The sequence below is a fragment of the Scyliorhinus torazame genome, chromosome 2 (assembly GCF_047496885.1).
Source record: "Scyliorhinus torazame isolate Kashiwa2021f chromosome 2, sScyTor2.1, whole genome shotgun sequence".
Taxonomy (NCBI): Eukaryota; Metazoa; Chordata; class Chondrichthyes; order Carcharhiniformes; family Scyliorhinidae; genus Scyliorhinus; species Scyliorhinus torazame.
Genome location: NC_092708.1, coordinates 237,841,157 through 237,985,335, shown reverse-complemented (window position 1 = coordinate 237,985,335; position 144,179 = coordinate 237,841,157). Strand labels below are relative to the sequence as shown.

General features: G+C 49.5%; 1 long non-coding RNA gene across 1 annotated transcript; it reads right to left on the bottom strand.

The window, feature by feature from the left end:
• Positions 1–46,509: 46,509 nt before the first annotated feature.
• LOC140407858 (uncharacterized) lies at positions 46,510–107,550 on the bottom strand. Its single transcript, XR_011939845.1, has 3 exons — positions 107,463–107,550; positions 94,503–94,597; positions 46,510–46,592 (listed from the first exon to the last, which is right to left on the bottom strand). It is a non-coding gene; the product is annotated as an uncharacterized lncRNA (long non-coding RNA).
• Between the last annotated feature and the right edge of the window lie 36,629 nt (positions 107,551–144,179).

Genomic DNA, 144,179 nt, shown 5'->3' with positions numbered 1-144,179 from the left:
CACAAAACTATATCTTCACATCACCTGACACAAAGGCCACCTGAAGCCTCTTTACATATCAGTGTCAATTACTGGATACTTAACATAAATAAGACAACTAATTGGAATGTCTCTTTACCCATTACTTAACATGGTTAGCCGGTCAGATTGTGTCCCAATTTGGACCTGTGTCGTATGTGGTCAATGTCAATGGCAAGACGGTGTGGGAGTATGTCAACCATGTGAGGAGCTGGAGGACGGTAACCCCCATTCCAGATCCGATGGGTCCAACTAGTGCCACTGGCAGTCCTGTGGCTGTTCCAGAGCAGAGGAAGCCGGGAATTTTAGAGTCAGCCCCTTGGTAGTCCAAATAGGAGTTGGCGAGGTGGGCAGTCCGACAGAAAAGGTGGAGCCTCCTGAACCATTGTCTTCTGCAGACAACAAGACTACCTCAGGGAAGGTGGAACCGGCCGGGTGAAATAAGGAGGCCCGCGAGGACTCGAAGGTCCTTGGACAGACTGACTCTTTGATGAATTACTTTCCCTTCTGTCTCTTGACCTCGTATATAATACTTGTACATGGCCTACTTGTAAAATGTAATGAGGGACTTAAGGGGAGAGGAATGTGTTGGCGTGTCCCCTTTAAGGTGGATGGGCTTTGCGGTCCACATAACCTCTTGGGACAAATTGCATGGGAAGGCACAAACCCCAACCAATAGAGAAATTAGATGTCGAGCAAAGTGGGGGCAAGGGGTAAGGAGCTCAAAGAAATGCTGCAAATTGCGTCTACACTGTAAATTCAAGCACCTGACAGCAGACCTCAGAGGACCTCAGCCTTCAAACATCTTTTACTTTTACATCGTCCCGGTATCCCACCCTGGATTGTGTTTGCTGCGAAAACGTGAAGGCCGCCTGACTGACTGGCCTGTCTGACACCCATCAAAGTGGATGGGCCACGCAAAATCAGGACCAATTGCCTCCTTAATGCTCGTAATTGCCGGTGGGCAGATTTTAGACTGCCCTGCGCGCCCACCAACTATAATGTTGCGCATGAACACAATGATGTCGGAGCATGTGTCTGACATCTTCTCACATGAATTCATATGCTCTTGGGTCGGAGGGTGCGCCCACTCGAGCAATATGAAATTCTGGCTGCGGTCTACCCATGTAGTGCTCTCCAGGGTTATATGATTTTTAAAAATATTTTTATTCAAGGCTTTTCAACAAAATATAAATATACAAAAAATCAAAAGGACAATCAAAGATCAACAAAAGACCATCACAACAACCCACCGAACAACCCCAACCCTCCAGCCCCTCTGACACTGACACCTACCACATCCCGCCTTCCCCCTTTAGAACACCCCACCAAACACCCCGCCCAAACCTCCGGACTCGGAGACACCCTCACCCCCAGAACCTCGGACATCATGTCCGAGAACCCCTGCAAGAACCCCCTCAATCTTGGGACAGGCCCAGAACATGTGGACGTGATTCGTGGGCCACCCCCGTGCACCGCCCACACCTATCTTTCACCCCCTCATCCTCGCCACCATCATGTGGGCCCTATGCATCGTTCTAAACTGGATGAGGCTTAACCTCGCAATGAGGATGCAAACAGCCTCCGCAAAGCCTCGCCCATGTCCAGCCCCCACCTCCCCTCCCAACTCCTCCTTCCACTCGCACTTAACATCCTCCACCCAGGTGCCCTCCCTCTCCATCAGCTCCTTGTAAATATCCAAAACCTTCCCCTCCCTTATTTCATCCTCTGACAGAAGCTTATTCTGCAGCACCGGAGGCAGCAGCCCTGGGAAAGACGGCAGCTCTCTCCTCACAAAATCCCAAACCTGCAGATACCTAAACCCATTCCCCTGAGGCAACTCTGACAATTCCTCCAACTTCTCCAGCCCCACAAATTTATACCCTGTAAGTAGGTCCCTGAAGTACTCAATCCCCGCCTGCCACCAACCCCCGGAACCTCGCATCCAGTCTCGCTGGCACAAATCTATGGTAATCACAAATAGGCCCCACAAGGACAGACCCTCCAAACCCAACTGCTGCCTACACTGCCCCACAGCCTTAAAACTGACACCACCACTGGACTACTGAATACCTGACCGGCGAGAACGGCAGAGGCGCCAACAACAAAATGCTCAAGCACGCCCCCATACGTGATGCCGCCTTATCCCCTCCCCAAACCGACCTCTCCCCTATGGGCCATTTCCTCACCATTGCAATGTTTGCAGCCCAATAGTAATTAATCATATTTAGCTCCCCTCCCCCGCTCCACGAAAGTCTATCGCACATCAGGGTTTTCCCCGCCCACACAAATCCCGAGATCAACCCTTTCTGGAAAACGACTTAGGGACAAAGATTGGGTGGTTCTGGCAGTACCTAGGCAGTACCGTCATTTTAACTGTCTGCACCTGCCCTACCAACAACAACGGCTAAACATCCCACCTCCTAAAGTCCACCTTCAACCCTTCCATCAATCGCCATGATCAACCTGTGCAGCGAGGCCAGGCTCCACGCCACCCGCACAATCCCCTCCTATCCCTCACTGTCCTCAGCGCCATTGTTAGTGACTATCGCCAAGGCGAAGAGCAGTGGGGGAGTGGACACTGCTGTCTCATCCCACGGGTGGAACGCTAATACCCTGAACTCACTCGGTTTATCCATACACTCGCCACCGGTGCCTTATACAGCAACTGGACCCAATCCACAAACCTCTGCCGAACCCAAACCTCCCGAACATCTCAAACAAATACACCCACTCCACTCGAGCAAACGCCTTCTCCGCGTCCAGCGCCACTGTTACGTACTTGTGCTTGGTTAGTAAGAATCATGCACTGGAGAACGTCTAGTTCTTGACTAGTTAAATGTTTATTGATAAATAATTACTTGGGTTAGATAAACATGAGGAAATTATCAAAAAATTACTAACCATAGTCAAATATAACTATCGACTACGATGAGCATCTCCAGACTCCCCGAGGTAACAGAGTCACGTGGTTATTCTCTACTGCCACCTGCTGGTTGGGGGTCATATGCATTACTATTTACATGATTGCTTGTGCATATCACAGTCACAGCTACTTCTACACCCCCCCCCCCCCCCAGGGCATCATAATCACGTTCAATAACCTCCGGATATTTGCCGACAACTGCCTTCCCTCCAAAAACCCCGTCTGATCCTCTCCAATCTACCCCGGCACACAGTCCTCAATCCGCGATGCAAGGACCTTCAACAATAACTTGGTATCAACATTCAATAACGATATCAGGCGGTATGACTCACACTGCTCCGGGTCTTTATCCTTTTTAAGAATCAGGGAGATAGAAGCCACGACAAAATAGAGGGGAGTTCCCCCCTCTCCCTCGCCTCATTATACACCCTCACCAGCAGTGGCACCAGCTCTGCGCCAAACTTCTTATAAAACTTCACTGGGAACGCACCCGGATCCGGGGCCTTTACTGTCTGCATTGCCCCCATGCCATCCATCACTTCCTGCAGCCTAATCGGAGCCTCCAGGCCCCGCACCTGCACCTCTTCTACTCTGGAAAACTCCAATCCATCCAGGACCCGCTTCATCCCCTCTCCCTTCTCATAAAGGCTCTGACTCATAAAGCCTCCAATAAAAGGCCTCAAATACCCCATTCACACGCTCCGAATCCATCCCCACCTTACCCCTCCACTCGTCCCACCCTCAGCCAATCTCCCTAGTCACCGCCTTCTTCCTCAACTGATGGGCCAGCATCCTACTAGCCTTCTCCCCATATTTATGCACTGCCCCTCTGGCCCTCCTTACCTGCCCCACTGCCTTCCCCGTTGTCACTAATCTGACCTCGCTGGAGCATCTGCCTCTCCTTCAACAAACCCTCCTCCGATGCCACCGAGTACTTCCTATTCACCCTCAAGATCTCCTCAACCAGCCTTGCCCTCATTTCCCGCTCCACTCTCTCCCTGTGCGCCCTAATCAAGATATATATTGCCCCCCTAACCACAGCCTTGAGTGCCTCCCACAACGTGGCGGTTGTGACCTCCCCTGTGTCGTTCAACTCCACACAGCCCGAATGGCAGCCCTCACCCACTCATACCCCCCCTCATCCACCAACAGCCCCATATCCAATCACCACTATGGCCGTAGGCCTCCCCCCCGACCCACCCACAAATCCACCCAGTACAGCACATGGTCAGAGACCATGGTTGCCGAATACCCCGAGTTGGCCACCCTCGCCACCTTATCCATGATGAAAAAAAATCGATCTGCCAATACGCCCGGTACACCAGGGAGAAAACCACTTCGCTGTCGGCCTCACAAATCTCCCCACCTCGACCACCAGCCTCTTGTTGACCAACACCGCCACTCCCCTCTTCTTCATCTCCAGCCCCGGGTGAAACAGCTCCCCACCCAACCCTTCCTCAGTCTCATCTGAACCCCAACTTCAAGTGCATCTTCTGCAAAAACACCACGTCCTCCTTCAGACAACTCAGCTGCGTTAACACACGCGAGCGTTTAACTGACCCACCCTGCCGATCAGTCATAGCCCTTCCTGGGCCAGCCCCCGGCCCATACCACACGCACCTCCAGGCCCGCCCTCAGATATCCACCGCCATCTCTCCCTTCCCAACTGCACCACACTAGCCACACACGTGTCAGCAACCCACCCATCCCCCCTCAAACAAAGAACCAACCCCCCACTCCCCCCCACGCCTTCCGCCTGGCAATTCCCCACTTCACTTCACAGCCACCAACAAACAAAGAACAAAGAAAACACACTTAACATCACCGCTCACCCATCAAAACCACCCAAACTACCCATCACAAACCCAAAGCTCCTCTCGAAAGATCTGTGTCCCAGTCCATGGTTTCTCATAAATTCCATCACCCACTCCCTCTTTCTTCTGATTCGTCACCCACAAGTGGGCCGGGTACAAAACCCCATACTTCACTCCCTTGTTGAAGAGGTCAGCCTTTACCTGGTTGAACCTGGCGCTCCTCTTCACCAGCTCCACACCCAGGTCCTGATAAATGCGCAGCTCACTCTCTTCCCAGGTACACCTCCTGGTCTGCCTTGGCCACCGGAAAATCTTCTTGACCAAGAAACGGTGCAACCGCACTACCATCGCTCTCGGCGGCTCCCCTACCTGCGGCCTCCTTCTCTTCTCAGCGCCCTATGCGCCCGATCCACCTGAATGGGCTGATCAAAGGCCCCCTCCCCATCAACTGCTCCAACATTCCTGCCACATAGTTAGCGGCGTCTGCTCCCTCGATACCCTGGGGCACCCCAACGATCCTTAAATTCTGTCGTCTGGAGCGATTCTCCAGGTCCTCCAATTTCTCGCTCAGTCTCTTCCAGTTGCCCACCATCATCCCCAACTCTGCTGTTAATGAGTCCATGTGCTCCTCATGTTCCCCCACTGCCTCCTCCAGCCTCTGCCCCACTTTCTCAATCACCGCCCTGAGCAGCTCCACCACATTAGCCAGGTCCTCCAAGGCCTCCTTCCTCTGCTGCTGGAACTTATTATTTGAAAACTCCACCAGCTATTCCGTCGGCCACTGGGCGGGCAGCACTGTCCACATCCCATCCGCCATTTTGATCTGTGGCGCACTACAAAAATTGTCCTGCTCCAACTGCTCTCTCTTTCTTATAATACTTCTCGTCCTCTGATCCATGCATCAAACTCAGCAGAGGAGTATTAGCTTCCCTGGGCACTCCCACACCTTTCACCCTCAAAAAGACCCCATACAGGTGGGGAAGGACCAACAAAATCCACCTTGAGCGGGACCCACCAAATGTGTGCCCTCTCCCTCCATGGTCGCCACTGGAAGTCCAGGTTATAATATTATGGGCCAGGGTTTAGAGAACACCAAAGTATATCATGGAGTTCACCTGACCCACAACTTCTAATAGATTTTGGTTAATGGGAGCGCAAGGCCCACTTAACAGGTGTGATGAAACAGAGATCTAAAGTATTTTTAAACAAAAACAATGTTTATTCTATGAATCCAGTTAACATTTTATAAACATACAGTAAATATCTTATCAACTACCAACACTAATACACCCCCCCAAAGATACAGTACTCTATAGGCAACTCTTAGTAACTTTCCAAACAACATCCATAAGTTAAAGATCATTTTTAACAAAGACAGTAGGTTTGCATTCCTTACAGAAACAGGTATTACTTTGAAATCATCAAGTGATCTGGAAACATTCTTTAACAGGAAGAGAGAAACCAAAATACACCTCCTTGATTTGAATGCAGCTCTCCAACTGAAAACAAAAACAAAAACTCAGCTCAGAACGAAAGTGAAAAGCAGAGCCCCAGCCCAGCTTCACCCACACACTGACATCACTGCAGCCACTTGAGAAGACAAACATTTCTTAAAGTGACATTCCCCTGACACCTCAGATGAAGAAAAAAAAATAAACCACCAAATTTAAGATGGTTTCATTTTTCACATTTTCACTTTCTTTTAAGCAAAATTGACAATAAATATAAATTTTTGTAAACAAAACAAAACATGCAAACATTTATAATAACATAGTCCATTTTAGTTCTTCTTCCTCCAACTGGAATCCTTGTTGATTGACAGTCGCTTTGGACAAGAAGGTCTCTGCATGATCCATCCATTTCTCTACGCCTCGGCATTTCTCTTTAAGGTCAGATACTTTAGTTCAATCCGATCACAGAACGCCTTGTAATTCTCCAACCCAGGAGCATGGGTTAACACAGCCTTCAGGCAGTCAAATGCCTGTTGACACTCCGCTGTCCACTGGAATTTGCTAAGCTTCTTTAGTAAGTCCGTCAGTGGAGCGACCACACTGCTAAAATTCGGCACAAATTTCCGGTAAAATCCACTCATGCCAAGAAATCGCATTATTTCCCTTCCTGTCAAGGGTATTGGAAACCCCCAATAACTTTTGTTTTCACATCCCATGGGACCATTCAACCTTGTCCAATTCTATGGTGAAGTAAAGTGACTTGGGCTTTTCCAAATTCACTTTTGGCTAGGTTTACCACCGAACCCGCCTCCTGAAGACGATCGAATAATTCCATCAGATGTTTCAAATGTTCTTTCTATGTCTGACTAAAAATTACCAGATCATCGATGTATACCACACAATTGGGTAATCCTGAAACGACTTTGTTAATTAACCATTGAATTGTGGCTGGGGCGTTTTTCATGCCGAATGGCATAACTTTGAATTGGTATATACCATCTGGAGTCACGAAGGGTGAAATCTCCTTCGCCCTTTTGGATAAACTTTAAGTAAATCCAGTTTGGAAATAAAAGCTGATTGTCCCACCTTCTCAATGCAATCCTCCAAACATGGGCTAGGCTAAGAGTCCATTATTGTAACTGCATTAACCTTTCTATAGTCCACACGCAACGGTTGGGTACCATCAGGTTTCGGTACCATCATTATGGGTGAGTTCCATTGGCTGCAACCCACTTCAATTATGCCATTTTTAAAAATAAATTTTGTGTACCCAATTAATTGTTTCGAATTAAGGGGCAATTTAGCGTGGCCAATGCACCTGGCCTGCACATCTTTGGATTGTGGGGGCGAAACCCACGCAAACACGGGGAGAATGAGCAAACTCCACATGGACAGTGACCCAGAGCCGGGATTGAACCTGGGACCTCGGCGCCATGAGGCTGCAGGGCTAACCCATTGTGCCACCGCGCTGCCTAATTATGCCATTTTTAACCATACTCTCAATTTCTTTGTTAACCTGTGCCAATTTTAAAGGGTTAAGTCTATATGGATGTTGCTTAATTGGAACAGCATTTCCCACATCTACATCATGTATAGCCATTTTAGTACTTCCCAACTTATCTCCAGAAACTTGCCCCTGTTATATCAATAACTCTTTCAGGTCAGTTCGTTTTCCACTGGAAGGTAATTCAACAATTTATCCCAATTTTTAAGAACATCCTCATTTTCCAATTTAATTTGAGGGATGTTCAATTCAAAGTCATCTGGATTTGGTTCTTCACTTTGAGTTAGAATCATTAAAACCTCCTCCTTTTGCTCTCCTTCCCTTTCAAAGTACCTTTTAAGTACCTTTCACATGACACACTCGGTGAGTTTTCCTTCTATCTGGCGTTCTTACCACATAATTCACCTCATTTAATTTCCTTTCAATCTGATAAGGTCCACCAAACCCTGCTTTTAAAGGTTCACCTACCATTGGTAATAATACTAAAACTTTATCTCAACTGGAAAAACTACAAACCTTCGCTTTCTTATCCGCTACCCGTTTCATCACATGTTGTGCAATCTTTAAATGTTGTCTCGCCAATTCCCCTGCTCTAAATCGTTCCCTAAAATTTGACACGTAGTCCAATAATGTAAGTTCCGACTGCTCACTCACCAATCATTTTAAGTGGTCCTCTTACCTCATGACCAAAGATTAGTTCAAAAGCACTGAATTTGGTTGACTCATTAGATGCATACCTAATTGCAAACAATACAAATGGAATTCCTTTATCCCAGTCCTCTGGATAATCTTGACAATAAGCGCTCAACATTGTCTTTAATGTCTGATGCCACCTTTCTAACGCTCCCTGCGATTCTGGATGGTATGCAGTTGATTTAAATTGTTTTATTCCTAAACTATCCATAACTTCTTTGAATAACGTGAGGTAAAATTTGATCCTTGATCCAATTGTATTTCTGTGGATAGTCCATATCTAGTAAAGAATTTAAATAACACCTCCATAATCTTTCGAGCTATAATATTGCGTACTGGAATGGCCTCTGGAAACCTAGTAGACACATCCATTATTGTCCAAAGATATTGATTCCCACATTTTGTTTTAGGAAGCGGTCCTACCCAATCAATTAAGACCCTTGTAAAAGGTTGCTCAAATGCTGGAATGGGTATTAAGGGCGCTGGTTTTATAACTGCTTGAGGTTTTCCTATCACTTGACATGTGTGACATGATCGACAAAATTGAATTACATCTTTATGTAGTCCAGGCCAATAAAAATGTTTTTGGATTTTAGCTTGAGTTTTCCTTACTCCCAAATGACCTCCCACTGGTACCTCATGTGCTACTCGTAACACCTCCTTTCTATACCCTATGGCAATACCACTTGATGAACTTCTGCCCCCTTTTCATCCGCCTCCATATGTAAAGTTCTCTATTTTCTCATCAAGACATTATTTTTACGGTAATAACATTCTGGTATACACTCAGATTCCTCTTCCGTGTATGCTTTCTGATACATCCGTTTCATTTCTATATCTTCCTGTTGTAACTCCGCCAATTTTCCTGAATTAAAAATATCCGCCTCATCCTCCACCTGTTCTTGTTCTTTTCCAACGATCTGATCAAAAATCGTTTCTGATAATTGAACTTCAACTTCATCTTCACTCTTTGATTTTTCCTCTTGTCTTAACCTGTGACTTTGTGACCTTGTTACTATACAATCTGGAAAAATCCCACGACATTCGTCCTTCAACACTTCAGTTGTCTGATTTTCCACTGGCTTATCAACCACAGTAGGCATCACTCCCATCTGCGATCCAGCTAGATCATTACCCAAGATAAACTGTATTCTGGACAAGATAGTTTCACTATTACTCCTACTACCACTTCACCACTCTTCATTGGACTTTCCAACCTTACCTTATATAATGGAACACTACTCTTCTCATCCTGAATCCCACATATTACCGCCTTTTCTGGCAATATTCCTCTCAAACTACATAACTCCTCATCTCTTACCATCAAAGATTGACTAGCTCCCGTGTCTCTTAAAGAGATTTGGCATCTTCTTATCAATCACCTCTTGATCAGGCTGTACAATCTTTTGCATGTCCTTCGCTTCACTTGGGCTTTCCTTTACCACTTTAATAAACCCCACTGACTTGTCCTGTTTTATCACATCAGCCTTTCCAGTGCTTTTCTTCAACCACCAACACTGTGATTTTACATGGCCTAGTTTATTACAGTGAAAACATTTGAAACTTTTCACTTCTCTTCTACCCTCCTGGATTTCTTTTTTAATCTGAGGTAAACCCTCCTTATTATCTCCCATCAGATTTTCTTTACCTTTACCACTTGAGTATTTCTCTTTTCCCCAGTTTCTATCCCTCACAAACCGAATCGGATGCCATTTCTGCTACTAAACTCGCAGTTTTAACCCTCTGCTCTTCCACATGAGTTCTCACTACATCAGGAATTGAATTTTTAAACTCCTCCAAAAGTATAATTTCTCTGAGAGCTTCATATGTTTGGTCTATTTTCAAAGCCCTTATCCACCGATCAAAATTACTCTGTTTGAGCCTTTCAAACTCCATGTATGTTTGACCAGGTTCTTTCCTTATATTTCCAAACCTTTGTCTGTCGGCTTCGGGCACTAGTTCATATGCAATGTTTCACCTCCTCATACATCCCAGATACCTCCTCTGATAGTGACGCAAACACTTCACTAGCCCTACCTACCAGCTTTGTTTGAATCAGTAATACCCACATGTCCTGTGACCATTTCATTTGTTTAGCTACCTTCTCAAATGAAATGAAAAAGGCTTCTACCTCCTTCTCATCAAACCTTGGCAATGCTTGGACATATTTAAATGGATCCCCACCAAGCCTTCGACTATGGCAGCATGGTAGCATTGTGGATAGCTCAATTGCTTCACAGCTCCAGCGTCCCAGGTTCGATTCCAGCTTGGGTCACTGTCTGTGCGGAGTCTGCACATCCTCCTCGTGTGTGCGTGGGTTCCTCCAGGTGCTCCGGTTTCCTCCCACAGTCCAAAGATGTGCAGGTTAGGTGGATTGGCCATGATAAATTGCCCTTAGTGTCCAAAATTGCCCTTAGTGTTGGGTGGGGTTACTGGGTTATGGGGATAGGGTGGAGGTGTTGTCCTTGGGTAGGGTGCTCTTTCCAAGAGCCGGTGCAGACTCGACGGGCCGAATGGCCTCCTTCTGCACTGTAAATTCGATGATAATCTATGTTGCTCTTTCTCTTTATCCTCATTACTATCCTCAAACTGTTCGTTTCCCTTTACATCCGCCAATTTTAACCGACTCTCATGTTTCATGGCCATTTCCTGAAGTTCAAACTCTTTCTCTTTTTCCCTTTCCGCTCTATCGCTTTCTCTCTCTTTTTCTTTTTCCCTGATCTGTACCTCCCTTTCTCTTTCTTGTTGTTCTGCCAAAGCTATTCTTTCTTTTTCTCTCATTTTGTATTCAAGCTGCTTTAATTATTTTTCATGTTCAAGTTGTTTAGTCTGTAACTGAATTTTTGCCATTTCTAATGAGTCAGACTGTATCTTAGGCAATATTAAATGCTCGGCTACCGCCGTAAGTACCTCTTCTTTTCGTATGCTGTCAGGTAACATTAACTGCAATGCCAAATCTAAAAGCCTTTTTTTAGTCTCTGTTTGTAATGTACTGCGTGTGACCTTCTCCACCCCCAAAACTTCCGGGCCTCTGAAAGAGCCATTGTCCATAACACACTCCCTACTTAAACTGGAATACCACACCTGAAAAGCAAACACAAATATCCTCACCCCTCACTGTCTTTATGTTCACTAAGCCAACCCAATCAGGAAAGATAGACTTTTATCCCATGAGCCCCCAATAAATTATGGGCCAGGGTTTAGAGAACATCAATGTATATCATGGAGTTCACCTGACCCACAACTTTTAATAGATTTTAGTTATGGGGAGCACAAGGGTCCACTTTACAGGTGTGATGCAACAGAGATCTAAAGTATTTTTAAACAAAACAATGTTTATTCTATGAATCCAGTTAACATTTTATAAACATACAGTAAACATCTTATCAACTACCAAGACTGATATCCCCCCCCCACCCCCACCAAAGATACAGTACTCTATAGGTAACTTTTAGTAACTTTCCAAACAACATCCATAAGTCAAAAACCCTTTTTAACAAAGACAGTAGGTTTGCATTCCTTACAGAAACAGGTATTACTTTGAAATCATCAAGTGATCTGGAAACACTCTTTAGCAGGCAGAGAGAAACCAAACTGCATCTCCTTGATTTGAATGCAGCTCTCCAACTGAAAATGAAACCAAAGACTCAGCTACAAAATAGTTTCCAGCTCAGAACGAAAGTAAAAAGCAGAGCCAAAACCCAGCTCCACCCACACACTGATGTCACTGCAGCCATTTGAGAAGACAAACATTTCTTAGAGTGACATTCCCATGACAATAACATGATGCAAAACTCTTGTTGCAGAAGTCTCAATAAAAAGTGAGCCACCTTTGAGTGATGACGTGGAGGTGCCGGCGTTGGACTGGGGTGAGCACAGTAAGAAGTCTTACTACACCAGGTTAAAGTTCAACAGGTTTGTTTGGAATTGCTAGCGGTCGGAGCTAGCGTTCCGCTCTGAAAGCTAGTGATTCCAAACAAATCTGTTGGACTTTAACCTGGTGTTGTAAGACTTCTTACCTTTGCGTGAACCATAGTTATTAGAATATTTACAGGAACTATTTCATGTGCCAGTAACTTATCCGAGTTCTCCAATTATCAAAGTCACAATCAAGCCAGCTGGCTCCACACGTCTCCATTTCTACCATGTTATGCTACTTATTGCACAAATTACCAGCATGCAGCCCAATAAATGAAGTAAGAAATTGTCCACAGCCTTAACATTGTTAAAGGAGGACTGAGCATTTAGGAGGTTGAAGTAGACAGAGGTATGTGTAGCCAAAGATTGCAGTGTTAGATAAACATCACTGAAAGACTTTATTGCCCTTGTCAAAGTTCTGTCTTCACGACGAACACCTAGTTCAGGCCATTACCTTGGAATCATTCAATATTCACACTGTAATATTCACACTGTTGATAAAGTTAATTCCTTGAAATTCAGGTCCTGCAGCTTTGCGCTTGCCCACAACACCTGGAGTGTGCAAATGTGGTATTTTCAGAATTTTATGGCAAATGAAAATTAAAATGAATCAGCTGTGATTAATGCTGTACAAAGGATGCAATCATGGAAAACTAATTCAGTGCAAGAAGTTACATGATTATGTCAGGGAAGGTCAATGGAAATATGCCAACAGCTGGGGCAGTCAGTTGAAATGAAGGAGAGGGCTTTAATGAAATGACGGCAGTTATGATTTGATCATTTATTAAAACCTGCCATGTAGCATAAGAACTGGTTTATTACCAGTTGGCACAAAGAGCCAACTTTTTCACTCCATCATTACTGAGGTAATAAATTATGCGTTAGAGGTGCATGTCTGACACCAAGTTGCACATCCGCAAATTGTCAGTTATTGATGACACCATTATATCTGTCCATTATCTGAACTGTTCAAAGGATTTGCAGTGTATCACCAGTGGCAGATAAAACCAGTTTACTTAAACTGTTGAGAGAAAAATCTGAGCCATTTTCATGATTCAAGTCAAATAAGAAGAAATGAAGTCAAGATATCAATAAATCTCCGGGTGCATTTTCCTACCTTGGTTTCATTTTTCTTCAAATTCTTTCTTGAAATTATGAGACTCATAAATAAAATTGCCCACTTTTCAACAGACTTTTCAGAAGGGTTACATTCTGGTGTCAAGCCAGAGGAACATTGGGGCTGGTGTAGGCCATTCAGCCCTTCCAGTTTGTTCTAGCCTCTATCTCATTTACCTCTTTCCCCCCCCTGTCCTGTCCAGTCCTCACCAACTCCATTCTCATCAGGGCAAGGGTCTCACCCACCCATTCCTTAAGTAAGGTCACCATCTCTATCTGATGCCTTTCAAAATGCTTCGAAAACAACCACTCAAACTCTCCAGCCATCACTTCTTCCATCTTCTGCACTGTGATAGGTGCAGCCCCACTCGATGGGCTCTCTCCCGCCATCTTTCCTCCCACTGCACCACTCACCACGCTCGGCGACGGATTTTCGTTCGCTCTCTTTTTCCCTGGATTCTTCTTTCCAGTTTTTGACATTCTATAAATGTCTCAGACCTTCCCACAGGAAGTAAGGAGGCACAGGCTTTGTTGGTGCGAATGGAGGCGAGTTCTTGTAAAGGGCTAGGGTTGCGGGTTCTGGCAAAGCGCCGCTACTATTTGCCCTGGGGAAGTATTCGGGTAATCCTGCAGTGGTAGCCACACTGAAGATTTGGGGGCAATTTCGAAAGCATTTCAGGTTGAGGGCAGGGTTGATGGTGATGCCGATAAGATGGAATTGTGGGTTTGAGCCAGGGAAGATAGGTGTGGGGTTCCATGAGATGGGAGGAGAAAAGGGTAAAAGAGATGAAGGATCAGTTTCTGGTGGGGCGATTCGCAAGTTTGGAGGAGCTGGGGATGAAGTATGGGCTCCAGCATGAGAAGGGTTTCAAGTATATGCAGATGAGGAATTTTGAAAGAAAGGTTTTCCCAAGCTTCCGGGTGGCACCGTCCTCCTCATTGTTGGAGGAGGTGCTGTCGGTGGGGGTGGGGGATAGGTGCTGGAGAGTAGGGTTTTTTCAGCGATCTACAGCAGGATTATGGAGGAGGATAAGGAGTCCATGGAAGGTATTAAGGCCAAGTGGGAGGAAGTGTTGAGAATGGGGCTGGAAGAAGAATTATGGTGAGAAGTGCTATGAAGGGTCAATGCCTCGACCTAGTGTGTGAGGCCGGGGGTTATTCAATTAAAAGTGGTGTATAGGGTGCACTTAACAAAGGCAAGGATGAGCTGGCTGTTTGAGGGGGTGGAGGATATTTGCGAGCGGTGGGGGAGGGGAGGGGTAAGGGGGGGGTGGGGCAGCCAAACATGCCCATATGTTGTGATCCTGCCTGAAATTGGAGAAATATTGGGGTCGTTTTCAGCACCATTTCAGAGGCCCTGCATGTGGAATTGGAGCCGGATGCCCTGGAGGCCATGTTGAAAATTTGAATTAAAATACTTTGAAAAAAAGTCACTTCTGAAATCGAGAATATTGCACCCGCGTGGAAGTTAATACTGTTGTGTGCAGAATTCTATCAAGGTAGGGCAGCACGGTGGCACAGTGGTTAGCACTGCTGCCTCATGGCGCTGAGGACCCGGGTTCGATCTCCGCTCTGGGTCACTGTACGTGTGGAGTTTGTACATTCTCCCTGTGTCTACATGGGTCTCTCCCCTGTAATGATATGTATATTGGTACGCCAATGAAGGGTTAATTATTACATCTCAGTGTAATTCAAACACTAGAGGGCACCACCAGTTTCCAGTATAAAGATCAGGGGCGAAATTCTCCTACCCGCCCCGCCACATTTCTGCGTCGACCGGCCGGCGGGAGTCTCCGTAACACCGGCCGGTCAATGGGGTTTCCCATTGTGGGGCAGCCCCACGCCGTCGGGAAACCCCCGGGCGCCGGCAGAACGGAGACTCCCGCTGGCGGAGAATGACGCCCCAGATCTCAGGGAATCTTGGGTAGTGTTAGCAGAGGAGAAGTATTGATCACAGCTCAAGGAAGTTTAGGTTACAGAGTAGGAGCATGAGGACATCATTAGTTAATTTTAGATTATAGATTACTGTTTAACAGACTCAATCTGTTTAGTAGTAAGAGCTCTGTAGAATGTGCGAACTCTATTAATTTAATCGTTATTCAATAAATCAGTTTTGCTTCAATCTAAAGATTGGTGGTTTCTTTATCATCAACTCATCCGACCATTCTGGATCACAAGACAAAGAATAAAGACATAAATAAATAAACTTTTATTGTTACAAGTATGAAGTTACTGTGAAAAGCCTCTAGTCACCACATTCCGGTGCCTGTTCGGGTAAGCTCGTTAGGGAATTGAACCCACACTGCTGGCCTTGTAAAGCGTAATATAACATACCCCACAACGCAAAAAGATATGCAGGTGGATTGGCCACACTAAATTGCCCTTAATTGGGAAAAACTGAATTGGATACTCTAAATTTATATATATATATAAAAAAACAATTCTGTCAAGGTTGTCAGATGGGGATCTCACTGAATTTTGCACCCATGCCTCAAAGTATGCAGGCCTGCAGGTGAGAGCGAAACAACGCGGCCCCAAAGCCCTTCTGCCTAGTTTACTCCGAGCTAATGTCCAATCTCTAGAAAACAAGTTGAACAAACTTAAAGCCAGACTCACTTTTCAAAGAGAACTAAGGGACTGCTGTGTGCTCTGTTTCATGGAGACATGGCTCACTCCTGCTTCACCAGACTGTTCCCTACAACCAGAGGGCTTCTCAATCCACTGAATGGACCGTATGGCGGCCTCAGGCAAGGGGAGATGGGATCTGCCTCCTCATCAACACCTCCTGGTGCCTAGATGTAGCAACACTGGCGAGTTTCTGCTTCCCGGACCTAGAATACCTGACGCTAAAATGCCGCCCCAACTACCTTCCGCGGGAGTTCAGCTCCGTTATCCTGACGGCAGTTTACATCCCACCCCATGCGAACATGAAAATCGCACTGGATGAAATATTCACCACCACAAATAGCCTTGAAACGAAACATCCCGAGGCCTTGTTCATTGTAGCTGGGGACCTCAATCAGGCCAAGCTCAAGTGCGTACTACCAAGTTACCAGCAACACGTCACCTGTTCCACCAGAGGCCCAAACATCCTGGACCACTGCTACACAAATATCAAACATGCCTACCCCTCTATCGCCCGCCCACACTTTGGCAAACCTGACCACAAGGCTGTGCTCCTGCTCCCGGCTTATAAGCAAAAACTGAAGCGGGAGAATCCATCAAAGAAAGTTGTGCATTGTTGGTCTGAGGAATCGGATGATCTCCTACGGGACTCCTTAGAGTCAGTGGATTGGTCAGTATTTAAAAACTCTGCGACCAGCCTGAACGAGGACGCCACTACAGTAACTGACTTCATTAGTAAGTGTGTAGAAGGCTGTGTGCCAAAGAAGCAAATCCGCGTGTTTCCCAACCGGAAACCCTGGATGAACAGGGATATCCACTGCTTGCTGAAGTCTAGGTCTGAGGCGTTCAAGTCAGGCGACCCTGACCTATACAAGAAAGCCAGATATGATCTAAGGAGATCCATCAAAGATGCCAAAAGACAGTACCGGACCAAGCTCGAGTCCCAGGCTAGCCACACGGATCCCCGCCGTCTATGACAAGATCTGCAAGACATAATGGGCTACAAGATGAAGGCATGTAAAATCGTCGGCTCCAACGTACTCCTCCCTAATAAGCTCAACGCATTCTATGCCCGCTTTGAGCAAGAGGTCAGCAAGAGCGAGCCCTCCACCCCAGAAGCTGTGGGTGAACTGGTATCTGAGATCACCACTGAAGACGTCAGAGCAGCCTTCTCGAAGGTCAACCCACGGAAAGCTACTGGCCCGGATGGGGTACCCGGACGAGCACTCAGGTCTTGCGCGGATCAGCTGGCGGGGTATTTGCAGACATCTTCAACCTCTCTTTACAACAATCTGAGGTCCCTATTTGCTTCAAGAAGACGACCATCATCTCTGTACCAAAAAAAAATCAAGCAGCGTGCCTTAATGACTATCGTCCAGTGGCTCTGACATCCATCATCATGAAGTGCTTCGAAAGGTTAGTCATGTCACAAATCAACTCCAGCTTCCCAGATTGCCTTGATCCACTACAGTTCGCCTACCGCTGCAACAGGTCCACAGCAGACGCCATCTCCATGGCCCTGCACTCTACCCTTGAACACCTAGGTAACAAAGACACCGATGCCAGACTCCTATTTATCGACTACAGCTCAGCCTTCAACACCATCATTCCTACGAAACTCATCTCCAAACTCCGTGGCCTTGGCCTCAGCTCCTCCCTCTGCGACTGGATCCTGAACTTTCTAACCCATAGGCCACAATCAGTAAAGATAGGCAATAACAACTCCTCCACAATTATCCTCAACACCGGTGCCCCACAAGGCTGTGTCCTCAGCCCCCTAGTATACTCCTTGTACACCTATGACTGTGTGGCCAAATTCCCCATCAACTTGATTTTCAAATTTGCTGATGACACCACCCCAGTGGGTCGGATTTCAGACAATGACGAGACAGAGTATAGGAATGAGATAGAGAATCTGGTGAACTGGTGCAACGACAATAATCTCTCCCTCAATGTCAACAAAACGAAGGAGATTGTCATCGACTTCAGGAAGCGTAGTGGAGAACATGCCCCTGTCTACATCAATGGGAACGAAGTAGAAAGGGTCGAGAGCTTCAAGTTTTTAGCTGTCCAGATCACCAACAACCTGTCCTGGTCCCTCCATGCTGACACTATAGTTAAGAAAGCCCACCAATGACTCTACTTTCTTGGAAGACTAAGGAAATTTGGCATGTCAGCTACGACTCTCACCAACTTTTACAGATGCACCATTGAAAGCATTTTTTCTGGTTGTATCACAGCTTGGTATGGATCCTGCTCTGCCCAAGACCGCAGGAAACTACAAAAGATCGTGAATGTAGCCCAGTCCATCATGCAAACCAGCCTCCCATCCATTGACTCTATCTATAATTCCCGCTGCCTCAGAGAGGCAGCCAGCATAATTAAGGGCCCCACGTACCCCGGACATACTCTCTTCCACCTTCTTCTGTCAGGAAAAAGATACCAAAGTTTGAGGTCACGTACCAACCGACTCAAGAACAGCTTCTTCCCTACTGCTATCAGACTTTTGAATGGACCTACCTCGTATGAACTTGATCTTTTCTCTACATCTTGCTATAACTGCAACATTATATTCTGCAGTCTCTCCTTCCCTCCCTGAGTGCGGTATGCATTGTTTGTACAGCATGCAATAAACAATACTTTTCACTGTATACCAATACATGTGACCATAATAAATCAAATCAAATCAAATCAAATCAAGTAGCCTCCAATTCCATGCACTTTCAGTTTTACTAATAACTTTGCATGCAGAATCTTATCAAAGGGTTTCTGAAACTAACAGATCCATAAATTATGTCAGTGACCACAAAATCCATTAGTCAGTGGTGATTCTTTTTAATCTGTTCCTTTTTACTCATGTATTCAATCACTTTGCCCATCATGACGGGTAACTCCCCCACAACTGACAGGTCTGCAGTGACCTTTTTTTAAAATCTCTCGCACCCACCCTCTTAAATGATACAGGGCTGGATTTTATACCAGTGTCTTGGGTCAGCCCCCACCACTTAGAGAAACTGATTGGAACCCCCCCTCACTTATGGGGGGAGGGCCCAATGTAATTTTATTGGCTAGTGTCTGCTGTCCCATGCAATATAGTTTCCTGAAGAGTGGAAATCCCATCCCTGGGATCTGTCGATGATCAGAGGCTGGCAACTCACCACTGTCTACAGCACCACCATTCCTGGAGGCCGCTTCTGGTATTGCACCGAGGCCCAGCCCCAGTGAGGATGGTTGATCCAGGACACAGGTAAGTGAAGGTGGTTTGGGGTCATGGGAAGGGTGTCAGCTGAAGTGAGGTTGGAGAAGGAAAGGTTAGGTTCTGGTTTTCAGCTGACACCCTTCCCGTTGCTAGGCCCTTCAGGTCGACAACAGTGCCTGCCTCCCTTCCCCCACAATGAGGCAAACCTGACAGGGTTTGCTGGGTAGCCTTCAGGAGAGTTTAGGGAAATCAGTGAACCACCATTAAATGTCAGTGGACTCGGGGAAGATTAGCTTTAAGGAGCTCATTAATGGGCCTAATTGCCTTCCGGTGGGCAGAACTTCCACATCAGGCTCTTCAGGGACAGTTTTCCTGATGTGGGGAAGGTATGGGTAATCTGACCTGACAGTCCCAACCCCCACCATGCCTGCAGGCTCCACCAAATCCAGCAAGCTTCCAGTATCACAACTAGGAAATTTTGACTGAAGTACCTGCTTCCTGTGAATTATGTGCACAGGATTACAGTTTATTAACTTTAATCTTACTTTCTTGAGAACTGTTCATAATTGTCTTGGAATGGCTGCAGATGTTTAAAAAAATGTACAATCTACCGAGGGCATGAATCTTCAGGTGGCTGGTACGGTAGCACAGTGGCTAGCACTGTTGCTTCACAGCACCAGGGTCCCAGGTTAGATTCCCGCTTGGGTCACTGTCTGTGCAGAGTCTGAACGTTCTCCCTGTGTCTGCATGGGTTTCCTCCGGATACTCCGGTTTCCTCCCACAAGTCCTGAAAGATGTGCTTGTTAGGTGAATTGGACATTCTGAATTCTCCCTCAGTGTACCCAAACAGGCGCCGGAGTGTGGCGACTAGGGGATTTTCACAGTAACTTCATTGCAGTGTTAATGTAAGCCTACTTGTGACAATAATAGAAATTATTATTCTGATATATATCTCAACGGTGAAGTACTAAAGCATTTTATAATTGTTGGTTTTGAGTGTGCTGGGTCACTGTTTACAAATAAGGGGTCGCTCACTTAAGACAGAGATGAAGGGAATTTTTTTCTGAGGGCTGCCTCAAAAGGCAGTGGAAGCAGAATCTTTGAATATTTTGAAGGCAGAGTTAGATAGATTTTTGATCAACAAGGAGGGTGAAAGGTGGGGGTAGTCAGGAATGTCAAGTTGTGGTTATAATCAGAACCCTTGATCTTATTGAATGGCAGAGCAGGCTCAAGCGGCTGAATTGCCCTGGTCTTCCTAATTCATAAGTCCAAATTTCAGCAATGATGTAATGGCAGTTTGAAGGATTATTTAGAGGAGAGCATTTGTGTTGTGTTCTGGGACCTTTGTCTTTGCAATGATTCATGCAGAGCTGCTGGTGACTTAACTAAAATGACCTTCTTGCGAGAGCCGGATGTCACATGACTAATGTCTGGTTTGGCACCGGGCTAAATCGCTGGCTTTTAAAGCAGACCAAGGCAGGCTAGCAGCACGGTTCAATTCCCGTACCAGCCTCCCCGAACAGGCGCCGGAATGTGGCGACTAGGGGCTTTTCACAGTAACTTCATTTGAAGCCTACTTGTGACAATAAGCGATTTTCATTTCATTTTTTTTTTCATTCTTGCTCTCCTCTTCGCTATCAAAAGCAAATGTATTGTAGAGTTCAATGGCTTGTGGACCCATCACCATGAACAGCAGCGCAATTCACCCTTTGTCAGGCTGTGCCTGCAGGCCAAGGGCTGAGTCATAGATTTAAACTGCTGTTTGAAAACGCGCCTGTTTTCGTCTACGTTACCTGAGAATTGAAGCTGGTGGGTTGCCTTTCAACCTTCCATCTCGAACTTCAACGTTGTTTGTTGCCTTGATTCGCTAATGGCCGTAGTTCACCAGGTCGGTGGAAGAATCTTCCCTTATTTGTTCTTCGGCCGGTTTCACTTTGTCTTTTCTGCTGTTACCTTCAAATATTCAATACTCCTGGTACCATATTGTGTTCTGTGACATTGGGATTCTCCGCCGTCGGGATGTTCCATTTTGCCGGTAGTCCAGGGGTTTCCCGAAGGCGTGGGGCTGCCCCACAATGGGAAACCCTATTGACCAGCCAGCGAAACGGAGCATCCCGCCGTTGCGGTAGGACGGAGAATCCAGCCCCTTGTCTTTACAATGATTCATACAGAACTGCCGGTGACTTAACTGGAATGATGCTTTATTGATTTACACGTGGTAAGGTAACAATCAGAATGCTATACAGACTAAGTTACTATTTGAATTACATAGACTCTCCTGGAACTACCCCTATGTACCACTGCCCTGGTGTACGCTGTAGCCACCTGGGTTGGCCACTTCCCAACTTAAAATGGAGATCCGCAAAGAATGCAGGGAAATTCAGCCAAGCCAGGAAAAACTAGCAAGTGCAAAGTCTCCTGTGTATTAGAACTTGCAGAAGCCCAGACAGCCCTGGAACCAGCAGCCACCTGCATACTAATGAGCGATCCCCAGGAACAATTGAAACATGTAAGGTGAATAAGGCCAAGCCAGACTCCTCGGCACCAGCAGGAGCCAAGACAAAAGAAGGCCAACGGACACTTAGGGACCACCCAGCGATCAGGGAACAACTCCAGTATTGGAGAAATCGACCCAAGTGATCGGAACGTAGTCCAATCACTTGGAACCAGATACGGGGTCCACCCCGAAGGGCGGGAAGCCCCTGGGGACTATAAAGTAGAGCCCCCAAGTTCAAATTGGTCTTCTTGGCAGGGTCACTCAGCAGCGCGAACCAACCCTTGACAGTGAACTGCCCAAGCTGCCGCATCAACCAAGTAAGTCTCCAGTCAACGCATGCTACGGGATAGGCACTCCTAGCTACCAGTCCATACCAGCTTTTGAATCCTGCAGACTCAGGATCGAACGAAAGGCCATTTGTTCCCCTGACCTGATGGGCCAGTTCTGAAGCTAAGTATAGGCCTTTTAGTGATAGAGATAGTCTAGTAAGTAGAGGTTTATGCATGAGTAGTGATTTACTGTGTAAAATAAATGTGTTTTGATTTGAATCTTACTAATTGGTGTGTTGAGTTATTGATCAGTACTTGAACTTGAACCTCGTGGCGGTATCATAAAGATACCTGCCGACTCTAGAGCAAAGGTTATAGAAACAGAGCAAATTAAATAAAGACCTAACGGGCAACGAATTAAGAGCCAGCCAAAGTTAGCAACAACGCCTTACAGCCTTCTGGCGAGAGCCAGATGTCACATGACTGATGTCTGACGCCACCTGCTGGTTGGAGGTCGCATTGTTAAGTGCATGCAATATTATTCACAGGTATATCACCACAATTTGGAACAAATTCATGCGGCATGGTCACTATTTATTGGACCAATACTGGTATCAATTCAAGGAACCTTTATTAAGCTCAACATTTCAGACAGAAATTAATTTAATGTACTTAACCCACAAGTAGATTTTCTAAAAAAACTAATTTGTTTAAATTACTAAACGATACATGAGCTTTGTTTTGTACCTGTAAGTGTAACAACTAAATTGCATTGGCTGAGAGTTATCAACCATATTTTAATTTTGAACCAAGATATTTCATGCATGGGTAGTACGGTGGCACAGTGGCTAGCACTGCTGCCTCATTGCACCGAGGACCCGGCTCCGGGTCACTGTCTCTGTGGAGTTTGCACAGATATTTGGTTCAGAAAAAAAATGAGATGTCACAGATGGTGACCAATCATAATGGGTAATTGGCAATAAAAGGACAGACAGACAGACATACGAGATCTTAAACAAGATAATAACAGAAATTATGCTAGTTTCCATAGAACTCCGGAACCACAGAAGCCTCAAGACGAAGAAAGAAAGAAGGAAAGATGAAGGCAACCATCATGCTCTACAGTTGGATCTTAGCGGGATCCCTTCAGTTGCGCGCGGACGCTACCCCACAGACCCCTACCACACAGGCCGTGAATGTTTCCCACCCCCTCCATACACTATACCCCGAGATAGTTTCCGATACACCGACCTGGTGTGACAAGTTCATAACTTGGTATTCCCTGTCCTACGTTGTGGAAGCACTGCTAGTAATTGCGATACTCTGCAGTGTTGTTCAGACCCTAAGACTCAGGAAATGGCCGAGGAAAGCCTCCCGCACCCCGGTATACACCTACAGATCCTCTATTTTCGGACTTCAACAAACCCTCCAACCCCTTTAAGTGAATTAAAGTACATCTGTTTTTTTGTGTGTTTGTTTCGTTCTAATACAGAAATGTACAGTTCAAAATGTTGTAAATTCTTTTGATTCATTAAGGATAGTTTAGCTGAGGACAGTTAGAGGTTCCAGTTTTTTTATTTTGTAATGCATGCTTGAATGTCATAGCACCCCATAGAATTTTATAATGATGTGTGTAAAGTAAATTAGGTAAAAGTTTGGATCCATAGGACAGAGTAGTGTAGAGCCTGTCCTTGCTTATGGGTGCCCGACTTAGGAGGAGAACGAAGAAGATGCAGTAATTTGATCCTTCACGCTTCGCGTTGAGGATCACAAGGGGGGAGTGTAGCCATCTGGGATGGCACTTCCAGAATACAAAATGGATGCCCGCAATGAATGAAGGGAACTCTGCACAATGTTAAGAAAACAAGCAGGCGCAGAGCCTGTATGCATATTGAACAAACAGCTCCCAGATGGGACTGAAACTGTAGGGCAATTAACATATTGATGGCCCATCTCCGGGAACAAAAAGACTTCCACAACGGAACAAAGGCAGAGCTCGGTAGATCACGCAAAGTGCCGGAAGCAAATTGCAGAATTGCAATATCTGCTTTCTCTTCAGAATGGGTTTCAGAGCACGTTTGGAGCCCAATTAGACCAAGAAAATGGCCCCGATTGGCAGGAGTTAAATGAGACTGCCCACAGATATGTACATGTCACATGTGCACAGGAAAAACCCCAGAAACAAAAAGCACCCCAACCCCCGACTGCACAGGCAGAACACACCCCTATGAACCCTGTAACCACACAGCGCAGGGCCACAACAGAAGGAGACCCAGATTTCCTATACACCAGCCCGTTAACCGTCACCCAATTACGGGACGTGTGTGATAAAATAACACCGTTCCTACCCACATCCGACCCCCACCAGTTCTTTGCAAGGGTGAAACAGCATGGACGGCCTGGATGAAAAGGAGCAAGTGAATCTCACAGTTTTGAGCCTTCAGCCCTTCAGTCGTGGCAGCCCTTCCCGACCCACAGAATGTAGGAGGAGGCACACTCCAAGAAATGCACACAGCGATCCTAGATGCGATCGGCTGTAACAAAGGAGACCTAAACAAGTGTAGGCAAAAGAAGACAGAGCACCCCACAGCGTTTGCAGGACGCTTGTGGATACATTTCACTGCAATGTTTGGAGAGTTAGCCTGCGCCCATTTGTCCCCAGATAATATGGCCAAATGGCCCGCATCCTAGTCTCTCAAGCAACAGAGGCAGGACAGAGAGCTTGCGCAAATTACGACCCCTCAGACGAGGCCCACAACGAAAAATGGGTATTGAAAAGATTGTCTCGCGCCTGGGAACAGTCCATTCATGATAAAACAGCGTTTGTTAAAGCAGAAGAAGAACAGGCAGACATGCATCCAGTTAGGACGCACCAGAACCCCGCACGGGTTTGTCCACAGACAAGCGATCATAGCTACTCTTCAAATGGCTGAGGAACTGAGCAGGTTTTCTGAGTCAGTCTTCACAGTGGAAGACACAAATAACATGCCAGTGACTGATGGAAATGAGGCTGTGACAGGTGAGGATCTTGAGACGATGGTTATCACTAAGGAGGTAGTGATGGGCAAGCTAATGGGGCTAAAGGTAGACAAGCCTCCTGGCCCTGAAGGAATGTATCCCAGGGTACTAAAAGAGATGGCTAGGGAAATTGCAAATGCACAAGTGATAATTTACCAAAATTCACTAGACTCTGGGGTGGGCCCGGCAGATTGGAAATTAGCAAACGTGACACCACTGTTTAAAAAAGGAGGTAGGCAGAAAGCGGGTAATTATAGGCCAGTGAGCTTAACTTCGGTAGTAGGGAAGAAGCTGGAATCTATCATCAAGGAAGAAATAGCGAGGCATCTGGATGGAAATTGTCCCATTGGACAGCCGCAGCATGGGTTCATAAAGAGCAGGTCAAGCCTAACTAATTTAGTGGAATGTTTTGAGGACATTACCAGTGCGGTAGACAATGGGGAGTCAATGGATGTGCTAATATCTGGATTTACAGAAAGCCTTTGACAAGGTGCCACACAAAAGATTGCTGCATAAGATAATGATTCATGGCATTAAGGGTAAAGAAGTAGCATGGATAGAGGATTGGTTAATTAATAGAAAGCAAAGAGTGGGGATTAATGGGTGTTTCTCTTGTTGGTGATCAGTGGCTAGTGATATCCCCCAGGGATCAGTGTTGGGCCCACAATTGTTCACAATTTACATAGATGATCTGGAGTTGGGGACCAAGTGCAATGTGTCCAAGTTTGCAGACGACACTAAGATGAGTGGTAAAGCAAAAAGTGCAGAGGATACTGGAAGTCTGCAGAGGGATTTGGATAGTTTAAGTGAATGGGCTAGGGTCTGGCAGATGGAATACAATGTTGACAAATGTGAGGTTATCCATTTTGGAAGGAATAACAGCAAAAGGGATTATTGTTTAAATGATAAATATTAAAACATGCTGCTGTGCATCGTGTCCTAGTGCATGAGTCGCAGAAAATTGGTTTACAGGTACAACAGGTGATTAAGAAGGCAAATGGAGTTTTGTCCTTCATTGCTAGGGGGATGGAGTTTAAGATTAAGGAGGTTATGCTGCAACTGTATAAGGTGTTACTGAGGTCACACCTGGAGTATTGTGGTCAGTTTTGGTCCCCTTACCTGAGAAAGGACGTACTGGAACTGGAGGGTGTGCAGAGGAGATTCGCTAGGTTAATCCCAGAGTTGAGGGTTTGGATTACGAGGAGAGGTTGAGTAGACTGGGATTGTACTCGTTGGAATTTAGAAGGATGCGGGGGTGGGGGGGGGGGTCTTATAGAAACATATAAATTATGAAGGGAATAGATAGGATAGATGCGGGGAGGTTGTTTCCACTGGCGTGTGAAAGCAGAACTAGTGGGCATAGCCTCAAAATAAAGGGAAGTAGATTTAGGACTGAGTTTAGGAGGAACTTCTTCACCCAAAGGGTTGTGAATCTATGGAATTCCCTGCCCAGTGAAGCAGTTAAGGCTCCTTCATTGAATGTTTTCAAGATAAAGATAGATAGTTTTTTGAAGAATAAAAGAATAAAGGGTTATGGTGTTCGGGCTGGAAAATGGAGCAGAGTCCACAAAAGAGCAACCATGATCTCATTCAATGGCAGAGCAGGCTTGAAGGGCCAGATGGCCTACTCCTGCTCCTAGTTCTTATGCATTTAAGGGCATAAGATAGGCGCATGGGGATGAATGGCAATGAAGGATATGTTGATAGGGTTAGATGTTGACGGAAAGGAGGTACCCCATGTGGAATACTATCACCGCCATTGACCAGTTGATCATTGGCTTGTTTCTGTGCTGTCTTTTTTGAGATGCTATTTGAATAACATTCTCAATGCCTGTTCAAAATTAAAGCCTTTTGGCACACAACTCATGTTGAAATTGGTCTTTGTTCCATTAGCGGACTGGTGATCCCCCTCACGGCCATCTTCTGAAATCACTCCAACAGCAGTTAGATTGTGAAAGAGGGTGATGAATACCAATATTTGTTTCCTGCTGGATTTGCTCTGAATGACAGTATAATTGGTCTTGGGCATCCCGGAGGAGGCTTCTTGTAGAGTTCAGAGAACAACCACTCAATTAAATATATCCATAACTTCAAAGTATTTCCTCCAATGTTATTAAGCTCTCATGAACAACCAACGCCCCACCTAACGAAGCATATTCAGTAGAGTATTCGAAAACCTACAGCCATAGATACAGAGAACAATATGTTTGAGAGCTACATTGCCTGTGATTGATACTCTCTCTGATTATGTTGAGATCATACAGTTCTTCAGGCATTCCAAGTCCAGGAGGATTCTAGTTCCAGTCCTCGGGTGATGGTAATTTTAGAGATATAATTGATCATAACTGCTCTCTGAACTAGACCAGTAAGCTACCCAATTGTTGAGGATGGAGACCAATTCTTGCCTTGCTAGTGACACCTACATCCTGTGAATGTATGAAGAAACTTTCAAAGGACCCTCGTTCATGGCTGGAAAATGCTTCTTGGTGCATCTTATATCAGGAATACCTTTAACTTTTTAGCATTCTCTGCTACTTTAACCTTAATTAGAATGCTTCTAATTGTGCATGGAGTGAGCAGAGTCATTAACCATAGGCTGACAAGCCCATGATTACTACATGCACTCAGGTTAAATTTTTATTCTCTTGTTCCCAGCCAAAATCAAATCTAAAGGGATAAATTCACTTGTCAGTACCACACACTTTGCATAAAACTTTGGATCAACAAAGGTCTCCCATTATCTTCAAAAGAACTGAGTTTTAATTACATTACGAGAATGAAATCAGCCATGTAATGAGCCAAGGGCAAGAATGGTGTTGGTGCTTTTGAAATGAAATAAGCAATCAAGGTACCATTTACATGGCGACCTGCTGCATTCACTCAGTTCAAAGCAATATGCCCTCTTCTTAGCAAATGGGTTAATTAAGTCAAATATATCTGATCACATCCCACTTAAAATGATCATGCTATAGAGGACTCTTGCAGATTTATATTTATTGTGCTCATTCTTTAAGCAGACTGATGACAGCAAGATACTGTCAGACAAACTTCACTGAAATACATTGAACATCTGCCCATGAGTGAAGATTTTCATGTTAAGTGCAACAGCACCATGATATCAATGCTTTATGACAGCCAAATGGACACCTTTAAAATGCACTTTTGGTACTGAGCCGAACAGTCCCCAAGGGACAAAGAATAATGTATTTTAAAATCATTTGAGTCAGGATATGCTTATCGATCAGAATAGCCAATTTAAGTTGCTAACATTATCATCAGCCAAGTCAAATCGTCTCTTCATTCCCTTCAAGGCTTTGAATTTAACAGACGCTCGCAAAAAAACGACAACCCCTGCATTATCGCTCGTTCAATTCCTTTAGTTGGACTACGTTTTCAGAGTATTTTCCCAGTACAAGCTCTAAGTCTTGCCAGTCCTGCTCCCACACAAGCCAATAATTTCAGCTGCTACTGAATCTCCTTAATTTTGCTCTTGTACAGAGCCACCCCCAAATTTAAATAATGATGAAATTCTGCCTCAGGTGTTTGACTGAGTCAAGGTGAGATGAATCTATTCATCATCTGGGGCATTTGGTATGGTTCTGTTTGGTATGCAAGTGACTGTGAGGGATGACCTGTGCCCGGAAGGTTCTGCTGCAAATAAGACTGAATGCCCCAGATTATTTAATTTTGGATGAGATTCTGGCTCGCGACTTCCGCTCCTTACGGTTTCTCTCTGCCTTATGCCTGCTGCTGCCAAGAATGACAAGAGCAGCTGGCACAAGGGGCCACCACAAGGTTCTCCTCCAAGCCACACATTATTCTGACCTGGGTATGTATTACTGTTCACTGTCATTGGGCATAAGTCCTGAAGCTGTCTACTTAACAACGTCATGGGTGTACCCTTCACCATGTAGACTGCAAGTAGTTCAAGCCAATGCCCCCACCAATGAGATAACAGGAATCCCAACGTTAAATGTCAGTAAGTACATTACAATCAATTTACATTTCATTTTCAGGCCACTGCACCTGATAATAACCACCTCCTCCATTACATTATCCATTCGCGTCAGCGTGAGGGCATGCCAACGCAAATTACCACAGTTCTCCTGTGGCTAGCATCTGGCAAACAGAACCCACCGTGGAGTTCAGGTGAGTGCACCACTCAGGGGAAAAGGGTAATGACTGGGCACTGACCCCTGGCACTGCCTAAAACTGCGCCCCTGGCACTGCCCCTTGGCAACTCTTGGGCGCTTTCATGGAGGGACGTGTTCTTTGGGGGAGGGGTTCCATTGGGGGAAGGATGTTCCATAGGGTGCAGTGTTCTCAGGGGAATGGGGGGCTGTCTGGGGGAATTCCAGAGAGACTCTATTTTTTTTTAATGGAGCTGCAACGTTGTTAAACCAAAGTTGCTGGTGGGGTGGGCTCTGATCCTGGCAGTGTAATGTTCACTTCCTTTCGGTGTGAAACACCCGAGGCGGACTTTCAACGTTATTTAAATTTTAAAAAATTATTAGGGGTGTAGAGCCAAACTGAGGAAATTCAGAAAGAGAGTGAGGGAGCAGGACTGTCAAGTCATGGAGCAGGGGCTGGTTTAACACAGTGGGCTAAATAGCTAGCTTGTAATGCAGAACAAGTCCAGCAGCATGGGTTAAATTCCCGCACTGGTCTCCCCGAACAGGTGCCAGATTGTGGCGACTAGGGGCTTTTCACAGTAACTTAATTGAAGCCTACTTGTGACAATAAGCGATTATTATTATATTGGGAAAAGACTTTGAAAACTTAGTCCAACTAAACGAATGGAACATTTAAGATGGATAAATGAATATTATGGCCTAGTTTTTCTGATTGACATCAATGGATAGTCATTTGAAATGATGAAGTTTTTCTCAGTGTTGCTGACAGAAAATTGAGGCCCAGCTTGCTTCGTCTGGTGAGGGGAAAGGGCATGAGGTTTATGATGTATGGCAAAAATTGTAGCTTAAATTTCCTCACATTCAATTTATGGAAGTCGTGATCCATCCATGGTTTGAAATGTGATGGTCAGAATATCAAAAGGTTATGGTGGAGAGGTAGCAATGGAGATTAATAGCATGTAAGTGGAAGATAACCCAGTCTCTACAGATGCATGAGGTAAAGGGGGGTCCAAGTAGAGAAGCATGGGGGACTCCAGTAATAATGGTGTAGAGATTGGTGCAACAAACAAACAATACAATGATCAGTTTGCCATTTTCATCGCTAAATCATGTTCAACTCTCAAACTGTGGGATTGGATATTCATTTGAGATGTACGGTGGCTTGCTTTTGTTACTTATCATCAGAATGTGATAGGTGAATCACAGTTCAAATAACCAATGGTTCTTTGGATGAACATGCTTCATATTTTGCCTTGAATCCAGAAACTGTTTCAGAGGTGGAATCAAAATAATAGATGAGTTAATGGAGGAGACAAGTTTACCTAAAGCTTGTCAAAAAGCTGGGCTGGGTTTAATGGAGTGTATCAAAGGAGGTGGGGCAGAAGGGTTAGGGTAGGGAATGTTATGAGGCTGGGTTCTCAGTAGCTGAAGGCAAGGCCAACAATAGTGGGGCAAGGGGGGTGTTGGAGGGAAGCACATGGAGGCCAGAGTCACAGTTCCACTTACAGCTGGAGAAGGCTCCATAGATGAGGAGGATGAAACTATTAAGGCAAATCATTAGCACCCTATATCAGAAAACCTTTCTGTAAAATATACCCATCTTAAAAAGAAAATTTACAAATACAGCCAATTGATATACATGTTGCTGTGAGTAAATTTATTGGGAAAGAAAATTATAATTCATAGAATCAACAGTGCAGAAGGAGGCCATTCGGCCCATTGAGTCTGCACCAGCTCTTGGAAAGAGCACCCTACCCAAGCCCACACCTTCACTCTATCCACATAACCCAGTAACTCCTCCCAACACTAATGGCAATTATGGACACTAAGGGCAATTTATCATGGCCAATTCACCTAAGCTGCACATCTTTGGACTGTGGGAGGAAACCGGAGCACCCGGAGAAAACCCACGCACACACGGGGAGAACGTGCAGACTCCGCACTGACAGTGACACAATCCAGGAATCGAACCTGGGACCTTGGAGCTGTGAAGCAATGGTGCTAACCACAATGCTACCATGCTGCCCTTATTATTGCTGACTTTGTTGAGAAGGAAACAATATAACCACATTAACCTTAGTGTTGGGTGGGGTTACTGGCTTATGGGGATAGAATGGAGGTGTTGACCTTGGGTGGGGTGCTCATTCCAAGAGCCGGTGCAGACTCGATGGGCCGGGTGGCCTCCTTCTGCACTGTAAATTCTATGAAACCTCCTCAGCCTAAAAACACCTGTCAGGTATCCAGATGATGTGGTTCCAATAAAAAGAGTATTCAGGAGATTGCAAGAATATACAAATCATTGATCCATCCCTTTCTAAAATTGACTGTAGGACTGGAGGAGCATGGCCAACTCTGTATTCAAAGTGGTTTGGGAATAACAGATGATTTCCCAGAATTTCTGAAATCTGTGAAGGTTTCATCAATTGCCTTTTGGCTTGTTTCCAGATGTACTCACAAGCTCACGGTAAAAATAGTCTCACCGACAGGTTGAAAAGCAAGGAGTTTAACATAAACTGCAGAATAGCGATTACCTCCCATGAGCTTCTGGCCTCTCGAGTTTGCCATAGTGTGCTCTTTTTGAAGGACTTTGCACCCACTTTGCAAACATATTCAAATGGACATGATCCTCAAATGACTGTGGGAAGTAACTGGACTGAGAGTTCTTTCCTTCATGCTATACATCCTCTTCCTCTTGTATCTTCATGTTAATTTTAAAAAATCGACTGCCATTCTGAAAAGGATGGCAATTTTGCAACTTCTTCATAATTAGTGGGTATGATATAGAATTAGATGACAGTCATATATCTCACCTCCCTATTAACTTCGATATGCATAGGGCAGCACAGTGGCACACTGGTTAGCACTCCTGCCTGAGGGCGCTGAGGTTCCAGGTTCAATCCCAGCTCTGGGTCACTGTCCGTGTGTAGTTTGCACATTCTCCCCGTGTTTGCTTGGTTTCGCCCCCACAGTCCAAAGATGTGCAGGCGAGCTGGATTGGCCACACTAAATTGCCCCTTAATTGGAAAAAATGAATTGAGTACTCTAAATTTATTTTAAAATACTTTGATGAGCATTTTGTAATTTCAGTTGGCCTTTTCAAGATCTATTATTTGATGTAAATGTTTCCCTTTTAGAACATATGAACTAGGAGCAGGAGTAGGACATCTGGCCCCTCGAACCTGCTCCACCATTCAAAAGATGATGGCTGATCTTTTTGTGGACTCAGCTCCACGTACCCGCCCGCTCACCATAACCCTTAATTCCTTTACTGTTCAAAAATCTATCTATCTTTGCCTCAAAACATTCAACGAGATAGCCTCAACCGCTTCACTGGGCAGGGAATTCCACAGATTTACCACACTTTGGATGAAGTTCCTCCTCAACTCAGTCCTAAATCTGCTCCCCTTATTTTGAGGCTATGACCCCTCGTTCTAGTTTCACCAACCAGTGGAAACAATCTCCCTGCTTCTATCTTAATTATTCCCTTCATAATTTTATATGTTTCTATCAGATCTGCCCTTATTCTTCTAAATTCCAATGAGTATAGTGCCAGTCTACACATTCTCTCCTCATAAGTCAATCCTCTCAACTCCAGAATCAACCTAGTGAATGAATCTCCTCTGCACCCCCCCCAGTGCCAGTACATCCTTTCTCAAGTAAGGAGACCAAAACTGTACACAGTACTCCAGGTGTGGCCTCACCAGCACCCTATCCAGCTGCAAGATAACATCCCTGTTTTCAAACTCCATCCCTCTAGCAATGAAGGACAAAATTCCATTTGCCTTCTTAATTACCTGCTGCACCTGCAAACCAACGTTTTACCATTCCTACACAAGGACACCCAAGTTCCTCTGCACAGCGGCTTACTGCAATTTTTTACAATTAAAATAATAGTCCATTTTGCTGTTTTACCAACATTGTACTCCATCTGCCAGACCCTTGCCCACTCACTATAATTATCTATATCCTTCTGCAGACTTTCAGTGCCGTCTGCACACTTTACTCTACAACTCATCTTTGTGTAATCTGCGAACTTTGACACGTTACACTTGGTCCCCAACTCCAAATCATCTTTGTAAATTGTAAACAATTGCTGTCCCAAAACTGATTCCTGAGGCACACCACTAGCCACTGATCCCCAACCAGAAAAACACCCATTTATCGCCACTCTTTGCTTTCTGATAGTTAACCAATCCTCTAACCATGCTAATACATTACCCATAAGGCCGTGTACCCTTATCTTATGCAACAGCCTTTCTTATGGCACCTTGTCGAATGCCTTCTGGAAATCCAGATACACCACATCCACTGGTTCCCTGTTGTCCATTGCATTCTTAATGTCCTCAAAGAATTCCAATAAATTAGTTAAACATGACCTACCTTTTATGAACCCATGCTGCGTCTGCCAATGGGACAATTTCTATGTAAATGTCTCGCTATTTTTTCCATGATGGTAGATCCAAGCATTTTCAAACTCCAGCAGTTAATCTAACCAGCCTGTAGTTACCCAACTTTGTCTAGCTCCTTTTATAAACAGTGGCGTCACACTTGCTGTTTTCCAATCTGCCGGAACCACTCCAGAGTCCAGCGAATTTTGGTAAATTATCATGAGTAAATTAGCACAGGGCTAAATACCTGGCTTTTAAAGCAGAGAAGGCAGGATAGCAGCGCGGGTTCAATTCCCGTACCAGCCTCCCCGAACAGGCTCCGGAATGTGGCGACTAGGGGCTTTTCACAGTAACTTCATTTGAAGCCTACTTGTGACAATAAGCGATTTTCGTTTCATTCATTTGCTATTTCCCTCGCCATCTCTTTTAGTACCCTGAGATGCATTGCATCAGGGCCAGAAGACTTGTCTACCTTTAGCCCCATTAGCTTGCCCAACACTACCTCCTTAGTGATAATGTCCAATTTTAGATCCTCACCTGCCATAGCCTCCTTGCCATCAATCTTTGGCATGTTATGTGTATCTTCCACTGTGAAGACCGACACAAAATACCTGTTCCATGCCTCGATCATTTCCCATTATTAAAGCCCCCTTCTCATCCATGAAAGGACCAATGTTTACCTTAGCCACTCTTTTTCATTTTATATATTTGCTGAAACGTTTGCTATCTTTATATATTCTGAGCTAGTTTACTCTCTTGCTTTTCTTTAGAGCTTTTATCGTGGCTTTCTGTTGACATTTAAAGATTTCTCAATCCTCGAATTTCCCACTATTATTGCCACTTTGTATGCATTTTCTTTCAATTTGATCGTCTCCTTTATTTCCTTAGGTATCCATGGCTGGTCATGCCTTTTCCTACAGTCTTTCCTCTTCACTGGTATATACTTTTGCTGAGCACTGTGAAAAATCACTTTAAAAGTCCCCCACTGTTCCTCTATGTCCCACCATAAAGTCTTTGCACCCAGTCTACCTTCGCCAACTCCTCCCTCATCCCATTGTAGTCTCCTTTGTTTAAACACAAGACACTGGTATTGGATTTTACCTTCTCACCCTCCATCTGTATTTTAAATTCAACCATTTCATGTGATACTGTGGCCCCAATTTCTGGGGCAGATTCACAGTGGTGGTGTTCAATTGTTCTATGTTTGATATGTGAGGCTGTTTATTATTGATGTTCACTGTGCTTGAGTGGATAAGCCTGGGTGTGGACTGAGGGGAAAGGAAATAAACTGTAGAAAGGGCTGAAGCTAGAATTGAAGCAAGGAGCAGACATCTTAAAGCATTGCAAATACATCCTGTTACATGGATAGAAACTAGTGTCATCCCTGCATAAAACCAATATATAAAATATACAACGGATGAGTCGCTCATGGATACCATAGCATGAGGCCATTTGAATTCAGAGCCTTCATTTAAATTTGTCTGCTCTGTTTTCTATCTGAAGCCAGTTGGAATGACAGGTGGGAGGACAAAGCCACAGTGAAACCAAGGGAATGAATGCCATCAGAAGGATATGATTCAGAGTAGGGGGATGGAGGAGCTTCTGAAGAGCTGCTCATGGTGGGAGCAAGAGAGAAGGCCAGGGATGGGAAGGTCCAAGGAGCCCTCTTGGAGCTCAGAGAAGAACTCCTGCTCCTATTAGCTCATGAAGAAAAACGCATAAATTGTCTTAATGAACATAATCGCTTGATTGAACTTGAGGATTGCTGAGAAAAGCGATGTGATGTATTGTTTTGCATTCATCAGGCGTAAGAATGCCAAATTTCAAAGGGAGCAACAATTTATACTGCACGAGAAAAGGATACTGATTCGTTGGTAAGTTGTCTCTGATTGATTGAGGCATTGAAAGGAAGAATATACCAAATATTAGCAGGTTGGGTACCCCCGTTGCAAGGTTGCGTTATTAATGAGCTGCTCCGCTTTAACAGAAACAAAAATCTTTCTGATGGAGGAAGAAAAATAAACTGGTTAAATTTCTTTCCTGAACATTAGTAATTAAAAATTCCAATGCTAATAACAGCTCTCATTTAGCAGATGCTGATTAATATAGCGAATTTAGAAAGATGCATGGTGCTGTAACCATAGCACAATATAGAGTGCATTTTAATATCCGCTCATTAGCAAGCATTACTTTAACTTCCAAATAAGAATACAATGTCTATCAAGTAGAACAGCCATATTCCATGGTACAATACCCTGGGAAATAGACGACTTATCTTTGTCAATTAATGCATTCATATTTTCCAGAGGGTGGAAACACTATGCTGCCTTGTTATTTTGTTTTTAGTCTTAGAGTAGAATGGTTACAATACAGAAGGAGGTCAGGTGGCCCTTTGAATTTGCACTAACTCTCTTCAAAAGCAATCAAGATAGTTCCACTTCCCTGCCCATTCCCCGTAACCCTACACATCTTTATCTTTAAGTGTTATCCAATTCCCTTGTTGTGCTAGAAACCGTGCGCAGAGGTCAGGTCAGTTTAATACATTCATTGCACCTAAGATCATCAGCAATAAAAACCACATGGCTTTCTCTTACTGATTTAAATCATGATGTGGAGAACATAGAACATAGAACACAGAACATAGAATATTACAGCGCAGTACAGGCCCTTCGGCCCTCGATGTTGTGCCAACCTGTCAAACCACTCTAAAGCCCATCTACACCATTCCCTTATCGTCCATATGTCTATCCAATGACCATTTGAATGCCCTTAGTGTTGGCGAGTCCGCTACTGTTGCAGGCAGGGCATTCCACGCCCTTACTACTCTCTGAGTAAAGAACCTACCTCTGACATCTGTCTTATATCTATCTCCCCTCAATTTAAAGCTATGTCCCCTCGTGCTAGACATCACCATCCGAGGAAAAAGGTTCACACTGTCCACCCTATCCAATCCTCTGATCATCTTGTATGCCTCAATTAAGTCACCTCTTAACTTTCTTCTCTCTAATGAAAATAGCCTCAAGTCCCTCAGCCTTTCCTTATAAGATCTTCCCTCCATACCAGGCAACATTCTGGTAAATCTCCTCTGCACCCTTTCCAATGCTTCCACATCCTTCCTATAATGCGGCGACCAGAATTGCACGCAATACTCCAAATGCGGCCGCACCAGAGTTTTGTACAGCTGCAACATGGGCTCATGGCTCCGAAACTCAATCCTTCTACCAATAAAAGCTAACACACCATACGCCTTCTTAACAACCCTCTCAACCTGGGTGGCAACTTTCAGGGATCTATGTACATGGACACCGAGATCTCTCTGCTCATCCACACTGCCAAGAATCTTACCATTAGCCCAGTACTCTGTCTTCCTGTTATTCCTTCCAAAATGAATCACCTCACACCTTTTTGCATTAAACTCCATTTGACACCTCTCAGCCCAGCGCTGCAGCTTATCTATGTCCCTCTGTAACTTATAACATCCTTCCGCACTGGCCACAACTCCACCAACTATAGTGTCATCTGCAAATTTACTCACCCATCCTTCTACGCCCTCCTCCAGGTCATTTATAAAAATGACAAACAGCAGTGGCCCCAAAACATATTCTTGCGGTACACCACTAGTAACTGGACTCCAGTCTGAACATTTCCCATCAACCACCACCCTTTGTCTTCTTCCAGCTAGCCAATTCCTGATCCAAACTGCTAAATCACCCTGAATCCCATGCCTCCATATTTTCTGTAGTAGCCTACCATGGGGAACCTTATCAAACGCTTTACTGAAATCCATATACACCACATCAACTGCTTTACCCTCATCCACCTGTTTGGTCACTTTCTCAAAGAACTCAATAAGGTTTGTGAGGCACGACCTACCCTTCACAAAACCATGTTGACTATCTCTAATCAAATCATTCCTTTCCAGATGATTATACATCCTATCTCTTATAAACCTTTCCAAGATTTTTCCCACAACAGAGGTAAGGCTTACTGGTCTATAGTTACCTGGGTTGTCTCTACTCCCCTTCTTGAACAAGGGGACAACATTTGCTATTCTCCAGTCTTCTGGCACTATTCCTGTAGACAAAGATGACTTAAAGATCAAAGCCAAAGGCTCAGCAATCTCCTCCCTAGCTTCCCAGAGAATCCTAGGATAAATCCCATCCGGCCCAGGGGACTTATCTATTTTCACACTTTCCAGAATTGCTAACACCTCCTCCTTATGAACCTCAAGCCCTTCTAGTCTAGTAGCTTGAATCTCAGTATTCTCCTCGATAACATTGTCTTTTTCCTGTGTGAATATTGACAAAATATATTCATTTAGCACCTCTCCTATCTCCTCGGACTCCAAGCACAACTTCCCACTACTGTCCTTGATTGATCCTACTCTTACCCTAGTCATTCGTTTATTCCTGACATATCTATAGAAAGCTTTAGGGTTATCCTTGATCCTACCTGTCAAAGACTTCTCATGTCCCCTCCTGGCACTTCTTAGCTCTCTCTTTAGGTCCTTCCTAGCTAACTTGTCACTCTTGAGCGCCCCAACTGAACCTTCATGTCTCATCTTTACATAAGACTCCTTCTTCCTCTTGACAAGTGTTTTGACTGCTTTAGTAAACCATGGTTTCCTTACTCGACCACTTCCTCCCTGCCTGACAGGTACATACTTATCAAGGACACGCAGTAGCTGTTCCTTGAACAAGCTCCACATTTCCATTGTGCCCAACCCCTGCAGTTTTCCTCTCCATCCGATGCATCCTAAGTCTTGCCTCATCGCATCATAATTGCCTTTCCTCCAGATATAACTCTTGACCTGCGGTATATACCTCTCCCTTTCCATCACTAAAGTAAACATAATCAAATTGTGGTCACTATCACCAAAGTGCTCACCTACCTCCAAATCTAACACCTGTCCTGCTTCATTACCCAGTACCAAATCCAATATGGCCTCACCTCTCATTGGCCTATCTACATACTGTGTCAGGAAACCCTCCTGCACACATTGGACAGAAACGGACCCATCTAAAGTACTCGAACTATAGCGTTTCCAGTCAATATTTGGAAAGTTAAAGTCCCCCATAACAACTACCCTGGTGCTTTCGCTCCTATCCAGAATCATCTTTGTAATCCTTTCCTCTACATCTCTGGAACTTTTCGGAGGCCTATAGAAAACCCCTAACAGGGTGACCTCTCCTTTCCTGTTTCTAACCTCAGCCCATACTACCTCAGTAGACGAGTCCTCATCAAACATCCTTTCTGCCACCGTAATACTGTCCTTGACTAACAATGCCACCCCTCCCCCTCTTGTACCACCTTCCCTGAGCTTACTGAAATATCTAAACCCCGGCACCTGCAACAACCATTCCTGTCCCTGCTCTATCCATGTCTCCGAAATGGCCACAACATCGAAGTCCCAGGTACCAACCCATGCTGCAATTTCACCCACCTTATTCCGGATGCTTTTGGCATTGAAGAAGACACACTTTAAACCACCTTCCTGCCTGCCGGTACACTCCTGCAACTTTGAAACCTTAGTCATGACTTCACTACTCTCAACCTCCAGTATACTGGAGCTACAATTCAGGTTCCCAAGCCCCTGCTGAACTAGTTTAAACCCTCCCGAAGAGCATTAGCAAATTTCCCCCCCAGGATATTGGTACCCCTCTGGTCCAGGTGTAGACCATCCCGTTTGTAGAGGTCCCACTGACCCCAGAATGAGCCCCAATTATCCAGAAACCTGAACCCTCCCTCCTGCACCCTCCCTGTAGCCATGTGTTCAACTCCTCTCTCTCCCTATTCCTCGTCTCGCTATCACGTGGCACGGGTAACAACCCAGAGATAATAACTCTGTTTGTCCTAGATCTAAGTTTCCACCCTAGCTCCCTGAATTCCTGCCTTACATCCCTATCCCTTTTCCTACGTATGTCGTTGGTACCTATGTGGACCACAACTTGGGGCTGCTCCCCCTTAAGGATCCCGAAGACTCGATCCGATGCCGGTGTTGGACTGGGGTGAGCACAGTGAGAAGTCTTATAACACCAGGTTAAAGTCCAACAGGTTTGTTTCAAATCACTAGCTTTTGGAGCACAGCTCCTTCCTCAGGTGACTTAGATCAGTAACGCTTTGAATAGTGGACGTAAGTTGCTTTTCCAGTGTGTGCGTGTGTAGCTTTGTTTTATATTAAATGTATTTCTGTGGCTTATATCCTGACAGGACCAGTTGAGTTTCAACTATGTTTAATTCAACTATTTATCTGGTCTTGGAAGCCCTTTTCATTCCTGTTTCCCCGAGTCTTACTAATATCCCTGAACATGTCTGAATACTGACCCTCCATTCCATCCTTTTTGATATCACCTTGGCCACATCATTGCTCACCCATCCAACTCTGGTCAGACTTGGATTTCACATTCGTACAACCAGGTCCCAGCCTCCTATTGATCAGGCGTAGATTGCTTTTCCACAGCTCCTTGCTCCTGGCCTCAGGTCTTAGCAGGTTTTTAGCACAAAGCTAGAAACTGATGGTTTAGGTTTTAATGGTCTAATAATACAGTATCGGACTTGTGCTATAAATGTCTTGAACACAAATTACAAGTTTTCCTTCTTGTTGCTGGATCGGTTAGGCTTCTGCTTAGCTTCTTGTGTTATGGTTTGGGTTCGGATACAGTATAGAGCTACAGCACAAGGGCAAGATGAGGTGCACAGTGATCGATAGGTCAGGTCAGTGGAAGGTGGGCAGATGCGGATGGCCAGAGGCTGGATGGGATAGACATGGTGATGGTGCAAAGGAAGCAGTGCCAAAGAAAAGGAGGATGAGGGTAAGGGGCTCTCACTGTCTGTCCTTGGGGAAAATAGTGGATGAACAAGGATAGAATTGCAGGCAGCAGTGAGTCCTGGGGTCACCGTTTAAAAATAAGGGGTCACAGAGATGAGGAGAATTATTTTCCCTCAGAGGGTCATGAATCTCTGGAACCCTCTTCCTCCAAAGGCAGTGCAAGCAGAGTGTTTGAATATTTTTAAGGCTGAGCTAGAAAGATTCTTGATTAACAAGGGGGGTGAAAGGTTATCGGGAGTAGACAGGACTGTGGGGTTGAGGTTACAATCAGATCAGTCATGATCATAATGAATGGCAGAGTAGGCTCGAGGAACCCAATGGCCTACTGCTGCTCTTAATTCATATGTACATATGAAAGACGGTGGCAGGGTCAGTTGGGGGTGAGGGAAAATACAGAGTTCCATATAGGAGTGTATGCTAATATACATTTTCAATGCTGCCTGAGGTTAATATTTTTGTATTATATTTATATTATTTTATATTTGCAGTATTGTTTAGTCTTGTGTTCAGGTGCCCACACATTGTTGCCATTCTAATTAAACAAGGTAGAGATGCGATTTTGCTTCACACTAACACATACAAGCAAAAAGATCCTTTTTTGCTTCATGGTCTGTGTTGAGTCGCTCATCAATGGGGCAACAGCAGTGGAGCCTTATGCGAGGAAAAGTGGAATTGACCAAATATAGGTTACCTGATTGCTATCGTGTATACCTTGGATGATGTGGATGTTTCAGGGCGGGGGTTGGGAAACGGGGGAGGACGTGATTTGGATTGCATGTAGTGCCTTGTGCCTTCATGGTCCAAGAGCCACCTTGATTTAGCAATGTTGGCCATTTGAACCAGACACCCTTCGAACTGTATCGCAGCAGGATGCTTTCAGGAAGGAGAGGGGGGTGGGAGTGTCACAGGGGGGGCAATGGCTTAGTGGTATTGTCACTGGACTAGTAATCCAGACACCCAAGGTAATGCTCTGGCATCCCAGTCTCCAATCCCATCATGGCAGATGGTGATGTTTTAATTCAATAAAAATCTGGAATTAAAAGTCCAATGATGACCATTCAAACTATTGTTGATTGTTCTAAAAACCCATCTAGAGAAGGAAATCTGCTGTCTGTACTTGGTCTGGCCTACATGTGACAGCAGACCCACAGCAATGTGGGTGACTCTTAATTTAATAAGGACATGGGGAGTCTCCTCCGAGTCAAAATAAGAGCAAAGTTTTATTTACAAACAATACATGTACACTACACCGCTACCAGGTTTTCTTATGGTCGGCACCTTACTGGCCGACCTTATATACTAATAATAATATTCTTTATTATTGTCAGAATTAGGCTTACGTTAACACTGCAATGAAGTTACTGTGAAAATCCCCTCGTCGCCACACTCTGGCGCCTGTTCGGGTACAGGGAGAGAGAATTCAGAATTTCCAATTCACCTAAAAGCACGTCTTTCGGGACCTGTGGGAGGAAACCAGAACACCCGGAGGAAACCCACGCAGATACGGGGAAAAGGAAGGTGCAGACTCCACACAGACAGTGACCCAAGCGAGGAGCTTCTACTGCGTAAGGAGCACGGGGAAGACAAGCATTCCAACGTCATAGGTCCCATGCAGGATATTACACTTAACTGCCCTCTGAAATGGCCTGACATGCCCGCTGCTCAGTTAAGGGCTATTAGGGATGGGGAACAAAAGCTGGCCCAGCCAGCGACTGCCACATCTCATGAATGAATGTTTTAAAAAAAGAAGAGGATGGTGAAGATTAGGGTGACACTTCTTTAACTGCAGATGATTTACAAGGTAGAATTTGCTACCATGTGGCACAGATACATTTTGGGAGAAAGAACTTGGTGGTATTAGAATTGAAGGATAGGTTAATAGGGTTTGTTGAAATGGAGAAGGAGGAGGCTCATGTGGAGAATAAACACCAGCATAGACCAGTTGGGTCAATGGTCCCCTATCGTGCTGTGTACCAGTGGCAGCACGGCGCTGAGGTCCCAGGTTCGATCCCTGCTCTGGGTCACTGTCCGTGTGGCGTTTGCATATTCGTCCCATGTTTGCATGGGTTTCGCTCCCACAACCCAAAGATGTGCAGGGTAGGTGGATTGGCCACGCTAAATTGCCCCTTAATTGGAAGAAATGAATTGGGTACTCTAAATTTATTTTATTTTTTAATTCTATGTACCAGATCCACAACTGTTTTCAGAGAATAGAAATTGAATATATCATAGAATCATAGATTCATAGAATCATAGTTTCGATATCGCAATGAACAAAAAAAAATGACAAGCAAAATATTGTCCTGTTACCTTGATCATACTGTACTATGGCTTAATGCATGTGGGAGAGAATGATTCAAGCAGAATTCTATTAATGGATTGACATCTGCTGTCAGGAATGATTTTCCCGATGGCACATTTTGTGCTGGTTCCTGTTTCTTTTTCCCTTGAGCATGGAGTGCTCTATGTTAATAATGTCATGTTTGCTTCCTCCAATTCTTCAAGTTCATTTCCAACTCCTTTTGTGCTCCCGAATAAACCACGGGAGAAGCTGCCTTCTTCATCCTGAGATTATAAAGCCTTTTCCGATTTATGACTATATTACTTTAATGCTGTCCAAGTGGAGAACATGTGCACTGATACACCAGATGTCTTTTAACTTTGCCCTTTCAAAGTTATAGGTCAGGTGGCTCTAATTAGACCGCATGGGGAGTGCGGTGTTCAGTCCTAGATATTGCAATTCAAGAAGGACACGGACACACCGTAACTTCTTTGGAGTGGCAGTCAGCAGAGGATTGGGTCAGCAGGGATTGGGGGGGGGGGGAGATTAAAAGTATGTTGACTGTCCCAGTGTTTAAAGTAGTTACTCTGACGATTTTCCTTCTAACTCTTTCAGAGTAACTGTGAGGATAAAACTGGCAGAACCATCCAAAGTTTGCGATTTAAATCACTTTGTCGGATGGTTCCCAGCGCAGTGCAATTGTCCAGGAGGAGTTAGCCCTTCTGGACAATTGTTAGGTAAACCCATACCTGGGAACATCCAAGAGGGATCCCCCAATGCATCTTTGGATAATAATCCCCCACAAATGTGATGCTGGGGAACCAGGAGGCTACGGCCCCATGATCTCGGATGGGGTGCCGTGCAGATTGACCAACATGACAACAGGGATAAAAATATTACATTATGAGGACAAGTTGCATAGACTGGGCTTGATTCAAATGATATGTGAAGCCCAGTGCAAGCTGGAGGAGCAGCGTCTCATCTTCCGGTTGGGCACGTTGCAGCCCTCAGTTCTGATGAAGAGTCAAAGGACTCAAAGCGTTAACTCTATTTCTCTTCCAATTGATGCTGGCAGACACACTGGATTTTTCCAACGTCCTCTACTCTTGTTATTTTTAACTTGCTGTCTTTCAGATGGGGAAGTGAGAAAAGTTAGCATTTTTTTAGGGCAGCACGGTGGCTCAGTGGTTAGCATTGCTGCCTCATGATGCCGAGGACCCAGGTTCGATCCCGGCTCTGGGTTGCTGTCCGTGTGGAGTTTGCACATTCTCCCCATGTCTGCGTGGGTCTCACCGCACAACCCAAAGATGTGCAGGGTAGGTGGATTGACCATGCTAAGTTGCCCCTTAATTGGGAAAGAAAGAATTGTGTACTCTAAATTAATTTTAATAATGAGAAAGGTTTGTATTTGTGTACCACCTTTCATGACCACGGGATATACCAAAGTGTGTTACAGTACTTTTGAAGTGTAGCCACTGTTGCAAAGTAGAAAGCACAGCAGCCAATTTATACACAGCAAGATCTCACAAATACCAATGTGATACTGGTCAGATAATCCATTTTATTAGTTGAGGGATGAATATTGGTCAGGACAAAACAGACAACTTCCCTATTCTTCTCTGATATAGTGCAGCAGAATACTTGGTGACCAACTAAGAGGGTAGATGGAGTGTTGGGTTAATTGCTCATTGAAAATACCATACCTTCAACAGTGTCATTTTTCTGGAGCTGGTTAAAATTCCAATCGGAGCCTCATTCGGCACCAAATCAAGTCACGTTAGAATTTGCAGATTGGTGGGAACAGAGTGGTGAACAAAGTCACTCAACTAATAGGAACGCACGAGGAAAGGAACAGGAGTAGGCCATTCAGCCCATCTAGTCACCCATGCTATTTAATTAGATCATGACCGATCATCTACCTCCAAAGCTAATTTTCCACACCATTTGCATATCTCCAGATGTCATTAATCTCCGTAAATCTATTAATTTGTTTTGAACATGCTCAATGATTGTTTTGAACATGCTCAGCCCTCTGCGGTAGAGAATACTAGAGATTCAACACAGAAATTCCTCCTCATCTGAGTCTTAAATGGCTTATCCGTTCTCCTGAGATTATTGGTTTTAGACTCACCAACAAGGGGAAACATCTTATTGCATTCACCCTGTAAGAATTCTTAAAATTTGCGTGAATACGCCCTCCATTCTATTCCCACCAGTTAAAGTAAGCAGTTAAAATAGTCTGAGGAAAATATGAAGTTAAGCACCTTGGTAGAAAGAATAAAGCAGCTGAAAATTGAGAAAAATTACAGAAAACTGCAGCACAGACGGATTTGTGCATAAATCACTGAAGGCTAGCCTGCAAGTTCAGCAGGTATTTGGGAAGGCAAATGGAATGCTGGCCTTTATTTCAGAGGGAATGGTGTATAAAAATAGGGAAATTCTGCTAAAACTCTACAATTCATGAATTAGACAACACCTGAAATACTATGAACACTTTTGGCCCCCTCATCTAAGGAAAGATATACTGGAATTGGAAACAGTCCAGTGAAGGTTCACCAAGTTGATCCCGGGTATGGAGTGTCATGATATTCAGATAAACATATCATGGTGCAAACACACATACACACTGATGGACAGATCAACGGATGAATCAACACACACGCAACATCACAGCCAATCACCAGTGAGAGCACACGCACTATAAAACGGGGAACACCACAGTTCCCGCTGATTCCAGAAGGAGACAGCTCAGGGCACAGAGCTCACAGCGTGCCACTCAGACATACACCATGTGCTGAGTGCCTCTCTAAGATAGTGTTAGGGCTGGGTCCACAGGTTAGCTGGTAAAGTACGAACCACAGTCATAAGTTTACAGATGTTGTTATCAAGAGTAATAAAACAGAGTTGTACCATCTACAACCGTGTTGGTTCAACTGTATAGTGGAACACCCAACACGACATGGAGAATTTTCTTCAGAGAGGTTGGGGACTGTACTCAATGGAGTTTTGAAGAATGAAAGGTGACCTTATTGAGACATATAGGTGTTGTATCTGTAAAACCTCAGATGCTTTCGACCAGTTACCTTACTCAAAAGTTTTACCCAGGGCAGGCATTGTCAAAGTCGGGGGCATGACCCGCTGGTGGGTCGTCGGCGGGTCTCAGGAGGGTCGCGGTGCCATCCGTCACGGCGCTCCCGATCGCGCAAACCCACGCGCAACAGCTGCAGCAGCCGGCTTTTAATAATGCTGGCTGTGAGCAACCTTCAAAATGGCCACGAACATATTTTAAAAATGCGGCTGCACTGCGCATGTGTGCCCGCTCATCGGGGCACAGCATGCATGCCCGCTCATCGGGGCACAGCATGCGTGCCCGCTCATCGGCGTGCAGCATACGTGCCCACTCACCGGTGCGCAGCATGCGCAGTGCGGCCGCATTTTTTTATATGGTTGCAGCCTTTTTTTTCAAGTTTGGAGGAGTTTTTATTTGATAAAATTTTACAGGAACAAAATGCAGTAAAAATGGGTCCCCGGAAACAAAAGTACTGACCTAAGGTGTCTTGATTTACGAGGAGAACAAACCACAAACAAAAGTTCACAATTCAACAATATTTATTAACACAATTAACTCTCATGTTACCCACAAAATACCAAAGGTAACCAAGATCAGTGTCTACTACTCGTAAAGATGGCTTGTCAGGTTGTGGATCTAATTGCTGGAATTCCTCTGGCCTGTCTTCATGAAGGTGGTTCTCGCTAACAGTCTCTTCCTTCCTTCCTTCTGTCTGGTCTTCACTTTTCCGGTCTGGTCAAGGTCACCTCACACGCCAAATCTTCGCTGCTGATGTGCCTTGGGTGCCTGATTTAATCCCTCTGCCTTCGCACCCTTTTGCCATTTCTGTGGTGATGTACATCACTGTAAGTACACAAAGGGTTAATGTACATACACTACACCTAGCTAGACACTAGAGGGAACACCAGAGACATGACACACAGACAGGCAACCAATAGGTCAGTAAGATAGGACACCACCAATGGGCATTCACGATACACACACAGGTGACACTACCACAGGGGGGCATTACACCAACCCATATATAAGGACACTGCACACATGATCTTCCTCTTTCCAGTGGAGACTCTCAGTGAGTACAGACACAGGGTTGTTTGAACATTACTCCCACCACGTGGATTGTAGCAGACTGGTTCATCGGTCTGAGTAGCTATAGCAGGATTAACAGTAGCGTCGAATCCAAGTAGGAGAATTGTTAATAGTTCAATAAACGTATTGAAGCTATCTCCAAGTCTGAACCTTCCTTGTCAGAGTGCACATCAAGGAAGCAGCTTATGCTACGACAAGAGCATAACAAAACATGATTCTAGGAGTGAACTGTTTCAATCCATATAGTTAAAAACTCAACAAACAGTGACAACCAGCAACAACAGCCAGGCAAGATGATGTTCGGGATTCCGGTTCCACAACCGTTCAGGTACCAAGGCAATCTCAGTGAAAATTGGTGTTGGTTCAGGCAGAGATTCGAGATCGACCTGGTAGCGTGCGACCTAGAGGGCGTGGCGGATGCAGAAAAAAATAAAGCTTCTACTTACCATCGTGGGTCCAGAAGCAGATGAAATCTTCCAGACCTTCTAATACTCAAAGGGGCAAAACAAGAGCGACTTCCAGGCAGTCCTGGACAAATTCCAAGAATTCTGCGAGGAACATACAAGAAGAAAAGGTGAGAAGCCGCGCATGCGCACTTGCGAAAAAGGCCCCAAGTAAAGGAACAGCGATATGCGCATGTGCAACCACTTCCTACGCACTGCGTCACAAGCGTTGTGACGTCAGAGGCCCCGGCCCACACCCACTTAAAGGGGAAATGTCCCAAAGCACAAAAAAAAACAATTAAAGCCTCAAAACCAGATTCTTTCACATGGAACGACAGCACAATGCCTGAAATTCGACCAGTAGCTGAAAGTAACCTCCGCAGAACCCTGCAACAAGCAGTTAGCACCGCCCAAAGAGATGATACAGTTCTTGAAGACTATGACTCAGACCATGAATTCTTCTTTGGACATCGCGAGCCCAATGCCAGCTCCGACACAAAACGTGATGATATGGTCTTGGAAGACAACAACTCAGACGAAGCTTGCACCTTGGGAGGCTACCCCAGTACCAAATCCGAACCACAACTAGACGTGTTGCACATTGACGACCCCGACATGAGTTCTTCGGATTTGAGGATCTTCTGCCCAGCAGATATGACACCCCGACTCGTGAGTGCAGGATTATGCGGCGGCCTGACACCAAGAGACAGAGAGCGAAACAAGCCCACAGAGAGCGGCCTGCTGTCACACAGAGAGTGGTCCATGCACCACGAAGGGTCCCCGACTCCACACAGAAAGTGGTCCACGCACCATAAAGGGTCCCAGCCTCCACACAGAAAGCGATGAAAGACTCCACAGCGAGCTCGTGGACAGACTCCACGATCGAAGCAATGCAAAACTCCAAAGAGCAATCCTTGCATGAACAAGACCATGAGGGTCTAGCAACCTCCTCTGAGCAACCAGCAGCAGACGATGCAAGTCTGCCACGTTCAAGTGAAGAACAGAAAGACTATGACAGTCTGCCATTCTCAAGGGTACAGCAAGCAGACTATGACAGTCTACCACGCTCCAGTGAACAAGAGGAAGACTATGACAGTCTATCACGCTCCAATGAACAAGAAAGAAGACTCTGACAGTCTACCACACTCAAGTGAACAACATGAAGACACTGAGACTCTACCCACTGTATGTGAGACAAGTGACGACGGCATCCCACTTCCCATACCAGATGTGCAACATGACAGACCTCAGCTAGAATGTACAGAGGCACTCGACAATCACAGTGAGACTACTGGTGACTTTGGTGACACCACGTTAATTCATACCTCATTCGCCCGAGCCTCTCCACAAGCAAATGCATTCCTGAATGTTTTGCCTCCGGACGTGAAGCATCAAGAAACCTCAGAAGATGCAAGTAAACCTGAAATGACTCCAGACGGGGAGCATCGACAAGCCAAATCTGATTCAAGTAAGCCGGACATGACTCCAGATGGGGAGCACCGCAAACTCAATGACGGCACGCTCAAGGAGACAGCAGATGCCACAACGGACGCTGACACGAGTAACTGTGTGAAGGACTCGTATTATCCACAGAGTGTGGTCCTTGAGCACAGCAAACACGACAACAAAACCAACCAACACAACAACATCAAAGACAATAGCAAGAAGCGTACCAAAGGCAACAGCTTCGACAACAAGCACGACAAAAACAACAACAATGGAACTACGACTGGTACGACATGGTACAACTCTGCAAATGAGGGACACTGTTACTGCTCAGCTCAGTACAATGACATACCATGGCGGGACGATCCATCTTACCAATTCACGTTTGCTGCACTACCAACAAGCAAGCTGGCTTTCAAGACAGGGGCCATCAAGAATTACCACCACATGCATCGAAAGAAAAAAAGAGTCCAAATCAGACAACAAAGTGATTTGACCACTTGGTTCCTTCAGCACAGGGACACTGATGGTGTTTACAATGCAATGCCACCATCAACATCACCAACTCACCAACCAAACAAGAAAGCCACTCGACCATAATAATTAATGAACTTTGGACTCATGCATATGATTTGGACTTATTGTTTAATGATCACTGTTATCATAACTTGTACAGAGTATCACCCATCTACCTAGCTTGTTCAATATTCTTTAACGCTGTACAGAAAATATGTAACACGAAAAAAGGGGGATGTGGTGATATACATCACTGTAAGTACACAAAGGGTTAATGTACATACACTACACCTAGCTAGACACTAAAGGGAACACCAGAGACATGACACACAGACAGGTAACCAATAGGTCAGTAAGATAGGACACCACCAATGGGCATTCACGATACACACAGAGGTGACACTACCACAGGGGGGCATTACACCAACCCATATATAAGGACACTGCACACATGATCATCCTCTTTCCAGTGGAGACTCTCAGTGAGTACAGACACAGGGTTGATTGAACATCACCCCCACCACGTGAATTGTAGCAGACTGGTTAGTCAGTCTGAGTAGCTATAGCAGGATTAACAGTAGCGTCGAATCCAAGTAGGAGAATTGTTAATAGTTTAATAAACGTGCTGAAGCTATCTCCAAGTCTGAACCTTCCTTTGTCAGAGTGCACATCAAGGAAGCAGCTTATGCCACGACAAGAGCATAACAAAACAATTTTTCTCCTGGCTTTCTGCCAATAATGCCTCAGAGGGAGTCTCAGCACCCAATGATCCAGTTGATGACCATTTGACAGGATACCTGAGCCGTCCCAGGTGTTTCATTTCTGGTGCTATGGGCTGCACATAACCTGTTCCCATATAAGGTAACAGCACGAACTCTGGGTGACAATAGACCTGTGCATATCAACATGGTGCAATGATCTCCTGATGGGTGATTGGCGGGGCAGGTCCAGACATGTTTTGGCAGCTTGTTTGTTGATTATGTATTTGACTTTGGTCAAGTCTCAATTTCAAGAGCCTGCCTGAGGTTTGACTGCAGAACGATTTTAAAATGCTGTGGTAAACCACTGTTACACCTTTATTAGGTGATGTAAGGTAGGACCTGTACTACAGGTTTGCCGGTAGTCCCTGCCTGCTGGCTCCTCCCAGTAGGCGGCGTATAAATATGCGTGCCCTCCATTCAGCAGCCATTTCGCCAGCTGCTGTGGGAGGCCACACATCTTAGAGCAATAAAGCCTCAGTTGTATCCAACTCTAGTCTTTGTTCAATTGATTGCTCTAAAATTTTCTGACAGATGGACCTCCGTATCAAACCAGATCGCCTGCAGCTAGATCCGCAATCAAGCAACGCCAACAAGGACTTTAATCACTGGCTAGCTTGCTTCGAGGCGTACATCAACTCAGCGCCACCCCTGTTCTGGAGGCTCAGAAGATACAGACCCTGTACTCAAGGTTAAGCTCCAACGTGTTTCCGCTGATCCAGAACGCCCCGAACTACGCCGACGCCATGGCGCTTCTCAAAGAAAACTACGCACAGAAAACGAACACGCTCTTCGCCAGGCTCATACTCGCCACTCGCTCTCAACTCCCTGGTGAGTCCATGGAAGACTTTTGGCGGGCCTTAATCCCACTCGTCCAGGACTGTGACTGTCAGGCCATTACGGCCACTGAACATTCGAACTTCCTTATGAGGGACATGTTCGTAACGGGGATGGGGTCAGACCTCAAACGCCAAAGACTGTTAGAAGGGGCCACGCTCGATCTAGCTGAGACAAACAAGCTAGCGCTCTCTATGACGGTCGCCTCGCGCAACAGTCAGGCCCACACACCCCCAACCCCCAGCTGCGTGGCCCACCCCTCCTAAGCATCATGGACCCCACAGACAGCCACCCCAGCGTGGGCCTTACCCAGCCAGTACGCCTGCGCCACACACCAGCCCGCACACCCTGGGGGCCCCCGATGTTACTTCTGCGGACAGCAGAAACACCCTCGCCAACGTTGCCCAGCCCGCGCGGCCCTTTGCAAGGCTTGCGGCAAAAAGGGGCACTTCGCCGCGGTGTTCCAAGCCCGCGCAGTCGCCGCTATCGCCCCCACCCCCCTAGCCTACACACAATGGGCGCCGCCATCTTTATCTCCCCGGACCACCCGCAGCCAGTGGGCGCCACCATCTTCTCCCCCTCAGTCCACGTGCGGCCCATGGGCGCCGCCATCTTCTCCAACCTCCACAACGTGCGGCCCATGGGCGCCGCCATTTTGTCCCCCGCAGGATCTTCAGTCGCCGCCATCTTGTCTCCCCCATGGGGCATTGACACCGACAGCATTCCAGGACCTGAGCCCCCCAGGCTCCCCATCATCTGACGCCAGCGACGACCGACCACGACTCGCCTCAGTGACGATCGGCCAGTCTTGTCCGTACAACCTGGCCACCGCATCGACCAGCATGAAAATCAACGGCCAGGTGACCTCTTGCCTGCTGGACTCCGGGAGCACCGAAAACTTCATATACCCGGATACGGTAAGGTGCTGCTCCCTCGCAGTACACCCGCCAAACAAAGAATCTCCCTGGCCTCCAGATCCCATTCCGCCACGATCTGGGGCTACTGTACGGTCACACTCATGGTCCAGGGCGTAGAATTCAGCGGCTTCCACCTCTACGTCCTCCCTAACCTCTGCGCTGCTCTACTGCTAGGCCTGGACTCCCGTGCAATCTTCAGAGCCTAACCCTCAAATTCGGCAGGCCCCTACTGATGAGTTGGTTGTCCTGGTTCACATACAGGTCATCAACACTTGAAGGAGTGCTACACTATTTTATTAAAAGGTTAACTATTTAAACATACTTGAACTGTGGGTAAATATGATACCAGGTTTAACTAAAGACCTTTGCCTTGTCCTAACCAGTTGATGCAATCAGCACATGGTGAATGTCTGTGTTGCAGGCTGTGAGCTCTGTGCTCCTAGCTAGCTGCTACTCGAATGAGCGGGAACTCTGATGTCCCCTGTCTTTATAGTGCGTGTGCTCTCACTGGTAATTGGCTGTGGTGTTGTGTATGTTGATTGGTCCCACTGTGGGTCCATCAGTGTGTGTCTGCACCATGATATACTGGCGTATATTATGACATCCCCCCTTTTATATAAACAAATGTGCCTGCATGACAATAAATAGTGTGTGGTGAATGTTCCTGACTAGGTGTGTGCGAAATATTTACAGGACTATGTACATAAAACTAAGCTATTTACATGGGAAGGCGCCTGGTGCAGAAAAAACAGTGTGTCACACAAATAACGAGATGAACACTATATACAAACTACTTGAACGATTAAACGGAAGAACAGAACAGACCAGAGAGTCCATTAGTGCAAATTTCACAAATTAAGTCTCTGAGGTGGGCGACGAATTCTGGTTGACCGCCTCAAGGGTGGGTCAGGAGCCACCAGCTGAGGAGCGGGCTGGACTGCGTCAGAGTGAGGAGGATGCAGAGTTACCGGAATCTCTGCATAGTCCAGGTCAGGGACAACAGGAGGGCGTGGCACTGGCGGAGGATCACGTAGCGAGCGCGGAACGGGACGAAGGGCATGGTGATTACGGCGCAGAATGGAACCATCCGGTAGACAAACCAGGAACGAGCGGGGAGCCACCTGCCGAAGAACCACAGCAGTTGCAGACCAGCCACCATTCGGAAGATGGATGCAAACGTCATCTGGAGCCAGAGCAGGGAGATCAGCTGCACGGGCGTCATGAGCCGCCTTGTGCTGTGCACGAGACAGCTGCATCCGGCGAAGGACCGGAACGTGGTCGAAGTCTGGGACGTGAATGGACGGCACCATCGTCCTCAGGGTGCGACCCATGAGCAGCTGGCAACAGGCCAGTGAACAGTGGGGCCGAGCGATAGGCCAGCAGGGCGAGGTAGAAGTCGGATCCTGCATCAGCAGCCTTGCAGAGGAGCCGGTTGACGATGTGGACGCCCTTCTCCGCTTTGCCATTGGATTGGGGGTACAGGGGACTGGATGTCACATGCACAAAGCTGTACCTCCTGGCAAAGTTGGACCATTCCTGGCTTGCGAAGCAGGGCCCATTGTCCGACATCACAGTGAGCGGGATGCCGTGATGAGCAAAGGTGTCCTTACAGGCACGGATGACTGCAGACGAGGTGATGTCGTGCAAACGTACCACCTCCGGGTAGTTTGAAAAATAGTCTACAATCAGAACATAGTCCCTGCCCAGCGCGTGGAACAGGTCGATGCCAACCTTGGACCAAGGGCATGTGACCAACTCATGGGGCTGTAGGGTTTCCTGTGGTTGGGCCGGCTGGAAGCGCTGACAGGTGGGGCAGTTGAGCACTGTGTCGGCGATGTCATCATTGATGCCGGGCCAATACACTGCCTCTCGGGCCCGTCGGCAGCACTTCTCCACGCCAAGATGGCCCTCGTGTAGCTGTTCCAAGACAAGCTGGCGCATGCTGTGCGGGATAACAATGCGGTCCAGCTTCAGGAGGAACACTTCTGATGCAGAGATGATCCCAATGGCATCCTGTTGTAACAATATCTTCCAAAGGGGGTGTTAAAAGTGCAAAGTTTCCTGCTGGATTTATCGAGCTGGATTTGCCAGAATCCTTTTGAGGCGTTGAGTTTGGTAAAGAGCTTGGCGCGAGCCATCTCACATGTGAGCTCTTCGCGCTTGGGAATTGGATAGTGCTCTCTCATAATATTGCGATTTAGATCCTTGGGATCAACGCAAATTCTCAATTCGCCGGAAGGCTTTTTTACACATACCATGGAACTGACCCAGTCGGTCGGTTCCGTGACTTTGGAAATCACTCCTTGGTTCTGGATGTCCTGCAGCTGCTACTTGAGGCGGTCCTTAAGGGGTGCTGGGACCCTGCGAGGTGCGTGCACCACAGGTGTGGTGTTCGGTTTTAATAAAATCTTGTTGGTGTACGGGAGCATGCCCATGCCCTCGAAGACGTCGTGGTACTGGTTGATAATGGCGTTGAGCTGCGCCCTGAAGTCAGTGTCCTGAAAGGCAGATGCGTCAGCAGGAGAGAGAGTGAACTCTCTGAACTAGGTTCAATAGCTTGCATGCCTGCGCGCCAAGCAGGGAGGCTTTCGAGGAGCCCACAATTTCAAAGGGAAGGATGGCTTTGCGTGACCTGTGCGTCACTTCAAGTTGACACGAGCCGCTGGCAGCAATGGCATTGCCATCATAATCTAATAGCGGGCAGGCTGATGGCAGGATGGCTGGTTTGACACGAAGGCTTTGGAGGTCAATGAGATTGGCGGAGACACCGGTATCCAGGCGGAATCGTATTTGGGACCGGTTGACCGTAAGGGTAGCACACCACTCATCGTCTGGATCGATGCTGTACACCGAAAGAGGCTGGATTCTTTGCTTCGGGGACACCCTGTTTTTTGTAATGATACCGACTCGAAAAGGCGCCTTCGGATCCTTGGTGTCAATATCGGGTCACAGGTCCGAATCGGGCTCGGTGACCGTGGGTTGAATGGCCCGGACATTCCTGCGAGTTGGCAGGCTGAGCTGATCTGCATAAAGCAGCATAGTGGCCAAGTTTGCCACATCGCAGGCATCGTCGGGATTTGGCAGGGCATTGCCGCTTTAAGTGGGCGGAGCCACAGTTGCCGCACATTGTAGCGTCAGTACGTTCCCTGCGCCACCGCGCATGCGCGGTGCGGTCGTACGTGGTGCGCGCCTGCGCAGTACGTTCGTCGACGTCCCCGTCCCCTCGTTCGGTGCGCACAAGCGGGGAGTCCGCGAAAAGCGCGCGAAATGGCCGCCCTCATCCAGGCTGAGGCCCTGGGGTTGCTCGATTGCTTGGACCTGTTCTGCCTTGTGGGGACCTTACCGACTGGTGGCGTGTTCATGTAGCACGCAGGTCTTGATGGCAATTGCTAGAGTGAGCTGCTTTACCTTGAGGAGCTGCTGGCGTAGGGGGTCCGACTGAACACCAAAAACGATCTGGTCGCGTATCATAGAGTCGGAGGTGGGCCCGTAATTACAGGACTGCGCAAGGATGCGGAGGTGGGTGAGAAAGGACTGGAAAGGTTCATCCTTACCCTGCAAACGCTGTTGGAATACATAGTGCTCGAAACTTTCATTCACCTCGATGTTGCAGTGACTGTCAAACTTAAGGAGGACCGTCTTGAATTTTGATATGTCTTCACCATCAGCAAAGGTGAGAGAATTGAAAATGTGGATGGCATGTTCCCCGGCCGTGGATAGGAAGAGAGCGATCTTCCTGGTGTCTGAGGCAGCGTCCCGGTCTGTGGCTTCCAGGTAGAGCTGGAAGCGTTGTTTGAATATATTCCAGTTGGCCCCAGGTTACCGGTGATGCGGAGCAGCGGCGGCGGGCGGACGCTGTCCATTTTGCAGGATGGCTGTATGCTGGTGGAAGGCATGGTAGGAAGGCAGGTAGGTCTAAGAAGTTCTAACATCCCTCAACTACTGGTACCATGATGTGTTGGGTGCTCTGGATCCGTGGAACACATACAGGCCACCAACACTTAAAATAGTACAACACTATTTTATTAAGTTAGAAACTGTTGAACATACTTGCATTGTGGGTTAACACGATGTTAGATTAAACTAAAGACTATGCCTGTCCTCACCAGTCTCTGCACTCAGCACATGGTGAAGAACTGGGCTGAACGCTGTAAACTCTGTCCTTCTGGGAGGCTGCATCCCGAATGAGCGGGAACTCTGATGCCCTCTATATAGTGAGTGTGCTCTAACTGGTGATTGGCTGCGGTGTTGTGTGTGTTGATTGGTCCCGCTGTGTGTCCATCAGTGTGTGTGTCTGCACCATGATATACTGGTGTATATTATGACAACACAGTTGTACCATTTTGTCAAGGCTCGCAATCAGCCCTACTCCGTCGAGGAAGTAAGGACAATCACCAGGGACTGCCAGGTTTGTGCGGAGTGCAAGCCGCACTTCTACCAGCCGGACCGTGCGCGCCTGGTGAAGGCCTCCCGCCCCTTTGAACGCCTCAGCGTGGATTTCAAAGGGCCCCTCCCCTCCACCGACCGAAACACGTACATTCTCAGTGTGGTCGATGAGTACTCCAGATTCCCCTTCGCCATCCCATGCCCCGATATGACGTCTGCCACTGTCATTAACGCCCTAAACACTATCTTCGCTCTGTTCGGTTTCCCCGCCTACATCCACAGTGACAGGGGATCCTCATTCATGAGCGATGAGCTGCGTCAGTCCCTGCTCAGCAGGGGTATCGCCTCCAGCAGGACGACCAGCTATAACCCCCGGGGAAACGGGCAGGTAGAGAGGGAGAACAGGACAGTATGGAGGGCTGTCCAACTGGCCCTACGGTCCAGGAACCTCCCAGCCTCTGGCTGGCAGGAGGTCCTCCCTGATGCACTCCACTCCATTCGGTCACTGCTGTGCACCACCACTAACAACACACCCCATGAACGTCCTTTTGCCTTCCCCAGGAAGTCGACATCCGGGGTGTCGCTTCCGACTTGGCTCGCAGCTCCAGGACCAGTCCTGCTCCGTAGGCACGTCCGACTCCACAAGGCGGACCCGTTGGTGGAGAGGGTGCAATTGCTCCATGCAAACCCCCAGTATGCCTACGCGGTGTACCCCGGCGGCCGCCAGGATACTGTCTCTCTCAGGGACCTGGCGCCAGCAGGTTCCACACATACACACCCCTCCGGCCCGGTGCCACTCTCCCCTTCCCCGGTGCGCCCAGCATTAACCCCACCAGGACCATCCGTCCTTCCCTTGCCCACGCCCAAGGATGAAGAGGATTTTGGCACGCTCCCGGAGTCACCGAACATCGGGCCAGCATCGACATTGCCGCCACCACTACATCGCTCCCAGCAGAACATCAAGGCACCGGACCGGTTAAACCTCTAACTGGTCCGCCAGACTTCAAAAGACATTTTCTTTCTGCTCAAATACTGTAAATATAGATTCATTGCTGTATATAGTTCTCCACCACCCCTGCCGGACTCAATTTTAACAGGGGGTGAATGTGGTAAACCACTGTTACACCTTTATTAGGTGATGTCAGGTAGGACCTGTACTACAGGTTCGCCGGTAGTCCCTGCTGCTGGCTCTGCCCAGTAGACGGAGTATAAATATACGTGTCCTCCATTCAGCAGCCATTTCGCCAGCTGCTGTGGGATGCCACACATCTTAGAGCAATAAAGCCTCAGTTGTATCCAACTCTTTGTTCAATTGATCGTGCATCAAATGCCCAATTCTTTAATTTAAAATGGCCAATTTTAATCAGGCCTAAAAGCTCGGCCTTTCTAGGTTACCACAGTGGATTGTTGAGGGGCTTGCCAGGGTAGATGTTGAGAGGATGTGGGAAAGTCAAAGATCAGAGGGAATAATCTCAGAGTTTAAGACAGAGATGAGGAGAAATGTCTTCTCTCAAACAGTAGTGAAACAGTGGAATTCCTCACCTCAGAGAGTAGTAAAGGCTGGGCCGTGAAATGTGTTTAAGGCTGAGATAAACAGATTTTTAATCAGTCAGGGAATCAAGGGTTATGAGGATAAGGGGAAAATGGAGTTCAGATTCAGATCATCCATGATCTCATTGAATGGTGGAGCAGACTCGATGGACCGAATGGCCTACTTCTGTTCCTACGCTTATGGACTTATAGCTCAGAGTTTTTTCAGCCAATTGAAATGAAAATCACTTATTCTCACATGTAGCCTTCAAATGAAGTTACTGTGAAAAGCCCCTAATCGCCACATTCCAGCACCTGTTCAGAGAGACTGGTATGGGAATTAAACCGTGCTGCTGGCCTGCCTTGGTCTGCTTTAAAAGCCAGCTATTTAGCCCAGTGTGCTAAACCAGCCCGATTAAATTCCTACTGTTTCAATGCCCCTTCCCATCAAAAGTTTCAAAAAATGCAATTTCAGACTTTGCTAAAGTTGCTGTTTAATTAGTGATATGCAAGCACAAAATCACCAGCCCTGTTCTTTGCACCAGCTCATCTCAATCAGTGGATTGTTCCAATTATTGATTTGCACTATTTAACATGAAGTAGAATCAAATAAATAATGCATGAATACATTCCTCAATGGTGCTTCATTGATATAAATAGTGACGAGAATCTGTAAACAGAAAGAAGTTTGCCCCGCGTGTATGAAAGTCTTTTAGAACAAAAACACACCATGTGTAGCAAGAGAACCAACTGTGTCCATGTTCAGCTAGTGACAACATCTGACAATCTAAGAGAAGAAAGATGGAGGAATAGATGCATCTCATAATTAGAGGACTGAGCTGAGTAAGAAACAGTTTGGAGGAAATAGTCATTGGTGCTGAAAAAGTGCCCATAGATGGTCAGCGATGTCGCAAGAATCAAGTTTTAGGGGCACAAAATGGCTGAAGGCTCCATCGCTGAGGATAGAGCTGAGAGAGAACATGCTGTGTGCCTGAATAGGAAGAGTGGAGAATGGGGATCATGAGCTGAGTAAAGTGGTAAAGATTAGGTTCAAAACGAGATTAAATTTGATAAACTGAATGATTGGGAGTTTATGGATATTGGCAAAGGCAGAACAGATCAATGCGTAGGGTGGAGTAGAGATACAATCATAGAATCCCTACAGTGTAGAAGGAGGCCATTTGTCCCATCGAGTATGCACCGACCCACTGAAAGAGAACTCCACCCAAGCCCACTTCCCCATCCTACCCCAATAACCCCTTATCCTAACCTACACATCCATGGACACGAAGGGGCAATTTGGCTTGGCCAACCCACCTAACCTGTACAACTTTGGAATGTGGAAGGAAACTGGAGCACCCAGAAGAAACCCACGCAGACACTGGGAGAATGTGCAAATCCACACAGCCGTTTACACAAGGCCGGAATTGAACCCGGGTCCCTGGCGCTGTGAGGCAGCAGTGCTAGCCACTGTGTCACCGTGCCGTCCATGAATGAAAATGGAACTAAAGGTTAGGGTGTGAGTTCCATGAAACTCTGACTTATGCATGACTTTAACATTGGACAGGCACTTTGAACGCATAATGGCAAACATAGATCTGAAGGCAATGGCAGAGCAGGCCATCTAAACAAACAGATGAAAGCCAACCCTAAACTATTGATAATGCTGCTCAGCAATGTTCCCTCTAAGGTGCTCGCATGTACCAGCGATGCTGTATAGGGAGCACACATATTTATACTCCGCCTACTGAGCGGAGCCAGCAGGTAGGGACTACCCCCGTACCGTAGTACAGGGTCATACCACACATCTTCTAATATGTACAACAGTGGTGATTACCACAGTCTGGAATGCTCCTCTCATTGAAATTAACAGGGACCCCACTCTCAAATTTGTGCAAGTTAAGTGACTTTTAAAATGTAAGCTGCCTGTGAAAAAACAGAAATGGTGCTCAGAGGAGTTTGAAGTCTACAAAGTACAATGAAAATTTAAAGGGGATATTGCTACTGAAATCCAGTATGTATTTAGAATAAGAGGATGCAGACAGAAGAGAAGTCATACATTGGGAAGGTGGAAGTGGGACTGTGAGAGGCACAGATGTAGGTCATCGAGGGGGGTGATGGGGAAGGGCAGTTAAGATAACTATGTTGATAGCTGCAGAGGACTAGGAACAATAATGTGTCACAGTGTTGAATTGGTGACTTTGATGAGGGCAGTCTCAATTGCCATGGACAGGATATTGGCACTCCTGAAAAGATTCAAATGGTGTAAGAACGAGGCATGGAGATGTGCCAAAGCCCACGAGTGGAAAGTGGGAGTTGAAGATAGGCTGAACAATGGAGAGGATGGAGTGACAGAGGGTCAGCAGCACTCACGTCTGTGAAGATGGTGGAACTGCAACAAATTGTGCATCAAGGACAAGGTGGCTGCAGTGGAGCCTAGTCAAGGCCATAGAAAGCAGACACAGTTCTCTATTTCAGCAGACCATAGATGAGGGAATGATTGACTTCCTTATGCCCAAGGTGGAATGCAATCAGCTGCTGAAACCCCAAACAGACAGTGGGTAGGATTCTCCCTTCTGGGGACTAAGTCTCCATGCCCACCGCAAAACGGTCGAGAATCACTCTGGACTTTTTCCTTGAAGGTCCGTGGTGATTCTCCGTTTTCCAGGGGGCTAGCAGAGCCCCGGCGTGTGTCCCGGAGCTCTGGCTACCGGCGGGGCCCTGCTAGCCAGACCGCGTGGCCTTGCATGCGCATGGCAGCCATAAGAGGGTCCGCGCATGCGTACGGCGGTCCACCTCAGCACGGGCGCTGCCGACATGGCGGAGCCACACAGTGGGCCCGCGCGGAGGAAGGTGGGTCTCTCCCAGATCGCGATGGCCCGCCTATCGGTGGCCCTCGATCGCAGGCCTGGCCACCGCTGAGGCACACCCCCCCCCCGAAGGGTCCGCGGAAAATCGCGGAAGCGCCGTCGCACCGGATTTCCCGCGTGAACGGCTATTCTCCGCCTCTGCGCTGGCACGATTCCGGCGTGGAGGGTTGGTGAATCCCACCCATGTGTTTCAGGACCTAAGTCCAATAAAACCATGACATACATCTTCTAAACTGAAATGTCCCACTCATAGGATCCAGAGTTTCTGGAAAGTAGAGGAGGTCGACTTACCCCTTGCCCCTCACAAAAATCCCAAAGCTAGAAGAATGAAACAGCACAGCCACTTATAAAACTAGACAGTCAATTCTCACCAGAAGCAAGCCTAATGACTCCGGTTCAATGCAAACATTGATTTACATTGTGTGATACCTCTTCCAATTGACTCATTTGGTACAGAATGACTTAAAAAATTGGAAAAGAAATTTCATTGTCTCATGCTACGCACAATTAACACATTCAGTGATCAAACAGCATTTAGCAGAGCAATTTCAAATTCTATCAGATGTAAAATTTTGTTTAGATTGAATTGTGCAATGAAAAGCATTTGCTAAGTGGTCAAAATCTATAACTCAGCCAACCTGTTACTGCAGAAGAATGCTGAATCACATCAATTATTGTCAGATTAGTTATATCTAATAAATGTTTGCATGCACAAACAAAGGGCATATCTAAAAACAGCCCCAGTGTCTGATTCTATTTATTTCAGCAGAAATAGGAGACAAAATGCCACAATTCCTTCCCCCCTTTCTCCATCCCTGCACACACACGCACAGTGTCGACAGCGATGTGGAATAGGCATTAGGATTGTCAATAGCTGCCTTTTGAAAAACTCTTATCACGACAACTGCTCATACAAATGTGCTTCTTTATTTATTTATTTTTTGGAAAAACATTTTATTGGAGGCATTTTCAAATATATACATAACAAAGAAGAAGAAGAGCCACAAAAAACAACCGCAGCAAAAGCAAACACCCTAAACATCCTTATACACATGGGACAAGTACGCGGAGTTTTGAGCTGCACAGAGGTACGAGATAGGGTTGTCCGTTGTCGCTGTTAGCACTGCCAATTGAGCCCTTGGCAATGGCTCTTAGGGAATCAGTGGTGTGGCAGGGGATTGTGAGGGGAGCAGGGAGCACTGGATGTAGTTGTAGGCGGACGACCTGTTGTTGTTTTTGCGGACCCGCTGAAGGGTATGGATAGGATCATGGGAATATTGGAGAGGTTTGGGGCCTTTTCTGAGTACAAGTTGAATGCCGGAAAGAGCGAGGTGTTTTTGGTGAAAGTGGCAGGGCTGGGGCCAATTTGGGTAAGTTGCCATTTAAGGTAGCGAGGGAAAGGTTCAGGTACTTGGGGATTCAGGTGACGAGGGAATGGGCTACCGTTCACAAGGGAATTTAACAACATTGGTGGAGGAGATTCGCTTTTTTTTAAGGGATGGGTCACATTACATCTGACACTGGCAGGGAAGGTGCAGGTTTTGAAAATGAATGTGCTGCCAAGGTTCCTTTTTTTTTCCAGACCCTCCCGATCTTTCTCCCGAAGGACTTCTTTCAGAAATTGGAGACGGTGTCTCAGAGTTTATATGGGCGGGAACGGCTGAGGGTAAAGATGGCCCTGCTACAGAGGCAGAAAGGGGGGTTGGTGCTCCAGAACCTGCTGTACTATTATTGGACAGTGAACGTGGAGAAGGTGAGGTGATGGGGAGCAGAGTGGGTTCGGATGGAGGGGGAGTCCTATAAGGGATCCAGTTTGAGGGCCATGGTGAAGGCTCCACTGCCGTTAGCTCCGGGGAAGTATACGGGGAGCCCAGTGGTATAATCGACGGTCAGAGTGTGGAACCAGCTGAGGAGGCACTTAAAAGTCAGAGGGGATATTGGTGTTGACACCACTGTGTGGGAATCACAGAGTTAAGCTGGGGGAGATGGATGGGATGTTAGCGGGAAGAGGAGAGAGGCGGGACTGGGGAAGGTGAGGGACTTGTATCTGGAAGGGCAGTTTGCGGGATTGGACAAGTTGCAGGAGAGGTTTGAGTTGCCAAGGGATCGTGAATTTACGTATATGCAGGTGCGGGACATTGTGGTAAAGGAGTGGAGGGCGTTTCCCGGGTTGCCGGGATATACCATAGTGGAGCAACTGCTTGCTCCCAGACGAGTCGGGAGAGGGTAGGATTGGGGATATATATAGGTGGTTGGGGGAGCGGGGGGGGGGGGGAGCGGGGAACGGCGCAAGTGGTGAGGATTAAGTGCCAATGGGAGGAGAAGATGGGGGGGGGGGTGGAAATTGACCTCTTGCACGAGGATGAGCTTGATTCAGCTCAAGGTAGTGCACAGGGTGCATATGACTCAAGTGAGATTCAGTAAGCAAGAAGTGTGGGCGGTGCTGGCAAATCATGCGCGCATGTTCTGGGGCTGGGAGAAGCTGGAAAGGTACTGGGAAGCGGTATTTGGGATGCTGTCTAAAGTTGTGGGGGTGGAGATCAGGCCGGACCCAAAGGTGGTGATCTTTGGGGTATCGGATGCTGATGGAGGGAAAGGGGGAAAAGGGGCGATGTTGTGGCCTTTGCCTCTCTAATTGCCCAGCGAGGAATTCTGCTAAATTAGAGGTTGGAAAAGCCGCCAGGGGTGGCAGCAGCCTGGCTGGGGGACCTGTTTGACTTTCTCAGGTTGAAAAAGATCAAATTTGAATTGAGGGCGTCGGCGGAGGGCTTTGCGACATGGTGAGGGCTGCTCATGACATTGTTTGAGGAACTGTTCGTCGTGGGGGATGTTGAGGGTAGGGGGTAAAATTGTACAAACTGTGGATTGTGAGGTTGTGGAGTGTGTTCTATGTGTTTCTGTTATTTTACACATGTTTGTAATTGTGGTAGTCTCTGTAGAGGTATTATGGTACCTGGTAATGCTGGAACACCATTGGTTGTTATTGCATGTTTCCCATTGGTCAAACTGTATGGTAGCTCCGCCCTGCTAGGCGGGGTATAAGAGCCCATGCTTTCCCAGTAGCCTTCATTCTGTACCTGAGCTGCTGGGGGAAACATCTAGCTTATTAAAGCCTTCAGTTGGACTACAACCTCGCTTTAGTGGTCATTGATCGTGCATCAATTTAATAAGCTAGTTTTAAAAGGATGGAGCTCCGAATCAAGCCGGAGTGACTGCAACTCAGCCCCCACGCGGGGAACTCAGCGGCAATCTTCAAGCACTGGCTGGCGTGTTTTAAAGGATATCTCGGAACGGCCGAAAACACACCCACGGGAGAACAGAAATGCAAGTCCTGCACTCGAGGGTGAGCCCGGAAATTTACACCCTCATCGAGGACGCGGAAGACTTTGATGCAGCAATGGAGCTGCTAAAAGGACATTATATTCGCCTGGTAAACCAGATCTACGTCCGACATCTGCTCGCAACGAGGTGACAAAGCCCTGGGGAATCGCTGGAAGAATTCTACCGTGCACTCCTGGTGTTGGGGAGAAACTGCAGCTGCCCGCAAGTTTTGGCGAGCGAACACACGGAACACTTGATCCAGAACACTTTCATGGCAGGTATGCTGTCCTCCCAAATCCACCAGCGATTGCTGGAAAAAGATACTCTAGGCCTCAAGGAGGCACGTCCTTTGCAGGCTCTCTGGATGTGGCCTCCAGAAACGCCCGCGCTTACGTTCCCGACCATGCGGCAGCCCCCTGGGCAGCGTGGAACCCCTCCGTAGCCGACCCCGAGACAAGCTTGTGCTGCAAGGCGGCCTGGCAACCCCGGGGGGCCCTGCTGCTACTTTTGCGGGCAGGCCAAGCACCCCCGGCAGCGCTGCCTGGCCCGCGCATCCACCTGCAAAGGATGCGGTAAAAAGGGCCACTTCGTGGTGGTATGCCAGGTCGCTGCGGTCTCCGGCGGCAAATGCGGACTGCCACCTCAAACCTCTCCACGGTCCTCGTGCGGCCAGCGGGCGCCACCATCTTCCTACACCAGGGCCACGTGCGCCCCCCGGGCGCCGTCACCTTGTCCCACGGGCGCCACGTTCGATGGATGGGTGCCGCCATTTTGTGCACCCCCAGCCATGTGCGACCAATGGGAGCCACCATCTTGGATGGACTCCCAGGACCCCAGCTCGGCTGACCACACACCGCCCGAAGAGAACACTCAACTGCTGAGATTAGCCTCGGTGACCCTGGATCAGTCCCGGCCTCGGACACTCTCAACTTCTACAACAACAGTACTAATCAACGGGCACGAGACTTCCTGCTTCATCGACTCTGAGAGCACGGAGAGCTTCATACACCCCAACACGGTAAGGCGCTGTTCTCTCCTCGTCCACCCCATTAATCAAAAAATCTCTCTGGCCTCCGGTTCCCACTCAGTAGAGATAAAGGGGTTTTGAGTAGCAAACCTCACATTCCAGGGAAGGGAGTTTAAAAATGACCAGCTCTACATCCTTCCCCACCTCTGCGTGGCCACACTCCTAGGTTTAGACTTTCAGTGTAATCTCCAAAGTCTAACTTTCAAATTCGGTGGCCCTATACCCCCCCTCACTGACTGCGGCCTCGCGACCCTCAAGGTCGATCCACCTTCCCCGTTTACGAACCTCACCCCGGATTGCAAACCCGTCACGACCAGGAGCAGACGGTACAGTGCCCAGGATCGGATCTTTATTAGGTCAGAGGTCCAAAGGCTATTGAGGGAAGGAGTCATTGAAGCCAGTAACAGCCTCTGGAGAGCTCAAGTAGTGGTGGTAAAGACTGGGAAGGAGCATACGATGGTCATCGACTACAGTCAGTCCATCAAAAGGTTTACGCAGCTGGACGCATACCCTCGCCCCGCATATCCAACCTGGTAAACAGTATCGCGCATTACAAGGTCTTCTCCACGGTGGATCTTAAGTCCGCCTACCACCAGCTCCCCATCCGCACTAGTGACCGCAAATATACTGCCTTCGAGGCAGGCAGGCGGCTCTATCACTTCTTAAGGGTTCCCTTCGGTGTCACCAATGGGGTCTCGGTCTTCCAGCGCGATATGGACCGAATGGTTGACCGGTACGGTTTACGGGCAACATTTCCATACCTCGATAATGTCACCACCTGTGGCCACGACCAGCAGGACCACGACACCAACCTCCGAAAATTCCTCCAGACCGCAAAGATCCTTAACCTTACATACAACAAGGATAAATGCATGTTTAGCACCGACCGCCTAGCCATCCTCGGCTACGTAGTGCGAAATGGAGTTATAGGCCCCGACCCTGAACGCATGCGCCCCCTTATGGAGCTCCCCCTCCCTCACTGCTCCAAGGCCGTGAAGCGCTGCCGAGGGTTTTTCTCTTACTATGCCCAATGGGTCCCCAACTATGCAGACAAGGCCCGTCCCCTGATCCAATCCACAGTTTTTCCTCTGTCGATAGAGGCCCGCCAGGCCTTCAGCCGCATCAAAGCAGACATTGCAAAGGCCACAATGCACGCCATTGACGAGTCCCTCCCCTTCCAGGTCGAGAGCAACGCGTCTGATGTAGCTCTGGCGGTCATCCTCAACCAAGCGGGCAGACCCATGGCCTTCTTCTCACGCCACTCCTCAGTCGAAAAGGAGGCCCAGGCCATAGTAGAAGCTGTGCGGCATTGGAGGCATTACCTGGCGGGCAGGAGATTCACTTTCCTCACTGACCAACGGTCGGTTGCTTTCATGTTCGATAATGCACAGCGGGGCAAGATAAAAAAACTATAAGATCTTGCAGTGGAGGATCGAACTCTCCACCTACAACTACGAGATCTTGTATTGTCCCGGGAAGATAAACGAGCCTCCTGATGCCCTGTCCCATGGCACATGTGCCACCGCACAGGTGGACCACCTCCGAGCCCTCCACGAGGACCTCTGCCACCCGGGGGTCACTCGCGTTTTCCATTTTATCAAGACCTGCAACCTGCCCTACTCCATCGAGGAGGTCAGGAAAGCCACCAGGGACTGCCAAATCTGCGTGGAGTGCAAACCGCACTTCTACCGACCAGAGAAAGCGCACCTGATAAAGGTTTCCCGTCCCTTTGAACGCCTCAGCATGGACTTCAAAGGCCCCCTCCCCTCCACCGACCGCAACACGTACTTTCTGAACGTGATTGACGAGTACGGCCGGTTCCCATTCGCCATCCCCTGCCCCGACTTGACCGCAACCACCGTCATCAAGGCCCTCCATAGTATCTTTGCACTGTTCGGGTTCCCCGCTTACCTACATAGTGGTAGGGGGTCCTCCTTTATGAACAACGAACTGCGTCAATTCCTGCTCAGCAAGGGCATCGCCTCGAGCAGGACGACCAGTTACAACGCCCGGGGTAACGGACAGGTAGAGAGGGAGAACGGAACGGCCTGGAAGACCGTCCTACTGGCCCTACGGTCCAGGAATCTCCCAGTCTCCCGCTGGCAGGAAGTCCTCCCGGATGCCCTCCACTCCATCCGGTCACTGCTGTGTACCACAACCAACCAAACACCTCATGAGCGTCTCCTTGTCTTCCCCAGGAAGTCCTCCTCTGGGACCTCGCTCCCGACCTGGCTGGCAGGTCCCGGACCCATCCTGCTCCGAAAATACGTGTGGGTGCACAAGTCGGACCCGTTGGTCGAGAGGGTCCATCTTCTCCACGCTAACCCCCAGTATGCCTACGTGGCGTACCCCGACGACCGACAAGATACGGTCTCCCTACGAGACCTGGCGCCCGCCGGAGCCCCACGCACACCCCAGCCACCAGTCCCACCCTCCCTCCCACCTGTGCACCTTACAGGAGGGTCGGTCCTTCCGCCGGCCCCGTCTAGGCCCCCCCACCCACCGACGCACCCCGCAGACGCTCCCTTCCCAGGTCAACCGTTTTCCCCACCAGCGCTGTCTAGGGGTGTCGAAGCTGCCACAGGGATCGAGGCCACGCTCCCGGAGTCACAGATGCCCGAGCCTCCACCGGAGTCACCACCGAAGCTTCGACGATCACAGAGGACGACCAGGGTCCCCGATCAACTGATTGCTTCATTTTAAAGTGCATACTTAATTATGAATCATAAATTGTAAATACTAAGTGGAATAGTAAATAGTTACAAAACACTGTACGGAGGTATTACGGTACCTCCATAACTATAATTTCTGCCACGTTACCATGCTGTAATGTCAAGCCACCACCCCCGCCGGACTCTTTTTTAACAGGGGGTGAATGTGGTAGTCTGTGTAGAGGTATTACAGTACCTGGTAATGCTGGAACACCATTGGTAGATATTGTATGTTTTCCATTGATCAAATTGTATGGTAGCTCCGCCCTGCAAGGTGGGGTAAAAGAGCCCGTGCCACCCCAGCAGCCTTCATTCTGTACCTGAGCTGCTGGGGGAAACATCTAGCTTATTAAAGCCTTCAGTTGGACTACAACCTCGCTTTAGTGGTCATTGATCGTGCATCAGTAATAAAATGCGTTTTAAAAAAAAACATCCTTTAAACCCCCAATGTTTTTAACTTTAACTCAGCCTGAACAGAAAAAAGAACACCACCACCCCCGCCTCCCACTGACGACCCAATACTCCTGAAAGAAGTCGATGAACACCTTCCACCTCGAGGTGAACCCCTCCTCTGCAGCTAGCATGGTGAACTTGATTTTCTCTAAGCGCAGGAACTGTGCCAAATCGTTCACCCACACCTTGCACTTGACATCTTCAGGTCCCGCCAGCACAACAGAATCCATCTCCGGGCTATCAGGGAGGCAAAGGACAATACATCGGCCTCCTACCCCACCTACAGTCCCGGATCCTCTGACACGCCAAATATTGCCACCTCCGGGCTCAGAGCTACCATTATCCCCGAAATCTAGACATCACGGGCGGAATTCTCTCATAATGGGGCTATGTCCCCACGCCCGCGAGAAAACGTGCACAGAAAGTCTAGAGTGATTCTCTGTTTTGAAGGGGGCCAGGAGGGCTACGGAGTGCTCCGTGCAGCTCCCACTACCTGCGGGTCCACGGAAGCACGCGGAGGCCGCCTGCGGCGGTGACCCCGCGCAACATGGCGGACCCACACAGCGGGCCGGCCCCAACAATATATGCCCTTTCCAGATGGTGCGCGCCTGCCGAACGGTGGCCCTGATCGGAACCCTGGCCGTCCTGGAGGTCCCCCCCCCCCGCCCCCCCGGTGACGGATCCCCTGTCCCCCACCAGGACGGCCACGGAATGTGTCCGCAGCCGCCACTCCGAGTGCCTGCCAGGTGGAACCATAAGTGAACCACGCCGGCGGGAACTCGGTCAGTTGTCAGCGGAGAATCGCCGCGGGGGCCTCAAAATGGCCCCCGACCAGCGGCACATTGACCGCACGCTCGCGGCTGCCGGCGATTTTCTGGTCCCCGGATAATCGCGGGAAGGCGTCGGAATCGATCGCGGGTCTGACGGCCCATTCTCCGCCCCCGCGCCGAGCGTGATTGCGGAGCAGATGCTCGGAGAACCCCGGCCCATATCTGCAAATCCCGTCCAAAACCCCCTCAATCTCGGACTCACCCAAACCATAACCCTCCGCAAAGCTCACTCCATACTCTAGCCCCCCCCCCCCCCCCTCCAGCTCCTCCTCCCACTTATACCTAACCTCCTCCACCGAGGCGCTCTCTCTTCAACAGCTCCCCATATGTATCCAAGACCTTGCCCTCTCCTAATTCCTCCTCGGACAGGAGTTTGTCCTGCATGACCGGAGGTGGCAGCGTCAACACGGTCGTCTTTACCATCTGGATCCGACCAGCCAACCACAATGGCAGCACATCCCACCTCTTAAAGTCCAACTTCATTCCCTACAACAACTGCACCAAATTCAATTTATGCAGCTGAGCCCAACTCCGAGCGATTTGTATCCCAAGGGAACAAAAACTCGCCCCTACCAACTGAAGTGGTAGCCCTCCCAAACTCTGTCCTGTCCCCGGGCATTAATTGGGAATATCTCACTTCTCCCCATGTTGAGCTTATACCCTGAAAAGAGACCAACCTCCCCCAAAATCCCCATGATCCTGTCAAAGCTCCTGACCAGGTCTGAAACATACAGCAGGAGATCTTCCACATATAAAGAAGCTCAGTGCTCCACCCACCCCTGCTCAATACCCCTCCACCCCATCGAGACACTGAGTGCCATTTCCAAGGCCGCAATAGCCAGAGTAAAGAACAGTGTGGGGAGTGGACACCACTGCCTCGTCCCCCGGTGCAACCCAAAGTACTCTGAGCTGACCGTGTTAGTCCGAACACTCACCTTAGGTGCCTTATACAACAGCCAAACCCAGACCAAGAAACCCTGCCCAAACATAAACCGCCCCAGCACCTCGAATAAGTGCGCCCACTCCACACGATCAAACTCTTTCTCCGCGTCCATCGCTACAACCATTTCCACTTCTCAGTTCTCCTAGGCCATCATAATGGCATTCAGTCCCTCTGGACATTTGTCGACAGCTGCCGCCTCTTCACAAATCCCGTCTGGTCCTCATATATCTCCTCCGGCACACATCTATCTGCATTGTCCGTACCGTCGGCAACATTTTCGCATCAACATTCAACAGCAAAATCGGCTGGTATGACTGACACTGCTCCGGATCCTTGTCTTCCTTTAAAACAAGCAACATCGAAGCCTGAGACACTGTGCGGGGGAGCTCTCCCCTTACCATCGACTCATCATACATCTCAACTAACAGGGGCCCAGCTCCAACCCAAACGTCTTGCAGAGCTCAGCTATGAACCTATCCAGACCTGGGGCCTTCCCCATCTGCATTAACCGCACGCAATCCATTATCTCCCTCAGCCAGATCGGAGCCCCCAGTCCCTGCACCTTCACCCCCATCACCCTTGGGAACTTCATAACATCCAAAAACCACCTCATACCCTCATTCCCCCACCAGAGGCTCCGAGCTGTACAATTTCCAGTAAAACGCCTCAAACACCCATTCACCTCCTCCGGAGCTCCATTGCCACCATACCCCCGCCATCTTTCATCCTCCCAATTTTCTACGCCATCGTCTGCCTCCTCAACTGATGTGCAAGCATCCTGCTGGCTTTCTCCTCAAACCCATATATTGGCCCCATGGCCCTGGCAGTTGCCCCCCACCTTTCCCGTGGACACAAGCTCAAACTCCATCTGCAGCTTCTGTCTCTCCTTGAACAGCGCCTCCTGTTGCCCCGATGAGTACCTCCAATCTACCCCAGAATTGCCAACACCAACTTCAAACTCTCAGCCAACTCCACCCTCTCCTTGTCTGCCAGGATTGAAATAAACCCCCCCTCCAATACCACCACCTTCAGTGTCTCCCACAACGTGAAGGCAGAAACCCATCTCATTTTGCTCCACGTAGTTCTGAATAGTCACCTCTACCTTTTCGCAAATCTCTTTATCCAACAAGAACCCCACATTATACACTCCACTGCAGCATTGGGGACTCCCCTTTGCCACTCACAAATCCACCAAATGCGGCGTGTGGTCAGACACCACGATCGCCGAATAGTCCAATCCAACCACCCCACCAACAGCTCCTTGTCCAGGACAAACAAGTCAACCTGGGAGTACACCTGGTGGATGAGCGAGAAATACGAAAATTCCTTCGCCCTCGGTCTCTCAAACCGCCACGGGTATGCCCCTCCCATGCATTCCATAAACCCCGATAGCACTGTTGCCATGGTCAAAACCTTCAGGGACCTGGGATACGACCGGTCCAGCTTAGGGTCCAGCAAATTATTAAAATCCCCCTCCCCTCCCGTAGTCAGCCGGTGCGTGTCCCGGTCCAGAATATTTGCCAATGCCCAGCTCAAAAACTCCAATTTGGGGCATTAACATTCACCAGTACCAGTTCCAGTACCATATACTCCCCACCTCAAAAGCTACCCTCTAATGATCAATACTGCAACCCCCCCTCATCTTTGTATCCAACCCCGAATGGAATACCTGCTCCACCCAGCCCTTTCTGAACCTCGTCTGGTGCTCCACCATCAAATGCGTCCCCTGAAGAAACACCATTTCCACCTTCAAACCCCTTAAATGAACGAAAACGCGAGATCGCTTAAGCAACCTATTCAACACCCAAACTCCACCTAATCAATCATGTCGGGTGGGGGCTCCCTGCTGCCTCTCTCCACCCCCCCGCCCCCCCCCCCCCCCCCCACCCCCGACCCAATCAGCCATAGTCCCTCTTTAACCAGCTCCGCCAGGTCCAAGCCTCCCTCACCCTCTGGGCCTCCCCAAGATGTCTGCTGCCATCTCCCCTTAACCAACTGCGCCACAGCAACTCCATCCACGTCAGCATTCCCCAATCCCTCCCCCCCCCCCCTATAAACAAAGAAACAAAAAAAGCAACCCATCAAATCCTCCCTCCCCCATCCCTTCTTTGGATCGTCCCTCCACAGCACTCCTGTTAACTAGCCTACTTGCTAGCATGGTGGCCCCTACTCGAGGCAACCGTCCACCCCCTTCCCCTCTACCACCCCTCACCCGCAATTCCCGGTTGAACACATTTACCCAATCCATACCCACACATGGTAAATACAACAATCTGCCCGGCCTGCAAACCCACATTCCCCACACTGGCATCTCCAAACTTCAGTGTCCTCACAAGCCTCCCAGTTCATGGTCTTGCAGAAAATTACTTGCCTTCTCTGGCGTATCAAAATAAAATTCCTAATTCTGCTGTGTGATCCACAAGTGAGCAGGACACAGCACCCCGAACTTCACTCCTTTCGTGTAGAGGGCCACCTTGACCCTGTTGAACCCAGCCCGCTACTTGGCCAACTCCACACCCAAGTCCTAGTAGATACGCACCACGTTTCCTTCCCAGGTACACTCTCTTGTCTCCTTCGCCCACCACAGCATCTTCTCTTTGTCTAGAAAATGATGTAACCACACATCGTTGCCCTCAGCTGCTCCCCCGCTTTCGGCCTCCTCCTCAACGCCCTGTGCACCCTCCCCCACCTGCTTCTCAAACGTTTTCGCCACATACTTTATGACCTGCGCTCCTTCAATACCTTCACCCAACTCCACAATCTGGAGAATCTGCCTCCTGGAGCAATTCTCCAGGTCCACCACCTTCTTCCTCAGCTGCTTCTGGCCCTCTGCCATGAGCACCATCTCTGCCTCCACCAAGGGCAAACGGTCCTCATGATCCACCTTCTGGAGCGCTGAACTCTGCGCCTTCAGCCTTTGCTCCAGACTCTCAATAGCCTCCCTGATTGGCTCTGCCACCTTAACCAGGTCCTCCAAGGCCTCTTGCCTCTGCTGCTGGAAATTGGCATTCAAAAAATCCACCATTTACTCGGTAGACCACTGGGCAGTCAGCAACACTCCCTCTGTCCCACTTCGAAAGTCCTCCCTGCCAGAGTGCTGCCCCGTGCTCATTACACTCCTCATTTGGTAAGCCATGTCAAAGGAGCTTTGGTGACTTCTTGCAGTGCATCTTGTAGATGGTACACACTGATGTGTGTCAGTGGTGGAGGAAGTGAATGTTTGTAGATGGGGTGCCAATCAAGTGGGCTACTTTGTCCTGGATGGTGTTGAGCTTCTCGAATGTTGTTGGAGCTGCACTAATCCAGGAAAGTGGAGAGTATTCCATTGCTCTCCTGACTTGTGCATTTTTAGATGGTGGACAGACTTTGGGGAGTCAGGAGGTAAGTTACTCATGACAGAATTACTAGCCTCTGACCTGCTCTTGTAGCCATAGTATTTTTTGGTTAATTTAGTTCAGTGTCTGGTCAATGACAGCCCTCTGGATGTTGCCATCCAAAAACAAACATTTTCAGGGCTATGGGTAAAGGGTAGAGAGAGTTGCTCTTGCAGAGAGCCAGCACAGACATGAAGGGCTGAATGGTCTCCTTCTGTGCTATGACCATTTGATGCTTCCATGAGTAACTTTGCCAACACTACTTTCCCAAAATGGTCTTCGATAAGAGTGGAAACTCCACAAGAACACATTAGCCAGAAGGCAATGAAGGAGGAGAAACTAGTGAAATAGTGAACCTACCTGTTATTCCTGTTTTGAAACACAATCGGGTGGCACAGTGGTTAGCATTGCTGCCCCAGAGCGGCAGGGTCCTGGGTTCAATTCCGGCCTTGGGTCACTATCTGTGTAGAGTTTGCACTTTCTCCCTGTGTCTGTGTGGGTTTCCTCCGGGTGCTCCGGTTTCCTCCCATAGTCCAAAGATGTGCAGTGTAAGTGGATTGGCCGTGCTAAATTGCCCCTTAGTGTCCAAAAAGTTAGGTTGGGTTACAGGAATAGGGCGGTGTTGTCAGCCTAGGTCGGGTGCATTTTCAGAGGGTCGGTGCAGACTTGAAGGGCCGAATGCCTTTCTTCTTACTTGTGGCCATTCAGTGTTCCAAATGATTTTACTTCCCTCTGTATAAATCCTGTCCACCTCTCTGCCTCTCTATCCACTTTTAAGGCCCTCCTAAAAGCTTCCCTGATATTTCCTCCTTTGATCCAGCCTTATCTTTGTCTCATTATGCTCCTTCATTGTCCCTTCCTTTGGCTGCGCTTATTCCATCATGTTCAATTGCGAGAAACGCTATTTTCTAACTAAAACTATATACTCCAAACCTGTCTATGAACAATTGCCTACGAACAGCTGACATGCGCATAAAGTAGAGATGTAAAATTGGGTGAGTTTTAATCTGTTTTCTCAGTGTGTTGGGCAAAAAGTTACTGGCCTCTTTGACTCCAATTTCTATATCCTTTTGGCATTTCTGAAAGTTCTCACTGACGTCTCTTCTATATTTTTTATGACAAAAAATGAATGCCAGATATACCGTTTTTATATTACCAGCAGAAGTCCCATGGAGATGCCCATGGCGATTCAGGGCTTCTTGCTGTTACAATGGCTGGTGCTACACTGTGAAATGCACAATGTGTGATATGGACAGCAGCTAACCATGAAGACATCCATTTTTATTGCTTGCTGCAATGGGGTTTTCATTGGCGTTTTGGGATTCAAATTCCACATTCTGCCTATTTTTTATGAAAAGCATAAATGATGGTCCATAATTTATTCGTGTGATATTTTTTTTTAAGCTCTCACTTATTTTAAAAGCCTTGTTCTGTTAACCTGAAAGTTGCTGGCCAGTGTGCAGTTCATTGGGAGCACGTATGTAGGGTTTGCTAATAACTTGCGGGGTTCAGCAGTGGTTTAGAGAGCCTGGTACTGGGTGACATCCCCCAGTGAGGCGGACACACTGCCGAGACCCTCAGCCATGGTCGTCACCGACTGCGTGGTGCCTTGGACACCGTCACTCATGGTGCTGATGTCGTGCACCAGGCTCTCCACTGTGGTTACCATCGTAGCAGTGCCACTCATTGCTTGTGCCATCTCTTGCGCCCATAGCCTCTGGAACTCCTCCAAAGCGGTTATGGATCTGCTGGAGTGATGCTGACATCTCTCTCTGAATGTCCCGGCCACTCCCTATCGACTCCATTAACGCTGGGTAACCCACTTCCAGAGGCTCAGCACCAGGCCGGGACCCAGCTGGGATCCAGCAGACCTCCGACTGCTGTCTTGCCTGGGGGTTCCTGCCTCCATCTGATGTACATCAGCAGCAGTGTGGTGCTCACCAGATTGTGCACCAGTAGCCTGTCCACTAACATTTACCACCGAGGTATGTGTATCTGCACTGGTAGAGAGTGGGGATGACAGCTGTGCCGTGACCATGGTGGCATCCTCAGAGCTCTCCTCCGAAGTGTTCTCCTCGGAGCCAGGAGAGGGGGCCGCCCGGGATGGGCTGTGCCGTCGGCTGCTGGACCTGCAGAAGAATGGACATGTGGTCAGTGGGAGGGGTGAGTCAGTCAGTAAGGCAATCACTACTCATGTTTGACAGGTTCCCCCAGATGGAGCCAGGTGCTTCCTCACCTCTGCAGCCTCCGCCAGCCTCCGCATTGGTAACCGCCCTGTCTCGACCACATCAGTCACCTCCAGGGCCCGTTCTTCCAATGAGTTGAGGATTCTCAAGTCCCGCATCCCACCGCCAGTCTGGGACCTCTCCCGCCGATGATGGGAGAGCTTTTCCTGAGGAGACACAGAGAGGGCATCATTAGCCACACATGTGCCTCACAGTGGTGGGAGGGTGTGTGTGAAGGAAGGGCGATGGTGTTGAAGGGAGAGGTGGATGGAGGGAGGGTTGAGGGTTGCCTGGGGAGTGGATGCCCCCTTGAGGGGTTGGGGGGTGGGACGTTGGTGTCTACTCACCCGTGCTGCCTGGTGTAGGTCGGTGCCTGTCATGATATTCAAACACACACATCATGATGGACACACCAACAGGCAAATCAGAGCACACAACACCACAACCAATCACAGACAAGAACACCAACCACATAAAAAGCACGAGCACGACACCTGGTGGTCAGTAGGTCTGGGGACAAGGAAACAAGAAAGAGCTGTTAAAACATCACAAGCAGGGAACCCCCACGTGCAGAGTGCAAAGACCAAACTGTACATAGTAAGTTTGAATAAAATAGCGTTGTACCATATACAACCGTGTTGGCTCATCTGTGTGTCAGAACACCCAACACCACATGGTACAGGAGTGGATCGATACCTGCCTACTAACCTGCCATTCTGGACATGGTCAACCCGAACTCGTCGCAAGCCCATTAGACTGGACTTATAATACCGTTCATATGTTTAACAAGTTGCACAATTTTACATGATAACCTGTTGTTGTTTATCGTTCCAGATGTCGTCTGACTGGACAACTGTTCAAGTTTTTTTCTTCTCTCGTTCGCATTTATGTTATGTTATGGTACAACTTGGTTCATGTGACGCACCCGACATCGCCCCATGTACATAGTTCCGTCATATGCACATGCTGCACACGACACACACACACTCTTAGATGCACTCACGACACGATCATATTTATCACCACGTAGGCACATATCTTTGTAAAAAGGGGGGATGTCATGATATTCAAACACACACATCATGATGGACACACCAACAGGCAAATCAGAGCACACAACACCACAACCAATCACAGACAAGAACACCAACCACATAAAAAGCACGAGCACGACACCTGGTGGTCAGTAGGTCTGGGGACAAGGAAACAAGAAAGAGCTGTTTAAACATCACAAGCAGGGAACCCCCACGTGCAGAGTGCAAAGACCAAACTGTACATAGTAAGTTTGAATAAAATAGCGTTGTACCATATACAACCGTGTTGGCTCATCTGTGTGTCAGAACACCCAACACCACAGTGCCCTTCATCCGATACTGGAGGCCAGTCCTCCTGGTCACACTCCCCGAGCTGGCTGCTGCCACCACCTTGTCCCAGGAAGCGCTGACTGCCTTGTGGCTCACCCTCCGTGACCCTCGGGGGAACAGGTCACCCCTCCTGGGCTCCACCGCATCCAGGAGCCTCCCCAGGTCAGCATCCCTGAATCTTGGGGCTGGTCTCCTCGGTGCCATTGTTGCGAGCTGGCCAGGGTTGGCTGAGCAAGTGCAGCTTAAGTGCTGCTCGATGTTGCTAGCGGGGGGGCTGGCGAGTTCGGTGCCAGCAAATCAGCTTGCGAGGCGTTATTTGCGGCGAGAAACCATTGAGGCCTCCTTAAGTGGACCAATTAACATTGAATTGTGTTGCTGGTTTCGCTGGGCCGAGTGGTGGGAAGCTCGCGACAATTCCCGCTCGCTACCACACTTGGGAAATTTTTCCGGAGAATCGTGCCATTATTTCACTGATTATCAGTCTATGTCCACTTTGGATCAGCTATGGTCAGTTAAGGTCAGAGTGACTCAGGGCGGGATTCTCCCATGCTGCGCCGGCTGGGAGGATAGCCATTCGCGGCGATTTTTCGCGCGACGCTGGTCTGACGACGTTCCGCCATTCTTCCAACCGGCGGGAACGGCGTCATCGAGGCCGGAGAATCGCTCGAGGCACTAAGTACGGCGATTCTCCGGGCCCCCCCACTACTCAGCGGCCCGGATGGGCCGAAGTCGCCGTTCACCCCGGCTAAATAAATTTGTCAGCGACTCGTGCTGGCTGACGATCAGGAGTAAGGTGGTGAGTGAAGTTTTGGCTTTCCCGGAGTTTTGGCAGCACCGGCCGTGGGGAGGGTTTTTGGGGAAGGGTGCTGCCATGTCCGCGGGGGGGGGGGGGGGGGGGGGCAGGATGCCGCCATGCCGGGGGGGGGGGATGAGGGAGGAGGGGGAGGGGAAGGATGCAGTCAGACCCGTGGGATGGGGGGGGGGGGGGGGGGAGGAAGGGAAGGATGCAGTCATGCCCGTGGTGGGGGTTGGGGAGGGTTATATGCGAGAGCGACATGCCAGCCGGCCTCCCATGGCAGAACAGTGGCTAAGGTATGCTCGCAATTTGAGGTCATGCTGATGAGCCAAGGCCGCTGGCGCAGCAATGAGGAGGGACGGGGTGAACTGGCCGGAGACTGTGGGCAGGGGTCAGGGTGCCTGCGTGTCTGTAGCGAGACCAGGCAACCGGGGCACACATGTATCCCATGGCACCTGGCTGTCGAGGTGTCCAAGCGCCATCGTTAACCATGTTGTTTCTCCTCACCTCCCCCCCGCCCCCCACCTTGCAGATCATCATGTTTGCGCACCAGCAAGCTATGTTTGCCGCTGTGGCGGGAGCCGCTGCATCGGCAGCATCGACGCAGGCGGCTCAGAGCAGCTGCGGCAGCAGCGGCTGCAGCAGAGGGAGTGGCTGCAGAGGGCCCCGTGCCAGCCGCTGAGGCTGCAGGCCCGCACGCCCGACATGTGCAGGAGGAGGCGGAGGGGACAATGACCACCGCATCGTAGGGGATGCACAGGACGAGGATTCTGATCTTGATGGGGCGCAGGGGGAGGAGGAGGAGCACGTGGTGGTGCCAAATCGCCAGAGGCGCCCCATGAGGCCTCGAGTCTACCGTGACCACATGTCGTTCGAGGACCTGCCAGAAAGGGCATGCAGGAGGAGACTCCGATTGAGCAGGGAGTCTGTGGCACAGATATGCCACCTCATGGCGCGAGCCATGACCAACACCCTGTATGCCATCGCCGAAAGGCACATACAGTTTCCGGAGGACCACGCACACCAGGATGCCCGGGCAGTGGTATTCGCCACCGTGGCCGGGATACCGATGGTCCAGGGGATGATTGATGGGGCGCACGTCGCCATGCGTCCACCCTCGGAGAACAGGGAATCTTTCAGGAACAGAAAGGGGACCTACTCCATGAATATTCAGGTAGCCTGCGACCACCGCATGATGATCATGCATGTGTGCGCCCAGTACCCCGGCAGTGTGCATGATGCCTTTATACTGCCGCAATCGCACATCCCCACAATGTTCAAGGGACACCGCCCCCCCCCCCCCCCCCCCCCCCCCCCCGGCTGAGGGGCTAGTTGCTGGGTGACAGGGGTTACCCGTTGCGGTGGTGGCTGATGATGCCTATACGGAGGCCACAGACCAACACGGAGACCCGCTGCAATGAGGCCCATGCAGCAACCAGGGGTGTTGTGGAGAGGTGCTTCGGCCTCTGGAAGATGCGATTCAGGTGCCTGGACCGCTCTGGAGGTGCCCTGCAGTACCATTCCGAGAGGGCCGGCCGCATATTTGTTGTCTGCTGTGTGCTACACAACATTGCCCAGCAGAGGGGTGATGACCTGGAGGAGGAAGCACAGGGGGTGCCCGATGACGGCGACACATCTGTACATGAGGAGGAGGAGGAGGAGGCCACTGGCTTGGCGAGCGAGCACGCGAGGCGTTGATCACCGCACGCTTCACCAACTAGGGGGAGGGCATCGCTGAGCACGGGCACTTGCACCACCGTTTCGCACAAACGCACCACCCAGCACCCCCCCCCCACCTCCCGCACCATCCGACAACCCTAGCGCCCATACCACCACTTTCACAGCAACTTACACCTGGGGCACAACGGGATGGTATCACACAGTTGCTTGTGTAAGCGGGTGTGATCAGTGTCATGTTGACTGATGACAACCCGCTCTGCGATGAGCTGTGAGCTCCGGATCGTTAGACAATGTCTGACTCACGGCCACAGCTACACCCTCCACCTGGGTGGTCCCTATATGCATCACGGACACTCCATCACATGGCCATGTGTGGTAGCTGGCGTTGGTGTTCCTAGGATGAGGGGAGGTTGGGTTGGGGGTGGGGGGGGAGGGGACACACACCCGGCATCATCATTGTAGCGAACTTCAACCCCAGCGCCACTCAGTCCCCCTCACGACCCGTCAGGCACCGGACATAGCACAGAGTCATCTAGGTTTTATGTAACAGTGACTTTATTCGTGACATTCACAGACAAGTGCCCTAGCCCCTAGAACTAAGCTGTGCCCTGCACCCGTGCCAACTTACTACGTGTTTAACTTCTTTGCCTTACTACGCCTTGGTGTTTCCCCAGACGGTACAGCAGGAGTGGAGGCGGACTGTTGAGACTCCTGCCCTGCGACGTGGCTTCCCGTCGGCGCGCGTTTCCTGGGGCGGCCCGGCTTCGATGGGCCAGGCTGCTCGGCGGCCGTGCTATGTGGCGTGGTGCCACCCTGTCCTGCCCGCTGCCCACCAGATGCACCAGGGACGGACGAGGGGAGTCCGAGTGTTCCGGGACCTCCTTTGCATCAGTCACCGGGACGGGCCCTGGAACCTCCTCCTCCTTCGGGGAGCCCGTTGGCCCCCGGGCCTCACTATGGGACATTGATACGAGCGGAGACAAGCGCCGTTGCACCACCGACACCTGGCGCTGCCAGTCCTGGAGGCCGGCTGCGGCATCCACCAGGGTCTGAACTGTGGTGTTGGGTGCTCTGAGGTACAGACGAACCAACACGGTTGCGATTGGTACAACGCAGTTTTATTCCAACTACTTATTTACACATCTGACTTGGTACTCAGCACGTGGTGACTGTGTGAGTGTCTAGTTAATGAGGTCCTGGCCTTGTCCTGTCTCCAGATGGACTGACCAGGAGGTGTCGTGTTTCTTATCTTATACTGTGTCTGCTCTTGTCTGTGATTGGCTGTCGTGTTATGTGTGCTAATTGGTCTGTTGGTCTGTCTATCATGATGTGTGTGTTGTGATGTGTGTTTGAATATCATGACATGAACGTTCACAGCGGTGGAGCTCAGGGAGTGCGCTTTCCCTGTCAGGGACTGTGCAACCTCCCGCTGGGCTTGTGCAACACCATCCAGCACGTGCGCAAGGCCGCCAATGCTCTCAGCGATGGCCTGCTGAGACTGGGCCAGACCCCGGAGCGCAGCGGCAATGTCCAGTTGGCTCTGGGACCTGGCTGCCTGTGAGAGGGCAGCCCTGTCCTGGGCCACGGATGACGCCTGCACATGAAGCCCCACGCCTTGCAGAGCCTGACCCATGGCCGAAACCGTTGCCCCCATTGCCTCCACCGCGGATGACACCCGTGCGGTGTCGGCCTGGGTGGCAGCCATGACCGGCACCATTCCCTGCTCCTAGACACGGATGGATTCCTCCAACTGCGTCTGCAGATGCTGGAAGGCGGCCGTCATCCCGTTGTCCACTCCCTGGGTTTCCAAAGGCATTGGGTCTGTGGGTGGGTCTGGTAAGTCCAGGAACCCTGGAACTGTCTGGGCGGCAGCTGGGTGCTAGGCCTGGCGTGCCCTCCGACCGTCCAGCCGCTCGGCTGCTCCTACCTCCACCTGCTGTACCGGTTCGGCTGTGTGGTGCGCACCAGTCAGTGACCCAGAAGCGTCATCACTAAAATGGCCAACCGAGGTGCGTGTACCTGTGATGGTGGATGTTGCGGGTGACAGCAGTAACGCAAACTCAAGGTCCTCATCTGTCCCCAGGTCTGGGATCTCCTGGGTCGATCCTTGGACCGCTGCGCGTAATCCGTGGCCCACGTTAGGTGCCATGTCCGGTCTGTCCATCGTCAGTCTGGCCGTCCTCTGGACGTCACGGTCCAGAGTCCCCGTCCTCTCTCCATCACTGTCCTGGCCCGCAGCACTCTCCTCGTCACATGGGCAACACCCCCCCTCTGGTCCTTGTATGCTCACGGTGGTTGTGAGCTGTCTTAATCTGCGGAGGGGGGGGAAGCATCACAGTCAGCATCAAGTTTTCACAGTAACTTCATTGAAGCCTACTTGTGACAATAAGTGATTTTCATTTTTTTTTCAAGACGCGCAGATGTTGGCAACATTATGACTGGGTGGGGGACACTGGGCACCACGCCATGGCAGCTCTCAAGGGGGGGTGTTGCCCATGTGGGTCGGGTGCAACATGGTGCCCCCCCCTCCTGTGTGGACAGGGGGGGTTCACGCAAAACGTGGTGGGGGGGTGGGGGGGTGGGGTGTGGCCCAGGGGAACTCTCGGCGTGCTTACCCTGGCAGCCCTCGTGAGGTCGTGGAGCTTCTTCCGGCACTGGTCTCCAGAGCGGGGGGGTGTGCCCCACAGCACTAACCGCGGTGCCCACTTCACGCCCGCCGCGCTTCACAGTGCTGGACGGGTGCCGGTGACCACGTCTTGGGCACAGGATAGCCCTGCGCTCTTCTACTGCGTCTAATAGAATCTCTAGATCGCTGTCCCGGAACCTGGGAGCGGCACGGCGGGGCTCAGCCATCTCAATCCTTCGGGTCCTGTGTGCGGAGCGCGCACTTTAAATTGTGCAGCGCGGCATCAGCCGGGCGTCGCGCGATGACGCCGCTGCTCTGGCGCCACGCCCACCGCATTTCAGGGCCTGAATCGATCGTTATCGTGGCCGTTTCGCGCAGTCGTGAAACACGAAGGCTTTCAGGATGGCATGGACACTCTGCCTCAATATCGGAGAATCCCGTTGCCAGTATTCTAAGCCATACCATGTTCACAGTTGCTATTTTATTTTAATAGAATTCAGGAGAGTTCTTTCATCATAGTAGGGCATGAGGCAGCGTTTCAATTTTCTGGTTTCTCACAGGTTTGGTCACAAAGGTATTCATTTTAATACAATCAGCTGTATTCAATGATCCTTGTGGCTTATAGTTTTGAACCCTGTTATCCAGAAAGAATTACTGCTCTAAATAGCACTCGAAATTTGATGAAAATGTAGGATGCAGAGCAAGGGGTCGTCCTTGACACAATGAATATTCCACAGCGCCTGCAGAGTTATGTTATCTGTTATAGGATAACCTGACAAAATATTTTGCATAATTACCGTGCTGAACATGGTAATGGGGATTGAAATGGAATGCACAGAATGCTGCATTTCATTTAAGTATAGCAGGAAGACAACTCATCTTTATTGTTGACCCATTGCTGCTGCAGTAAAGCAATTCTGGATGTTCTGCATGCTGTTTGCCAAAGTGAGAGTGAGCTTGTTCACTTTAAGGGTTTGTTAAGAACCCCGCTGAAGTTAGATGCAAAGTGCGAGGTCTTGCACTTTGGAAAAAAGAATAGAGGCATGGACTATTTTCTAAACGGTGACAAAATTCATAATGCTGAAGTGCAAAGGGACTTGGGAGTCCTAGTCCAGGATTCTCTAACGGTAAACTTGCAGGTTGAGTCTGTAATTAAGAAAGCAAATGCAATGTTGTCATTTATCTCAAGAGGCTTGGAATATAAAAGCAGGGATGTACTTCTGAAGCTTTATAAAGCACTAGTTAGGCCCCATTTAGAATACTGTGAGCAATTTTGGGCCCCACACCTCAGGAAGGACATACTGGCACTGGAGCGGGTCCAGCGGAGGTTCACACGGATGATCCCAGGAATGGTAGGCCTAACATACGATGAACGTCTGAGGATCCTGGGATTATATTCATTGGAGTTTAGGAGGTTGAGGGGAGATCTAATAGAAACTTACGAGATAATTAATGGTGGACGTAGGGAAGTTGTTTCCATTAGCAGGGGAGACTAGGGCCCAGGGGCACAGCCTTAGAATAAAAGGGAGTCACTTTAGAACAGAGATGAGGAGAAATTTCTTCAGACAGAGAGTGGTGGGTCTGTGGAATTCATTGCCACAGAGGGCAGTGGAGGCCGGGACGTTGAGTGTCTTTAAGACAGAAGTTGATAAATTCTTGATTTCTCGAAGAGTTAAGGGCTATGGAGAGAGAGCGGCTAAACGGAGTTGAAATCAGCCATGATTGAATGGTGGAGTGGACTCGATGGGCCGAATGGCCTTACTTCCGCTTCTATGTCTTATGGTCTTATGGTGTTGTCATGAATGGAGGAAAAGGTTTTGAATTGTGTTTTATATTTTGTTGCAGTAATGTCATTAAAACACACTGGGCTGGATTCTCCCAAAATGGGACGATGTCCCCACGCCGACATACAAACTCTAGAGGTTTACTTCAGAGATTCCTGAAAAAAGATCAGCTAATTCAATGCCCTGCAGGGTGCTCGCAGAGACCCGGAGTAATTCCGGGCCCCCGCACTTCCAGTCAGGATTCTGCGCATGCACACGGCGGCGGCCTCTAGCGGACGCGCCGAGCTCCGTGGCGAACTTGGGCCGCAGAGGCAGACAGAAAAATTAGACCCCCCCGCCCCCCCCCCGATCGGTTGCGCACCCGATCATCTAACCATGCGGATCTAATTCCCGGCTGCCTATAAGGCCCCCCCGATGTCTTGTCCCCCCACCCCCACACCAGTGCGGCCGCGGACTGAGTCTGCCGCCACCATACCCGCATCCCGACCGGCAGTAGGTGGTAAGTCCAACGCCGTCAGGAACTCGGCCGGTCGGGAGTGGAGGATCATTGGGTGGCCTCTGTCAATGGGCCCCCAGCCGCGTGGCGTACTGCGCGATCACGCCGATTCTCGGGTCCCGGAGAATTGCCGGACTGGCGCCGGGCCCGATTTCAGCTGAAAGTGGATTCTCCATCCACGCGCCGAACACGATTTCGGCCCAGACTGCGGAGAATCCAACCCCATGGCTCCAAATATGTACAGGCAGTATGTCTGCCAAAGCTGTGATTGAGGGGTCGTAAAGGAGAGGTATTCACTGATTTTAACCATTTATTTGATTACAGAGAGATGGCTAATGGAACATTGTTTTTATTTTGGAGGATCCCTGGGGTGTACATAATTTGAGGGATTGTGTTTAGTCCTAGCTAAGCAGGTCATGTGACATCTTAGTAGGAGGAAACCGAAGAATGCCTTATGATGTCATTAATGAGTGGTGCCAGGTCTGTCTGTAGTTTTGCAGTCTGCCATAGATTTTTAAGTTGAACAGAAATGTCTAGCAAGACAGAAGGATTTTCAGGTAGTTCCTGAAAGGGTCTCTCTCCAAAGGTCTGCACAGAGAACCAAGTAACCCTTATTGTTGACTTTATTTATGAGTGACATTTGAACTGCAATGGGTTGCTTACTTGGAATATATGGTGACAGGTGTAGACAGTGAGTTTAAGTTTCTTTTTTCCTTTTAATTAAGAACTGTTTTAACTGTTATCTGGAAAGCTATTTCTTTGTTGTTAATGTGGTTAATTCTGTGTTTAAATTAATGTTTATTTTATCATAAAAAGTACCGATTGGTCAATGTTATCACTCTTGTGGTTTGGTCGGCTTCCCTCATAGCCTTACAAAATGAAAATTATTAGGATTCTCAGACAATCCTAACAGTATCCCAAACTCCAGAAAGGTAACTTCGAGCATCAGGGGCGGGATTCTCCCCTACCCAGCGGGGCGGGGGGTCCCGGCGGGATGGAGTGGCGTGAACCACTCCGGCGTCGGGGCCAAAAGGACTTTGCCGGTCGGCGGAAGTCCGCGTTTGCGTGGGAGCGCAGGCGGCTGCTGACGTCATCCCCGCGCATGCGCAGGGGGGGGCGGGTCACTTCCGCATCAGCTATCGCGGAGGTTGTGGCCAGGGCGGAAGGAAAACAGTGCCCCCACGGCACAGGCCGGCCCGCGGATTGGTGGGCCCCAATCGTGGGCCAGGCGACTGTGGGGGCACCCCCCTGGGCTCAGATCGCCCCGCGCCCCCCCCACAGAACCCCGGAGCCGCCAGTCCCACCGACAAGATAGGTGATTTGATTCATGCCGGCGGGACTGGCATGACAGCAGCGGGACTTCGGCCCATTGCGGGCCAGAGAACCGCCGGGCGATTCCCGCCCCCCAGCGCCTCTCCGACCCGGCGGGGCATCGGAGAATCCCACCCCAGTTCTTGAGAATGTGTTTTTCCGTTTTGGCATAATGTGAGGACAGATATTCAAACCAATGAGGGAAAAGTCCAATCTTGTTGTAACTGCTCAAATAAAAGAAGGTTCATTAACATATAACACACACAGCAAGAAAGGCCATAATACAAAACAAAGGTACATTTAACTACAAAAATGGCTACACACACACTCAATGCTCCTGAATTCACCACTTTCCCATCCATCTACATCCCTGAACTTTTAGAAATGTCCCTTGTCCGAAAACAATCAGCCATACAGTGTAACTGTATAAACTTAATCCAGCAAATAGTTACCATCCACGAGTTATTTTTAAATTTAGGAAGCCTTTAATAATCTTAGTGTCACAAGTAGGCTTACATTAACACTGCAATGACACTCCGGCGCCTGTTCGGGTACACAGAGGGAGAATTCAGAATGTCCAATTTACCTCACAAACACTTCTTTTGGGACTTGTGGGAGGAAACCGGAGCATCCGGAGGAAACCCAAGCAGACACAGGGAGAACGTGCAGACTCCACACAGACAGTGACCCAAGCCGGGAATCAAAGCCGGGTCCCTGGCACTGGAAAGCAACAGTGCTAACCACTGCTACCTGTCATGATATTCAAACATACATCATAACACATACATAATGATAGACAGACCAACGGACCAATTAGCACACATAACACGACAGCCAATCACAGACAAGAGCAGACACAGTATAAGACAAGAAACACGACATTTCCTCGGCAGTCCACCTGGAGACGGCACAGGGCCAGGACCTCATAGCAAGACACTCACACAGTCACAACGTGCTGAGTACCAAGTCTGATGTATAAATAGTTTAATGGAATAAAACTGCGCTGTACCAATCGCAACCGTGTTGGTTCGTCTGTACCTCAGAGCACCCAACACTTCACTACCGTGCCGCCCACTCTTCAGTCCAGCGTAGTTTGTCTCTGACGTTTTCAAATCAGCAGCTTCCAGCCTCAAATTTGGCTTTCAGGGAGAATTCTGCTTTCCAACTATGCTTGGCTGTGATTGTAACTGCTTTTCCAGCTGCTTATCTTCTTTCTCCTGTCCACCTTTCCTGCCAGTACAGATCTACACAGCGATGGATATATCAAATTTCCTTTTTGCTCTCGTCCTATCTCTAAATAACGACTCGCTTTAGAAGCCAAACATTTAGCACATGAGTGTGAATTATGTTTTCATGCCTACACTTTAAATTCATCTCTTCTGCAGTTTTTGTTTAATTTAGAGTACCCAATTTTTTTTTTCCAATTAAGGGGCAATTTAGCGTGTCCTGCACATCTTTGGGTTGTGGGGATGAGGCCCACAGACACGGGGAGAATGTGCAAACTGCACATGGGTAGTGACCCAGAGCCAGGATCTAACCACTATGCCATTGTGCCTCTTCTGCAGTTTTAACAGCTAAAATTCTATGAGCGGGATTCTCTGTCAACTGACGTTGGAATCGGGAAATGCGATTGGGCGGAGAATTGATTTTGTCGCCAAAATTGTGGCGGGTTCCGTTTCACGCCAAATCGCAAATCTCCAGTGCCTCAATAGAAACATCAATGCATTCCACTCTGCACGTATAGTGAACACCTTTGGCATATCATTAGCAGGCCTCACCCGGCATTCTGAAGGCCTCTGGAATTCTCCACCTCCACTGGGGCAAATTCCCGATGGCGAGGTTCACTTGTGCTTTTAAAAATCGTGAAAAAGGTGCCGTGGCTGCTGAGGGAGAGAGAGGGGGTACGGAAAGTGTCCAACATCGCCATAGTTAGCTGACAGGTGTGCCGCTGGCCTGGGGGCTTCTGCCAGCGCCGGGGGAGTAGCAGGGGGTGGCCAGGAGGTGGGCTGTGGGGTTGGGGTGGACGGCCACGGAACACCATTGCCACAGCCTGCAAGGCAGCTATGCAGCTGTGCATGCCACTGACTGCCCACCGTGAACTTAGGGCCCCAGGTTGTATGGGTGAACCCCCAGTCCACCCCCCTAGGTGCCCTCTGGCCCCAGCCAACCTGTCAGCAGAATGGGCACGCTCCAGTGCTACCAGTGCCATCTTGTTGGCTGGGATGGTGTGTGTGGGGCGTATAGTATGTATATGTGGCTGCAGCTTGTCAGCCTCCTGAGTGTCAATTACAAATCCGGAGTATCCGGCGCCATTTCTCATTGGAATAGATTGTATTCCACATGGCGCTGGTGCCAGCTCCTTAGCAGTCGGTCCAGGTGTGGCACCAGTTTTGCTGTCCTGGAAGTCTACAAATCCTGCCCTGGCATCAACACTTAGTCTCAGGAATGGAGAATCCCGCTGTACATTTCTATTGTTCCCCACTTCCTGTATATAAATATGTTTATCTTGTTTCTCAGTTAATTAGCATTTCAACTCCTTCAAACACCTGCACGCACGTCAAAAGTTATTTTATCCAAACTTTGTTAGTCTTTATTATATCCCGTTCTCAAATCTTTACCTTATTCTCTTGACTGAAACGACTGGAGGCTGTGCCCATCTCGTTCCACCAAATGTATTTCTGCCCTGACTGTCCCATTTTAATGATTTTCATATTCCAGTTCCGTAGTTTGGAGGTAATAAATAAGCAAGGGAAGTGAGTTTACCAGCAATATTGACCTGCAACATCCTATTTGAATCTGCTTGTCTTGACCCATAACCGCTCAAGCCTAATTTTAATGAACAATGTTGTTACTTATTGGATCCTTGATGTTCTAAAGCAGTGTTTTTCAAACTTTTTTCCCAGACCCACTTTTGCCAACCGGCCAACCTTCGGGACCCACGCCGGCTGACCTTCATGACACATGTCACGTTTGGGTACCTTTAATGCAAAAGGGAGCCGGCATGTCCTCACAATCTCACTCCATGCAGGTTCACAGGAGGAGAGGGCAATGCGCATATTGGGTGCAGAGTTCAGCCAGTTCCTTTGTGCCATCTTCATCTTTGTGAGAACGGAAAACCCAACTTCGCACATGTGGCTCGTGGTGAAGGGCGATAGTAACAAAATACTTGTTTTACTCAGCACCGGATACTCCTGGGAGATGCTACTCCAGAATGCCGATCGCCTCATAGACTTTTGACATGTTTTCCTTGTGTTGTCACAGTTCAGGTACAGCAGTGTAGTCTTTTCATTTGGAAACAACCCTAAGCTAACAACTGACTCTGGTGTCTCAACCTCAATTTTTCACCCACAACTTCTCTTTCAAAATCTGAAACTTGTCCTCTCATTTGCCAGTACTTCTCTGCATATAACACATATGGGGCGGGATTCTTTGGCCGTGCCAGTCCAGTGACCTGAAATTCCAACCCGAGGTCAACGGACCTTTACATGATTCCTGTCAGTGGTGATCGTGCAGCAGGCACGGCCAAAGAATCCAGCCCTTGGGGTTTGCATCCTTTTTTGCATTGACACAATTGACAAAACCATACCTCAAGAAATCATCTTTATGCTGCTTTGTTCCTGAGTTAAGTTTCTTCTTTGTAAGCTGTTAACTAGAAGCCCTGGAGCTCTGTACAGAGCTAACACTAGCACTGTTCTGACCTGCCGTGGATTATCCAGAGTAGCTCTCTCTAGCAGATTACGATGTGAGATCCTAGTTAGTAGGTACATTGCCTATTTGTGTCTCCGGCCATCTCTTCCTTGTAACAAAAATGATCCATCTTCACTGTCCTCTTGCATTGCTTGCTAACAGCTAGAAAATGGAGGAAGTTCTCTTCCGTGATTTGGTGCCAGAAGCACGTCTGTACAGGGTGCTTAACCTCATGACCTGTTCACTGCTGCTGCTTATGGTTGGAAGACTACACACACAGCCTCATTTTATTCTCATTTAAAAGCTGGTAGTGGCTGCCATTCTCAAGTTAAATGCCAGTTGCGGCCATTGGGTATTTCTCCCTCAATCGGGATCATCGCACAGCTGCTGCAGCTAACCGACCCTTCTGACACCTTCCCACCACTCACCCGCAGGTCACGACCCGCACTTTGAAAAACCATGCCAGAAAGTAAAAGCCACTCTTCATTGCCTTAGGGTGCACTACAAAATTTAATGTATATGAGCTTTTCCACCAGAAAAGACCATGAAGCAAAGAATTGAGGGGAGTGATGGTAATTAATAAAGTCATGAAAAAAGGGAAGTCTTGAGTTTAACAATATTTGTTTTGGAGGGAGCATGGTTTTACTTTCTGAATGTGTGGAGGGAGTCCTTCTCCTTCCCTTTGCACCTGGAAGACCAGATATGATACAAAATAAATACAAATGAACCATAAGCTTGTTACACAGTCGATACCCCGGCCTTTTGATTCACAGGTTGAATCTAAGAATTGATTAAAAATGTTACACGCTGAGTGGGACCATGTAAGCAATTGCAGAGTAGCATGTAAGTCAGAGAGCTGTGAAATGGTCTGTTCTTCTTCCTCAAGAGTAGCCTTATAAATTCATTTATCTGCCTTCATGGTAAAAGGCACGAAAAGCATCCTAAGAATAGAGAAAATCGAGTGGCAAAAGAAAAGGGAAGGAGGTTAAGATCAATATTATCTTAGAGAAAATATACTAGGAAAACTAATGGGACAAAAGACTGACGAGGCCCCTGGACCTCATGGCCTACATGCTAGAGTCTTAAAGGAACCTGCTTCAGTGATAGCGAGAGCATTGGTTGTAACCTTCCAAAATTCCCTAGAATCTGGAAAGGTCCCAGCGGATTAGTGTGGTGAACGTTTTGCAGTAACCATTCACCATGTATATCACTGTGTCACGCTGTTGCCCATATGGGCTCCACCTATGGACCATTATAAGGTATTACCTGTAATGTATCATGTTGGTGCCTGTGTGGGCTCTGCCCCTGGCTCCACCCCTTGAGGGGAGGTATAAAGAGCAGTAGCCCTGTAGGCGGCCCTCACTAGCAGATCAGTCGCAGGCAGGCACTGTTCTAGTTGATTAAAGCCACAGTTTACTTCTACTCCTGGTTTTGTGTGAATTGATGGTTGCATCAATTTAATCAACTACAACGCCACAATGGAATCGGCCCTCAAACCTGACCGACTGGAACTCGATCCGCAGGCCGCGGAGGTGAAAGGGATTTTTTCGCACTGGCTCCGCTGTTTCAAGGCCAACCTCGCCGCCTCCTCCTCGCCTTCCGTCACCGATGAACAGAAGCTGAGTCTCCTCCATGCCCGGGTGAGCCATCGAATCTCTGTTCAACTCGGGGAAGCCTCCACTTACGCAGATGCCCTCGCAATGGCTCTACGTAAAGCCAGTGAACGAGGTATATGCGCGACATCTCCTCACTACCCGCCAGCACCCCGGGGAATCGCTGGAAGAGTACCTACGCGACCTCAAAGTCCTTGCACGAAGTTGCAATTACCAGGCCGTTACGGCCACTCAACATATGGACCTCACCGTCCGGGACATCTACGTGGCTGGAGTTTGGTCCAACTACGTGAGAGAGTGCCTAAGTCGAAAAATGTGCCCTAGACCTGGAAGAGACGGTAAAATTAGCCTCCTCTCTAGAAGTAGCGTTCCAAAGCCTTAACGTGTTCCCGTCCTCGTGGACCCCCGACCAAAGGGTACCCCAGGCCTGTGCCGCGCGGCTGCCCGCCCACCATGGGGGGCTATCCTGTTATTTCTGCGGCCAGCCTCATCACCCCCGGCAGCTCTGCCTGGCCCGGAATGCGAACTGCAGCGACTGCGGAAGAAAAGGACATTTTGATAAAGTTTGCCTGGCCACGTGCCAAACCTCTAAATCGCAAGCCCGACCCTCAGACTCACAGGCCCGCAGATCCCGCAGTGTGGCAGCGTGTCTGCCGGTTGCGTCATCGGCCTCGTGTTGGCCGTGGGGGCAGCCATCTTCCACCCCACCCAACGTGGGCGGCCCCTGTCCTCGCCCACGTTGCCCGCCACGTGCAATTCATGGGGGCCGCCATCTTGGACGCCATCTTCCTCACCGCCCGACACATGCGTCCGATGGGGGCCACCATCTTGCCCGCCATCTGCATCGCCGCCCAACACGTGCGATCGACGGGGGCAGCCATCTTGGGACCACTCCAGCACCTCCGACCACGCCGGCTACCCGCAACTCAGCGCGGTCACCCTTGACCAGTTGCGACCCAAACACCTCTGGAGTTCCATGATGACTGTCCGGTAAATGGACACAAAACACCTTGCCTGTTCGACTCCGGGAGCACGGAGAGCTTCATTCATCCACACATGGTAAGACGCTGCCTGCTCCCAATCTTCCCGGCACATCAAAACATCTCCCTTGCTTCTGGGTCGCACTCGGTGCAGATCCAGGGGTGCACTACCGCAACCCTCGCAATACAGGGCGCCGAGTACGCCAATTGTAAATTATATGTACTCCTCGACCTCTGCGCTCCTCTCTTGTTGGGACAAGACTTCTAATGTAACATCAGGAGCCTAACTCTGAAGTTCGGCGGGCCCCTACCCCCACTCACCGTATGTAGCCTCGCGACCCTAAATGTTGACCCTCCCCCGCTCTTCGCAAATCACACCGCCGACTGTAAACCAGTCGCCACCAGAAGCAGGCGGTACACCATCCAGGACAGGACTGTTATCAGGTCCGAGGTCCAGCAACTCTTGCGGGAGGGAATCATCGAGGCCAGCAATAGCCCCTGGAGAGCTCAGGTGGTGGTCATCAGGACCGGGGAAAAGAACCGGATGGTTGTAGATTACAGCCAAACCATAAACAGGTACACTTACCTCGATGCGTACCCCCTTCCCCGGATTGCAGACATGGTTAATCAGATTGCGCACAACCGGGTGTTCTCCACAGTGGATCTGAAGTCTGCGTACGACCAACACCCAATCCGCCCGAGGGACCTCCACGACACGGCTTTTGAGGCAGACGGCCGCCTCTTCCACTTTCTCCGGGTTCCCTTTGGCATCACAAACGGGGTCTTGGTCTTCCACAGAATGATGGACCGAATGGTGGACCAGTACGGGCTGCGGGCCACATTTCCGTACTTGGACAATATCACCATCTGCGCCATGATCAGCAGGACCACGATGCCAACCTCCAGAGATTTCTCCAAACCGCCCGAACCCTTAACCTCACTTACAACAAGGAGAAATGCGTTTTCCGCACAACCAGACGAGCCATCCTCGGCTACGTTGTGGAAAACGGGGTTCTAGGACCTGACCCCGACCGTATGCGCACCCTCCTGCAACTCCCCCTTCCCCACTGCTCCAAGGCCCTGAAAAGGTGCCTCGGGTTCTTTTCTTATTACGCCCAGTGGGTCCCCAACTATGCGGACAAAGCCGCCCACTAATCAAGGCCACCATCTTCCCACTGGCGGCTGAGGCCCGCCAGGCCTTCAGCTGCATCAAGGCAGATATTGCCAAAGCCGCAATGCGCACGGTGGACGAGTCCGTCTCCTTCCAGGTGGAGAGCAACGCATCACCGGTCGCCCTCGCCGCTACCCTCAAACAGGTAGGCAGGCCAGTAGCATTTTTTTCACGAACCCTCACCACCTCCGAAATCTGACACTCATCGGTCGAAAAGGAAGCCCAAGCCATCGTGGAAGCCGTGTGGCACTGGAGGCACTACCTCGCTGGTAGGAGGTTTACCCTCGTCACCGACCAACAATCAGTTGCCTTTATGTTTGACAATACGCAGCGGGGCAAGATCAAGAATGATAATATCTTGAGGTGGAGGATCGAACTCTCCACCTATAACTACGATATAGTATATCGTCCTGGGAAGCTCAATGAGCTCCCAGATGCCCTGTCCCGCGGCACATGCGTCAGCGCGCAAGATGACCGACTACGGGCTATCCACGATGACCTCTGCCACCCGGGGGTCACCCGGATTCTCCACTACATCAAGGCCCGCAACCTGCCCTACTCCACCGAGGAGGTCAGGGCTATAACCAGAGACTGCCAAATCTGTGCGGAGTGTAAGCCGCACTTCTATCGACCGGATAAGGCCCACCTGGTAAAGGCATCCCGGCCCTTTGAGCGCCTCAGTATCGATTTCAAAGGGCCTCTCCCCTCCACCAACCGCAACACGTATTTCCTCAACATCATCGGCGAGTTCTCCCACTTCCCCTTTGCAATCCCTTGCCCCGACATGACCGCGGCCACCGTCATTAAAGCCTTACATAGTGTCTTCACCCTGTTTGGTTTCCTCACGTACGTTCACAGTGACTGGGGCCCGTCGTTCATGAGTGACGAACTGCGTCAGTACCTGCTCAGTAAGGGCATCGCCTTGAGCAGGACTACCAGTTATAACCCCAGGGGAAACGGGCAGGTGGAGAGGGAGAACGCGACGGTCTGGAAGATCGTCCTATTGGCCCTACGGTCTAGGAATCTCCCAGTCCCCCACTGGCAGGAGGTCCTCCCCGACGCACTCCACTCCATTAGGTCCCTCCTTTGCACGGCCACAAACGAGACCCCCCATGACTGCCTACTTGTTTTCCCCAGGAAAGCCACCTCTGGGGCCTCGCTTCCGTCCTGGCTGAAAACACCAAGGCCCGTCCTGCTCTGCAAACACGTCAGGAGCCATAAGTCGAAATCCCTGGTCGAGAGGGTCCAGCTCCTACACACCAACCCCCAGTACGCATACATTGAACACCCCGACGGCCGACAGGATACGATCTCCCTCCGGGATGCCAAACAATGCTTGGGATGCGAGCATTAGCAGGTGATTAAATCTTTACAGATCCAGAGATGGGGTAACCTAATCTGGGGTAAACCCATCTCTGGATCTGTAAAGATTTAATCACCTGCTAATGTTCGCATTCCAAGCATTGTTTGGCATCTTTGAATTTGTCTATATATGTGTTTCTGGAACATACCTCTTCATTCACCTGAGGAAGGAGCAGCACTCCGAAAGCTAGTGACATCGAAACAAACCTGTTGGACTTTAACCTGGTGTTGTAAGACTTCGTACTGTGTTCAAGTGAAGGCAGGCATCCAGCAGAGGGCAGTAGAGCAGAGCTGTTGATTGGCTGTTGGAGGGAAAATTTGAATCAGTGCATTGCGGTCACCTTATCTTGAAGGTGGTTTGTGTTGTCAAGTGACAGTTAAACCTGAAACACTTCTTCAGTGTTTCCCTCCCTCCTCCTCTAACCAAACAAAAAAAGGCAATCACTGAAGGGATCCCAGCCAAGTAAAGATCAAGAGGGAGACTCGAGGGCAGGTAGAAGTAGAAAGAAGTTGAACCGTGACATCACAGTCTGCAGGTAAGTGATTGGCTAGTGGCTGGTAAGTATTTTTTCTTTCCCCTGAGATGTTATCATGCGGGCGCTGTGGTTGCTGACTGAGTACTTGCTGAGAAGGGGAGTAAATTTTTTTTTAAACTTACTGTTGGGAGTTTCCAGCTGAATCCAGTCGGAGTGAGGACAGAGTGACTGCTGGGTAAATAGTAAAGATTTAAATTGTTTGCGCAGGCTCATAACAGCTGATTGCTGTTCTCATGTGGGGCGCAGTGATTGCTGGTTAAGTGTTTTATTTTTACCTGTATTTAAGTTGGGCAGTTTATAAACCCTAGACACTACACTTGTAGTGTCCCCCACCCTTCCACCTCCTTTAACCTTAGGGGTAGAGTGAATAACAGGTAAGCTCTTTCTTTCTTTTTCTTTTTTTATCTAGAGGGGATGGCAGGGAAGGCAGTGCAATGTTCCTCCTGCAGAATGTTTGAGGTGAGGGACGCCGTCAGTGTCCCTGCTGATTTCATCTGTGGGAAGTGCACCCATCTCCAGCTCCTCAGAAACCGCGTTAGGGAACTGGAGCTGGAGCTGGATGAACTTCGGATCATTCGGGAGGCAGAGGTGGTCATAGATAGTAGCTTCAGGGATGTAGTTACTCCGAAGAATCAAGGTAGATGGGTGACGGTGAGAGGGGCTGGGAGGAAACAGTCAGTGCAGAGATCCTCTGTGGTTGTTCCCCTCAGTAACAAGTATACCATTTTGGATACTGTTGAGTGGGACGACCTACCAGGGGTAAGCCACAGTGAACGGATCTCCAGCACTGAGTCCGTCCCTGTGGCTCAGAAGGGAAGGAGGGAGAGCAGGAGAGCAATAGTTATTAGGGACTTGATAGTTAGAGGGACAGATAGGCGGTTCTGTGGCAGCGAAAGAGACTCACGGATGGTATGTTGCCTCCCGGGTGCCAGGGTCCGTGACGTCTCGGACCATGTTTTCAGAACCCTTAAAGGGGAGGGGAGCAGTCACAAGTCGTGGTACACATCGGTACCAACGACATAGGTAAGATAAGGGACGGGGATTTAAAACAGGAATTTAGGGAGCTAGGGTGGAAGCTGAGAGCCAGGACAAACCATGTTGTCATCTCTGGTTTGTTGCCGGTGCCACGTGCTAGTGAGATGAGGAACAGGGAGAGAGTGAAGATAAACACGTGGCTGCATGGATGGTGTAGGAGGGAGGGTTTCAGGTACCTAGATAATTGGAGCACATTCTGGGGAAGGTGGGACCTGTACAGACAGGACGGTTTGCACCTGAACCAGAGGGGCACCAATATCCTGGGAGGGAAATTTGCTACGGCTCTTCGGGGGGGTTTAAACTAATTTGTCAGGGAGCTGGGAAAGCGTGCTGTGTTCCAGAAGCCAGTGTCAAGAGTAGTAAGGTACTGAGGAGGGTAACAAGGTCGCAGGAGTGTACCGGCAGACAGAAAGGTGGGTTGAAGTGTGTCTACTTCAATGCAAGGAGCATCCGGAATAAGGTAGGCGAACTTGGAGCGTGGATTTTTACTTGGGACTACGATGTTGTGGCCATTATGGAGACATGGTTAGAACAGGGAAAGGAATTGTTGTTGGAAGTTCTGGGGTATAGATGTTTCAGTAAGAGTTGGGAAGATGGTAAAAGAGGTGGAGGAGTAGCATTGTTAATCAAGGATAGTTTAACGTCAGCAGAAAGGCAGTTTGAAGGGGATCTGCCTACTGAGGTAATGTGGGCCGAAGTTAGAAATAGGAAAGGAACGGTCACATTGTTAGGAGTTTTCTATAGGGCCCCAGATAGTAATAGCGATGTGGAGGAAGAAATTGCAAAACAGATTATGGATAGGTGTGGAGGTCTCAGGGTAGTTGTCATGAGTGACTTTAACTTTCCAAATATTGATTGGAACCTCTATAGGTCGAACAGTTTGGTTGGGGCAGTTTTTGTACAGTGTGTGCAGGAGGGTTTCCTGACACAATATGTGGATAGGCCGACAAGAGGTGGGCCACATTGGATTTGGCACTGGGTAATGAACCGGACCAAGTGTTAGATTTGTTTGTGGGAGAGCACTTTGGAGATAGTGACCACAATTCGGTGTCTTTCACTATTGCAATGGAGAGGGATAGGGCCATACGGCAGGGCAAGGTTTATAATTGGGGGAGGGGTAATTATGATGTGATTAGGCAAGAATTAGGGAGCATAAGATGGGAACAGAAACTGTCAGGGAAAGGCACAAATAAAAAGTGGAGCTTGTTCAAGGAACAAATACTGCGTGTCCTTGATAGGCATGTCCCTGTCAGGCAGGGAGGAAATGGCCGTGTGACGGAACCATGGTTCACAAAAGAGGTTGAATGTCTTGTCAAGAGGAAAAAGGAAGAGTATGTAAGGATGAGAAAACAAGGTTCAGTAGGGTCGCTTGAGGGTTACAAGGTAGCAAGGAATGAGCTGGAAAAAGGGCTTAGGAGAGCTAGGAGGGGGCATGAGAAGTCCTTGGCGGGTCGGATCAAGGAAAACCCCAAGGCTTTTTACTCTTATGTGAGAAATAAAAGAATGACCAGGGTGAGGGTAGGGCCGGTCAAGGACAGTAGTGGGAACTTGTGCATGAAGTCAGAAGAAATAGGAGAGTCATTGAATGAATACGTTTCTTCAGTGTTCACCAAGGAGAGGGGCCATGTTTTTGAGGATGAGAGTGTGATTCAAGTGGGTGGGCTGGAGGAAGTAGATGTTCTGAGGAAGGGTGTATTAGCAATTTTGAAAAATCTGAGGATCGCCAAGTCCCCTGGGCCAGATCGGATATACCCAAGGATTCTTTGGGAGGCAAGGGATGAGATTGCAGAGCCTTCGGCTTTGATCTCTGGGTCCTCGTTGTCCACGGGGATAGTGCCAGAGGACTGGAGAGTGGCGAATGTTGTTCCTCTGTTCAAGAAAGGGAATAGGAATTACCCTGGTAATTATAGGCCAGTTAGTCTTACTTCGGTGGTCGGGAAGATAATGGAAAAGGTCCTGAAGGATAGGATTTATGACCATTTGGAAAGATGCAGCTTAATCCGGGATAGTCAACACGGATTCGTGAAGGGTAGGTCTTGCCTCACAAATTTGATTGAATTCTTTGAGGAGGTAACTAAGTGTGTAGACGAAGGTAGAGCAGTTAATGTCGTATACATGGATTTTAGTAAGGCATTTGATAAGGTTCCCCATGGTCGGCTCATGAAGAAAGTAAGGAGGTGTGGGATAAAGGGAAATTTGGCCAATTGGATGAGTAACTGGCTATCACATAGAAGACAGAGGGTGATGGTGGATGGAAAATTTTCAGACTGGAGACCAGTTACCAGCGGTGTACCACAGGGATCAGTGCTGGGTCCTCTGCTATTTGTGATTTTTATCAATGACTTGGAGGAGGGGGCTGAAGGGTGGGTCAGTAGATTTGCTGATGACACCAAGATTGGTGGAGTAGTGGATGAGGTGGAGGGCTGTTGTAGGCTGCAAAGAGACATTGATAGGATGCAGAGCTGGGCCGAAAAATGGCAGATGGAGTTTAACCCTGATAAGTGCGAGGTGATTCATTTTGGTAGAAAAAATTTGAATGAGGATTACAGGGTCAACGGCAGGGTTCTGAGGAATGTGGAGGAACAGAGAGATCTCGGAGTTCATGTCCACAGATCTCTGAAGGTTGCCACTCAAGTGGATAGAGCCGTGAAGAAGGCTTATAGTGTGTTAGCGTTTATTAACAGGGGGCTTGAGTTTAAGAGCCGCGGGGTTATGCTGCAACTATACATGACCCTGGTGAGACCACATTTGGAGTATTGTGTGCAGTTCTGGTCACCTCACTATAGGAAGGATGTGGAAGCATTGGAAAGGGTGCAAAGGAGATTTACCAGGATGCTGCCTGGTTTGCAGGATAGGTCTTATGAGGAAAGATGAGGGGAGCTAGGGCTTTTCTGTTTGGAGCGGAGGAGGATGAGAGGCGACTTAATAGAGGTTTATAAGATAATGAGGGGGATAAATAGAGTGGACATTCAGAGACTATTTCCTCGGGTGGATGTCGCTGTTACAAGGGGGCATAACTATAAGATTCAGGGTGGGAGATATAGGAGGGATGTCGAGGTAGGTTCTTTACTCAGAGAGTGGTTAGGGTGTGGAATGGACTGCCTGCTGTGATAGTGGAGTCGGACACTTTAGGAACTTTCAAGCGGTTATTGGATAGGCACATGGAGCACAGCAGAATGACAGGGAGTGGGATAGCTTGATCTTGGTTTCAGACAATGCTCGGCACAACATCGAGGGCCGAAGGGCCTGTTCTGTGTTCTATGTTCTAAATCAGTCATTTTGGAATGTCAAACTATAACTGGTGGTGTGCCACAGTGTTTAGTGCTAGGGCCTCAACTATTTCCAATGCATATCAACGATTTGGATGAAGTAGCAGAGCATATTGTAGCTAAATTTATTGGCAAACAGAGATGGTTGGGAGCGCATGTCTGAGAAGGATATATGCAAGGGGTTCTAGATGGGTGAAGAAAATTGCCAGATAATGCATAATGTGTGAAAATCTGAGGTGATATGCATTGAGAAAGACTAGAGAAGCAGAATATTAATTAAATGGAGAGTCTACAGAATGCTGCAGTACAGAGGGATGCGGTCGTCCTTGTACATGAATCATGCAGGTACAGTGAGTTATTAGGAAAGTAAATGAAGGGGCAGCACGGTAGCACAGCGGTTAGCACAGTTGCTTCACAACTCCAGGGTCCCAGGTTCGATCCCGGCTCTGGGTCACTGTCTGTGCGGAGTCTGCACGTTCTTCCCGTGTTTGTGTGGGTTCCGCTCCCACAACCCAAAGATGTGCAGGGTAGGTGGATTGACCATGCTAAATTGCCCCTTAATTGGAAAAAATGAATGAATTGGGTACTCGAAATTTATTTTTTTTAAAAGGAAAGTAAATGAAATGTTTGCCTTGAAGATTGGAGTGTAAAAGCAGGGAAGTCTTATTACAACTGTACAGGGCATTGGTGAGAACACTTGACACAGAAGCAGCACAGTCACAAAAATCTGTAATTCCTTTAAAAGGTCTATGGAATGTGTAATTGTTTTGAAGAATGCCTGAAAATATCTTTAAGAGTTTGAATCAATTGTAAAGGGATCAATTGTAATTTTCTTGGATAATAAGAAATACTGGTCCATGTGACCTGGTGACTCTTGACCAAAAAGCAATACCGACAGGAAGGAAGTTAAGCAAGAAGTTAAATGGCTGGCAAACGTAAAGGTGAGATGCAGATGCATAGGTGAACCACAAGCAGAGGAGTTGGAAAGTGATCAGCACACATCTGCAGACTCAGAATCTGCAGACAGAGACAGAAACAGCAACATAAAATATTATTGTGAGGGGCAGAAACAAATCACTCTCAGATAGAGGTTGATTTATCTGTTTGGTAGGAAAGGAGACAGGAGCTTTTAGAGGTACTGGACGAGCTGGCTAAAAAGACTGAAAACTTGGAGAGATGTATGAATAGTTCAGAAACACTAAAGAGTACAGAACTGCGGATTTTCCCAGAGGTAGCTAGCCAGGAACTGGACTGTGATTGGATGGTGGGCTATAAAGGAACACAGGAACACTGCATCATCAGGAATGTCGTGCCCCGCTGATGAGGAACGTACCTGTGAAACTCGAAAGTGAAAGCTGCTCTTGAATAGGACTCCTGTCCCACCCTACATGAATGCAGAAGAGCGTATTGTGGAAATGTGTAGCTACATAGTCGCAACGTGCATAGTGCAGGGAGTGATTTAAAGACTTGTGGTTGAAACAAACATGGGCTGGATTCTCTGCTGGCGAGATTCTCCTTTGTGCCGGCAGCACATTCAGGCCCGCCGGTTTCCCAACGGCATGGGAAACGCCATTGGTCGGCTGGCGGTATGGAGTATCCCGCTGCCGGTAGGGGCGCAACGCACCAGAAAACTGGTGCGGCGGGCCAGAGAATCCCGCCCCATATCTATGTTCTATCGACTATAAAAATGAAATTTACAGTTGTATTTAAAGTCTCATTAGCCTGTTAATTTATGTGTAATTTGCATCGGTTCTGAAAGGTGTTCAAGTAAAATCTCCAAAAAGTGGAACCTTGTTGGTAATTTCTACATTTGGGGGTTGTTCAGTAAATTTGGTTATTTTGGTTTACCTCTTCCCCCACGGGGAACTGTGCTGTGTACAGTTTTGGTCTATTTAATTAAGAAGGGATATACTTACATTTAGCTAGTTAAGGGAAGGTTCACTAGTTGATTCCTGGGATGAACGGGTTACCTTGAGGAGCGTTTGGGCAGATTGAGCCGATACAAATTGGAGTTTAGAAGATGGCTCGGTAACCTTATTGAAGCACTTAATTACTCTGAGGCTGTTTGGCAGAGTAAATATTGAGAGCATTTCTCTCCCCCCCCCCCCCCCCCCCCCCTCCCTCATGGGGGAGCATTGAACTACGGGGTACTGTTTCAGAGAATGGGGTCTTACAGTTAAGATGAAGATAATGAGGAATTTCTTCTCTGAGATGGTCGTGAATCTTTGCAATTCTCTCCCTCAGGGAACAGTGGTGGCTGGGTCATTTTAAATATTCACGGCTGAGTTAGCCAGTGTAGCCACATAAAATGGCTGATTCCCTATTAAATTGGCCAAAACCCGATTTAAAATGGCTAACTGAAAAGGCTGATGGGAAAAGCAGCCAACAGGACACAAACGGACAGCTGCAGACAGAATAGCGTATTCGGCTCTGGGGAAGTCAGCCCAGATTGATACTCAAGACTATGAGCAGCACATCAACCCAGACATCTGCAGTTTAATCGGCTATCCCCAGGAACAATTGCAACATATTAGCAATTGAATGCCAGGCCAGGCTTGTCGGCGCCTGCAGTGGCCGAAACAAAGGCAGGTGAACGACCACCCCCCGATCGAGGAATCGCCCCGTTATTGGATATATTGAACCCAGTGATTGGGAACAAGTCCAATCACTTGGGACTCAGGGTCAAGGGCTGCCCCGAGAGGCGGGAAGCCCCGGGACCCTATAAAGTGAGGGGCCAAGTTCAGATCTCTCTCTCTCTCGTCTTCTCCTGCTCGAGACCTTCGCAAGAACATCCACCAGAAACAGTAAGTTTGACTCCAGCGATCGCTACCCGATAAAGACTCCTAGCCATCGACCCGTATCAGCCTTTTGAATCCCGCGGGCCAGATCCGATTCGATAAGCCATTCATTTCCCTGACCTGGTGGGCCCTTCCTAAAGTTAAGTATTGGCCAGTAATGGTAGGTTTCTATGTAGATAGTAGGATTATTGTGTAAGCATTAATTGTTGTATATAATAAATGACCGTTGATTTCAATCTTACTAAGCGGTGTGCTGACTTATTAATCATAACTCGAGCTTGAACCACTTGGCGGTATCAGAAAGATACCTGGCGACTCGTGAGCAAAGGTGACATAATCAGAGCTAATAAAATTAAGGCTAAGAAGAGCAACACCAGATTTATGATCGACAAGTGAGTCGAGGGTAATGGGGGGACAGGCAGTGAAGTAAACTTGAGGCCATGATCAAATCAGCCATGACCTTATTGAATGGCAGAGGAGGCTCAAGGGGCTGAATAGTCATCTCCTGTTCCTGTTTCTTTTGTTTAATTGTCACCACCTTTTTCACGATGCGTAGAATGATGCAGGATAGAAGGGGGCCATTCTTCCCATTGTGCTAAGCCGGCTCTTGGGGTGGAATTCAATGTTGTCCCCTGAGGGGGGCTTGGAAGCAGGGGTGGCAGTTAATTGAATGGGGGGGTTCCGTGTTACGTCCAGCCACGATGCCGCCTCTGCCCCGATTATGTCTGGTTTGGGAAGACTCGTGGAAGACCTTCCTGCTCCGGTGCAGGTTGAGGCACTTAAGTGAGCATTTAGTGTCAGTTAATCCCTGTCATCGTGGCTAGCGAGCTCTCGTACTCAATGCTAGATTGAGAGCTGAAAGCCACCCCCTGACCTTGCTACTGACACCCCCCCCCCACCCCCCGCCATCCTGCAATCTCATCAAACCCCCCATTCACTTGTGGCCTGGATCCCTCACTGATCGTGTGCCTCTGATTGGTGCATTACTGGCAGCTACCACTATTCCCTAACCTGACATTTCCACCACTGGTCCTAGGGAAAGCTTGCCGCTGGTCACGTAAGTACCTGACTGGCTGGTGAGCGAGGCCCCATCAAAGGGTATCACCCTTTGAAAGAGCCACCCAATTAACCCCATACTCATGCCAATTTCTCATATCCCTGCAAATACTTCATGCAGTTATCAATTCTTTTTTGTACTTTATTCCGGAATCTGTTTTTACCAACCTGCATGTTTCAGGTCATCACATCACAACATCTCATTGCATAAAAGTGATCACCTCAGCATTTATTAAAAGGAAATCTGCAGTTTTCAGCTATTACGTTCATGAGACACCTGACCCCCATATTAGTCACTTTATAGAATCTACAATGCAGAAGGAGGCCATTCGGCCCATCGAGTCTGCACCAGCCCTCTTAAGCCCATGCCTCCACTCTAAACTCGTAACCCCATAACTCAGTAACCCCACGCAACCGTTTTGGACACTAAGGGCAATTTATCATGGCCAATCCACCTGGCCAGCACACCTTTGAACTGTGGGCGGAAACCGGAGCACCCGGAGGAAACCCATGCAGACACGGGGAGAACATGCAGACTCCGCACAGACAGTGGCCCAAGCCGGGAATTGAACTTGGGACCCTGGAACTGTGAAGCCACAGTGCTAACCACTTTGCTACCGTGCTGCCCTTTAATTCTGGGTCATTCCAGTCATGATTTTGATGTAAAAAATTATGGTAGCTGATTGCAGAATCATACAAGTGAGTCCCTGTTACCTCTGTTCATAATTCCTTTCACCACCATACATTTTCACAGTTAATTTGAAAGCTGTCTCCTTTTAAAAGTTTTCGGTCTCTCTGGGGGTTGTATTAAAAAGCACTTCATGAGCAATGAAACACTGTCGTAGTGTAGCCGCAGTTGTAATGTGCAAAACATGGCAGCCAATTTTCACAAAGCAAGACCCCAAAAGCAGCAATGAATAAATGACCAGATAATCTGTTTAAGTTTTTGGCTGAGGGATAAGTATTGGGTTATCCAGGGGTGCAGACTTGAATGCTGCCACTCTGTGGCACTGTGCACCAACCCACTGATCACATCAATAAGCTGTGAATCATTTTACTTCATGGATGCAGCTCTGACTAGTTTGGAATTGGCATCCAATTTTGACATTCGTTTTGGTGGGCGAGTTCACTCAACGCACATCAGGTTGTCAAACATGTATCGGCTGACAATAACTAACTATTCCTTTTCAAAATACATGCCTGCTACTCCCATCTTACACACCAACACCAAAAGAGTTTTCTGCATTTTCTTTCAAATACTGATATTAATTCTAAAGCTAGAGTTGAGCAAGTGGAACTGTGTTTCTTAACAACTACTGGAATATGACGACAACAACAAAAATTGAACAAGTGGGCTCTGAAGTGATAATGCAACTACAAATCAATACTGCCCTGAAGACTATGGGCGGCCTCCGCGCCGGAATTGCATCTGGCACTTCCACGAAACTGCCAGGCAGGCGACACGGCGCCGGTCGGGGGCCGTTGAAAGCGGCCCCCATGGCGATTCTCCGTGCTCGACGGGCCAAGTTCCGCCGAGTTCCGCCGAGTCCCGCCGGCGTGGTTCATATGTGGTCCCACCCGGCAGGACCTCGGCATTCTGGCTGCGGGGGCCGTCCTGGTGGGGGGGGGGATCCCACTCCGGGCCCGTGATTGGGAGCTACCGATCGGCGGGCGCGTTCATTCCGGGGGGAGCCTATGTTCTTCTGCGCCGGGCCCCTGTAGGGCTCCACCATATTGCGCGGGGGCTGGCGTGAAGACGGCCACCACACAGATGCACGGCCGCGCGGGCGTAACTGCAGGACCCCGCCAGCAGCCGGAGCTGCGGGACGCACGCCGGGGCCCTGTTAGCCCCCTTGAAAACAGAGAACCACCTTCGAGGAAAAAGACCGGAGTGATTCTCGCCCATTTTCCAGCGGGCGTGGGGACTTAGTCCCCTGAAGAGAGAATCCCGCCCATTGTCTCATGGCCTAAACCTGTTTCATTGGATATCAGAGAATCCCGACAGCATAGAAGGAGGCCATTCAGCCAATCAAGCCTGTACCGGCCCTCTGAAAGAGCACCCTACCTAGGTCTACTCCCCCTAACCCATAACCGCACCTAACCTTTGGACACTAAGGCACAATTTAGCATGGCTAATCCACCTCACCTGCACATCTTTGGACTGTGAGAGGAAACAGGAGGACCCGGAGGAAACCCTCGCAGACATGGGAAGAATGTACAGACTCCACACAGACAGTCACCCAAGGCTGGAATTGAACCTGGGAGCCTGCCACTTTGAGGTAGCAGTGCTAACCACTGTGCTACCGTGTACGATAGACTATTTCTTCCTCAGTAAACCATAAAATGCAAGTAATGTGGAAAATCTGAGAAAAGCCGATTGAAGGCCGAAAGCAATAGAGGATCCATTTTCTGAGGATGAAGAAAAAATGGGATGTCAGAAATGACAACCTGGTTGTTTTTTTCCCAGAAACCGCAAAGGCAATCTAGTGTTATGTTTGCAAATTATTCCCTAACCCTAGTAAAGGAAAACACACATTTGTTGACGGGTGCTCTGGAGAAACTTCAGAAGAAATATAGCTGATTACGAAACCTCCAAAGCTCATATTAATACTTTGTGTAAGTTCGTTCAAAGGTATAAAATACAGGAAGAATTATATCTGTGTCAGTTAGAAAGGGGAGTACTTAATGGAAGAAAATGCTGAGAAGCATTATTGCCATGGTCAAATTGTTGTCTTCTTTGGGACTACCAGACTGAGTGATCAGTGTCAAATCTAAAAGGTAACTTTTTAGCCTGCTTTGAAGTATTGGTGAATTTGACAATTTTCTCAAAGATCATTTGAAACATTATCAGTGTTGTGGCTCAGGGAAGACCAGCATTTTAATGCCCAAACCTAGGATGACTTAATCATAGAATCCCTACAGTGCAGAAGGAGGGCATTTGGCCCATCAAATCTGCACCGGCCCTCCAAAAGAGCGCCCTACCTAGGCCCACACCGGCACCCTATCCCTGTCATCCCACCAAACGTTTCTTGGGCACTAAGGAGCAATTTTGTACGGCCAATTCACCTAACCTGCACAACTTTGAAATGTGGGAGGAAACCAGGGCATTCGGACACCAATCCGTGATGCTGGCCACCATGGCGATGGCTGCAGCTCTGTTAGATGCCCTAGAGGAAACGGAGGCTGCAGCAGAGGAACGAGCAGCAGACGGGCAGGTGGCGGCCGGACAGGCTGGAGGGCCGGCCGGTCGACAGGCTGAGGAGGAGGAGGTGCCAAGGGGCCACCGCATGAGGCCCCGTGTGCACCACAACCGCATGTCATTGAGGACTTCCCGGGTATGCAGGAGGAGCCTGCGGATGAGCGGAAAGTGCGACACATATGCCAGATGATGGCACATCTGGCACCGTGGGGGTATGGGGGAGGACATCCGCTCCCGGTGACGGCCAAGCTCAACTTCTATGCCACGGGGTATTCCCAGTTGCTGAATGTGGACCTGACGGGATCTCGCGGACATCGGCGCACAGGTGCATCCGCGCCGTCACGGATGCTCTCTATGCCCAGGCAGACCAGTACATCCAGTACCATGTGGACCGCGTCCACCAGGATTCCTGGCAGCCGGGTTCACTGCCGTTGCCGGGATGCCCCAAGTCCAGGTGGCGATCAATGGGATGCATGTCACCCTATGGCCACCTGCAGATAACAGGCCACTCTACACTAACAGGAAGGGCTTCCACTCCATGAATGTCCAGCTAGTCTGCGACCAATAGATGTGCATTATGCAGGTCTGCGCCCGGTACCTGGGCAGCGTGCACGACGCAGTCATCTTGGCACACTCGGTGATCCCTGACATGTTTGAGGGGCACCCCTCCCGCCCCCCCCGCACCCACCGGTCCGGGCTGGCTGCTCGGCGACAGGGGTTACCCGTTGCGGTCGTGGCTGATGACGCCTACCTGTAGGCCATAGACCAACGCGGAGACCCGCTACAACAGTGCCCATGCAGCGACCGGGGGTGTGGTCAACAGGTGCTTCGGAGTCCCGAAGATGTGCTTCACGTGCCTGGACCACTCTGGAGGTGCCCTCCAGTACAAGGTCGCCCACATCATGGTGGCCTGCTGCGTCCTCCACAACATCGCGCAGCAGAGGGGCGACTTGCTGAAGGAGGATGAGGAGGAAGGGCAGGCCTCATCAGACAATAACTTGCTGAAGGAGGATGAGGAGGAAGGGAAGGCCTCATCAGACATTAAGGATGAGGAGGGAGGGGTCAATGAGTGGGACGTGGGGTCTGGCCAGGCACGGGAGGCAGCACAACGTCATCGCCAAGGCCAGCGCGAATGGGACGCCCTCGTCGCCTCATGTTTCACCGACTAGGGGGAGGGGGGTTGCTGGCCAGTGGCACGGACACCATCATCCCAGACCCTTTCACCACACATGCCACCAAACCACCCGCATGCACACCCCCTCCATTATACATACCTGCGGCGCGACGAGCTGGGGGCACTGGGTTGGCAGTGACAGCAGGTCTGGTCCATGGGATGGTAGAGGATGACAGCCCACTCTGCGATGAACTCCATGCTCCACATTGTATGACACCTTCCACCTGGGTGACCCCTGCATGCGAACTGGCCACTCCATCACACGGTCCCGTCGAGTCCCTGGGGTGGGGGTGCTGGAGGCAGTCGGGGCAGGGGGGTGGGTGGAGAGAGTGAAGGAGGGTGGGGAGCACGATCCACCCACAGGGCCTGCACTCGTCCCCCATCCCCCACTCCCACTAGCCAGAACTGACCGTCCCACCCCCACACCCATCAGACAGAGCACCGAGGCAGGTTTGAACGGTGTTAACAGGTGTTTATCATAATCAAATATGTACAGTCTGTGCCCTAGCCCCTAAAACTAAACTGTGCTCTGCACCCGTGCCAACTTAACTGTTGTCTAACTTTCTGGCCTTATGGACCTTAACACTACGCTTAAGTGGTTCCCCAGAATGTACAGAAGGAATGGAGGCAGCCTGCTGTGACTCCTGCCCTGCGACAAAGGCCCCTGTTGGCGCACATCTCCTGTGGCGACCTGGCCTGGATGGGCCCGGCTGCTGCTTGGGCGTCCCGGGAGGCGTGGTGCTGCCCTGTTCTGCCCGCTGCCCACCTGATGCACCAGGGACAGGAGGGGGGAGTCCGAGGTGCTGTGGTGTTCCGGCACCGGGCCTGCGTGGGTCACCAGCACGGGCCCGAGTATCTCCTGCTCCCTCGTGGTGCCCGAAGGCCCCTGCACTACACCATGGGACGGGGGGTGCGAGCGGAGCCATCCCCTGAGGCACCACCACCACCTGGCGCTAACAGTCTTGGAGTCCCTCTCTAGTCTCGACCAGGGTCTTCACGTTTGCGGCCATGGAGCACGGGGAGTAGTCCATCTCCGTCTGGGACTGCACCACTGATGTGCCATCAATTCACACAAGACGAGTAGTGAACGAAACTGTGGCTTCAATAAGCTAAACAGAAAGCCTCCTGGCCACTGATCCCGAACTGGGGCAGTGCCGGAGGTCAGCCACCTTTATACCGAGCCCAAGGTGAGGCGGAGCCATCAGGCAGTGGTTTACCACAATACATGTAGTACAGTAACAGTTTATCACAATACATATAATACACTAACAGTGGTTTACCACAACCACATCACACGCGACTGTACCACCACCCTGAGGGTCTGTGCCACATCAGCCAGTGACTGGGCCACGTCCCTTTGAGGCTGGGACACCTCCCTCTGGGTCTGAGCCAAGTCCCTCTGAGACTGGGCCACGTCTCTCTGGGACTCGGCCACCCCGCCCAGTGTTTGTGCCATGCCGGCCAGTACCTGGGCAATGCCGCCGATGCTGTCAGCAATGGCCTGCTGTGACTGGGTCACGCTGAGGAGCCCCGCTGCAAACTCCAGGTGGCTCTGGCACATGGCTGCCTGTGAGAGGGCAACCCCGTCCTGGGCCTCGACCCCTGCCTGCACAGAATGCCCCATGCCTTGCGCATGCGGACCCATATCCGACACTGTCGGCCCCATTGCCTCCACTGCTGACGCCACCCATGAGGTTTCAGCCTGGGTGGCACGCATGACTGGCACCACCCCCTGCTCCTGCGCCCACAGTGTTGGAGGCTGGCCTTCAGCCCCTTCTGTAGTCCCCGGGTTTCTGCCTGCATCTCCCCTGTGGGTGGGAGTGGATGTTCCAGGAGGCCGGGACCCATCTGGGCGGCAGCTGGTTCCTGGGGCTGGCCTGCCCTCCGTCCGCCCGGCCCCTCGGTTGCTCCTACCTCCACCTGCTGTACAGGACCGACTGTGTGGTGCTCACCAGATAGTGTCCCAGGCGTCTCCTCACTAATGTGCCCATCCGAGGTGATCGTCTCTGGGATGGTGGAGGGTGTTGGAGACAGCTGTGACGGAAAGTCCGTGTCCTTCTCCGATCCGAACTCCGGGCTGTCCTGGGTCTCGGGCAGAGGGCTCGTGTCAGGCTACTCTCCCCATCAGTGCTCTGCCATCCGGGAGGCACCTGATCTGGCACTGGCTGAGGGCGGGGGGCCCCGGATGGACCTGGCCCATCTCCGGCAGGTCCTGTAAGACACAAGACGTTATGTGTGGTTAGAGGGCTGGATGGGGGTGGGGAGAGGGTGAGTGGAGGTTGTTGGGGGGAGTGGGGGTATGGGTGAGGGGGGTGAGGGTGGTGGGGGTGAGAGTATGGGGGTTGGGGGTTGAGGGGTAAGACTGAGGGTGGATGAGGGAGGGTGAGAGGGGTGAGGGGGTGGGGTATGCGGTATGGTGGGATGAGGGGTGAAGATGAGGGGGGGTCACACATGTGTCATGAGGATCCGCAACTAGACAGGGGGTCTCACTTCCTCGCCCACCGCCGACCTCCGCGCCAGTGACCTCCCTCTCCTCCGGGCCGCTGACCACGTCCAGTGCCCTCTGCTCGGGCACGGTGAGGGGCGCAGGTCTGCAGGCCCCCCCTCCGGTCTTCTGCCGCTCTACCTTCTCCTTGGGTGGAGGGGGCCAAACACAAACAACGAAACTGTTGGACAGTGTGTCGCATGCAGCCCAGGGGTTGAGTAGATGGTGGCCTCAGTGGCCAGGGCACCTGGCCATGGCAGCTGACATGGGTGCAGGCAAGAGAGGCAGGGCGGGGTTTGGCTGTCCCCTGGGGGGGAGGGGGGTCCGGGTTACATATGTGTGTGGGGGAGGGGAGTTGGTGCCAGGGGCATAGCTTGGCCGCCCTGAGGAGGTCATGCAGTTTCTTCCTGCACTGGATGGCAGTCCAGGCGACTTCACCAACGGTGCTGACCATGTCTGCCACCTGTGCCCAGGCACTGCGAACGGCAACGCCTGACCACCTTCCTCCCGGGCCGGGGTACAGGATAATTTGTCTCTCCTCCATGGTGTCCAGGAGGGTCCCCAGCTCAGCGCCCCTGAACCGTGGCACTGCTCGCCTTGCAGTCACCTTGTTGGCTGCGACGGTGTGTGTGGGGGGATGGATCGGTTAAGTGTGGCTGCAGCGTATGAGCCTCATGTACGGCAATCACGGACCCGGCGAATCCGCCGCCATTTCGCTTCAAAACAATTGTGTTTCACGTGACGATGGTGCTCGCCCCTTTAGAGTTGCTGAATCGTTACATCTGTTGCGTCGTTTGTGTTGTGAAAGTCCACAGTTTTCACGAAGGCGTCAGCTCTTAGTCTCAAAATTGGAGAATCCAGCCCATGCTCTGGTACTGCAGGTAGAGGTAGTGTCATGTGAGGGTGCCTTTAAGAATTGGATGTTTGAGCAATGTATCTTTAAGAAATGCAGTGATGTCAAAGTGTGGGTGGAGCTGGGCTTTAGCTCTGCCATTTTGAAGTTTTTAGTTTCAGTTTGGGAGAGAGCAGCTAAAAGGTGCCTGGCTGGTTTGCTGTGAGATGCTTGAAAGGAGAAAGCCAGTTTGAGGAGAAAGCTGGGAGTGTCTGTGTGTTTTGAAAAGAGTTGCAGGAAGAAAAACACCTAGCTGGTCTGTGGATGTCTGCAAATCCAAAGACTATAAGTATATTGAATGTAACCTCCTGTCTGTTGTAAAGGTGAAGTCTTTTGGAGGTTTGAAGGAACATTTCGAGGGATTATTTAGTGTTGTATTATTTTTGGGGTTATCTTTGAAGTAAGGGGTGTTAAGTGATCCAATGTTTATTTAAAAGGTTAAGTTAAGTTCATGGAATAAACATTGTTTTGTGTTTAAAAACGCACGAGTCCATAACTGTAATACCACACCTGGGGAACAAGCCGTGTGCTTCAAAAGCAGCAATCCATTAAAGGGTTGAACTCCATGATACATTTTGGGGTTCTGACAACACCTCACCCATAACAGTAGGAACTACTGAGGGGAAAGAAGTCGGAGGGTGGGTCGACCCCAGGCACTAGCTGCCATCCAGACGGGTTTTGGGCTTGTAGTACGAACAGACCCATCGATCGTGGAGGTGCAGTCACACAACCAGAGGGGTTGTTGGCGAGCACCCAGCACCTGCAGGTGCAGGTGGTGGAGTCCAACCACGTTCAGGAGCAGGAGGTGGTGCTGGCCATGCATGCCACCCAGGCCAACACCGCATGGGTGGCGTCCACGGGTGTAGGCTTTGAGGGTGATGGTTTCAGCCATGGATCAGCATGTCCAAGGCCTGAGGCATTCTGTGCAAGTGGTGGCCGAGGCCCAGGACAGGGCTGCCCTCTCACAGGCATCCATGTGCCTGAGCCACCTGGGCAGTGCAGCGGCGCTCCTGAGCGTGGTCCAGTCACAGGCGGCCATGACTGAGAGCTTTGGCGGTATTGCCCAGGTGCTGGCTGACGCAGAGGGAGGTGGCCCAGTACCAGAGGGAGATGGTGCAGTCATTGGTTGATGTGGCACACACTCAGAAGGTGGCACAGTCACAGCGTGGTATGGCTCACTCCCTGTGCACCTCGGCTGCGAGCGTGCGGACCCTGGTTGAGACCAGAGCGGGCCTCCAGGACTGGCAGTGCCAGGTGGCGGTGAAGCCTGAGGGATTAGCTCCGCCCACACCCCCAACCCACAGAGTATCCTGGGGGCCACCGGCACCCCGAGGGAGGAGGAGGTGATGAGGCCCGTGCCGGTGACTCCCACAGTGGTGTGGAGGTGTGGGGGAGGGACACGGAACGCGGTGCCCCAGGCCAGTTCCCCCCACCTAGTAGGTGAACCTGGAGGCAATTGGAGGGTCCCGTGTGCGTTGGCCCTGGCGCACATGGAGTGTGGCCTCCCATGCCTCCCTCGGCCCCGTGTCCTGTCCATCCTCACACTCACCCTCACCCGCATCCTTCTCATTGGAGGAGGCCTGACCTTCATCCTCCTCCTCCATCATGTCGCCCCTCTGCTGCGCGATGTTGTGGAGGACGCAGCAGGGCACCATGATGCGGGCGACCCTCTCAGCGCTATACTGGATGGCCCATCCAGAGCGGTCCAGGCACCTGAACTGCACCTTCAGGGTGCCAAAGCACCGCTCGATCACTCACCTGGTCGCTGCGTGGGCTTCATTGTAGCAGGTCTCTCCGTGTCGGTGTGTCGCCTTCAGATTGGCGTCAGTAGCTACAACCACAGTGGGTAACCCCTGTCACCCAGGGGCCAACCCCATAGCCGGGGTTGCACCTCGAAGAGGCTGAAATATTGAGTGTGCCGGGATGAAAGCATCGTGCACACTGCCCGGATATCAGGCGCAGACGTGAATGATGCGCAGCTGATGGTCACACACCAGCTGCACGTTCAAAGGGGTAGAACCCCTTTCTATTTGTGTAGAGTGGCCTGTCACCTGCAGTGCTCGAAGGGCAACATGCACCCCGTCGATCACCCCCTGGACCTGGGGCATCCCGGCGATGGCGGTGATCCCCGACCGGGCATCCTGGTGAGTTCAATCCACATTGAAATGGATGTATTGTGCCAACTGGACATAAAAGACCTCTGTGATGGTTCAGATGCATCTGTGCAATGTGCTCTGTGAAATCCCAGACGGATCACCACTCAGCGCCTGGAAGGACTCCTGGAAGTTCAGGGCAAATTTCACCTTGATGGCCACTGGGAGCGGGTGTCCTAACCCATTCCTTCATGGTTCCAGGTGTGCCATGACCCAGCAAATATATTGCTCTGTTCCCCCACTCAGCCAGAGTCTTCAACAGCATGCCCGGTCCAGCAGGTCCTCGAATGACTGGCTCTGCCGGTACACACAAGACCTCATGCGGCACCTCCTTGGCACATCCTCCGCCTCGGCCTGTTGGGCGGCCGGCTATCCATCCTCAGAGGCTACCTCCTGTTCCTCTGGGGCAGGCTCTGCTGCTGCAGCTTCCTTCTGCTCGAGCAGCTCCAGCTCGTACAGCCATTGTCCACCCCCAGGGCTGCGGCAACTAAGAGGAACGCCACCATTGCTGGTTGAATTCCAATATCCATTGTCCAGCACCGTGGGAGCCTCTGGCCCTGACATCCATTCCTGCTGCCAGGGGTATCGTTGGCTGGTGCGGTATGCTCCACTCCCCCCTCCATCCAATGCCCTCCTGTAGGGGCTACAATGGGCATTGCCCTCAGGCGGGCTGCATGATGCCCTGCTGGTGGGTGGCGGACAGTTGGATTGGGGGGATGGTATAGCGGAGGGTCGGGTGCAGGGGTGGGATCTAGGGTGGCTGGGTGGGTAACTGAGGACTGGGGTTTGAGGGTGATAGGATAAGTGAGTGGGGGCTGGGGTGCGGCGTGGTGGGGTGGGTGAGTGGGGGCTGGGATATGGGGTGGAGGGTAGGGGCAGGGGTGCGACATGGTGGGGTGGGTGATTGGGGGCTGGAATGCGGGGTGGAAAGCGGAGGCTGAGGTGCGGGGGTGGTGGGCTGGGAGGGGGAGGCTGGGGTGCCTGGGTGGGAGTTAGGTGGGGTGGTCAGTTAGGTGCGTAACAAGATGGCTGCCTTGCAGGCCGCGGCAATGGTGGTCCATGCCTGGACACTGCCCCAGTCCCATGAGGGGGTCACACGAGCCCCACTCTCCACGGCCGAGAAATAAGTGTCGAGAGACATGCAGCTAAACGAGCTCGCTCGGGGACTTTGTTCTCTTTAGAGAAGATTGCGCTTGCTATCTCTTGAGGGGGCCCATGACCCGCAAAGCGAAGACTACCGGCAGGAACGCAGCCCGGGGCCTTCCACCCAGGACACCGTGAGGGTGTCCAGCCCATCTGGCACCAACCTACATGTGAGCGACACATCTTCAGCCCGCTCACTGGTGCTTCTTGAAAGCAGGACTGGACCCTCAAGACCCAAAATCCCAGTAGTTAGCACTGTTATATCACAGAGCCAAGGACCTGGGTTCAATTCCAGCCTTGGGTGACTCTCTGTGTGGAGTTTACATGTTCCCCCCATATCTGTGTGGGTTTCCACTGGGTGCTCTGGTTTTCTCCCAGTCCAAAGATGTGCAGGTTAGGTGGATTGGCCATGATCAATTTACAGAGAGGCAGAGTGTGGGCCCAAGTAGAGTGCTCTTTTGGAGGGTCAGTGCAGACTCGATAACCAAATGTCCACCTTCTGCACTGTTAGATTTTTTCAATGGATCTCAGGCAACAGCGTGTGGAGGTCAGATGTACCAGGAGGCTAAGGAAGCCTGATGATAGGCACCCAGTGGGCACGGGTGTGTCTTGGCACGAGTAGAGATAAATCAGCACTGTAATTACCAGCTTGCAGTAAAACTCACTTTGATCACCCACAAAGAGCCTCCACGCTGCCATGTCATGGCCCTTATCTCTGCAAGTCCACATGCAAACTTGGCACTTCCTCCCTGTGCAGTGAGCAAATGCCAGCGCTATGTCTCTCCCATCACCCACACTGTCGACATAATAATGCCCCTGTGCACTTGTTGAGGGGCCCCCAGCCTCAACCTTCCCAACCCCCACATCCGTGAAAGGTTCCCCTCCACTGCATCAATGCTCAGGCATCTCATGTCTGCCAACATTCTCTAGTTATGAGGATGCCAAGGACTGAAAACATGCGAGAGTCTGTCCAAATCATCAGTAGGTGGAGAAAAACAGTGTGACCCCCCTGACCTCAGAGGAGGCAGTAGCACCTGAGATGTGTCGTTCAGCCTCTCTAGGTCCCTAGATCACCACATTCAGTGAAAGGTCACATTCAGCTCTCTGTCAGGTAGGAGCCAAACATTTCACGGCGGATAAGACGAGCATCACTTTGTCCTCACCGCAAGTCATCATTCTCTTGCAGCGTCCAGTAAGTTGCTTTAGCGCCCTGTCCATAAATGGTGCGACCATCACAATGACTTCCTACCGGCCCTACAGTAGTGAGATGATGTAAGACCCCATGTTGGGTCAACCATTCACACCCTTGTCCTGGTTCTCCCCAAACCGAGAGGCCATCACACGAGCTCCTATCTCTGTGGGTTTGATTCATCTCCCTTCACGTTTGAGTGGCTTTGAAGTATCCAGTGGTGAAACTAACCACAATGTTTGTAAACATCTAGCTATGAGTCATAGCTCCTGGACCACATCAAAGCTGGTTTAGTGCTTTCTGTCAGTGTGACAGGTGTATATTTCATCCCTGAAGGGGGATGAATGAAACAATGCAGACAGCTGGGTCTGTGTGGAAGCTGTCAATCACAGCCAAGTGAAAGCAATTTCACAGATAAATCAATGAAAGGCTTGCAGATCAAAGATCTGGGGGGCTCGGGAGGTGGGGGATGGGGTCTGAACCAGCAGGTGTATTGCACAGGTGAGTGTTAAAACAAAGATTGCTTTCACTGCCTATCTGGACTGCTGTCTAGCTTCCAGGCAGGGATTTCTCTTCTGCGAGGCTTCCAGGCAGGGCTCTCATTCCTGGGGGGCTTCCAGGCAGAGGTCTCTCTTATGGGGCATTCCAAGCAGGGTTCTCACTTATTGGGCATTCCAGGCAGGGGCCTGTCTTATGGGGGCTTCCAGGCAGGGGCCTGTCTTATGGGGGCTTCCAGGCAGTGGTCTCTCTTATGGGGGCTTCCAGGCAGGGTCCCTGGTGGGATGCTCTCTAATTAGAGGGTTTCTGGTGGGTGTCTCTTGCATTGTGAGGGGGAGGGTGGCTCTGCGATGGACTTGGAGGCAGCTCCCTTAAAGAGTTACCCCCCTTGGCCCACCGCATCTGGGCCACATTTGTCAGGACCTGCACCAATTCTCACCCACGGGATTCCCAGCCCAGAGGACCAGAGAGTCACGTGAGCCCAGATAATATGGTTCCCGGCCTGTTAAGATGATGCAAATGTGTCTTAATGACCTATTTGCATCCTCCCGCTGGTGTTGGGCATGAACCTTAATCTGCGAGTAATTGAAGTATCGGAACAGGCGCCAATCCCGTTTTTTGAACGACGCTGGATTCTTCGCTGCATCAGAAACTCAGCTACCGCCAGTGCCTGCCAGAGAATCCAGCCCCTTATCTGTCATTGTGTGACAGTCCGGGAGAAGGACTTGTTTTAGTGCTCTCAATTTAAATCTTCTGCCTGCATTTGAACACTTTGAGACAAAATCATTATTTTGTATTTGTGGATCATCAATAGATATTCTCTTGGAATCACTATCAACTATCACTCTTACAAATGGACCTGACATCTCTTGGGCAGCACGGTAGCACAGTGGGTAGCACCATTGCTTCACAGGTCCAGGGTCCCAGGTTCGACTCCCGGCTTGGTTCACTGTCTCTGTGGAGTCTGCACGTTCTCCCCGTATCTGCGTGGGTTTCCTCCGGGAGCTCCGGTTTCCTCCCACAAGTCCCGAAAGACGTGCTGTTAGGTAATTTGGACATTCTGATTTCTCCCTCTGTGTACCCCAACAGATGGCGGAATGTGGCGACTAGGGGCTTTTCACAGTAACTTCATTGCAGTGTCAGTGTAAGCCTACTTGTGACAATAAAGATTATTATTATGATCTGGCAAATGTATTTCTTGCCCAATATCTAGTTAAGTAGTAACATAACCAAATGACCATAAGTTAAAACTCCTCATGCATACCTGATACCCGAACCTTGCAGGAACCACTTCCATTATTACACCTATCTTTTCTGATAGTGAATTTTAAAGCACTGTGGTGAAAGAAAGCCAATCTTAAGTCAACAAACTAATTTAGTTGATAGCCATCCTTTTCTCTCAACGGCTGTACGTATTCAGACTTCAGCTTAGAGCCTTACAGATCAAGACTTCCCTATCCTTCATCTTTTCAGCTACAGACTATAAGAAAACCTATCTTCAGTGAAAGATTGCTGAGGGTGGGTTAGCTATGTGCTGGGAGGAGTGGCTTGCTGAGCTGTCAATCAAAGTTACTGTTTAATATATTGGTCTCATGGCCTACCTTAATAGGAGTAGTTCAGGTCGAGCTCCGGTAGGTTCGTTCAATCCTACTTTATTTACACATTGTATGTGACAAACTATTAGATTGGCACATCTCTCTTGGATACAGACTGTTCTATCTGCCCGACAGAGTCTCTAGCACATGACTGCAGATGTCACTGTTGTACCATGGTATACATCACCATCTCATCACCCATTATACTACACTGTCATGGGAGTGCCCCTTTAAGAAATGTTTTTGTCTTATCACATGGCTTCAGTGATGTCATTGTGTAGATGGAGCTGGGCTGTGGCTCTGGGTTTTACTTTCGCTTTGAGTTTGAACTGGTTTTGTTCTGCACAGGTTAAAAGAAGGTTTTTGTCTCTGCATTTTACAAGGTGTTTCCAGACTGCTTGATATCTTGAAAATAAATAACTGTTTTCTGGAAGAAATTCAAACCTGTTGTTTTGGAAAGGAAACAGGAGCATCCATACCAGGTCTTGAGTGCCGTGTGCTGGGCCACACCTTTGAAAAGGGGTTTCTGGTTTATAAGACCTTGTTATTAAATTGGAACAGCAAAAGGGGGATTTTATTAAGGGTTATATATAGAGTACTGTAGCTGTGTGAAGTATTTATGTTGGTAGTTGATAAAAATACTTACTGCGTGTTTATAAAAATGTGATCTCAATTCGTAGAATGAACTTTGTTTTTGATTAAAGTGCTTCAGGCCTCTGTTGAATAACACCCGAAAGGCAGGCCCTTGTGCTCATCGTAACCAAAATTAATAAACAGTTGTAGGTCAGGTGAACTCCATGATATATTTTGGAATTTTCAAAACCCTGGTCTATAACAACACCACCACCGTCCCCCCTCCCCCACCTCTGGCCAAGTATAACGTCAACTTCTTTAATGATAATGTTAAACTATTCCTTGAACTATTGGCATTACTTTTACCCCGCAATGTCCAAAATTCCCGAGTTTAGCCTTTGCGGTAACTTCAGCATTACCCCACTTCCCACTGCTCACCCTATCCTCAACAACCACCCTACTGAGTAGGTTGAAAGGACAACCATGCTAATTCAAGGGCATGAGCTCCAATAGAATCTGTTTTGCATTGTCTGCAAACTTTAATGCAAAAATAAACCATTTTAGTAGCCGCCTCAATTCCCTTTGGGAGTGCCTGCAATTATTGCCCAGTACTTAAAAAATACATTTTTTTTCAATTAAGAGGCAGTTTAATGTAGCCAATCCACCTACGCTGCACGTCTTTGGGTTGTGGGGATGAGACCCACGCAGACATGGGGAGAATGTGCAAACTCCAACCCGGGTCCTCGGTGCCGTGAGGCAGCAGTGCGAACCACTGCACCACCAAGCCGTCCCTTAATTGCCGAATGCATGAAAGCTATTTCAATGTCATCTCATTAATGATGTTGAGATTCTGGGAATTAACATTGCTAACACAGCTTGACTTTGTATCAATTTACAGGGTAAATTAAACCAAAAAACATCCTCCAAAATCAAGGAGTAAAAATATCAACATGTTGGGCGCGATTCAGCGGACTTAAAATTAAGTTAAGCGCTGAGAATCATCCTGCTATTCAAAGGCATTTTGCCAGGTTTTTTGGCCTTGGGGAGTTTCTCCCTGCTGAGGCTGCACTTAGAGAGAGCAGATCTCGGCAGGAAGGGACTCGCAATCGGCGCAGCGCCCGGTGCAGAGTCCAATTTGGGATTCGCGTGCGATTATCTGTTGCATCCAGGTCCGCGCCAGACGCAACAGGGTCGCTGAATCACGTCCATTATCATTGTTTCAATAAAGGTGTCAACATCAATGTAGCGAGCAGAAAAACCGAGAAAAGGAAAGGTGAGAAACAGAGGAGATGCAAATGGCAAAATGTAGACTAATTGCCTGTAGCTGCTGTCTGAAGAACAGGGAGCAGAGTTTTGATTTGAAATGATTGTTTCAATGTTGAGTCCAGAAGGCAGTAAGATGCCTGACCTAGAGCCATCGTTTGGTTCTAGCCTTGTTCCAATACCACCTGCTATTGCCTGGTACTATCAACCCCTCTGCCATTTAAAACTCTCCTACCTTGCATTGGATCATAGGCCTTCTCTTCTAATCTTTCATCCTCTCCCATTTTCACCGCACCTGTACTTGCTCAAAATCGCTTCGAAAATCGCTAACTGGTTTCCCGTTCTGACCAGCTTCCAGTTTCATCGACCTGAAACTTAGTTAACTCTGTTAACTCTCTCCCAACAGGCTGCTTGGCCAGCTGAGCATTTCCAGAATCTTCTGCTTTTACTCCAGGTTTCCCATGTCTGAAGGATTTTCTTTTGTGTCATTGCTTCGATTGTTATTTTGATCAATGTCCGTTTTGTTATGGATTGTTGCTTTAAGATTCGAGACTAAGTGCTTAAGTTTGACTATTGTTCTAATAAGCTGACAAAACATGTACAGTATAATTGGATAAGGTTGGAGAGCACCGCGTTCAAGAAATGCAGATTGCAGTATAATTTATTTTTCTTAATTGTACCCCTAGATAATTGGAAAGTTGGCAATACCTTGAAACAATTTCCACATTTCAGCAATGTGTAGAATTTTCCAAAGACAGAATGTTAAATTTGCTCTAGATGTTTAGAATATGAAAATAAAATAACCATAAATTAATAGTTTAGCTTTAAGGAGAGACCTGAGTGACTCCCTCTGAGCTTCATTTGTATCTGGTAGGATTTTATGCCCCCCTCCAGCTGTGTTTCAGGTAAGGGGGGTGAGGGCAGGGTGGCTGTTAGATAGGCAATGATAAAGGAGAGGGGTAACATCTTGCTGGGGGATGTGGAGTAGGGGGGCCTTGATGCGCACAGAGCAGCCAGGAAGAAGGTAACCCCCATTCTTTCTGTCTTTGGACCAGTTGGGTTACAAAAAGGCCGTTGAACTCCACACCAACTGGATTATGGTGTGGGCAGTGTAATATTCTGATTAATTGAATTGTTAACAATCTCAATTCTTCAATTATTTTTTTAAAATGGTGTGTGGTCTGCCAAATCGCAACACCTGCCCAACTACCACTTTATGGGCACGTAAAATATGTTGGGGTGGGTGGTGCCTTCAATGGGCTGAAGAAGGTCTCCCCAACTGACACAACAACTATCTGCACAGTTAAAGCTGGGCCTTCCTAACATGGGTAAAATACCAGTAGTGGCAGGATAAAGCTCTTAAGTCAGCTTTATTTGGCCAGTTATGGACTTCAATGGGCCTAGGGGAGACTAGCCTCCCAATGCCTACTCCATCTCCTAAAACATCGGACCTGTTGGAAGATGGTGTATAGGCAATGGGTACACCACCTGCTGGATTTAACATGCCATCCCTCCTTCAAATCCACCAGCAGGTGAGCGTAAAATCCAACCCCCATTTCTCCTGCGACTCCATTCTTAGCCTGATGAGAAGTGAATAGTTGTTATCATAATTCCACTGACAATAATTCCTCCATTTAGATTAGATTTCATGCCACTGCTACATAGACTTGAAATGGAGCTGGTGATCTATCGGCAGGGTGAGATTAACCTTAAATTAAATTTCTGATTGCATCTGAAGGAGGAGTTAATGTGTTTACTGATCAGGGCTAGTTGAAAGAAAGATCCTCAAACCATTGGTTTGTCACATCAATAAAACATATTATTGACTCTTTTCTTTTTAGTACTTTTCAACTCTGTTTCCTTTTAAGAAATGACGATTACTAGTATAATTGTTCTGAAACATTTGTACAAGTAAACTGGGTTGGAATGAGGTTAAAACAACAAAATAATGGAAGTTGAAGGACTCTGATTCCAAATTTTCCTTCAGGTTTAGGTCAAAACATTCTGAGTGTGTATGAAGAAATATTTAATCTCCTCATCACCTCTTAATCTTGTCCAAATAAACAAACAGGCATTGAAAAGCCACTTCAAAGATCAAAAAACTTATGACAATATAATAAAATTATCAATTAAACAAAGATAATATCCCCCTTCAAGATGTATAAACAAAGTCCCACAGATGTATTATTCAGCTTTGCAGCTCGGCCAAGCATTCACAAGGGGGCAGTCTGTTCTGTTTGCTTCTCTTGATATAGTTGCCAGATAATCATCTTATGAATGCTTGGCTGAGCTCTTTGAGGGGGAGGGGGTGGTCATTTACACAGATGTGAATTTGTTTGATAGTTTTATTACATTGTAGTAACTTGATTTTTCATGGTCTGTTTATTTGGATGGGATTAAATATTTCTTTAATGGTTCCCTTCAATGGTTTCAACTCTGGACGAGGGTCCCATATCCTGCAGAAGACGCCCCAACTCCCTCAAAACTGCACTAGGTCCGAAATGTCCATCCCAGCAATGGAACAGGCACTGTTGAGAGTGCTGTGTGCGATCATGCTGCTCACACAGTTATCCCGTGCTAGCAAGGATAACTGGAAATAGAAGTGGGGTGGGAATCCTGGAACTGGGCTCCACCCACGATTTAAAGCTCTTCTGCCTCATTTTCAGATGGATGGATGAATGTAACATCATGTGGATTAGGTTATGCGAAGACTGGGCGAGTGGATATGAAGTCTGTGCACATTAAGTTATGTGGTACCTAGGATATTTTCTCCACATGGGTTAGATTGTGTACAATCTGCATTTATTACCTGAAAATGATGCACTTTCAGGGCAAACTTTGTTAACGGAGACAACAGTCAAGTAAATCAAAGTCAGGGGTTGATACTGAGGGAGCAGCGGCGATTGCAGGCATTTTTCTGGCTTCCTGTATCACAGAGCAATGCTAACCCACCGCTGAATCGAAGCAATGCTAACCCAACACTGAAGCTTTACTATTAATTGGCAAAACCTTGCATGAGGTGATTTACAATTTATGTAAATGTCTGGCTTATCAGCTTTCACTGCTTGTAAAGTAGACACTTTAAACCAACATTTAATATTTGTGCAAATGAAATAACCCAAAATGGCCCATTGTGAGTGAAATGCCTTCTGTAACCCCTTTTAAAATGTCACTTAATTTCAAGAACTGGAAAGGGAAGAAGTAATTTCATTTCTGCTGGGAGATAAAACCGGCATTTATTTCAAGCGATTTCAAGTTAAGATTACTGCCAATTCTTCATTGAAGCAGAAAATGTGCTCATTATTTTTAACAGAAATTTTGTAAGCCATTAATTAAACTGCACAGTGCTTATAGCAAAGTAATCTGTGCCTGTAAGTCTAACCTCAGTACTAATCTCAAGCAGCCATTTGCAGTTGACCTTACAATTTAAGATTTTTAGTTTCCAATTTATTTTGTAGCGTATCGGAACCTGACTTGATGGTCGGTAACTACGTTACTCGAGTGGCCCCAGTTCACTGAATGTCACTGCCGAAAACCAGAGTTTCTCATTACCTAAATAACCAGACACTCATAAAGTCAAGTCCTAAGTTCAATTGGCCTCTTGTAACACTTCAGACCCTACATTATTGCTTTCAATGTAAGGTTCCAATTGTGGCTCTGAATTCATATTTTGCGCAAATCTTTTCGCACAATAAAATGGCTTGATTTGAATCGAGTAGTAGCTTTGTCAATGTTTCTGAAATGTTCTTCGTCTACTTTGCAAAACCTTGGTGGGTTGCCTTGACTATCAAGCAGTCAGTATAAAAGGTAAATTGCCAAAAAGGCCTTGCCCACAACTCCTGCTGTATCTTCCTTCAGCCGTGCACACCTCTGACATCTCCATATGCCATTTGCTGATCCACGATTTTCAACGTGATCAGCAGACTTCAGCTGCCTAGACCCTAAGCTTTCGAATTCCCTCCCTATCTCTTTCTCTTCCATTAAGACACTCCTTGAAGCCAACCTCTTTGTTGTTCAAGCTTTAGGTTACTTATCGTAATTTCTCTGCACGTGGCTCTGCATCAAATTTTGTTTGAGAACGTACTCATGAACTCTTTTGGGATGTTTTACGACATTACAGGTGCTATATAAATGCAGGTTGTTGTTGTTACCATCAGAATAGAAAGGGGCGGGAAATAGCCCCACATCTCTTGTTTGGCTGTTTGCTTCGCAGGTTGATGGGGTTGGGGTGTTGATGGTGTTGGGGATCGAAGAGGAAGTTACCTCTGCTATTTATAGAAATATTACGGAAGCAGGATCAGAATCCCTGGATAAGGTTAAGGCCAAATGGGAGAAGGAATTGAGGGGTGACATTGGAAGAAGGGTTTTGTATGGGTAATATTACGGATGATAGATTTATCGACCTCTTGCTCGAGGTTGGCACTAATACAATTGAAGGTAGTACACAGAACACATTTGAGGAGGTCGAGAATGAGTTGCATGTACGAAGGGGTTGAGGACATTTGTGACAGATGTGGCAGGAGGCCGGCCAATCATGTACATATATTTTGGTCATGCTTGAAACTGAGGAAATTCTGAAACAGCTTCTTTCGCGCCATGGCGGCAGTATTACAGTTGGACCTAGATCCCAGTCCCCTGGTAGCCATATTCGGGGTGTCGGACTTACCGGAGCCCCAGACAGGGGGTGGGGGGGGGGGGGCAGATGTCTTAGTCTTTGCTTCTTTGTGGCGAGCAGGTGGATCCTCTGGGGCTGGAGGTCAGTTTCTCCACCCTGTGCCTCAATTTGACTGGGAGATTTAATAGGGTTTCTAAGCCTCGAAACGGTCAAATTTAGAAGAAGAGGAAATGAGGAGGGGTTTTACAAGAGATGGCGTCCGTTCATATCTCACTTTAAGGAATTAACCTCAGTCAGCAGCTAAAAGGGGAGGTAGTTAGTTAATTAATTGTTTTGGGTTGAGGAAGGGATTGTTAAATGTTAGCTAAATATGTGTAATGCAAATTACATTTTTTTAAATTTGATAAAGCTAATAAATATCTTTATAATAAAAGAGTATGTGAGCAAGTCTGTGTCTGAGAGAGAGTTGTGTGTGTGTGTGTGTAAGAGAGAGAGCTGAATGTGGGTGTGAGAGAAAGAGAGAGGAGACTGGGTGTATGAGGGAGAGAGGTGAATATGTGTGCGTGAGAGAGAATGGCCGGGATTCTCCAATCCCGCGGCCAAGTTCTGACGCCAGCATGAATAGCGGCACCATCCACTCTGGCGTCAACGGTCCCCGATAATCAGGAATGCTTCCCTTCCTAGGGGGCTAGGTCGGCGCCGGAGTGGTCCCCGCAGCTCCAGCCGGCATGAGTTTGCGCATGCGCGCTACGGCCGGCGTGATCCCGCCCATGCACGTGGGTTCCCGTCTCTGTGCCGGCCCCCGGGCAATCTGGCGGAGTCCTGCAGGGGCCTGGCGCGGAGGAACATAGGCTCCCACGGAACCAGCCCGCCCACCGATCGCTAGGCCCCGATCGCGAACCAGGCCATTGTGGAGCCCCCCCGGGGTCAGATCCCTCTGCTCCCCCTCCAGGACAGCCCCCGCAGACACACCTTCCAGGTCCCAACGTGTGGGACCTGATAGGGTGGAGGGGTGGGCTTGGGTAGGGTGCTCTTTCCAAGCTCCGGTGCAGACTCGATGGGCCGAATGGCCTCCTTCTGCACTGTAAATTCTATGATTCTATGATTTATCCCAGTCTATGATTCTCTGCCTCCATCTGCTTGGGGTATGTAGAAAGTACACCTGGACATACAAACAAGGAGCAGGAGTAGGCCATTTAACCTCATTTAATAAGATCATGGCTGATCTGATCGTCACCTCACATCTGTAACCCGCCCACCCCTGGTAACCTATAACCGCCTTGCTGACCAAGTGTTGACACCATCGTAAACGCCGGAGCATTTTACGCCGGCGTCATCTGGCCCCCAGGATTAGCGCTCCTGCGCTGCACAGGGGGCCAGCACGGCACTGCAGAGCCTCACGCTGCTCCAGCTGCCGATCTGGGTGTCAGAACAGGCGCCGCGGGTCCGCGCATGCGCGCTACGGCCGGCGCAGGTTCGCGCATGCGCATGGGTTGCCTTCTCCGTGCCGGCCCCGATGCAACATGGCGGAGAGCTACAGGGACCCGGCGCAGAGGAACATAGGCCACTACCAGGATAAGCACGCCTGCCAATCGGTAGGCCCCGTGGAGCCCCCCTCTGGGGTTGGATTCCCCCTCCCCCACCAGGCCATCCCCCGCAACATGAACGCCGAGGTCCCGCCGGGTAGGACCACATGAGAACGGCGCAGGCGGGACTTGGCCTAACTCGGCGGGCACTCGGCCCATCGCGCAGGGAGAATCGCTGGGGGGGGGGCCATGTACAGCGGCCCCCCCCCGACTGGGCGGCGGGTTGGCGCCGATTCTCCGGTCAACGGAGAGTCGGCAGACCGGCGTCGGGGCGGCGTTGCGTGATCACTCCCCCCCCCCCCCCCCCTCCAGCGATTCTCCAACCCGGCGCAGCGTCGGAGAATCCCGTCCCTCATATTTTTAAACAGTGACCCGTAGTTCTAGATTCTCCCACAAGAGGAATCATTCTCCCCACATGCACCTTGTCAAAACCCTTCAGGATCTTATGGGCAGGATTCTCCGACACCCTGCTGGTCGGAGAATCCTGGTGAGAGGCAGAATCCTGCCCTGACGCCAGCTACCATATTCTCCGGCGCCGTTGTTCGGGCGGGGCGCCCCCCCCCCCCGGCGACTCTCCAGGCCCGGTCCATTTTTGGTGAGTCCCGCCGGCGTGAATCACTCAACTCACGCACCGGCGGGACCTGCAAGGTGAGTATGTGTGGGCGGTCCTCGGGGGACGCGAGGGGGGATCCGACCCCGGTGGGAGGGGCCCCACAGTGGCCTGGCCCACGATCGGGGCCCACCGATCTGCGGGCGGGCTTGTTCCATGGGGGCACTTCTTCCTTCCACGCCGGGCCCCTGTATGGCTCCGCCATATTGCCCGGGGGCTGGCACGGAGAAGACAACCCCCATGCATGCGCAAGAATACACTGGCCGGTCCGCGCATGTGCGAACATGCGCCGTCCCTTCGGCACCCAGCAGGAGCGGCGTCAACTTAGCCCCCTAGACAGGTGAGAATTCCTCACCCTGGGGGGCCATTGACGCCGGAGTCATTGTCGCTGGTTTTCCCGCCGACGTGGGGACTTACTCCCCAGAAGGGAGAATCCCGGCCAAGATGTTTCAATCAAGCCTGTTACTCTTGCAAACTCCAATGGATATAAGCCGAGCCTGTCTAACCTTTCCTCAGAAAATAACTTGCCATTCCCGGTATTAGCCCAGTAAACCTTCTCTGAACTGCTTCCAACACATTTGCATTATTCCTTAAATAAGGAGACCAATATTGTACACAGTACTCCAGGTGTGGCATCATTAGCGACCTGTACAACTGAAGCAAAACCTTCCTACTGTTGTATCCAATTCTCCTCCCACTAAACGATGACATTCCATTAGCTTTCCTAATCACTTGCTGTACCTGCATACTAACCTTTTGTGTTCCATACACTGAGATATCCAGATCCCTCTGCATCTCAGAGTTACGTACTAAAGAAGGAAACTTCATGAGAAATTTATATTTAAAATTTTACCAATATTATCTTTGTAGAAAAGATGCACTTCAGGCAACTCTCAAGGGAGCAGTAACTTAAAAGACATTTGTTGTCCCTGGTGAATCATGATTTTTCTTGGAGTGAGGTGTACGGCATTGATATTTTTACGAATATTCAATATGACTCAATTTTGGCTCCACTGATATCAGTAAGGACAGTGGCATGGTAGCACAGTGGTTAGCACAGTTGCTTCACAGCTCCCGGGTCCCAGATTCGATTCCCGGCTTGGGTCACTGTCTGTGCGGAGTCTGCACGTCTCCTCGTGTCTGCTTGGGTTTCCTCTGGGTGCTCCGGTTTCCTCCCACAGTCCCGAAAGACGTGCTGTTAGGTAATTTGGACATTCTGAATTCTCCCTCTGTGTACCCGAACAGGCGTCGGAATGTAAAGACTAGGGTCTTTTCATAGTAACTTCATTGCAGTGTTAATGTAAGCCTACTTGTAACAATAAAGATTATTATTATTATTATTAAGTGCACAATTTGCACATCAAAATATTGGGATGAGAAAATTTATATTGCCAGAAGCTGGGATTTTCCACCCACTCCACAGTTTCCCAATAGCCCAGCCGGAGAGCAATGTAAATGGTCATTGATTTCAGCGGGATCGTAAGATCCCACTGGCGGCCATTGGTGGAAAATCCCAGCCTCTGTTTCTAAACACTAAACACTGACCCCTGCTGGAGAGAATGAAAGAACATGATCAGAGTCAGACTGCCAACACTCCTCTATCCCATTTGGATTCCGTACTTAACTCTATTTAAATTAATTTGCCAACTGCAACATCCTTGCTGGAAGTGTTGTTTAGTCATAGTCCTCAATTTGATTTTGGACGCAAATTTTGTAAAGCAAAAAAACACCTTCTGACTCAAAATCGTTTACATGACTGGTGAAGAACAATACTCTTGGTACTGATCCCCGTGGAGCGTCACTTCCCGCCTTCCACAGTCTGACCTCTAAGCACTCATTCCATTCTTCTCCCAGGCAACTGTTTGAAGGTGAACTAGACAATTCGCAATCTATTTCATCGCGAGGTGAGCTTTCTGTCATAAATGGAGCCGTCACTAAAACCACCCACGGGGAATCTCCTCACTTCAAAGTGGTGGATACCTTCCTGAAAATCACAGCTTTAAGTGAATCATGAATTCCCATAGGAATCAATGTTAAAACCAGGGTTAGGTTTCTTTGGACATTTCTTGCCGGGATAAAACAATGTACAAGTTGTACGGTGCATGTTCAGCACTGTGTCTTCCTAGCTGGAATAAAATTCATCACTAAATATAAAATAAATACAGTAACGAAAAACTATTATCATTCAATCATCCTCCTTCAGCTACTGTGCCCTGGAATTTGTTTGGTCCTTGATTATGTTGGAAAAGTACTGCAGTGGTTTGTTGTCTCCTGCAGTATGGCTGACCAGAAATCTCTCCCGCTGTTACAGCCTGCCGTCAGGTTTATCAGGGAAAGATTTACAGGCCGAAAATCAACCTTTTTGGCCACATTGTGAACACACCTTACAAGTGCATCGAGATCTGGAGTGGGACTTGAACCCAGGCCTTCTGATCCAGATGTAGGGACACTGCATCACAAGACCTCACACTATACAATACAACATTTTAAAAACATTCTCCTCATCTACAGGACTTTTCGATTGACCAGGTTCCCTCCGGTGGCAGAAGTTGGTCGATGCGGGTAGTAGCTGAAGTCCCCAGACTACCAGCACTCACCTACTTCTGTCACCAAATTAAGTCCAGGACTTCAGCGCAATTTCAAAACGGGAACCAGTGGCAGAGCAACTGAAGGACAAAGGCTGGGGGCTAAGGTGAGAACTGAGGGCAAGAGGCAAGGCCAGGGTGAGGGGCGGAGGGGACAGGGAGGAAAGGCCAGGAGACAAGAGTTGGAGGTGAGGGCAGGAAACAACGGCGAGGGTGCAAGGCTGGGAGGTGAGTGCAAGAAGAAGCGAGGATGGGAAGAAATACGGGGCTGTAGGATTGAGAAGCAACGCTGAGAAGGCGAGGTCAGGAGACAAGTGCCGGGCTTCTCCATTGCGGAGTCTAAGTGCTCCCACTAGTGGAGAGTAGGGCCTGGTCCTCACTGGCACTAGGAGCGCCCTCGATGGGCCATTCCATGGCACATAGGAGTCCATGCGGCAACTGAGAGGGGCAGGACCACATCTCCCAGACAGGTCTGCACCTCTGAGATCAGAGCCCCTTTTTGAAGGACGCTCTGACCTCAATTAGCTGCCGCAGCACCTCCCCGCCCCATCACCCGGGATCAGCGGCAAGTCACCACCCTGCCCTAATCGCTGGGCAGGCCCCCCTCCTCAGAAACCCCACATCAACCCTCACAGGTCCCCCATTCAGCCCCGACCTCACCATTCCCAGCCTGCCCCATGAGCCCCCCCCCCCCCCCCAGGCCGCACGTCTAGGCAGTGCCAAACTAGCACTTTGCAGCCTGAGGAGTGGCAAGGTGGTCAAGTACCCTCCTGCCAATAGCTGCCAGGTGCTGAGGGGGGTGCCCACCTGGGCGGTGGGGAACAGGGAGGGGTTGTGCTAGGCTGGAGTGGCTGAATTTGGAGGTCTTCCCTGGGATGGGTAGGAGGCCTGACTGAAAAGTCGGGGAACCCGCAGGGAGGCAAAGGCAAGAGCGAGGGAAAGAGCGACTGAGGGCAGGAGCGGAGGAAGAAAGGTCATGGGAGCAGCTGAGCGATAGATGAGGAAGTCTGTGGCAAACAATATAAAAGTGGGCACAGTAGGAAGTCTTACAACATCAGGTTAAAGTCCAACAGGTTTGTTTTGAATCACTAGCTTTCGTAGCACAGCTCCTTAAGGACTTTAACCTGGTGTTTTAAGACTTCTTACTGTGCCCACCCCAGTCCAACGCTGGCATCTCCACATCAATGTAAAATGAAACTGGCAATATTAAGTGGATATACAGACACTATGGGCCCGATTCTCCCCAAACATTCTAGGTTCTTTTCTGGCGAGTTTTTCAGGGAGTTTCCCGCCGGCTCTGCCGGTGAGTTTCCCATCGCTATTCAATGACACTTAGTCACTAATTTGGGCCCCGGGGAGTATCTCACCGGTTTAGCCCAAATGTAGAATTTATTTTAGCACTGGGGAGCTGAACTCAGAAATCAGGGGCGTCATTCTCCGACCCTCCCAGAGGGTCGGAGAATGGCCGTTGGCCGCCGTGAATCCCGCCCCCGCTAGTTGCCGAAGTCTCCGGCACTGGATATTCGGCGGGGGCGGGAATCGCGGCGCGCCGGTTGGCGGGCCCCCCCGCTGGATTCTCCGGCCCGGATGGGCCGAAGTCCCGCCGCTAAAATGCCTGTCCCGCCAGCGGAAATGAAACCACCTACCTTACCGGCGGGACAAGGCGGCGCAGGCGGGCTCCGGGGTCCTGGGGGGGGCGCGGGGCGATCTGGCCCCGGGGGGTGCCCCCACGGTGGCCTGGCCCGCGATCGGGGCCCACCGATCCGCGGGCGGGCCTGTGCTGTGGGGGCACTCTTTCCCTTCCACCTCCGCCACGGTCTCCACCATGGTGGAGGCAGAAGAGACTCCCTCCAATGCGCATGCGCGGGAATGCCATCAGTGGCCGCTGACGCTCCCGCGCATGTGCCGCCCGGAGATGTCATTTCCGCGCCAGCTGGCGGGGCACCAAAGGCCTTTCCCGCCAGCTGGCGGGGTGGAAATTCGTCCGGCGCCGACCTAGCCCCTTAAGGTTGGGGCTCGGCCCCCAAAGATGCGGAGGATTCCTCAGCTTTGGGGCGGCGCGATGCCCATCTGATTTGTGCCGTTTTGGGCGCCAGTCGGCGGACATCGCGCCGTTTCTGGAGAATTTCGCCCACGATCTCCAACTGAGCTTGTGGGTCCCCCACACTCCCCACCAATGGGTAATTTCCCCCCCCCCACACACATGGACACTATCCCACACACCCCAAGTGGGGACATCCCGCTTGGGGCCCCTGGGATTCCCCCCTCTTCAGGCCCCGCCCAAACCCCCTTACAGCAGACCTTCCCTTCCAGGACCCTACCCATCACCTTCCAACCGCCCCGAGGCTCCTACTTTCCTGCCCTGCACTCTTCCACCCTTGGACCCCCCCCCCTCCACCCTCATTTCATGGGCATGGACCCCCTTGCACTCTGACCCTTGGCAATGCCACCCTGGTACTTGGGCACCTTTGCACTGCCACCCTGGAACCCAGCCAGTGGCAGTGCCATCTGGGCACCTTGGCAATGCCAGGGTGGCAGTGCCAAGGTGCCAGCTGGGCAGTGCCAAGGTGCCCACGTTCCAGGAAGAGGACTAGAGAGTCACCCTGCATTTACCCTGACCACCCTGGGGTCTCCAGTGGCCCAGAGACTCCCCTGGGTGCCGTTCCGCACTAATCGACGCCTGGCTTCAGCCTCCCTGGGGAAGCCGACGAATCGTGGGAGGCTGCTGGATCCCGCAAAGGCAGGTCGTAAGTAGATTTACGACCTACTTCCGCAAGTGTTATTCAGTCCCGCCGATTTGGGGGGGGTACCGACTCCGACGTCTCGCGGGACATCGGAGAACCTCGCGAGGCACAGAGCCCATCAGGAGGCTCGTTGAAGGCCTTTCCCGATATTCTCCGGCTGTGTTGTGCTCAAGCGAGAGCCCAACGTGGCCAGAGATTCGCCCTATATTAACAACATTAAAGAAATGATGTTCAGTGAGTTAACGTTAAGCAGGGACTTACCATACTTCTATCTCTGTAGAATTGTCTGTCTCCACCTGTGTCTTAGTTCTTTGTCGCTGATACTCACGTACACGCCTTTTTTACCTCTAGATTTGATTATTCCAACATTATTCCTGGTTGGTTTCCCACATTCTGCGTCAAACCTGAGGTCATCCAAAACTCTTCTGCCCGGGCACGTGGCCCAGTGGTTAGCACTGCAGCCTCACGGCACCGAGGACCCGGGTTCGATCCCGGCTCTGGGTCACTGTCCGTGTGGAGTTTGCACATTCTCCCCGTGTCTGCGTGGGTTTCCCCCCCACAACCCAAAGATGTTCAGGTTAGGCGGATTGATAAACGAGTCATGCACACTGCCCAGGTACCGGGCGCAGACATGCAGGATCTTCATCTGGTGGTCACAGACCACCTGAACGTTCATGGAGTGGTACCCCTTCCTGTTCGTGAACGTCAGCCTGTTATCCGCCGGTGCCCATAGGGAGACCCCATCGATGAACCCCGGACCATGGGCATCCTGGCGATGTCAGCGAACCCCGCTGCCCGGGCATCCTGGTGGGCGACCGTCACCTTAATGGCCACCGGTAGCGGGTGTCACCCCCAGACCCATGTTGTGCCAGGTGTGCCATCATGTGGCAGATGTGAGCGACAGTTTCCCAGCTCATCTGCAGTCTCCTCCTACATGCCCCGTCTGGAAGGTCATTGAAGAACATTTTTTTTTTCCAAAAAATATACTTTATTCATAAACTTTATCATAAGCATTACAGAAACATTTCAAATTGTCTTGACTGTACATTTCCAGCAGAGTTACACATTGCCTTGACTTTCGTCCATTCAATTTTGATATTATTATTCACATATCACTCTTTACATTACAATTCCTTCTTAAATATTTACATTGTCATGCTTGTTTTATACATTGGAGTGTTGGTTGCCCAGACCGAGGGGGGTTTACACTGTTGCCCGCCCCTCGGTGTACCTTTGCTGGAAAGACCTTACACAGTGGTCTTTCCCCATTGCGCCTTGGCGGCAGCTGCCCCAAGCTTGAGTGCGTCCCTCAGCACGTAGTCCTGGACCTTGGAATGTGCCAGTCTGCAACACTCGGTCGAGGACAATTCTTTGCACTGGAAGATCAGCAAGTTTCGGGCAGACCAAAGAGCGTCTTTCACCGAGTTGATGACCTTCCAGCAGCAGTTGATATTTGTCTCGGTGTGTGTCCCTGGAAACAGTCCGTAGAGCACAGAGTCCTGTGTCACAGATCTGTTCGGGATAAACCTTGACAAATACCACTGCATCTCTCTCCAGACCTTCTTTGCAAAGGCACATTCCACAAGGAGGTGTGTGACCGTCTCATTTCCCCCACAGCCACTCCGAGGGCAGCATGCATTGGCGCAGAGCCTTCGGGTGTGCATGAAGAATCTGACAGGGAGGGCCCTTGTCACCACCAGCCAAGCTAGGTCTTGGTGCTTGTTTGAAAGTTCTGGTGATGAGGCGTTCTGCCAGATGACTCTGGCAGTCTGCTCAGGGAACCATCCAACGTCCTCCACGGTCTCCTTTTCCTTGAGGGCCTCGAGGACATTACGTGCTGACCACTGCTTCATTGCCTTGTGGTCAAAGGTGTTTTTCTTCAAAAACTTTTCCACGAAGGACAGGTGGTACGGTACGGTCCAACTACTTGGAGCGTTCCGCGGCAATGAGGCCAGGCCCATCCTTCGAACATGCGGCACCGGTACACGCGGTGCCTCATCAGGGCCTCCTTGGCACCACCACTATTTCCTCCTCCTCATCTTTTTCCTCCTCTTCCTCCTCAGCCTGTCGGGCGGACGGCCCTCCAGTCTGAGCGGCTGGCACCTGGCCTTCTGCAGCTTGTTCCTCTGCTGCGGCCTCTGCTTCCTCTCTGAGCCGCATGCGCTCACGCTGCCACAGGGCTGCATGCAGGGCAACCCCTCCCCACCACGGCAGCCAGCATCGCTGGATGGTTCTCAAACATTATGATCTGCAGGGGGTGAGGGGACACGCAGAGAGCACGGCTGCTGTCCATTACAGGGGCCCACGGTGCCCCCACGCCAACTCCTACCTCCTCCCACCGCCGCATCAGCCAGCACGCCGGCATCACGGTTAGAACCACGCTGTCGGGACTTCGGCCCATCCGGGCAGCAGAATTGCTGAGGCCCCGGAGAATCAGTCATCAGGGCACCTAATGCGATTCTCTGGGCCGCACGGCTAACGCCGCAATTCCGTCATGTTGGGGTGTCTGGACAATCGGAAACCGGCGTGAAACCGGCGTCAAAGCCGATTTCGGCGTCGGAGCCAATTCTCTGGCCGATCGCATTTCGCGATTTCAGCGTGGATCTCCGGAGAATCCAGCCCAAAGCTTTTGGGCATCGGACTTAATGGGCTGGATTCTCTCAAAATGGGGCTATGTCCCTACGCTGGGGTAAAAACGCTGCCGTTTTACCCAGTTTCCTGATAAAAATAAAATTCGATTCACTTACCTTCAGGGGGTTAGCAGGGACCCAGGTTAGCGGTTACAGCCCCTGCACTTCTGGGGCGAAATTCTCCCTAAACGGCGCGATGTCCGCCGACTGGCGCCCAAAACGGCGCTAATCAGGTGGGCATCGCGCCGCCCCAAAGGTGCGGAATGCTCCGCATTTTTGGGGGCCGAGCTCCAACATTGAGGGGCTAGGCCGGCGCCGGAGGGATTTCCGCCCCGCCAGCTGGAGGAAACGGCCTTTGTTGCCCCACCAGCTGGCGCGGAAATGACATGTCGGGGCGGCGCATGCGCAGTGGGGAGAGTCTCTTCCGCCTCCGCCATGGTGGAGACCGTTGTGGAGGTGGAAGGGAAAGAGTGACCTCACGGCACAGGCCCGCCCGCGGATCGGTGGGCTCCGATCGCGGGCCAGGCCACCGTGGGGGCACCCCCCCGGGGTCAGATCGCCCCGTGCCCCCCCCAGGACCCCGGAGCCCGCCCACGCCGCCTTGTCCCACCGGTAAATAGGTACTTTTTAAAAAATATATATTTTATTCAAGTTTTTTGGCCAAACATAACAATACGTAGTGTTTCTTTTACACAGCAATAAAGTAATATAAATAACCGTGGCCAGTTTTTAACAAATAAATAAGTAATATATAAACAAAAACAAAAAACAAAACTAAATGGCAACTGCCTTGTCCAAAATAAATACTCTCCAAAAATACAGTCCAGCAATCCAATATACAATTACATATACCAAATACCTATACATATACAATAACATCCCTGAGAGTCCGTCCGATTCCTCCCCCCCACCCTCCCCCCCCTCCCCCCTCCCCCCCCTCCCCCCTCCCCCCTGGGTTGCTGCTGTTATCTACTTCTTTTCCATTCCCTCTATCTTTCTGTGAGGTAGTCGACGAACGGTTGCCACCGCCTGGTGAACCCCTGAGCCGAACCTCTTAACACGAACTTAATCCGTTCTAACTTTATGAACCCTGCCATGTCGTTTATCCAGGTCTCCACCCCCGGGGGTTTGGCTCCCCTATGCCGTCTCCACTGCCCCCAAATTCTCAATGTAGCCACCACCACCGGGCTTGTGGTGTATTTCTTTGGTGAGAACGGCAACGGCGCCGTCACCATTGCTTGCAGGCTAGTCCCGCTGCAGGACGCCCTCTCCAATCTCTTCCACGCCGCTCCCTCCCCTTCTCCCATCCACTTACACACCATTGAAACATTGGCGGCCCAGTAGTACTCACTTAGGCTCGGTAGTGCCAGCCCCCCCCTGTCCCTACTACGCTGCAAGAATCCCCGCCTCACTCTCGGGGTCTTCCCAGCCCACACAAAACTCATAATGCTCTTCTCAATTCTTTTGAAAAAAGCCTTCGTGATCACCACCGGGAGGCACTGGAACACAAAAAGGAATCTTGGGAGGACCACCATTTTAACCGCCTGCACCCTACCTGCCAATGACAGGGACACCATGTCCCATCTCTTGAAATCCTCCTCCATCTGTTCCACCAACCGTGTTAAATTATAAATAGATACTTTAATTTACGCCGGCGGGACAGGCAATTTATCGGCGGGACTTCGGACCCATCCGGGCCGGAGAATCGAGCGGGGGGGGCCCGCCAACCGGCGCGGCCCGATTCCCGCCCCCGCCGAATATCCCCAGTGGGTCAGAGAATGACGCCCCAGGTTCCGTGTCCACACATGAGCACGGCGGTGGCCTCCAGCAGCCACACTGAGCGCCATCGCGGACTCGGACTGCGGTGGCAGCTCTGTCATATAGGTCCGCCCCATCGGCCGCGCGCCCCTGCATCTGCCCAGCCCAATCTATGCCCCGGCCGCCCATACGGCCCCCCCCCCCCCCCCCGGTGCCCGATCCCCCCCGCACCCCACCAGGGTGGCCCCGGACTGAGTCTGCAGCGAGAGTCCCGACCGGCCACAGCATGTTAGTTCCACGCCGTCGGGAACTCGGTCAGTCGGGAGTGGAGGATCACTGGGCGGGCCTCTGGCAATGGCACCCCCAGCCGCGCGACGTAATTCGTGGACGTGTGGATATCCGGGGCCCGGAGAATCACCGGAGCGGCGCCGGGCCCGATTCCGTCGGAAAGTTGATTCTCTCTCCCCCCCACCCCGCGCCAAACGCGATTTAGACACGGGGCTGTGGAGATTCTGGCCCAATATCTCTTTATGTGGTTCAGTGTCAATTTTTAAAATAATGCTCCTGTGAAGGGCCCTGGGGTGTTTTATTACATTAATGGTGCTTTACAAGTATACGTTTTTGTTGTAAAAATACTGCCTAAAGAATTCCTACAGTGCAGAAGGAGGCCATTCAGCCCATTGAGTCTGAGCCAACCCTCTGAAAGAACATCCTACCTAGGTCTACTCACCTGCCCTATCCCGTAACGTCAGGCAACCTTTGGATTCCAAGGGGTAATTAGCATAACCCAATCCACCTAACCTGCACATCTTTGGTCTGTGAGAAAAAACCGGAGCACCCGGAGGAAACCCACGCAGACACAGGGAGAACGCGCAAATTCCACACAGTCACCCAAGGGCAGATAGAACCCGTGACCCTGGTGCTGTGAGCCAGCCGTGCTAACCACTGTGCCACTGTGATGCCCTCCGCCATCTGAAAACACGCCACAGGGAGGGGAGGAGGGTGCAGAAAATCCCACCCACTCTTTCTAACGATTAACTGTAGATTTTCTCAGTTCAATTGAAAGGTTTCAGTTCTAGGATTGAAAATTTTCCAGTCGTGTTGAATAAATAAAACTGAGCTCCCAATCTGAAAGGCCATCCCAATACATTAATCAATGTCCTTCATACTAACACTTCAGAGGTTGCAACACTCACAACTCTGTAGTGATATGCATCACTGTATATACACAAGGGGTTAATGTAAATACATTACAACTAAGTAACCACTAGAGGGAGGACCAGAGATATCATGATATGCAGACATACAACCAATGCATTAGAACAGGACACAACCAATGGGTAATCAGGACACCCAGAGGTGGCATTACCACAAGGGGGCACTACATGACCCATATAAAAGGACAGGGCACACAGGCTCTGCCTCTTTCCACAGACGGACATCTAGAGAGTTAGACAGGGTTGATCAGCAGCATCACACCCCAGCACGTGGCTTAGAGCAAGCTGGTACAGTTAGACTGAGTTACTACAGTTAGATCAGCAGAGTCAAACTCATTTGAGAACTGTGTTAATAGTTCAATGAACACGTTGAACTCATTTCAAAGTCTGGAGCATCCTTAGTTAAGACTGCATCAAGTAGCAGCCTGTGTTACACGACGTGACATAACACGACAAACTCCAGGTCAATTTTTTGGATTTTCCCTGTTCTAGTTAGCTGTGAAACTCTGAAACAAAATATATCGAGCTTTTGCACTGATTGTAATTTATCTTGTGTCTTGGGAAGCTTTTTAACATTACCTCATGCATGTTTAATGACACTAACGAGGCAACGCTGTGGAAGATTTAAAATGCAGCATTTCCTCTCAGTACTCCTGCTGTTGAATGACTGTTAAATAAAAGTTAATCATTGGTTTGACATTTACCTAGTTCAGTCGCAGTAAATACAAAATGGTGAACAATAGCTGAGCCAGGGCTGATTTAGAATTAAATCAACCAGTTGCGATGCTGATCTAATGTGGCTCATTGGCTAACAATAATTGGAGAACTTCCGTAAATATGTAATAACCAAGCTTGAGAATCCCGACAGTGCAGAAAGAGGCTATTCAGCCCATCAAGTCTGCACCAACCCTCTGAAAGAGCACTTGGGCTGGTTTAGCACACTGAGCTAAATCGCTGGTTTTTAAAACAGACCAGCCTCCCCGAACAGGTGGCGGAATGTGGCGACTAGGGGTTTTTCACAGTAACTGCATTGAAACCTAATTGTGACAATAAGTGATTTTCATTTAGGGGCTGTTTAGCACAGGGCTAAATCACTGGCTTTGAAGGCAGGCCAGCAGCATGGTTCAATTCCCGTAACAGCCTCCCCGAACAGTCGCCGGAATGTGGCAACTAGGGGCTTTTCACAGTAACTTCATTTGAAGCCTACTTGTGACAATAAGCGATTTTCATTTCATTTCATTTCATTAATTAGGAACACTTCCCTGCTGTATCCCCGTAACCCACCCAACCTGCACATCTTTGGGCTGTAAACAAATTAATACTGAAATTCTACTGTTTGGTCATTGATTTGCACCCTGCTTCACAGAGATCCTTTGAAAATTTTGAAAGTCATTAATGTCCCCAACAGGGAAGTTAATTCTCAACTGTAAGATTGTACATTTGATACTTTTTAATTTTATATGTAAACTAGTCAATATCTTCTGACTTTGAACACTAGGGGAGGCAATTGTGAGCCGGGCTTTGCTGTTAACACTAAACTATTGTACTTTTGTTTATATGCTCTTTATGTATTGCTCTTTGTTGAAGTAAATCAGGGCAGCACAGTGGTTAGCACTGTTATTTCACAGCGCCAGGGACCCAGGTTCGATTCCCGGCTTGGGTCACTGTCTGTGCGGAGTCTGCATGTTCTCCCCGTGTCTGCGTGGGTTTCCGCCGGGTGCTCCGGTTTCCCCCGACAAGTCCCAAACGATGTGCTCATTTAGATGAATTAGACATTCTGAATTCTCCCTTGGTGTACCCGAGCAGGTGCTGAAGTATGGCGACTCGGGATTTTCACAGGTATTTCACTGCAGCGTTAATGTAAGCCTACTTTTGACACGAATAAAGATTAATATTAAATCTTTTTCATGAAAACGGGAAATCTCTGCTGTTCAAATATTATTCTGTTGCAACAAATGTAGTACGAAGACTGGTCCAATTTTCTTTCATGCATCTATTGTGCATTTGTGTAAGATTCTTAATTTGTCTTTAGCCGTTTAACAAGTGACCTTGTGCCACATTATAGCCTATTCCTGAGAAATCAAAATGGAATTATCCGGTAATTTGAATTCCGCAACGTGAAGAATCTGAGCGGAGCAGCGGAAGGCCATGCAGTCCCTCGAATCTGTTCCGCTGTTCTCTAAGATCACGGCTCATCCTAAACTTCAACTCCACTTTCCTACCCCATATCCCTTGATTAGCTTAAGAGTTGAAAAATCTCCCGATTTCAGCCTTGCTTGGACTGCACGAGTGGGATTTTCCAGTTCTGCCTGCCACGGGAATCGTAGCAGATGGAAAATTTGACGGACCAGTAAAAGGTCCGTTGACTTAGTGCAGGAATTTCCAGATCATGGTGAGCGGGTCGGAAATTCCCACCCAACGACGGAGCTGCTGGGTGCAGAATTCCAAAGTCGTACAAAGCTACGAGCCAAGTGCTGGAAAATGGGCTTAGAATTGATAGGTGCTTGATGGCTGGCAGAAAGGCCTCATTTTGTCCTGTAAAACTCTCTGACTCTATCTGTGTGGCGTGGGTGGGGGTCGCCCAGATGTTTGTGTGGGGGAGATCGCCTTGATGCTTGTGAGTGGAGCGGCGAGGTCACCACGATGCATGTGTGTGGGGGCACCACTCCAAAGCTTATGTGTGGAGGCGGGGGTCACCCAGATGTCTGTGTCTGTGAGGGGGGGGGGGGGGTCACAGTGATTCTTGTGTGAGGGCGATCACCCTGATGCGTGTTTGTGGGGAGGGGAGTCACCCGATGCTTGTGTCTGTGGGGGGAGGGGAGGTTACCCCAATGCTTGTGTCTGCGTGGGGGGGAGGTCACTCCAATGCTTGTGTCAGTCGGGGGGGGGGGGAAGGTTATCCCAATGCTTGTATCTGCAAGAGTGGGGGAGGTTACCCCAATGCTTGTGTGTTTGGGGGTGGTGCCCAGTGCTTGTGTGTGTGGGGCGTGGATGGGGTCACCCCATGCTTGTGTGGGAGGGGGCATCCCGTGCTTGTGTGTTGGTGGGGCGCCCCATGCTTTTGTGTGTGGGGGTGGCGCCCGGTGCTTGTGTGTGTCTGTGTGGGTGGGGAGGGAGGCGGGGGGGCAATGTTTGTGTGGGATCTTCAATGTCTGTGGAGGAGGAGTTTATTTCAAACACAGATCAGGGTGCCCTTTAACGATGACCTCTGATCTCTGTGGAGCCTGCCAGAGCGATGGCGGAAACCACACCCCAGAGTCTCTGTGCACAAACTGCCAGAGAATCAGGAGAGAAAACTCAGCTGTGCAGCTGGAGAGCTACACGTCGGTGTTCTCATTGATACTGACACTCTGAAGAAATATTAGGAGATTCCGCCCAAGAGGTCAAAATTATATGTCGCCCTCAGCTGAAATAGAAGGAAATTAGGAAGGACATGCAGGTGTACTTAAGTCCCTATTTTAAAATCATACATTCTGTCCTTAAATATGTAGACACTGGAATTTTTATATATAACAGAAATTACCCATCTAAACTTTTCACATTGTAATTTATTATGATCCCAGTTGATGTTATATCTGGACGGGAAGATCCCAGAATGGAACCATGGTTCATAAGGCCATAACTTTAATTTTTTAGAAAATGTGGAGGGACAGTGATACAGGACCATTAATTAGTTTTGTCAACAAGAAAAAAACATTTATTAAAAATGAAAAAATTATATAATGTTACAATACTACTTTACTCCTCCATTATCTTAGTTACTCACAGGTTTTAGGATTAACACGTATGACAAAATACATCTTAATTTAGGTAAAGTCACCATAGTCCCAGATGACTGTAGTCTGCTTTCCCCTTTGAGGGGTAGAGCTAACTGGTGGCGATTTAACCTAAGGGTCACCACACCTCAGGCGAGCCTTCACGAATAACCTCAGCTGGTACAGGAAATGAACCTGCATTGCTGGCCTTGCTCCACATCATATGAACCAGGGGCGTCATTCTCCGACCCCTCGCCGGGTCGGAGAATGGCCGTTGGCCGCCGTGAATCCCGCCCCCGCCAAAGTCTCCGGTACCGGAGATTGGGCGGGGCGGGAATTGGGCCGCGCCGGTTGGCGGGACCCCCCGCTCAATTCTCCGGCCCGGATGGGCCGAAGTCCCGCCCATAAATTGCCTGTCCCGCCAGCGTAAATCAAAGCTGGTATTTACCGGCGGGACCAGGCGGCGTGGGCGGGCTCCGGGGTCCTGGGGGGGGCGCGGGGCGATCTGACCCCGGGGGGTGCCCCCACGGTGGCCTGGCCCGCGATCGGGGCCCACCGATCCGCGGGCGGGCCTGTGCCGTGGGGGCACTCTTTCCCTTCCGCCTCCGCCACGGCCCCCACCATGGCGGAGGCGGAAGAGACTCCCCCCACTGCGCATGCGCGGGAAACTGTCGGCGGCCGCTGACGCTCCCGCGCATGCGCCGCATTTCCGCGCCAGCTGGCGGGGCAACAAACGCCATTTCCGCCAGCTGGCGGGGCGGAAATCCCTCCGGCGCCAGCCTAGCCCCTCAATGTTGGGGCTCGGCCCCCAAAGATGCGGAGCATTCCGCACCTTTGGGCCGGCGCGATGCCCGTCTGATTGGCGCCGTTTTTGGCGCCAGTCGGCGGACATCGCGCCGTTGGGGGAGAATTTCGCCCCAGTTGTCTAGCTAACTGAGCTAAACCAGCTCCCATTTACCTTAATCCACAATGGTCTGTGGGCAAATGACTGTGGGCAAATACACTCTCCACTCTGAACCCCAATGTCTCCTCATAATACCCCAGATGATTGTCACGTAAGAGTTCACAAACTCCACTCGCAAAAACACGCTTTGAAACTTTCTCACATAATTATTTTAAAATATTTTTTATTCTCCTCCTTTTTCACATTTTCCCCCAAATTTACACCCAACAATAAACAATAATCAGTAACGAATGTAATGTCAATCCCCATATTAATAACAGCGATTCCATCCTCCCACCAAACCCCAGACATTGGCCCGCATGTGAACATAAACAAATGACAGAAAGGAATCAGGAATCACCCATAGTCAACATTAACACATACAGTCCCCCTCCCCGCAACCCTCCCAGCACCCCCCTTAATGTTCGATGTGATCCAATTCTCGAAAGTGCATAATGAATAACGCCCATGAATTGTAGAACCCCTCCATCCTCCCCTCAGTTCAAATTTGGCCTTTTCAAGCATCAAGAATATCAGGTCCCCTCGCCACGTCAGGGCACAGGGTGGAGAGGTTGCTCTCCATCCCAACAGGATCCGCCTTCGGGCGATCAATGAGGCGAAGGCTACAACATTTGCCTCCGCGCCCGTTTCCATCCCCGGCTGGTCCGACACCCCGAATATGGCCTCCTGAGGGCCCGGGTCCAGTTTCACGTGCACCACTTTAGAGATTACTCTAAACATCTCCTTCCAGTAATCCTCCAGTTTTGGAGAGGACCAAAACATATGAACGTGGTTTGCGGGGCCTCCCCCACAACGTTCACACACATCTTCTACCCACTCAAAGAGCCGGCTCATCCTCGCCCTTGTAAGGTGTGCTCTATACACCACCTTCAGCTGTATGAGCCCCAAACTCGCACACGATAATAGCCCCGTAAACCGCCGATACTACCCCCTTCTCCAGTCCCCCTGTCGTCAGCACCTCCTCCAGCAATGTGGAAGCTGGCTCTACTGGGAAGCTCTGTATCTCTTTATGCAAAGTCTCGAACCTGCATGTATCTAAATATTTCCCCATGCTCCAGCCCATACTTCGCTCCCAGCTCCTTCAATCCCACAAAACGACCCGCAAGAAACAAATCTTTTAGTGTCCTAATTCCTTTCTCCTCCAATCTTCGAAAATTTCCATCAAACTTCCCTGGCTCAAATCTATTGTTCCCCCGAATCGGCATTTCCCTTGACCCTGCCCCCAACCCAAAGTGCTGTCGAAACTGCCTCCAAATTCTCAACAAAGCTATTACTACCGGACTCCCTGAGTATTTCCCCGAGGTCTTCGGGAGCGGCGCTGTCGCTAGCGCCTTCAATCCCGACCCCCTACCCAAACTCTCCTCCATTCTGACCCATTGGGAGTCAACCCCTCTGACCCAGCTCCGCACCTTCTCCACATTCGCCGCCCAGTAATAATACATCAGGTTCAGAAGACCCAAACCCCCTGCCTGCCTTCCTCTCTGTCGTAGCACCTTTCTAACTCTGACCACCTTCCCTCCCTATATGAACGAGGTAATCAGCCCTTCAATCTCTCTAAAAAATGTCTTTGGCAGGAAAATCAGCAGGCATTGGAAAATAAAGAGGAATCGCGGCAGCACATTCATTTTAACCACCTGTACCTGACCTGCCAGTGACAGAGGGAGACCATCCCACCTTGCCAGATCGGCTTTCACGCTCCCCACCAAACTAGAAATGTTGTACCTACAAAGCCCCCACCCCCCCCCCCCCCCCCGCCCACTCCCGGGAAACCTGCACCCCCAGGTATTTAAAGTGAGTCCCTGCCTTACGGAACGCCAGCCCCCCCACCCCACGCCGAGACACCACAAAATATTCACTCTTGTCTTGTCTAGATTTAATTTGTACCCCGAGAAAGACCCAAACACCCGAAGCAGGTCCAATATTCCCCCTATCGACACACTCGGTTCTGACATGTGTAGTAACAAGGCATCAGCATATAATGACACCCTATGCTCTATTCCCCCGCACTATCCCTTTCTATACCGCTGAACCTCTTAATGCGACGGCCAATGGCTCAATCGCGAGTGCAAACAGCAGGGTCATCCCTGCCTAGTCCCACGGTGGAGAGGAAAGTATTCTGAGCTGATGTTATTTGTGGGGACACTGGCCCTCAGCTCCTTATATATTCGCTTTACCCAGTCCACAAATCTGGGTCCAATTCCAAACCGCTCTAGAACTGCCATCAAGTACCCCCATTCTACCCGGTCAAACGCTTTCTCGGCATCCAATGCCACAACCACCTCTGTTCCTTCCCCTCCGCCGGTACCATAACCACATTCAATACCCTCTTAATGTTCGAAAAGAAGCTTCTAGAGAAGCTGAGAGTGATGTTCTCTCTCTAGCCTTCTAAACCAACTGCTTCTCGCAGTGAGAGCTGCCTTCTCTCTCGCTACCTATCTCTAACTGCGATCAAATTTGCTAAACTAAAACTTTAAAGCTTTTCTACCTTACAAGGCCCCAGTTGCTCAGTAACACCCACTTGCTTATGACTTTTATTTAATCTTCACACCATAGCCCTCTCTA